General features: G+C 40.4%; 5 protein-coding genes, 1 long non-coding RNA gene and 1 other non-coding gene across 11 annotated transcripts; 4 read left to right on the top strand and 3 right to left on the bottom strand.

Moving 5' to 3' along the window:
* Positions 1 to 2,881: 2,881 nt before the first annotated feature.
* On the bottom strand, positions 2,882 to 18,278 carry LOC143882195 (Stress responsive alpha-beta barrel domain protein). Of its 5 annotated transcripts, none has more exons than XR_013252130.1 (12): positions 18,044 to 18,278; positions 17,659 to 17,736; positions 17,470 to 17,572; positions 16,324 to 16,451; positions 14,824 to 14,960; positions 14,634 to 14,702; positions 13,920 to 14,058; positions 10,434 to 10,496; positions 10,018 to 10,086; positions 9,555 to 9,662; positions 4,426 to 4,504; positions 2,882 to 3,551 (listed from the first exon to the last, which is right to left on the bottom strand). XR_013252130.1 is itself a non-coding variant. In XM_077385655.1 (11 exons), the coding sequence occupies exons 1-10, from the start codon at positions 18,138 to 18,140 to the stop codon at positions 9,601 to 9,603; spliced, it is 945 nt and encodes a 314-aa protein (XP_077241770.1). In that variant the 5' UTR covers positions 18,141 to 18,278; the 3' UTR covers positions 4,269 to 4,504; positions 9,555 to 9,600. The 5 variants fall into 5 exon arrangements, 2 of the variants coding, with proteins under 2 accessions (XP_077241770.1, XP_077241769.1); XR_013252129.1 differs by having other exon boundaries at positions 10,043 to 10,086; XM_077385655.1 differs by lacking the exon at positions 2,882 to 3,551 and having other exon boundaries at positions 4,269 to 4,504.
* Positions 18,279 to 41,439: 23,161 nt separating this feature from the next.
* On the top strand, positions 41,440 to 77,155 carry LOC143882194 (uncharacterized). The gene is made up of 10 exons (XM_077385653.1): positions 41,440 to 41,799; positions 53,095 to 53,235; positions 53,322 to 53,423; positions 55,168 to 55,287; positions 65,031 to 65,132; positions 69,233 to 69,337; positions 69,471 to 69,575; positions 71,751 to 71,936; positions 74,723 to 74,966; positions 75,571 to 77,155. Exons 3-10 carry the CDS (start codon positions 53,334 to 53,336, stop codon positions 76,929 to 76,931), a joined length of 2,313 nt encoding a protein of 770 aa, XP_077241768.1. The 5' UTR covers positions 41,440 to 41,799; positions 53,095 to 53,235; positions 53,322 to 53,333; the 3' UTR covers positions 76,932 to 77,155.
* A 1,908-nt stretch (positions 77,156 to 79,063) lies between these two features.
* On the bottom strand, positions 79,064 to 84,662 carry LOC143880641 (elicitor-responsive protein 3-like). Its single transcript, XM_077383619.1, has 6 exons — positions 84,504 to 84,662; positions 84,245 to 84,375; positions 83,144 to 83,209; positions 81,366 to 81,492; positions 80,300 to 80,310; positions 79,064 to 79,356 (listed from the first exon to the last, which is right to left on the bottom strand). The coding sequence occupies exons 1-6, from the start codon at positions 84,572 to 84,574 to the stop codon at positions 79,223 to 79,225; spliced, it is 540 nt and encodes a 179-aa protein (XP_077239734.1). The 5' UTR covers positions 84,575 to 84,662; the 3' UTR covers positions 79,064 to 79,222.
* Positions 84,663 to 96,070: 11,408 nt separating this feature from the next.
* Positions 96,071 to 110,368, top strand: LOC143882192 (uncharacterized). The gene is made up of 11 exons (XM_077385652.1): positions 96,071 to 96,676; positions 97,975 to 98,029; positions 99,420 to 99,477; positions 103,457 to 103,551; positions 103,644 to 103,747; positions 105,085 to 105,213; positions 105,346 to 106,767; positions 108,769 to 108,964; positions 109,672 to 109,766; positions 109,932 to 110,030; positions 110,114 to 110,368. The coding sequence occupies exons 1-7, from the start codon at positions 96,552 to 96,554 to the stop codon at positions 106,727 to 106,729; spliced, it is 1,950 nt and encodes a 649-aa protein (XP_077241767.1). The 5' UTR covers positions 96,071 to 96,551; the 3' UTR covers positions 106,730 to 106,767; positions 108,769 to 108,964; positions 109,672 to 109,766; positions 109,932 to 110,030; positions 110,114 to 110,368.
* Positions 105,822 to 112,541, bottom strand: LOC143882193 (uncharacterized). The gene is made up of 3 exons (XR_013252128.1): positions 111,348 to 112,541; positions 108,828 to 108,938; positions 105,822 to 106,613 (listed from the first exon to the last, which is right to left on the bottom strand). It is a non-coding gene; the product is annotated as an uncharacterized LOC143882193 (long non-coding RNA).
* Positions 112,542 to 119,050: 6,509 nt separating this feature from the next.
* LOC143882191 (Tetratricopeptide repeat (TPR)-like superfamily protein) lies at positions 119,051 to 125,937 on the top strand. The gene is made up of 4 exons (XM_077385651.1): positions 119,051 to 119,224; positions 122,299 to 122,423; positions 123,675 to 123,921; positions 125,494 to 125,937. The coding sequence occupies exons 1-4, from the start codon at positions 119,107 to 119,109 to the stop codon at positions 125,715 to 125,717; spliced, it is 714 nt and encodes a 237-aa protein (XP_077241766.1). The 5' UTR covers positions 119,051 to 119,106; the 3' UTR covers positions 125,718 to 125,937.
* Positions 125,938 to 127,384: 1,447 nt separating this feature from the next.
* Positions 127,385 to 127,455, top strand: TRNAG-CCC (transfer RNA glycine (anticodon CCC)). Its single transcript has one exon. It is a non-coding gene; the product is annotated as a tRNA-Gly (tRNA).
* The last annotated feature ends 16,724 nt before the right edge of the window (positions 127,456 to 144,179 follow it).

Raw genomic sequence — 144,179 nt, 5'->3', positions numbered from 1 at the left:
CAAAAAAACACTGAGGGGCCGTTTGGATATGCGAAAACTACCGGCCGTCGTTTTTTATTTTCTCGCCCTTCTTTCCGTCAGCAAGAGACCAGGAGATCATCGCATGTTCCAGGTTTTGGAAATCTCGGGATGTGGGACAAATTTCTAAAACCTAGATTTCTTACTTAAAATTCAAGATTCTAAACAGAGGTGAAGCAGTCGGTCTCCACCTCCCCTCGTTGCCCAACTGCAATTTTGAGGAAATACAAGATTCTAAATCCGCATATCCAAACGCCCCCAACGCGGATTTTAGAATCTTCGATTTCTTCAAAATTGTAGAAGGGAGACAAGATATGAAGCAGACCGTCCGTTTCTCTTCTCTTTAGAATCTTGGATGTTAAGTAAGAAATCTAGGTTTTAGAAATCTCTCCCCCCATCTTGAGATTTCTAAAACCTTGAAACATGAGATGATCTCCTATTCTCTTGCTGACGGAAAGAAAGGCTAGAAAGCAGAAAACAACGGTTGGTCTCCTTCTTTTGTCTCCTATCTACAATTTTTAAGAAATCCAAGATTCTAAAATCCGCGTATCCAAAAGGCAATCATTTAGATTTTCTTGCAAAACCTTCAACAATGCTTGGTGGATCAACCTACAGCATATGATAGTCCACTCAAGGTATTTTCAGTGGCATTTAGCGAGACTTATCACTGTCATTCTGCTCAATAGATCTGATCACATAAACAAGGCAGAAGTAAGGCCTAGGGTTGGCACTTGGGTCGGGTCGGATTTTTTTGTTATAATCTAGAATTGTATAATTCTTAAGCTTACAAGCTAAAACATTAATCTTTCTAGGACTGTAAAATCCATGTTTTAGCTTGTATATAAAAAACAAGGGGTGCGGTTATTAGCTCTCAACTGATTAAAAATGATATTAAATGTTTGTTCAATGAACGTTCTTCAATTTCTTCTACAGCCCATTGTTGCACCGAACTGCCCATTCAAAGTCGTAGATCCAACGGTGAGGATTACTACCAAGGAGGGTCCCACAAAGAAACACTAAAACTGGATACAGGCTGTCCACGTGTACAAGTATTGAAGGATCTACGCTGCATCATTAAATGATTCACACGCGTTCAGATTAGAAGAAGATCCATCTCATAATTAAGCCTAAATGTAAACAAACCAAGGATTTGCTATTGAATTTCACGGAAAGGCATTTCGCGGCTGACTTTTGCATGATAGAGAATAGCCCACGGGCTCACTTTTCAGCAGTTTTTGTCTTACTCATATAATTCATCTTAGGTGGCTGTCTCTCATGCAAAAGTCAGCCGCAAAAAGCCTTTCCGCAAAATTCCCTACCAAATCCCAACCAACCAAATGAAAGAGAGAGGATCATAATCCCTCCAAAGTAGTCAACACTCTCAAATCTCTTCCAACAACTACCCTTTGCCAACTACACCATAAGTGGAACCCCACAGCTTCAAGATACCTAATTGCCCTCCAAGGGATTTGCTATGCAATTTCTCCGGAAGCCATTTCGCAGCTGACTTTTGTACGAGAGAACAGCCAGCTCAGATGAATTAAATGAATAAGACAAAATCTGGTAAAAAGTGAGCCTATGGGGCTGTTCTCTTGTGCAAAAGTCATTGCGAAATGGCTTTGTGCTAAATTACCTAACAAATCCCTTATAAAATTACCTACTTTCATTCATTTGAAATGGATGCTGTCTAATACAAAAAACCGCCTTAAAATGGCTTTTCGCGAAATTACTTACCAAATCCCTTATAAAATTGCCTACTTTATCCTATTCAATTTTTTATTAGAAGGATCTTCAATTTATGGTGATATTCCTCTAAATTAACCACAATCATAGAATTTCCCTCTAAATCATGAAAATAAAAAAATTCCCCCAAAAAACATTTTCCATCAGAAATGTGGAAGAACAAAGGGCTTGCCAGTCGAGCTCTTCGAATTCGAAGCATAGTTACAAAGTTCAGATTCCGGAACAATTTGGCAAGGTAAAAAAAGTTCAAAAAAATCTGAAATTGTTTGAGTTTGAGAAGAAGAAAAATCCAGGAAAGGGAATGTGTTCAATAGTTTTTAAGATATACAAATACCTCAACAACTAATGTATGAGAAAATGACAAATTAATTGGCAAAATTGTGCTTAATTCAGAAAAAAATCAAGTTTAATTCAAAATAATTGTATTTATATTTTATAAATGTTCACAAATTTTAAAGTTTAATAATCACGGGCACCAAAATTTTGGGTTTTTTCAAATATTTTTCAATTATAAGGAGAATTTTGTAAGGGAAGTCATATATTTTCCCCTTTTTTCCTGGGAACAGCCCCCCTAGTGTATTTATGACTAGTCTTTTACACTGGAGGAGACTGTCCCAAGTTAAAAAAGAAAAAGGGAGTGAATATATCATTTCCCATTTTGTAAATGAGGAAAATGATTGTGAGCTTGAAGCTCATATAGCTTATATGAGCTTGAGGGCCCAAACACATGGGTCCCACATTTTTTTGGTGATCCAAACCATTCATTTGCAAGGCCCATCATAGATAGGGTGTGTACAAAAAATCAGCTCCATTGGATCATCCTAACCCATCCAAAAGCGAAGGGCAAAAATGCACATATTTGTGGCAAACGGTGTCTGTCCATTTTGCCCTCCACTTTTGGATGTGTTAGGATGATTGTATGGAACTGATTTTTTGTACACACCCTATCTATGTGAGGACCTTTCAAATGAATGCTTTGGATCATCCTAACAATGTAGGCCCACATGTGTTTAGACCCTCAAGCTCATATAAGCTATATGAGCTTCAAGCTCACGATCATTTTCCTCTTTGTAAATATGCTTTGAAGCAATATAGGTAATTTCCTAATGCAAATCCATGATTTGAGATGGGGGCAAAATTGACATTCGAGGAATATCAAAAGGGCGAGTTTGGTCATTCAAAAACAAATTAATTGATTGTTTTTGCCGTCTTTCTCACCACAGCTTTGTTGACCCCCATATTAATGACAACACCACCTGCTTTCTCTTCTGATCACCTCAATTCAAACCTTCTTCCTCACCTTCAATTCTTCTTTTCTGATACTTCTTCTGATCATGAAAACTCAAAAGTCTCCATTCCTTTGTATTCTCCTCCTGATCATCCTCACCACCGCGCAGTTCTCCGGTTGCCGCTGTAGTCGGAAAATCATAGGAAAAAGCATGGAGAACAGATGGAAAACTGAGTTTTCCACCCCAACTTCATCCCATTTCTATACAATAATCCCATCATCAGAACCCGGGGAAGACGACATGGATCACCGATACGGAGTGTCCAAGAGACAGGTGCCGCAGGGGCCGAACCCGCTTCACAACTGATCCATCATTCGTAATTCGGCTGGAAAATTCTTTTCTGATCGTTGGCTTTTGCTGGGTCTTCATAGTTCAGCCAGAAAAGAAAATTCCAGTGAAGTGGGTCTTCGTAGTTCCGCCCGAAAATTATTCCATCTCCAGCCATTTTTCGATCCAGTAAAGTTGCAGAATTTTGCAGTGAAGAATACTATTAGCTTCCTTCTGTTATTTTCATCAGAGATGTATAGTAGAGTTACATGAAATAGTTTAGGGATGTGATATATTCTCCCCTCTTTTTTTACTTGCGACAGCCCCCTCTAGTGTATTCATGACTACTCTTTTAGTCTTTTACACTAGAAGGGGCTGTCTCAAGTGAAACAAAGGGACGAATATATCATATTCCACATGATTTATCTTTGTCTTCCGTTGAAATAGCATACCAAATGTAGCTTTTGATACAAAGAATAATGAAATTTTTGAATGTCATTAGAACAAGCACAAATTATACAATAATTCAAGAAATTCATCTGTGTCATTTCACCGGAAAAAAAATTCCGGCGGAACTACGAAGACCCGAAAAAAGCCGGCGGTCAGAATCTAATTCTGTACTTTGAATTGAACAGCATAGCCCAAGAAATATAGGAGTAAAAACTCTCACAAATTATACAATAATTCAAGAAATTCACTGGAAAAAATTTTCCGGCAGAACTATGAAGACCCAGCAAAAGCCAACAGTCAGAATCTAATTATTTACTTTGAATTGAACGGCATTGGAGAAGAAATATAGGAGTAAAAAGTTAAGAAAGTCAAAAGTATTAAAAGAGGTGATTCTCATGTGGAGAGGACAAAATTTCAGTAGAGGTGATGACGAATCAAACAATGTTAAGTTAATATATTCAAGCAATCAACATAATAAAAAATTTGAAGTGGGCACAAAGAGTCAAAAAACTTGAGTAGTTTCTTTCCATATTGAAAAGTATCTATCTGTTTATTTTATTATGAAACGTTTCTCTGTGGTTAGTTTATTCGAGTATATCTGAGAGTAGATCTCTGGGTTTACAAAGAAGGGGGGGAAAAGGATGAAACTATGTCTTACATATAGGGTTGGAATCTGTTCATGCTCTTTCTCGAGGAGGTGGTCAAATACAAGCATTTTGTAAGCAAATTGACCAGATCTGCAGTTCATGAGAAAAACATGTTTGAAAATTTAGCAAGGAAAGAAAAACAAGGATAATTACATGGAAGAAGACAATAAACAAGCAGGTTCACGTGTACAGTTCATAGTCAAAAAGTATCTCCGAATATTTCAAAGGGTAATGATATCAGCACAACCATATTTTGGTATTTTCACAGACCATCTTAATTCTTAAGTATTAAAGAGATGTCAAAAGGTCATTGCATTTCCCAAAAAGATCTCACAAGCCAATTAAAGAAGAAAAAACAGCTGGGTTTGTGCAAATATCAGAACATGGGGTTTTATTTTTTTTTCCTTTGAATGGTAATATATCAGAACATGGTTTGTGGTGATAGCATTACCCTTTTTCAAAATGTCTCAATTTTATCATGACATTTTGATAAAATACCAAAACCCCAAAATAATCCAGAGATTTTTAAAAATGTAACATATAAACATTTTTATCATTTATCGTGAAAAATATGGCGATGATATCATGATAATTATACAGTATTTTTTATTTTATAATTTCTTAAATTACATCATTTTAAATATTCTTTTTTTTTTTTTTTGAGTTTTTCTCCGGTACAAACCCAAAAGCAACAAAAAATTTTAAAATCTCCCGAGATATATAGTCCGGGAAATGATAAATGCGCCCCTTTTCATCACATGGAACCAAGGTTTTAAATTTCGGTTTCGGAATGCGTTTCTGTCCTCACCGAAACCGAAATTTCATGTGAAATCAGATGAACCCAATTAATTCATATTTTATCTCGTCCTAAAATTTCGGTAATTTCACCTGAAATTTTAGGAGAATATTAAATAATCTTAAAATTGCAGATTTTAGGAAAAACGAAATTTTGTACGGTTTCTAGTTAACCCCATTTCGGTTTCGTTCTCCACCAAAACCTGAAATTTCGGATTTCGGTCGAAATTTAAACCTTGCATGGAACAGCCAAGTGCAGTGTACGTGGCAATCAAATCCATTGAATCCTTCTGACATGAAGTACATCAGCGCCTCTGCAGTCATCGATACACTACTGTTGGGTGTCCCAAGTGATGAAAAGGGGCACATTTATCATTTCCCATATACTTCCCAATAAATTCTTGGGGCAAATATTTGTAACTGTGGTACAGATGTGCATGTAGCATAAACACATTTACTCGTAATATGGCGAAGAAAAAGAATTGCAACATAAAATAATACGTTGGGAGATACATATTTTTATGTGCAAAAAAAATGGCTACTCTCTCGCTGATTTACATACACCTATAATTTGTGGACATGGACATGAGTGTTGCGTGTCGACATGGATATATAAGTGTCGGACGTGGCAAACCACCAAAATTTAGAAATGGAGACACGGCTAAAATGGAAAGTACATATAATAATGATTTGTGGACATGGATTCACATGTCAAGTTATGGGTCGTCTGACATGGCTACCCCTAAAAATCTAGAAATGGTGACACGCCCGTACAAGTACATACACATGAAATTATTAATTGCTATCATATTTGCAACAATATAAATACGGCATTCATTTAACAAACTAATAGATCTTAAGATTAATCAAATATAATCTAAAACAAACATGAGATAATCAAACAACACATTCATCAATTTAATCTAGTTCTGACAAACTATCTTTATATTTTAGTTTACAGCAAGTGTCTCGTCTTCCCTAACTCTCTAACCTCCTCACCCATCTCATTCTATGTCTCATTGAAGCCCATCAGCAAACAGCTTCCCTTCCGTTTCATCCTCCACCACCATGCAAACATAGTTTTAAATTTTCACAGAAACCAATACGAAACGACTGAAAAGTTCTTGTTTCCATCCTCGGTGAAACGCATAAAGAAACCAAATATGTAAGTATACTAAGTGGTATACTATACCAGTATGTGTTATATAATTATTTTATATGAATTACATGTGAAATATGATATATACATAGCAGTACAGTGTTATATAATTATATTTATATTAATTGTATGTGAAATGTTATATATAGTGAATTTACATGTGAAATGTGATATATATACATAGCAGTACAGTGTTATATAATTATATTTATATTATTAATTGTATGTGAAATGTTATATATACTGAATTGTTAGACATGTGCAATAACGCAGGTCACTAGGTGTATGATGTTAAAGCATTGTGCGTGGTTTTTTAGCTTATGTAATATTTGTGGGTGTGATTTTCTAGCACTTAAGTTTTTACTAAAATCGCCGTCGTTTGCATATATGTTTACATATATTTCTGTAATTTTACAGGATTTTCTGTATAAAATCAACATGTTTCCATTTCTATTAAGACTAAAACGCATACCGAAACCAAAAGCTGAAACCTTGCATACAAAGGTGGGTCCGACAAGCTTGTGTTGCTCTCCTAGAGCATATTACCGTCAAATATTCCAAGATTTCTATATGACTTATGCAATCTCATGAAACGAGTCATGGACTGCCATCCAATTAACGCAGCAGCAACCGTCTCAGCTTGTAATGTCCTTCTGCCACTAGAGAATAAAGACAATCAGCCTAAGGAGAAAAAGGTAAAGGACTATGGGAAGCTTAGAAGGACTGTTTCTAGGATTAGTCACAAGTTTGTGGTTGTGATTCAATTACCGGCCAGTTACTTGCATCATCTAGTCTTCCTTAGTTTGCAAAAGAATGAGGAAACAAGTAAAATATAGAGAATTAAGCATACATTGGATAATAAGGATGATATTCGATCAACATTGATTCTCAGCCCCACAATGTACTTTCTCAAAAAATATGACCATTTTATCAGAGAAAGATGAGCTTTGTAAAATTGAAGGCAATCACATCTATTATAGTGATGGAGAAGAAAATATAAAAGATGGAAAGAAAGCAAATGAAAGAATGAAGCTAAACAAGAATTTAAGTGTTATTTCTTAAAATAGTTCTCATGAAGTAAAAATTATCCCTGAATTGTGTAACATTTTTTGGTTTAGCCTCTAGCTTAGTTGTTAAGGCTCTGTTCTCCAACCTTGAGGTCAGATGTTGAAACCAGCTTGCTTACCAAAAAAAAGGTGTTCAAGGAAGGGAATTCTCACTTCAATGATTTTTTTCTTCAAGACAATAGTTTGATCCAATCTCAAAAATATTCTTCGGTATATCAAATTCAAACAATTTATCCAAGAATAATAGGGGATATTTCATATAGTTGGAAGAAGCAAAGAGGCGAATTGATTTATTATTATGGGGTGGCAAATTAAAGCTTGAAGGAAAATTCAAGATCGAACTTCCTAATTATTCTCGGTCGAAATTGGCAACAAAATTGCTAAAACTTTTTCGAAGATGATTGATTACATGAATCATCGATAGCTGAAAACAGTGAAGAAAAAGCCCATAATTTTAACAAAAAATTATTCAAGCAAAGAGGGTCAGCTGAGCACCAAAAGGAGACCGGATGGCAACCAAAACAGCATGCTAATGCCAATAGTGGTCCTCCAAAACTTTGCCGTGAAATTTGGCAAACTTAGTTATGAACATAGTTAGCAAAACGTGATACGGCAAAAATACGGGACGGGAAAAATTCGAGTTTAATACGGCATTGGTTCAAAAAAACATAGTAAAAAAAAGGGTCAAAAAAACGGAAACGCCAAAAAAACGTTCAATGAATAAAACGTGTTTAATTCGTTTTGCTCTTAAAAAAACGGATTAAAAGAACGGGTCTTACCACACATATGTGTGTGTAACATATTTCAGTACATGTAACAGTGTGCACTATTCTCTTTCCTCCTTTTTTCAGTTTTTCTGGTATGTTTATTTTATAACCTGTTCTGATTTGTAAAACAGATTTGTGTTGCTCTTTGATTTAACTGGCAGAAGCCCTAGACCCCTACCATGTGCGATTATGTGTTGTCTGTGGAGAGCCCTTCGAATGGGTCCCTCTGAATCATTCAAAGGGGAAAAAAATTCAAAGAACCTTTTTTTTAGAAATATTTTTTTAAATCCAGATAGGTTTAAATGATTCGGTGGATTTCAGATGATGTGAAAAGTGTGTTATCTTTAGAGATTTGGGCTTGGCTAACACGGCTTGCAGTATACAGATACCGGAACAAAATGGATGGACAATTCAATACTAAATTAGTTGGGAAACTTGGCGTGAGCAAAATCAGGAAACTACAATAGGCCCAATGGGTTAGTAAGGTTTGATTTAGTCTCTAGAATCTGAATAGATTGCTGCTAATGGTTCAGCTGAAGCTAATTTTGCCCTTTTATCCGCAAGTTGTGTTATGAGTTATGACACTACTGATGGGGAAGCCTTTATCTATTTCACTGAAGCCCTAAGAAACAGACGGAAGTAAAGAAGGGTTTCATTATCTCGCACGGGAAGAAGAAGAAAACGATTTAGCGCTCATGTCAGTTTTGTAAATTAGAAAAGGGACAGGGATAAACTTGGAAAAGTGAGAAAAAAAAGCGTTTAAAATGCGTTTAAATCGTTTTCCTCTTATATTCACCGTTTTAAACGGCATTAGCGTTTTAAACGCCGTATTATATGGCTACCCATTAAAACAAGACTTTTTCAAAAAAACGCCGTATTAAACAGCGTTTTGCTAACTATGGTTATGATAATTTATAGTTTATATTTAATTTTTGGGAAAAGTTTAAGTAGGTTTTTGTGGGCCTACGTAATGAAAACGTAAACAGTGCTTTAGGAAAACATGTAAGACACTTTATATTTTTATTTTGGGTTGCTCAAGGATAGAAACTAAGGGCTGAGTTTTCCCTTTCCGGTTCTGAGTTTTACCCCTTGATCATGTTTGGATCAAATGTCATTTTCATATATCTCTCTAGCATTGTTTCTGAATATCTATTGGATTGTTTGTGTGATTGTCAAATTCTCTAATAAGTTTTTTTACTTTAGAAGAATTTCTAGTACATTTAACTGCATCACAAATACATACATCTTACACAGATACGCATGCGGTCCCCTTACAGACTCAATGCAGAAAAACTAATAAAAGTATGTTCCTTTCTTTTCAAACTTAAGCTTAAAAAGGGGAGGAAACAAACCATCAAGCCAGTTTGGCCATGCTACATAATCTCAGTGCCCACGGGATCAACAGAGAAATGGACTGCAAGTGCTTTTTTCGTGATTGGCTGGAATTTCAACCTCCACATCTGCATTTGAAATTCGAGAGCAGTAAGGAAGTTTGTTTCACCTATGTATATTATAGCTCTTTATTCATTTTATCAAAAATCCCATTATTGCAATGACAATACAATAAAAACCACAGAAAGAAGTGTCAAATACAAAGCTGTAGGAGATCAAATTCCTTACCAGGCAATGCATCCACAAAAGCAAGTTAATATTTAGAAGTTTTTAAGATTTGAAGTCTGTAACCATCTCAATGCCATCCGAACATGGAAGGCACGAGAACATGATAATCAACATGATGCAAGGCAAAAAGTATGCAAACACAGTCTTGAGATGATAAGCAAAAATAAGGTGAACTTTGAATTCCAGAAAATATGCCTGCACAAGGGATTAGCATGCATACACTCTTATATTGTGAGCTACCCTTGAATATCTCCATGGCTTCAACTGCAAGAGCAGAGCAAATAATTAGCAGCACACTAAGAGAGAAATGTATCAGGAAGTGATGTTTAAAAGCTCAATTAGTAGTAAAGAAACTTAGTCCACACAACTCAATCAAAACCCAAATTGAGTTGAAGGCATAATTCTTTTTTTTAACCAAAAAGAACTTGATCAAGATCTCAAAAACAGAAGTAGATTTTTTTTTTATAAAAAAAAGAAGTAGATTACCTACCAAAAAAACAAGAAGTAGATTCAGTACCCGATGAGACATTTTGCAATTCAACTTCAAATCAAATTTCATGTTCTAAAACCATTTTAAGCAGATATATAATAGATCAGAAAACATAACTTACATGATGGAAAGCGAATTACCGCACCATGCGTGTATTCTCTATCATTAAGGTTGACATTCGAACCTGGAAGTTGAGAGGAAATGTGAAGTTAATAAATTGATATAGTATGGGCTGGAGTAATTTTCTATTTTTATGCAAAAAATGACAAAGTGATTTATATACATACCTAGACAGACACAGACACAGAGACACAGAGACAGAGGCAAAGACACACACACACACACAAACACACACACTTCCATTTGGACCAAGCTCCACCATAGTACAAGGGTCACATGTTTCAATTAGGTAGATAACGACTATGCCCATGCAGCAAGGTTTTAAATTTCAGTTTCGGTTTCAGTCATCATCAAAATTGAAACATTTTAGTACGAAATTTCGGCTGAAATCTTGTAAAATCATGGAAACATTTTTGTACGAAATCATGACCAGAATCTAGGTAAGATTCTTTACCACTGGTTTTTATTTTTATTTTTGTCATTTTTTAGAAATACCATAAAGGAATCATTGTTGTTCTCTTTTCTGAGAGTGGAGTTGATTTTGTCAGGAGTTGATTTTTGTCGAGGTTTCTGTCGAAACTTTGACATTTCAACAAAAACTTTGCTTTTTTTATCCGAAAAGTTTCATGTTTCGCATAATTCAACCGAAACACATTAATGAAATCGCGAAATTTCGGGCGAAATATGGAATTTTTTCGAATCCAAGTGGATTTCATTACGACAATAGCTGAAATCGAAATATTTCGGCCGAAAATTAAAACCATGCCATGCAGTTTTGTGTAAAGCTAATGGGCAATAATGTAAATTGATTTAAGTTATAAAAAGGAGAGGAGACGAGTGTCAACCCTAACTTGGAACTCATTCCTCAAACAGTTATGTGGTCTACCTTAGTACTTAATCTTTTTCACTTCCATGTTCGAGTGATTTGAGATGGTATTAGAACAAGGGAAGATCAACATCAGAAACTACTGAAGGGAAGAAAGGCTTAGAAAAATATTTGAGAGGTAGGAGGTCCACATCCATCAAGGTGTGGAGCTGATTCTGACATTCTGGGTCCCTGTGACTTTATCCAAGACCTAGGAACCTAGATCTAAATTTTGTGTGGCTTGCTTTCCATCCTTTGACCATTTAGAGGGTGGTTGCTTTCCTCTGTGAGAGTTACCCTAGTTCCATTGGGGAAATCAGTCATGCTGTTCCTTCCTCTCCTTTAAGGTTGGGTTAACGAAACCCTCGGATTTAAAATCCAGCCAGTTCATGGCATTAAGGATCTTATGTGAGGGTTCAGTTTGTGTGCTAACATCAATTTTGAAGCACTTATGGTTAGATTTGGATTTGAATTTCCATACAGATGAAAGTGACTTTTGTGATTGGTTAATTGGTTTAGAATTGGATTATATTCTTTTGAACGATCTTGGATACGTTTTGAGGTGTTGGATATCCTATTGCGAAGAAATAAGGTTCATAGATAGCCCATTGCTCTTGTGGTATTATAGCGGTTGTTTGTTGTCGTTGGTGATCTATGATGGCTGCCATGCGTAATAAATCAGATCCCATGTTGGTGAGGTTTAATGGATCTAACTATTCCTTATTGAGAATTCCATTTTTTGGATATTTGTTGAAGGAAATGGTAAGATGGGGATGTTAAATGGGTCTGTTACACAACCCTCTTCTGAAAAAGGAGATAATTCAATAAAACGTGAACAATACACGAACTCTATAGTCTTCTATTGTCATGAATCTTCATTCTTATCGTACATGCAAAGTGAAGTGGGACTACTTGCATAAGATTTTTCTGAAGGCAAATCAAGTGAGATTGTTTAGGGTTGAGTATGATTCATCATAGTAATAACAGGGAAATATGAACATTCAGGCCTATTACTCTTGATTTATGGCACAATGGGCTGTGTAAGATATGATGTTCCTGTTGCAGCAAGACCCCGCCGCTAGAAATCCGGTTATCAAAGACTACTCGAACAAAACAATGACAAATAGCCTCCAGCAACCCATGGAATTAGCCCAAACGAGTGTGTGCACCAAATCAAGAGTGCAGGGAAATAAAGAAAGAAAACAAGAGAGCAAGAGGCACAAGAGATTTATGTGGTTCGGCACTTTGGCCTACTCCACGGGCAATCCGGCAAGCAAACTCCACTATCAATGATGAGAAATTACAAAAGGTCAAAACCCTTACCTCTCCAACAAATGGTGAAAACCCCACCAACACCCTCTTCTTACAACTCAAGCAAAAACCCAACTCCCTCTTTACAATGTCTTCACAAACCCAAAAACACCATAAAAGGAACCCCAATAACCTTGGATCAAAGCCCTTGCAAGAGAAGAAGAAGAAGAAACCCTTGGAGACAAAAAACCCTTTTCTTGTAGAGAAAAACCCCAAATCCACTTCTTAGGATAATACCCAACTAAAGATAAAACCCTCTTTGGTAGACTTGTTAACACATTCCAAGAATGCCACTTCTTAAAGAAGATATTACCAAGTGATTTTATATCACTAATACAACAGTTCCTATAGAGGATCTCTAATGGTAGAAGTTGTTAGAGGTTTTGACTAGGATCCGAATTCATGCCTTTGCTTTGCCAGATGACGGTATGGCAAAGCAAAGGCGACGTGACTTGAGTAAGGCTCAATCGATGAGTGTATCAAAAAGGTTTTCGTTATTATGATCCTGAAAAAAAAATTTATAACGTATGTGTGTCTCTCATCATTTTTTTTTTTTGAAAAATGTTTAATATAATGACCTTTCATCGCCTACTACTTCCATTGTTTCATACGTACCATCTTTTCATGATGATGCTACTCGTATTCCTCTGAGGTTGATAATCCTCTTGTGCCACGGCTGATAATTACTTATCAGAGGTAGAGAAAGTGAGAAGTCCTTGCCAATTGCTCTGCACTATACCCTTTAACGTTGCAAATTAATACTTTGATTGATCTATGCATTTTACGTTATTCTAGTAAAGCCTCCCCATTATTGAATATTACGAGTGCTCCTCTTTTGAAGTGGATTCTCCTTGCCTTGGGCGGATTCCCTTTGTATTTGTGTTGATTTTTGTACACCTCTCTTGTGTGGTTCACTTTGATGTGACTGCTCTGTCCTATTTCTAGTTTTCTTACATCTCGAAAACAGTTGAGGATTCATCGTAATTGATTAGCACCAGACCCACACCACCTGTACATGAACCCAAAATCTCATTGGAGGGACACTACATCTCCTATCAAGCGCATTGAATATTGATGGTCAATTGTTAGTCATTGATCAAGAAGCTAAGGTTTCACTAATTAGGAAGATGTTTAGATCGTGAAAAAGAAATGACACCCATGTTAGTTTCTCCGATACGAGAAATAAAAGCAAATATAATAAGAAAACTGATATGGGGCAAAATCCTTAAATTTATGGGTGTCAATACCAATTCCTTTCATAAATATATATAGGCATAAGGAGAAGTATAGACAGAGACATATATAGTATACCTTGAGTAGCCTGCACGATTAAGGAGCCAAATTCCAGAGTAAGGTTAGAAAGAGCAGCCAATGCATCTTGCACTGGTCCACCAAGTGCACTTTCAATCACAGAAATCAGAAGCACAAATTCCACCCCATAGTTGAATTCCTGTTTCCCACAATCAAACTTAGTTTTCAGAGATCCAGTTGAACACAATTGCAGAAAAAGAGCCAAAGTCATTTTTTATGGCATAGGGTATCCCCAGCCCAATTTTTAGGACATTCCCTACGGATGCGCGCAATCACCCGTAATCCACGTGCATCGGGTAAGCCCGGGGATTCGAACTCGCGTCCATGGGAAGCATACCCATGACTTTAGCCAAAGAGCCACACCAGTATGGGTTAACAAGAGCCAAGGTCATGACTGAGTGGAATTCAGCTAAAAAGAAATAGACATAATTATGGAAAAATCTCAGGGGTTCACTTTTTGGTAATAATGATCATAGTACAGCTGCACCAAAATGTTTCCTTTTTTTTCAGATTGATTCAGTTTCTCCAAAAGTTTACCATGTTAATCCACTAGTGGAAATACTAGTTTAGGTAGAAAAAATGAAATAATTTGCAGGTATTTTCAGAATTAACATTGATGGATTCTATTTTCTATACTAGTTTGAAATCAAAGATTACAGAGCACAAAGACAGACCATTTCAGTTCCTATTGAATTAAAAATACTGGTGCCTAACCTCTCCCCTCCGAAAAATAGGCAGGATATCATCTTCCACTTCAGATTCATAGTCCACAGAAATCATCTCCTATAGAAGATATATTAGCTATAAATGTGCCCAGGAGAACTGAATGATATCACTAGTACTTCTCCCGGAAACTGAAAAGAAAGGGAAGAATAAGTCTTGGTGTTTACATGTTAGGGCATACATGGCAGTAAGGCATCACGTGTTCCTTAAGAACTCCTGAGTTGGAGATTTCATAGAACTTTGCAAGGTCTTCCTGTTTTTGGAAACGCATATATGCCACGTGCGTGAAACCATCATCATTTGGATCAGTGATACGACCTGCAGGGTGCAGATTAAAGCACCTATATTATCAGAGCCATTCAAGAACCCCCCAACACCCCCCCTCCCCCCACCCCCCCAACACATGTGTTTTGCGTGTAGCCACACGAGGAACTAAATGATTACTGTGCATCCCATGAAACTGCATGAAAAAACATTTCCCTACTGCCCTATTTGGATTACAATAAAAAACATTTCTGATGGAATTTTATTTTTTTTAATTTAGAGGGAAATGATATGATTATAGTTAATTTAGAGGGATATTATCATAAATTGATGGTCCCTCTAAGTAAAAAATGAATAGGGCTGCTCCATGTTATCTTTTTTGTGTGCAAAGAAAGTAGTAAATTTTAGAAATATTTTTCTTTCCATACTTTTCCGGAAAATTCCTGCAATCCAAACAGGGACTATTATGTGTTTTGCATGTAGCCACACGAGGAACTAAATGATTACTGTGCATCCCATGAAAGTGCATGAAAAAACATTTCTTTTTACACTTGTATTCAAGTATACAACATTATTAAAGTATAAAAGATAAATAACACCTTTCTCCAATAGCTTACGCTTTTGGAGAAGTTGGTAAGTTAACATGTTATCAGAGCCAAAGGTCTCCAGTTCAAACCTCCTGGATAGCAAAAAATCCACATGTGATGGTTGGTGCAAAGTGGGACCACATGTGCCACGAGTTTGCCAAGTGGGCCACACGTGCGGGGGAGTGTTAAAGTATAAAAGATTAATAACACCTTTCTCCAACAGCATGAGCTTTTGGAGAAGTTGGTAAGTTAACAAGCATATACATGTATGTGTCTGTAACACATGACTCAAATAGTCAAATGTATACGATGCAGAGCTTGCAAGACAGGGATTGTCGAAATAGATGAGAAAACACATTGCAAACATCATAATTGCAAAGACAAACTTTCAGATAAAAAAATTGTAAAATTTCAATTTCCAAAGACCTTTCCCCTAGAAAGCAGTTGGACTACAGGGTTTAACTATAACCAGTAGTGTTCCCAATACTACCAAACTACAAGACGTCTGGTCAGTTTCCACCCAAAGTTCCGCAACAACTCAACAAAGCCTTTGTCCCAATTCAGTTTCCCCCCAAAGATTAAACGACTAAAAGGAAAAAGGCAACAGATCAATTCTTACCCATTACATATAAACATCTAATAAAAGATTAGCTAAGAGCGCTATATAACCATGAATAGTAACATATAAACCAAGTATTCCTCTCAACTAGTCTTATGCACAACAAAAAATGGAGACTAGACTCCCAGAGAGTCGATATGCCAACCAATCATGCTGACCGTAGGCAATCACAAACAGAACTAGATATCATGGAAAAGAACAGGGATCTCACCTAGTGATACTGCAATAATTCCACTCATTTGATATTGGGAGGTATAAAGATAATCTAGCATGTCTTTCTCTTCATCTTCAGATAAATTTTCTTTTGTTTTCAAGAGAAAAATATGCTCCACAATTCTTCTGCCATAACAAAGTGGTAAAAGCCCACACATCACCATAGTGAAATTTAGGAAAGATACCCCCTAAGGTAGGTAATTGCAATAAGTTGGTATAGAAACATAACCAATCAATCCTAAAATAGCGAAATGAAGTGTCTGATACAACTGCCCATGAAAAGAAGAGGCAATTATCCATATGAATGGATAGCCAGTAAGCAATATTCTAGTCATATGAAAGCAAGAAGCAAGAGAAAGACCCATGATTGAAATTATCCTAAATTTTTACCAATACAATCTCATGTCCTGGAAGAAGTGGCAGAAACATGTATGAAAAGTTGTAAAAGTTATGCAACCAAGGAGGCAGCATCTTTCAGTTTCACGAGATTCAGCCATGTGATCCTGGAAGATTACCAACTAAAGAGCAAACATCTGTAACTAGAATAAGATGCAACAAGCACAAGGCCCCAACTATTGTATTGAATTATAGAAAAAATAAGGCAAGGTAAACTACTATGGTTAGAAAGAAATCCAATCTGTCAACTATAGAAATGTTTCACATGAATAATGTAAACCAAGATTGAGAAGGTAACACAGGACTTGAAACTATTCTATTATTACTTAAAGTAAAAATATCGTAGATTGGGAGTCACCACCAATATATGACGAATATTCAGGTGATGGATATTCAATAGATGCTGAAAGTTTGGACAATGAGTTTTGACTATTGATGGTGACAAAGTGATCAACAAATCACTTGAAGCAATGATTGATGTGCGCTATAAAATCATGAAAGATGAACCAAGGGGAATTAGATCTGACATCGTATTGGATAAATCAATAATATGATTTGCACTAGTAAGGCTACGATATTCGTTCTTGTGATCAATTTTCTCGCTATTAGACCCACACAACCGTGATGGCACCACAAAGCACAAAAGTTCTAGTAATCTTTTATATATTTACCAGCCACGAAACACAAAATTCCTAGCAATATATTGTATATTTACACAGTAAATAGTGCAAATAAGAGGAGCAATTACCTTTTCCTCGCGGACTCAATGCCGGAATCCTGTCCACCAAGAGCTGAGACTCTCAATTTCCGGCGATTCAGCCACGTGTACGAGTCCTCATCCAATCTCTGAACTGAAATTTTCAGCCAATTCAGATGCAGAAACACAAAATTGATAAGAACTTCCCAATAAAACCACTTTTTATTCAAAATAACTCACTATAAATAGATCCTTTTGAATAGCATTCGACTAATTCCCGCCGAAAACAGTCTCTAATCTTTCCATTTGATCTCGAAACTGAAATAATGTCGCAAATTTAGCACAAAAACACAAAATCTAAGGCCCTGTTGGGATTGCAAGAAAAATATTTCTGACTGGAAAAAATAAAATTCATTTCCATAATTTAGAGGGTAAGAATATGATTATGGTTAATGTAGAGAGATATTTTTCATGTGTAAAAAATGTAGTTCAATTTATTCTTTTTCATGTGTAAAAAAAAAACAGTAGGAAGTTTGGAAATATTTTTCCTTTCCAAACTTTTCCATAAAATTCCGGCAATCCAAACAGGGAATAAATAAAAAATTTCATCGGAAAACAAACTCACCGGGAAAATTCTTTCCTCTGGAAGGGAATAGGGTTTTGCGGGGAGGAGAAATGAGAAGAAGGCGTGAGGGATTGAATGTGTGGGTATAAATAGGCATAATTTTAAATTTATATAAATAAAATAAATAAAAAAGAAGCAAAATTTCAGATAATTGTTTTTCTACGTTTCTTCGTTGCCATTTTTTAGCGCGTTTTAAGAGACTTTGGAAAGGGGATGAGGAAAGATGTGCAGAGAATGAATGGATGGACAGGAAAATAATAAAAAGCGGGAACGTAAGTGATAACAGGACTACCCTCCAGTTGATCTGAACCGTTTATCTGGTTGGCCATAGTGAGTGGGCCATAATTTAGAAATACGATCCCAACCATCCAATTTGCGCGACAATCGCTTGTTTCTTGTTGAGTTGGGATCCTCGCATTGGCCATTCCCAAGACTAGAGGAATGCTAGACTGAAGGGAGCCCTTGCAAAAATCAAGTGAAAGGGCTTGCCCATTTTCAAGGGCTCCCTTCAGTCTAGCGTTCCTCCAAGACTAGAGGAATGCTAGACAGTTGACGGAAGGGGTGTACTTGTCACGTTTTGAAACCATAGGGGGTCTACTTGTAACTTTTTAAACTTTAGGGGTTAAGTTGAAGAGACCGATTCCAGTGCATCGCGATGCAACGCAACGTGCTTCGTCGCTCATGTCTCTACACTCCGATTACTTATACAGTCTAAATTAAAACTCCTTAAAACCGTTTACAAAAGGTACTCGGGATCCTCTTCCTCCCCTTTTTCCTATTCTTTAGGGCAAGAATAACGCACTTGCCGCCACAATCCAAATCGCAATCTATGCGAAAAAAATGAAAATTTCCAATTTCAGCGGAGATTATTTCTCTGGTTTCTTCCATCCATCGATTTTGATAATATATGGGATGAAAATCAGCCGAAAGAGAGAAAAAACTAGATACAAGCCATCGCGATCGAACCTTGGTTTCGATTCAATCTAATCGATATATAGAATGTAGCAGGTCGAGGTAAGTTGATTTTGGATCCGTTTTGTTCTGAAAACCATCTCAGATCCAGTCTCTTATTGTGCTTTGAGATGTTGTGCTCTACACAGGAATTTGATATGATATATCGCCATTACACAATTCAACAAAACACATTGCTTGTAGATCCACACTCACATTGATCAAGAGCTACCTACATTTAAGTCATCATCATTTGAAGATGCTCAAGTAAAGAAGCTCATCATAAAGATCCCACAAGTTCCTAAACTAGTGTCAAGAAGAAGCTTGGAGCTGAACAAGTCATTGGTGACACCTCATACACCTCACAACATGCAGCGAAGATTGGAGGATGTCACAAGAGCCAAGACAAGGTCAAGATGTTCACCCAAGCCGAAGAAGTCCAAGAAAATGCAAATGAGCCAAGACATTCCAAGAAGACTCAAGGTTCTTATTTTTAGAATGTATTTGGAGTCCTCTTGATTTTATATAAAATGCACTTTCAAACAGTTCTCAAAATGGTTTTTATACTTAACATTTTACATCTTTGAAAACCATCAACACACCCAAAAATGTGTTTCAAAATCTTTGACTAAAGCCGAAAGACCATAGCCCAAAAGCCCCTAGATTTTAAAGTTAAAATGGAATTTCACTCATGGCTAGTCAACCGGGCTATGCCGGGCGACCGCGGGATGCTAACTGGAATTCTAGGGTATCTCGAAATTTAACGGGTCGGTCCACCGGGGTAAGCCGGGCGACCGCAAATGCGTTTCTGTTTTAAGACATAAACAATCCAGTATAATATGGGCGGTCGACCTCCGTGAGTCCGGTCGACCGCGATTGTGTTTTGAGCGAAAATTTAATTCAAACAGTAAGCCCTTGCTGGGCAACCGCCATTGGGCCGGTCGACCGCGCCGGTATGAATTTTGAATTTCAAAAGAAGAGCCCAATATGGGCGGGCAACCGCCGTGCCTCGGTCGACCGCCGTGACTGGAAAATAGATCCGTTGGGACTTTCACATGTTGACTTTTTCAACCCTATAAATTACAGTTTTACCCCCAAACTGTCATATTTCCTTGTGGGCTATATTTACACTATCTAAACCTTTTGCAAGATCAAATCCCATCTTCTTAAACCTAAACTTTTATATGAAATGTTAAACTTCTTTGAACTTGTATCTTTACATTCTATCAAGAGGATCTCCATAGGCTTTACATTTGTATATATTCCTTGGAGAGTTTGTGAGCTTTGAAAGTTGTAATCAGCCTATCAAGAGGCATTAAGAGTTCTTTTATTTTATTTCTTCATTCTATAGTTGAGGGTCTCCTATTTGGCCCGAAAAGAAAGGTAAATCAATTGTACGAGGAAGGTGTCATCGGAAAGGCTTTGTGAGTAGGTCAAGTTGTAACCGAACCACTATAAAACTTGTGCCTTGTGGATGCTTTCTTCTTCTCCTTCTCATTTGCACATTGTGGTGATTGGTAATCTCTAACCCAACTTGTGTCTATGTTTTAATCGAACAAGGGTTAGTGAATGCATGCTTAAAGTAACATTCAAACCCTAGCTCTTAATATATTTATTGATTAATCAAGGATTAAACTTGTTAAGGCTTAATTTGTAAATTGATTTTAGTAATCCAATTAATTAAGCCCCAAATTTTAAAGTAGCCAATTCCCCCCCTCCTGGGTTGTCACATTGTATTTCACTCTTCATGTAAATATCTTCTTTTCCTAAGCTTTTGTTCCTATCTTCTGAAATAGTTCTCGACTTGTATGATTTGATGCATGTTTGATGCCGGGCAGCCATGAAATTTTTCATTAGAAATTAGGAGAAATGATAAATTCGCCCCTTTTCATTACACGGGACACCCCTTTGAATCTTTCCCACATGAATTATTGCAGTTGCCAAATGTTTGAGTATGCAGGTATTCTTTGCAGACATATAGTATTATGCATCTGCCTGATCATTATATATTGAAACGCTGGACAAGAAATGCCACGAATAGACTTACACTAAGTGATAACAGTCCCAATGTGCCTGTTAATTTGAACGAATCTCGGACAGTGGGATACAACGATCTATGTCGTCAGGCCATTAATTATGCCGCAGAAGGAGCCACTACAGTAAATGTTTACAATGTTTACAAGTCCCTTGAAGAAGTTGTCGCTGCTAGAAAAGAAGAATTAGCTGCTTCCTCTAGTCACGCAACTAGTGACGGTGTCCTTAAACATACAATTTGCGAAGTAAGTGAAGCAGATAATGTTACACGGCATATAACTTTGCAAGAGCCTCAAAAGGTGAATACAAAAGGTCGTTGTAGAATAAGCCCGGTTGGGAGAAGAAGCAAGAGAAGCGAAAGAGAACAGTAAAATGCAAAGAATGTAACCAACCAAATCACAACAAGCGCAATTGTCCAAATTTAAAGAGCATAAGGTAATATAAAAATCTTTCCTTGTAATTTCCTTCTTCGTTTTATGCACGAGTGTTTGGCCAATGCTATTTGACCTTTCTGCTTCGCCGGATTATTTTTAGCGAAAATTTACTATTTTTTTCCTTTTAATTTTTCAGGGATACCTCAAGATTTTCTGAGGGCATGCTTGGAAGCCAAGGTTCACATGGTGGTGTAGGTGAAGAACTTATAATCTCTAATAGTTTCATGTGAGTGTAATGTTTTTTTTTTTTTTTTTTTGGAATGGTTTCAGGTATTTTTTCAAAAATTATTCAAAAACAATCTAATGCTGAAATGGTTGGCTAAAATAGGGATGTTTTGACAACGAATACATCTGATATGTATGTCCCAAATGATTTCACTGTTTCCGTGCCCAACACTTGTACCTAGGTAACTAACTACATGAGTTTTGGCCTAAATGCAGTTTTTACTGGTTACTTTATCTAGTACTATCGTATTTAACATATGATTTCCATTTTCAGGTTTCTCGTGAGACTAACTTCAAGATAACAATGCCCTCTCCTAGTGAACTTATCATGTAATTAAGAAGGCATGTATTTATTTAATTCTCATGTTCTTATACTTTACATATTATGAACACTTTCTTATTGAAACATTTTTGCAGGAAGTATCTGGGAGGCTAGCGAGGTGATTTTGTATTAAAGTTAGAAGGAATACAAATATCTTTGGACTCAGTGTTATGGGAAGTTTATGCAACTTGTTCGATTCTATCTGTTGTTTTCATCATCGGAATGAAAGATGAGGTTCCTCCAGGGTCAGAGTACATGGCGCACAGGGAAAGAATTGACAACCTTTTGTTGGACTAGGACCTTTAGGGAATGGATTCTGTAATTCACTTATAAATAATGTGTGATTTCGCTACTAGTAATTAACAATATTTTGTTTCAAACCTTTATGTTATGATTGCATACATGGGAGTTTTTTAAATTTAATATGGTGCAAATAAGTAGGGAAATTCTTTATCAGAGTTCTAAATGTATTTTTGTTGTGATACTTTTTGAAGTGAGTGGCTTGGATTGTTTCAAGCACTCGAATATGTAAACTGACTGTAAGGACTTCGATTCATAATGTTATGGTTTAACCATGTCTTAGTAAAGATGTCTCAAGCGAATCACCAATTTGACTCAGCAACATGTGCCTTATATTTTACAGAAAGAATCCCAGTCAAGACTCCCAACTATGACCCCTAATGATTGACAGGGAGGAGCTGAATTTTGCATTACATTGTTGAAGTTTTAGGGTGTGTTTTGGCACTGTTCTTTTTGGATCCACTCTCAGAACAATGCAAGGATCTGCACCAAGACTTGAGACCTGGATCTCTTCTTGTGGAGATGTCGTGTTGAATCAAACTAGAGATCATTGTAGTTAAGTTTCAAATGTCCCCTAAACTCAACCCAATTCAATCAGCCCTTTGGGTGCACTTTGAGTGTCTGTTGCTCACCCTAGATGCCCACCTGATTAAATGCTCTGATATCTCCTGGTAGTTAAAATGCAAATGGCCCAGCACATAGTGACCACAAAAAGTTCAACTCCTCCTTTAATAATAAGACCAAGAAGAGTAATGAAATAGAGATGGGCAATCCTTAGTTGAGTACTAGACGAGTATAGTGAGTACAGGGACAAGTTCTTTCCAGATTTAAAACAACCAGGATTTGCTTAAAATTGGCAGTGCTAGGATCTAACATCCAACCCCATCCGCACTAAATATTTATGAAGTTGTCTTCTTATCGTTGGAAAAATGAACTTGTATTCTCCTGTATTATAACTTGTGCATTCTGTTTAATAATCAATTTTATTAATTTTACTAGCCAAACGCCATTTTACAGAATCGTTAACGCACCCTTAGCTTCCAAGACTTAGCCAAACACTAGCATAATACAAGAGCTTCCAAAATAAGCTTCCACTAGACTGAATTGGGCTACAAATTCAGTTACCTTCGCATCCTTGTTGTAATATCAGATACTGCATTTTAATATCATCTCAAGGAAAGTGATAAAGGATCTTGGTGGATTCGAACCACCATACTCTTGAGAAACAAGGTTAGGCCATGTTTCCCAAGTGCTCTTCCATTTGAGCTAAAGATCCAATCATCCAAAAGAAGATTGTTGCAAGCAAGAGCCTCTAAAAGTGGAGCAAGAGAGAGAACATTACTTGACAAGTGACACATAGTGTGACACAAGGGAAGCTGGGAGAATATGCAACAGATCCCACCATGTCCCACCATGCATAGACCGACATCTTTAAGCTTCTACACGTCAAGGGAAGCTATCCCTGATTGAAAGTAACAGGATAAAAAATGTCAATCATCATAACAATTAAAACAGAGTATCATTCTGAACAGTAGAAGCTACAAGAAACCCAAATGCAGCACAAATAAATAAATAGAAAAGGTACATCTTAAAAAATGATCAATTATTTCTAATGGTTGGGTTTAGATTAAGCACAAGATAGAAAGAACCCAGTTTCTATAACCAAGTAGATGCTAAAATAAATAACCTTAAGAGCCCAAGGCACAAATGTAATAGATTAATGATTAAACATTAGATACCATATGCCTTATGATTAAACATTAGATACCAAAGCTTAATCTTTCAATTTAGACAAGCCAAATTCAGAAACAGGAATTAAGTACCCTGCATTGACAATTGTTTCAGATAATGAGGGATAACAGCAAACAAACTGATGGGGCACAAATACGGCTGCACTCCCAGATATCGCCACGTGTCATCCATGCACGAGCAGAGCCCAACCATCATGAAGAAGGGTGTTGGAAAACGGCAAAGACCACACATTCATGCCACGTGTCGCCCCCTCACCACCCAGGCCTCATCATCACAAATTAGGGAAGGAAATGGCTGCCAAAGCCACGCGCGCCGGCGAGGCAGAGGGACGGCCCAATCCTGCAAAGGAAGTTTTTCCCTCCATAATGATGAAAAGGGCACTCTCACCACCCAGGCCTCATCATCACAAATTAGGGAAGGAAATAGCCGCCAAAGCCACGCGCGCCGACGAGGCAGAGGGACGGCCCAATCCTGCAAAGGAAGTTTTTCCCTCCATAATGATGAAAAGGGCCGCACACCCCCCTTTAAAAGGGGAGGGAAATGAAGAAGAAGGGGACCTTTTCACCTTTTTTGCCCCCGAAAGCAGGGAATTCACCCATCCCCCACCCCGCAATACCGAAAAAAGAGGCGAGGCAACAACAGAGGAGGCCAGGAATCCCATCCTGCCCTCCCTGCTAGTCCCCTCCGACTCACTCATTTATGCACCCAGAAATGTCCCCGCGCACCGGCCCTGGTAACCCTGATCAAAACCCCCTCCCTTTCTAGCTGTTCTTTATATTGACTGGTCGAAGGATCTGACTTGGGTGTCGAAGTGGTCGTCCGGGACCCACCCCGGACCCCCTGACCCCCTTTTGTTTGTGATTGCAGACCCCGCGGAGGCCCTCTACCGACCGCGCGATCGCAGACCCGGATCCAGACGCCATCATATTGGCACCATCCGTGGGACTCGTCGAGTAACTGAACGCCTTATGGCGATGAGAAACCACACCCAACAGCCAGAAACAGGGGTAATAACCAGGAGTCAGGCCCAACGCGCACAAGCCAGCTCCTCAAGCTCCCAAGAGCGAAACTCACTGCCTTCGGACCAACCCCGACCCTCCTCCAGCACGCCGCAGATGGTCCCCACCATGGAGATGTTCAACGAACTTCGCAACGAACTACTCCAGCGTTTGCCTCTCCCGGCTTCGAAAAAGCCCGGGACGACACAGGACCGGACAGAAGCCTACGACGAAGGCAACGAGGAACAATCAGGGGAACGACATCCCCGGCGAAAGCGAGCACCGACTCGCAGAACGCCGTCCCCATCAACAAATAGCCCCTTGCCCCACGCAGCCGGGGGACATCAGCGAGGCAGCAGGGGACAGGTTACTCACAGCCGCGCCCCCCCTGTCCAAGATACCCGTCTCCGGGAACCGCCCTTGGCTCGGGCAGAAGAAGTTGCAACCTCGGCGCAACCGCCCAGCTTGGATCCAATAGCGGACCTGCAAAGGCAAATCCGAGAGGTAAAACTAGAAATGAAAAAACCCTACGCCCACGGCATCCTCGATGAGTGGGAAAGGGAAACGGCATCCTCGATGAGTGGGAAAGGGAAACGGCATCCCCGTTCACCTCAGAGGTCTTAAAGACCCCCGCAGAAGCAGGCATAGACCTCTCCCGCTTCGGTCTATACAACGGGAGCACGGACCCCCTCGAGTTCGTCCAGACTTTCAAGAGAGTAATGATGCTTCGAGGCGCGTCGGATGGATTCATGTGCAGAGCCTTTGCATCCCTACTAAGAAAAACCGCCAACGACTGGTACATGAGATTGGAGCCCGACTCCATCGCATCCTTCCACGAATTCGAGCGAAAGTTCAGCACGAGGTTCGCCAACAACCGCCTCCGCCATGATCCTGCGGACGCCCTCCTAGCCCTCCGCCAAGGCAGAAACGAGACCCTAAGAGACTTCATGTTGAAGTTCAACGCTGAATTGGCCCAACTCTCCAACATGGACGTCCAGATAGCGGTCGCCACACTAAAGCATGCCACCACCGATCCGAACCTTAAGCTGCACCTCACCCTCAAGCCCCCGCGGGACCTACAGGAGCTTGAATCAAAGGCTGATAAGTTCGTCCGAGCAGAAGAAGCCTGCGCTCGAGAACAGAATCGGCCCGGCCCCGACGAGAGAAAAAACGACGGCCGAAGGGCCATAAGGCCACGAACCGATGAAAGACAGACAGGCCGCAACCCCATCCCCGTCTTCGAAAGGCTGGGAACCGCCCCACTAAAGTTCCCCCTCTCCCACGTTCTATCGGCTATTAGGGATCAGGGTCTCCTAACCCCCCCCCCCCCCCCCAAGAAAATGGCCACAGATCCAAAGAAGAGGTCCGCCAGGAAATTCTGCGAATTCCACGGGGACCACGGCCACGAAACTGACCACTGCTTCCACCTCCGCCTCCAGCTGGAAAGGCTGGCCGAGGAAGGACACCTAAACCAATACCTCAGGAGTCCTGACAAAAGCCCATGCGAGGCCCAGAGCCCGCTCGACGAACCCAGAGGTAGGCATCGGTCACCAAACCGCCGCCGATCCACAAGCCGACACCGATCCCCCGGTAGGCATCACTCACGAAGCCGACGCCGATCCCGCAGCAGACACGACACGAGCCGCCACCAGCGCCCCCGAAAGGGCGAGCCCCCCGAACAGCCACAGGCTCGCGAGCAACCGCCTACCATCATAGGAAAAATCAATATCATCGCAGGCGGGCCCGCGGCGGGAGGGCCGAAAACAGCCGGTCGGCGGGCATACGCGGAACGGGTATTCTCCATGGACATACCTTCCAAGAAGGCCCGAACAAATCCGCCCCATGAAAACCAGATCATCACTTTTTCCAACAAAGACTTCGACGGGCTACAAGTCCCGCATGACGATGCACTGGTCATCAGGCTAGTCGTCACCAACTTCGATATAGGAAAAATCTTGGTGGACACAGGAAGCTCCGTCAATGTGCTACACCTCGGAACTTTCGAAAAAATGAAACTGGGCAGGGAAAGGCTGGGACCCGCGGAATACTCCATCTACGGTTTCTCCGGGGCATCCGTACAGGTAGACGGCAAAATCAACTTGCCCGTGACTTTCGGGGCGTACCCCTTGCAAAAAACCATCCTGACCACCTTCCTGGTCGTAGACATACCGTTCACCTACAGCGCCATCATTGGGCGCCCTGCTCTCAGAGACTTGGGAGCCGTAGTCTCCACCCCCCATCTCAAGATGAAATTCCCCACTCCGGACGGAGTAGGAGAGGTCAAGGGACAACAAATGATAGCACGCCAGTGCTACGCGGCAAGCCTGAGAGGAACCAACGCCCCAGCCGAAAACTTCACAATCGGCAGTGAAGACCCTCGGCAGCAGGCTCGCGCAATCAGAGGAGAGCCCGCCGAGGAGCTAGACTCCATCCCCCTGACCCAAGATCAGCCGGAGAGACAGGTCCGGATAAGTTCCATGTTAACAGGCCCTCTGCGAGACCAGATGATCAACTTCCTCAGAATAAACAAAGACATGTTCGCATGGTCCGCCAAGGACATGCCCGGGATACCCAAAGGAAATGGCCGTCCACAAGTTGAATGTGAACCCCGCCCTTAAACCCGTCCGGCAGAAAAAGAGGAACTTCGCAGTAGAGCGCCAAACTCACATAAAGGCCGAAGTGGAAAAACTGCTGCAAGCCGGATTCGTCAGGGAAATCCGGTATCCCGAGTGGCTGTCAAACGTCGTGATGGTCAAGAAAGCTAGCGGAGGATGGCGGGCCTGTATAGACTTCACCGACCTCAACCGGGCCTGCCCAAAAGACCCCTATCCCCTCCCGCGCATAGACCAACTCATCGACGCCACCTCCGGACACGAACTTCTCACCTTCTTAGACGCGTTCTCAAGCTACAATCAGATCAAAATGCACGAACCAGACATCCCGAAAACAGCGTTTATCACCGATCAGGGCGTCTACTGCTACACTGTCATGCCCTTCGGGTTAAAAAACGCAGGTGCCACCTACCAGTGGCTCGTGAATAAGCTATTCCAAACGCAAATTGGAAGGAACGTAGAGGTGTATGTCGACGATATGCTGGTAAAAAGCCTGGAAGCCGCCAGACACATCTCCGACCTTCAGGAAACTTTTGACACCTTACGACGAGCCCGAATGAAACTGAACCCCGCGAAATGCGCCTTTGGAGTAACTTCCGGAAAGTTCTTGGGGTTCATGGTCAGCCAAAGAGGGATCGAGGCCAACCCAAAAAAAATCCAGGCCATCCTAGACATGGAACCCCCGACGACAGCAGTAGAAGTACAGAGGCTCGCAGGACGGATCACGGCCCTCGGCCGATTCATGCCCAAATCAACAGAGAAGTGCCAACCCTTCTTCAAACAATTAAAAAACATACGGGAATTCGAATGGACCCCGGCCTGCCAAGAGGCCTTCGACTCTCTGAAGCAATACCTCCAGACACCGCCCGTACTCGCCAAACCCGAGCCGGGGGAAGAGCTATTTTTATATCTGGCCGTCAGCCCCACGGCAGTAAGCGCGGTGTTGGCCAAACAAAGCGACAAAAAGGAACACCCTGTGTACTACGTGAGCAAGACTCTCCACGGTGCAGAAATCCGATACTCGAACATAGAGAAATTCGCCCTCGCAGTCGTCAGTGCCGCTCGAAAGCTCCGCCCCTACTTCCAGGCCCACCCCATAGTCCTGCTAACTGACCAGCCCCTCAGGAAGATTCTCCAAAAACCAGAGACCTCGGGTAGGATGGTAAGTTGGGCCGTCGAGCTGGGCGAGTTCGACATACAAGTCCGCCCAAGGCCGGCTATCAAATCTCAAGCCCTCGCTGACTTTATAGTGGAATTCACGGCCCCGGCCGAAGAACCAGCCACAATGGGGAGCGGCGAGGACCCCACTGCGCACACGGTTTGCGAGGACGGGATGCAGGACTCCTCGGAACACAACAGCGAAACCCCTTGGATCCTGCACGTTGACGGCTCCGCCGGCAACAAAGGACACGGAGCGGGAGTGGTCCTCTACGGCCCAGAAGAGTTCACACTGGAATATGCCCTCAGGTTGAATTTCAAAGCCTCCAATAACGAGGCTGAATACGAAGCCTTGCTAGCAGGACTAAGTCTAGCCGCGGAGCTCGGCGCGGGCAAGTTGAAAGTCTATAGCGACTCACAGCTTGTCGTTAACCAAGTAAACGGAATATACGAAGCCAAGGGCTTCAGAATGAAAAAATACCTCCACAAGGTAAAAGAGAAACTGCAGGGGATGGGAGAGGTAGAGATCCTTCAGGTGCCACGAGACATGAACAACCGAGCGGATGCATTATCAAGAATGGCCGCCGAAGAGACCCATGACTTCGGCACCGTGCTCACAGAAATCCTGCCCCACCCCAGCATCGACAAGATACAAGTTCTGGAGATTCCACCGGGGCCAAACTGGATGGACCCCATCATACGATACCTGAAAGACGGTATACTACCCGCAGATAAGCTGGAAGCACGGCGCCTAACCGCGAGAGCCGCCCATTACGTGGTCCACGGCACAGGCTCTACAAACGGTCATACACATGGCCGTACCTCCGATGCCTGGTACCCTCCGAATCAGACTACGCGCTACGAGAAGTACATGAAGGGATCTGCGGAGACCATGGAGGCGGCAGGACCCTAGCCCAGAAAATCGTAAGGCACGGCTACTTCTGGCCCACGGTCCTTAGGGACGCCAAGGAATTCGTCAAAAAATGCAGCCCATGCCAAAGGTACGCAACCACCCCCCACCAACCGGCTACACCGTACACCGCGATAGCAGGACCCCTGCCTTTCGCCATGTGGGGCATGGATCTACTCGGACCATTCCCCAAGGCCCCCGGGGGGCATACAATGTTATACGTCGCCATCGACTACTTCACCAAGTGGGTTGAGATCAAAGCCGTGGTGAAACCCAATTCCAAAGCGACGGAGAAGTTCTTCTATCACGACGTCGTTTGCCGTTTCGGCATTCCAAAGACCCTTGTAACAGACAACGGTCCCCAGTTCGCAAGCGCCGAATTTGGCAGATTCTGTGATAGCCTAAGCATCGAACACCGTTTCGCCTCCGTAGCACACCCGCAGGCCAACGGGCAGGTCGAGGTAACCAACAGGATTTTGCTACAAAGTCTCAAGAAGAGATTGGGAGAAGCCGGAAAAAACTGGCTGGACGCACTCCCTAGCGTCCTCTGGGCCTATCGAACAACACCACGGACCGCAACTGGAGAATCCCCTTTTAGCTTAACCTTTGGGACCGAAGCGGTCATTCCGCTAGAAATTTGCCTCCCCAGCTTCCGCACCGCGAATTACGACGAGCAGGGAAATTCCGAACTCCTCCGGAACAACCTCGATCTCGTGCTCGAGAAAAGAGAGCAAGCCCTCTTCCGAACCGCCACCTACCAGCAAAAGGTGGCACGATACTACAACGCCCGGGTAAAAAAGCGTTCGGTAAAACCCGGAGATCTGGTGCTACGGCGTGCAGAGGTATCAGACCCCCGCAACACGGGTAAGCTCGCACCCAAGTGGGAAGGACCGTACAAAGTCGTTCGAGCACTCCGACCCGGGGCCTACCAACTAGAACGCCTCGATGGGACCCCGGTCCCTCGCAGTTGGAGCATGGACAACCTCCGAAAGTTCTATCAGTAAAACGACAGGGTAAGTTCCGTGCCTTTCTTTTAAAAATATGACAAGTGTTTTGGTTTCCTTTTTGTGTTCTAGAAGCAAAGATGTATTGTTGTCAACAAATTAATGGAAAAGCACTTCTACAAAAGCAGCGTACATCTCCACTTTCCGGCCCACGATAAATGAGGGACCCGAAAGAAAACAGAGAGTGAGACAGAGGTAACATCGGGGCCGATCCCCCCGAGAATACCCTAAAACGCTCCCCATGAAAAAAGAAGAAGAAAAAGACCTCCCCCTTTAAGGGCAGGCGGGACCCATTAACCCCGAACTGATCATTCGAGGGGAAGATAGTCCTCCCATAAACAGACGCCCTACGGGGTGCACTAAGAATACCCTCACCGACAAAATTCGCAAAGGCCTGAGGACCAACAGCAAGAACTCGAAAACCTCGCGGCGCATCGTATATATGCAGAGATGTCAATACGGTTACATACCAAACAAAAAAATAGGTAGTTCAAAAGTTATTACAGACCAAATAACCAGGAACATTAAAAGAAAAGAGCAAGCCCCCCGAGGCCTTCACAACATCACTGGGCCCCCTCGGAAGTCTCGGCAACTACGCGATCCACCGGGGCGGCCACCTCCTCTCCTACCGGCTCCACCACTTCCGCCGGTGCAGGCAAAGGATCAACCTCAGACTCATGCATCAGTTTATCGAGAGGGAAGGAGGGATCGACCTCTTGAACGCGCCGCCGGCATTCAGCAAACGCATCAATCTCAATATCCACGCTGAACGCAGCCGCAGCCTTAAAAAACTCCGCAGAGTCGCGCCATTCCTCCCGTGCCTTCGCCAATTCCCGGGCATGAGTTCGCCGAGCCAGCGCCAATTTGTCCGACGCACGACTCCTCCCCTCCACAGTTACCCGGAGATCTTCCCGGAGTTGAGCAACAGTGTCATCAAAGGTCGCTCTCTCCGCCCGGGCTCTGTCCAATTCCTCGTGTAACTGCCGGTTTAACTCCCCCGCGGCACTTATCTCAGCCTCATCCTCAAGAAGGCACTGCACCATCCTCCTGGCATAACTTTGGGACTGCAAAAGGCAAGTTATCAGAAAACTTCCAACATGCAATCTCGAAAACAGCGAGGAGAGAAAAATACCATCAGAAAACCGGCCACTCGTTACTTACGCAGGAAGTTGATTGAAAATACTGAGCCCCCAGGGCCCTACGATCGTAGCCCTTCAGCTCAGCCTCGTCACAAGGAAGGGCAGTTGTCACCCCTAGCTCCACCCCAACCCGGGGATTCGCAAGAACGCTGTCCTCAACACCAATCCTCCAGCCAGGCTTAAACAGTTCCCCTCGCACCTGGAAACTCTGTGGGGGAAGCTCCACCCGCTCCAGAAGAAGCTTGGTCATTACCGCCCCTTCCATCCGACTTGGGACGTCCTCCGCAAAGATTGAAGGACGCGCCACGCGGCTGGCGACCCTCCTGGCAGGATGCTCAGACCCCGGGGGTGAGGAACTAACCGGCCCCTTCTCTCCAACCGCTCGACCAGAGGGGCTGGAAGGCATAGATGTTGCGAGCCTCGCTTGCAACCGACCCAGCCTGGCCGCGGCCATAAAGTCAGAAGGAATTTTCTTCCGGCTCGACAAGCCCGTTGTCACCGCCGCAACCTCCTTCCCCTTACCAACGTCACCAGAAGAAGACATCTCTCCTGCCAAAAACAAGAAAATAACAATCGCTCAAAGCAAAGGAAAACCCAAAAAAAAAAAAAAAAAGAGAAAAGAAAAAAAAAAGAGAGGAAGAGGGGAGGGGCTCACCACGATAGCTGGCTGAACTCTCCCCCGTTCCCTCGCCCGTGCAACGGACCCTCCTCTCCACAGCTCCCACCAAGCCAAACCTCTTCAGGCTCCTCTCCCACCTAAACTCGGAGACGTCAATAGCCTCCCCAGAGGCGAGCTTCCCCAAGTCAAACTTGCTGTAGTCAGACTCATCGGGAAGGGACTTCCTCCGCCACTCAACAGAGCGCCTCCAAGAACGAGGAAAATCCCAGCCAGCGTCCGATGGAGGGGTAACAAACACATGCTCCTCCTTCCACTTCTTGATGGACGAAGGCAAGTTCGCTACAATCTTCACCTGAGGAAGCTGGGTCAGATAAAGCCAGCTGTCCTCCCCCTTCACCAACGGACTGAGGGCCACGCAGGCCCGGAGCAGCGGAAGGGTGGGTTGAACCTTATGAAGACTCGTCTTGGCCACAAGGGTCAGGAGTGTGCGCCAACTATTAGGCGTCAGTTGGGAAGGAGCCACTTGGTAAAACTCGAGGGCCTCTATTATAATGTCCAAGAGCGGAAACCTAACCCCCGCCCGGAAAGCTTCCACGTAGAAAGCTACCTCTTCCTCCGTGGTACCCCCACACACCCCTTCTACAAAGGAGGGGACTCTAATCCCATAATCGTCGGGGATATGGAACTCCCTCCTAATTTTCTCCGCCGCCCCTTTTTCCAAAGTATTCCTGAAACACGCCACCCGGCCGGGACGAATAACGGCGCCAGGCCGAATGTCCCCAATCTCCGCCCCACGAGCATAAGAAACTCGAGCCGGAGATTCCGAAGCAGCGGCCCCCACCGACGACCCGGAGGTCCCGGAACTATCCCTCAACTCCGTGGGCTGCCGCACATCTTCAGCGACGCCGCTCCCACCCTCTACAGACAACCGCCTCCTCTTTCTCACTGAAGCCCTCTCCACCACCTCTACCGACGCGGAAGAGGGGCTCTGAGGCACAGTCGCAACAGACATCTTAAGCTATGAAACAAAGACACAGAACTCACCGAACGAAGCGTGGACGACAAGCAACACGTAAAAGAATCGCCGCGGAGAAAAACCCGTTCTAATCGAGGAAGACGAAGGAATAAAGAAAAAATGAAATCCCCAAAAAGGCTTTAAAAATGGATGGGTTTTGACACCTGTCGTTCGAACTCCCGCCCTTTCTAAGTCGATGAGACGCGTACACGTGGCGCCGATTGAGAAACCCAAGGGAACCGCCATAAGTCGAAGCGCCACACGGAAAGGACGTCTCTACCCCTACCCACGACGTAACTTCCCCAGCAAGCCATCCATACACCTCCACCAGATGGACAAAACTGCGTTCATAAAGAAAGGGCTCGGACCCCGTCACAAGGGCCCGACATACACCTCCACAAGATTAAAAAAAAAAACCACATTCGATGGCAAAGAGCTCGGAACCCGTCATAAAGGTACGACTAGATACCCCATACAAAATACCACCGGGCCGAAAATATCGAACGCAGCGACAAGGGCTCAGAAATGCGCGAGAAAGCAAGCATGTAAAAGAAAAGCAAACACGAAAGGAGAAAACACACATCAGAAACAGGAAAAAGAAAGGCACCATTCATAAACCACTTCCTCCTGGCCCAAAGGCCTACAAAAAGGGGAGTAAGGACAATAGGCACGCAGGCCCGAAGCCCCCAAGATCCCTAAGACAAAAAAAAGAAAGCGCAAAGACAAGAGGCTTCCTCCAAAAATTCCGAACTCCCACCGCAATCAGCTCAGAGGGACTGGCCGCTGAAAGAGTTTTCCGCATCAGAAATCTCCCTATCACTCTGTTCCCCGTCCGAAGAGCTTCCCCAACGCCGATTCCCAGCCAAACGGGCTTGGTCATTCAACCAACGCACCCGGTTCCTCAGCAGATCGTTCTCCGCGCGCAAAGCAGCAATCTCCCGATCCATGTCCCTCATCCGGCTAAAAACCTTCATTCCCCTACGATGGACGTAGGAAAAGAAGGAACGGTTGCGGTGAATAAACGCTTCATGAGACTCCCTCTCGTGCAGGGGAGGAGGATGATCCACGTCCCCCTCCGGAACCCCTCGCTGAGGCCCCAGCCCGCCAGAATTTGCCTCGGGATTATTCGGACGACTCCCGTCGCGATCAGACCTACGATCGCCGCCCGCAAAGGGACCCTGGAAAGGCGACGACATCTCGGACAAGCCTGAAGAAAGGCCGGAAGAAATCAAAAAGGCAAAGAAGAAACAAAGGGCGATATTCCTGACTTCAGGAAAGCTCACCCCTTTATAGAACCCTTATAGGAAACCCCGGTGTGCAAAAATGAAGCACTTACTACCCGCGTGTCCATTTCCTACTGAACAACCAAGCGGCGCCTCGGGAAGGAGCCGCCGGACGGAGCAGAATATCCACTCGCACCCCAATGCTCCCATAAACGCCTTCACCACATTATCCTTTAACTACGCCAACGGGCCCGCTCCCCGAGGCCAATCAAGGGACTAAAGGTCATATCACGATAACATGCAAAGACGGCGCTATCACCGAAGCACGCCACGTGTCGCCCCCAGATCTACATAAAGCCTAACCTTCATAAAGGAAGTAGAGGGTAAAGGGCAAGATCATACGAATTCGACACGCCTCGCTTTCCCGACCCCACGCAGGTTCGGGCCCCCCCAAAAAAAAAACAAAAAAAAAAAGAGAGCGCCCGGAAGGGTCGGAGCATCGCAAATCCTTGCAAACACAGAGATTCTCCATCACAAGCCAAGAACAACATTAAGAGATATGGCTCAAATACACATAAACTACCCATTAACATCCTCCTGGCCCATAGGCCTACAAAAATAAAGGGAAACCAAAAAACAGCACAGGGCACGCAGGCCTCAGAAATCCCCGCCAGAGAAGGGGATAGACACGCAGGAAAACATAGAAAGCCAAAGCTTAATCGGAGAACGACTCCTCCCCAGAGGAATTCCCCTCCTCCTCCCAAGAGGTCTCCAGCAGGGGGTCCACCTCATATTCCAACAGCTGCTCGTTGAGAAGATGAACTTTCTTCTGTAGAACCTCGTTCTCCCGCTTCAAGTCCTCGATCTCCTGACCCATCTTCGAAACACGCCCACGCAGTTCCGTTCCCTGACGATAGGCTCGAGAGAAAAACGACCACTCCCGGGCAATGCGGGACCTGGACAATCTGTCCTTCCTAGGCAGGGAAGAAAGGCGAAGGGGGGGGGGGAAGCCCGACGAAGCGCCCGGGCCCCTCTTAGCCTTCTTCCGACGAGCCACGAGATCCTCCCCCGGATCGGAGGACAAGTCAGGGTCGCTCGACGACTCCTGGAGGAAACAGGCCTTGCCCCTAACCCGTGAAGAAGAGCCAGACATGTTACTGGAAAATATACGAAAAAAAACCCCTACCGCAAAGGAAAGAAGAAGAGCGACAAAGAGCCACAAAAAGACACCAGGGTAATTCCCCTCTTTTAAACTCGGGAAAGAAATCCTGGTGCCTCGAGACAACGCAGCCTTCCTAACGACGCTGCCGCTTCCCAATGACAGCCGCCGGATAAAACGGCACGTCTCCTCGCACCCCGGAGCCCTCGTAAATATCATCATCATGACTTAGCTCGAACAAAACGTTACTCCCTTGGCCCATTCAATGGACCAAAGGAGTAAGGGGGAGTTATGATGGGGCACAAATACGGCTGCACTCCCAGATATCGCCACGTGTCATCCATGCACGAGCAGAGCCCAACCATCATGAAGAAGGGTGTTGGAAAACGGCAAAGACCACACATTCATGCCACGTGTCGCCCCCTCACCACCCAGGCCTCATCATCACAAATTAGGGAAGGAAATGGCCGCCAAAGCCACGCGCGCCGGCGAGGCAGAGGGACGGCCCAATCCTGCAAAGGAAGTTTTTCCCTCCATAATGATGAAAAGGGCACTCTCACCACCCAGGCCTCATCATCACAAATTAGGGAAGGAAATGGCCGCCAAAGCCACGCGCGCCGGCGAGGCAGAGGGACGGCCCAATCCTGCAAATGAAGTTTTTCCCTCCATAATGATGAAAAGGGCCGCACACCCCCCTTTAAAAGGGGAGGGAAAGGAAGAAGAAGGGGACCTTTTCACCTTTTTTGCCCCCGAAAGCAGGGAATTCACCCATCCCCCACCCCGCAATACCGGAAAAAGAGGCGAGGCAACAACAGAGGAGGCCAGGAATCCCATCCTGCCCTCCCTGCTAGTCCCCTCCGACTCACTCATTTATGCACTCAGAAATGTCCCCGCGCACCGGCCCTGGTAACCCTGATAAAAACCCCCTCCCTTTCTAGCTGTTCTTTATATTGACTGGTCGAATGATCTGACTTGGGTGTCGAAGTGGTCGTCCGGGACCCACCCCGGACCCCCTTTTGTTTGTGATTGCAGACCCCGCGGAGGCCCTCTACCGACCGCGCGATCGCAGACCCGGATCCAGACGCCATCACAAACCAAAGCTCAATATTTCAATTTCGACAATCCAAATTCAGAAACAGGAATTAAGTACCCAATTTTTTCAGATAATGAGGGATAACAACACTAAAACATACATAAGGATCAAGGTAAAACCACACATGCCATAAGTTTGAGTAGGGAATTAGGGATAACACCACCTAAATGCAATGGTCTGATTCTCCATTTTGATCGACCAGAAAATGGTCGTCTTTCAAAAACTCCCATCTGGCTTATTTTCTCTATGAACTTTTTTTTAATATTCTGGTTTTAGGGTTTTCTTCTTGGGTGGGTTGGTGAAAGTAGAGACAAAATGGGTCTCTTTTAATAATTTTTCCTGGTTTTATACATCTTTATCTATTGTGGTGCCATTAGAGCTTCAGATCTCGAGACATCAATGCCAAGGAAAGTATGAATAAAATTTGCATCAAGAGGTGAAAATGGAAAAGACAAGGGAGATGAAGAGGTAGGTTTGGATGGATGTATGGAAAGAAAGAAAAGGAATGGATACCTGGAACTGTTCGTGCTGCATTTCTTTCAGGTCTTCCTGTCCTTCCCCCATGTTTTGGTGCTTCTGCTGGCCAGAGAGAGAGAGAGAGAGAGAGAGAGAGAGTTAAAATCGTTGTGATTGGGATTTGAGATTTAGATTGGAATGGCGGGTGCGTTATGCGTTATTCTCGCCCTAAAGAATAGGAAAAAGGGAGGAAGAGGGTACCGGCAACCACAGGGTCTAAGTGTATTTTTCCCCCAAAAAAAACACACAGGTAACATAAGGAAGACAGAACGGACCAGCAAAATGTACAACCAGTAGAGTCTAGAAATAAAAAATGGAGGCTATTATTTTCTACACCCACACTAGCTAACCAGTCTGCATCAGAGTTAGTCGACTTATAAACCAAAATCTCATCAATCACGTGCATGAATCTTTACTAATACGGTTGGCTCCTGCTCACCCGCCTAATTATAATAAGTGAATCCCCTTCTACTGAGAGTCTATTTGGGTTCATTCTCTCTGCAATCATTGTGCCCTGTAATAGCACCCTGAACTAGTATTCATTTGAATCCATGATTTCATTTTGACCCGAGAAGGCACATCTGGTCATGCACATACTCTCTCTAAGAACTCCACCGACCACGATTGGCCCGGATTACCTAGGCTCGAGCCATCAAAGTTAAGCTTTAGCATACCTTGACCGGGGGTTGTTAACTTGGAGTAGGGATTTGCATCTGCTCCCTACTATAACATATCTACCTCCATCCCTTCCATATGTCGTAACAATTAACGAACCTAGTCTTGCTAAGGTTCTTAACCCGGTATATGGTTTATGCAATCGCCTTTGTACAAGTGACCCCTTTGTCAATCCCCCTAACACCCTAGCACTTATTTCCTTCCATAACATCCATAACGTGGTCAATAGCGCCACTTGCTATAGAATGATTCCCTTTTTCCGGCCGTGGGACAGTGTGCCAAGACTCCAGTAGATAGGTCAATCAAGACGGAAAAGACACAGGGCACCCCAAATCTGCCTAGAATTTGGCTCCAGACCTCTATAGCCATCATACAGTGCATAATTAAATATGTGGCCCACAGTCTCCCCTGCTTCCACGAGCCATAGTTCTACGGGTTATCTAAAACCACAGTAACAAACCACAATATTTTCTATGCTGCTCGAATGGTGAAGAACGAGATGGAGATTTGCATAGCTAAGTCTGTTCATTCTGGATGTTGAGAATTTATCTTGGCCCAAATTTGATCAGTGGACTCAAAATTGCATTTAAATTTGAGGCTAGTAATTAATTTTGGACTCAAATTCAATTATGAGAATACAAAACAAACAAGCTATAGATGGTGTACAATTAGACTTGGTTTTTAGAGTTCTCATATATAAAATCTATTGACACAGACGACAGCTACTTATCGAATGACTCGTTTATAAAATACATATTGAATGACTATTTATATAAGGGAAATGTTATCAGCACTTACTGTATTTTGACGAGGGCACTCCTCACTTTATTAAAAGTACGGTATGGCCCGCACCATAGGATGATCCAAACCGTCCATTAGATGGGCCACAGCCTAAATAGGTTGTGCTCAAAAAATCATTTTCATAGGTTGATCCTAACCAGCTTCTACACTCTTGAATCCTCCGATAAGGAATCTTTGTTGAAAGAATTAGCGGAAAAGTTGTAGATCACTTCTTGAAATGCAACGTGAAGATTGATTCCCATTTGCTTGCCGAGCTGTGAACTAACTCCTTGCCTTACCTACTTTGCTAATTGAAGAATACCAATCAAATCAAAGGTTGACTTCGTCTGTGATTTTTCCAGGCCCAGGGGAGTTTACTCGACCCATTCCCTTTACGTAATAAGCTCAGCCCAATAAAGGAAGATTATAGTACGCAATGCGTTCCATTTGTACGGATCGCTAACATACCACGCACGACCGGACGTAGAACCACTCAGAGCTGGCAGACTGGGCCGGGTTAGGATCAACCTGTGGAATTATGGAAATGATTTTGGGGCTCAACCTATTTAGGCCGTGGCCCATCTAATGGACTGTTTGGATCATCCTATGGTGCGGGCCATACCGTACTTTTAATAAAGTGAGGAGTGCCCTCATCAAAATACAGTAGTACTGATAACATTTCCCTTTATATAATTCATATTGAGTTGAGTTGAGTTATTTACACTGCATGACTCATTTATATGCGCATGGGAAATTTTGATTGGATTTATTTTCCAGGGAAAATGAAGTTTCTAGCATTTAGCAAACTCATTTTTGTGATTTTTTTCCAAATAAAAATATCCCTGTATTTTCAAAGAATATTACAAACTAGCCGGGCCTTTGAATTTTTTCCATTGAATATCATTTTCCATGGAAAAAAGGAATTAATATCTGTAAACCTATAAAAAAGGTAAGTAATTCACGCTTAACATATTGGATAATATAGAATCATAATTAAGGACACTGATTTCTTCTATAAAAGAAGTTAATTAGCATCAAAATAGTAAGATGTCAAATGCAGTAGAGCCCAAATTATTGGATGATCCAAACCATTCATCTGTTAATCCCCTGACTTAAATAGCAGTGCCTGATGAACATGACCCTTCGATCTGTAGAGGTTTTTCTCATCATATAACATTTATTTAAAACATCTGTTGATCAGAAGGTTAGGATCTTCACACATGGAGATGTAAGGGGCCCAACAAATGAATGGTTTGTACTATCCTATAATTTATATGTCATTGTATTTCTTATTGTACCTGCATGTAAGTTCGGACACCATACAAAGACTCCTTTTAACTAATATAAAGCAATGCCTATGTCTAGTAATTGAACAGTGATAGAATGAAGGGCGTGCAAAAATCACCTTCAAGGGTGCCACTATTGGTTGATTTTATGTAGAGTGCATTTATGGTGGCACCGAAAAAAGTAGAGGGCACCTTTAAAAGTGGAAACAGTTGACTTTGAAGAAATCAACCAATCAGGGAGGTGATCTTTGCAAGGGCACGGTCCATTCTATCACTCCTCCTTAGTCAGTTCATTAGTTATCACTATCAACGGGAGATGATTTTTCCACCCTGCTGTAGGATTATGCGCCCCCTGAATTGTGGGCAGATTTTAACGCTTTTTGACGTCAAAATCATGTTAACAGTGGGGCGCATAATCCTACAGGGGGTGAAAAAATCACCTCCCATTAAAATTCCCAAAAAGATATTATCTAATAAAAGCGTGGAAATATCCAGTACTATCTATGTCTAGTTGTTAAATTTCCTAATAAAAGCAAGGAGTGGCATTACTAAAACAAGGGAGTGTAAATCCCGTTTTGGAACTTGGAAGTATTATATTCCTTTATTTATATTTCCGCTGAGCTATCACCAACATTCAATCGGAACCGTTGATAGCTTAATCTTCGCTTATAGAAACCCTTGATTGATTGTTAATTTTGCTCTTCTATTCTTCGTCAGGAATTTCCTCAGCATAGTAAACAAGGGGCAGAATAGTCATTTCACACCACACCTGCAACCCACATCGTACAACTTTCACTCATTCAATCACTTTAGTCCGTATCAAGACCATTTGGCCCTACCAATTTCCTAAACCGAAGTGGACTACACTGGTTATTGACGTAAATATGAAGGCATAAACAGTCATTTTCTCAACATTCATCGTGACCACAACCTTTAGATTATTCCAATCATTACCCCCACCGTGAATCCCCACGTGCCCCTCGTCCTCTTCTCAAAGAAGGTCATTTCCGTCATTTTAACACACAGTCCCACAACCTTTTAGATGATTCCAATTATAACCCTCATATGAATCCCCACGTGCCCCTCTCTCTCATCTCATATATGGTCATTTCAGTCATTATAACAAACTCTCAGAGGCATAAAAGTCATTTCCACATATATCCCTATTAAAAGTCCTCAGCCAAACACCGTCAGTACGAGCTACACTCCATGCTCATCTCCTCACCAGAAAAATAAATAAAAAAAAGGTCTTACAAATTCTAATTTCTTGAAGAAGAAGACCTCCGACACGTTTCGCGCATTCGCGAATCCCGAGACGGAAAGTGTCGGAAAGGTTTTAGGGTTTGGGGAGAGATTTTCCTTTTTTATTTCTCCTTCTAAGTGCGAGCTCTCAGTCATTTGTTGCAGAGAGATTTCTTATTTCTATCTCGGAGGAAGGTCTCATCGCCGGTAAATATGGCCGTCGATAAGTCGCCGGAATGTCTGCCGGACGGATGAACGGTAGAGATTAAGACGAGGAAGAGCAGATCAACGGCTGGTATCAGAGTCAGGGTAATCTGATCTCTCCGGCTCATGCATTTTTTTTTCTCTGCTCTTAGTTTTTTCGGATTCTAGGGTTTCTGATTCGAAAACTTGCATTTTTCTCTCTAAAGAGCTCATCTTTTCGGAATCTGACACACGATCTGAATTTTTTACGAGAGAAGTTTGAGTATTGATTATCCAGCATTCTAACTACTGTTAGTAGACGATCTGAGCCGTTGGATCGGTTTGTTGTTGCTTAATTTGTGTAAAGTTGTGATTTTGCGAAGGAGACTGTTGTGTACTAGGTGCATGTTAGTGGAATTTTGTTATATGTAGGTTAATGAGGTGAAATGTTGCAGTTTTTGAACGGATTGATGGAACGATGCATGTTAGGAAAATGCTATATTAGTTGAATTCTGTTATATGTAGGTTAATTAGATGAAATGTTGCAGTTTTTGAACGGATTGATGGAATGATGCATGGTAGGAAAATAGTAGATTTTAGGAAGTCAATGGAATTACTGGTTCCTGCGTGAAGTTGCAAGAAAAATCTGTTATTCTTGGAAGTGGAATTGACCAGAATGTCTTAAAGGATGATCAATTGGAGGGTTTTGAGTGGCGTTTATGGTTGCTTTTAGAATCAGGGCTTAGTTATCCAGCATTCTAACTACTACTGTTGGTAGACGATCTGAGGTGTTGGATAGGGTTTGTGTGTGATTTTTTGTTGCTTGATTTGTGTGAAGTTGTGATTTTGTGATGGTGACTGTTGTGTACCAGGTGCATGCTAGTGGAATTTTGTTATATGTACGTTGATGAGATGAAATGTAACTGTTTTTGAATGGATTGATGGAATGCTGCATGTTAGGAAAATACTATATTTTAGGAAGTCAATTGAATTACTCGTTTCCGAGTGAAGTTGCGAGAAATAGTTGATTTTACGAAGGCGACTGTTGTGTACCAGGTGCATGTTAGTGGGATTCTGTTATATGTAGGTTAATGAGTTTGAAATGTCAATGTTTTTGAATGGATTGATGAAATAATGCATGTTAGGAAAATAGTATATTTTAGGAAGTCAATGGAATTACTGGTTTCTGCGTGAAGTTGCAAGAAACAGCTCTGATTCTTGGAAGTGGAATTGACCAAAATACCCTTACAGATGATCAATTGGAAGGTTTTAAGTGTCGTGTATAGTTGCTTTTAGAATCAGGGCAGTGTCAGAAATTTTTGCCCATTGTTGTAGGAAAATTTGCTGATGTCAATGAATGGAGTTGCGTTCGGTAATGGTATCATTATGTCGGGCGGATGCTGACAGATGGCATTGCAGTTGGGTAATGATATTATTGTGTTGTGGTGTTTTTATAATAATTACTAGTTATTTTGACATCAGCAGATGGCATTGTCGTCATTTAGTGACATTATTGTGATGGGCAGAATTTTCCCAGTAACCATTGTTTAGTATTGATAGGGGAAATAGGGTAGATTCTTTTGGAATGTTGCGAACTTGCGATCTGTTTGTAACTCTAATTTTCTGTCTAGTAGTTTGTTTAGAATCAGGGCGGTGTCAGAAATTTAGCCCTGTTTTTTCCGGGCGATTCTTTGATATCAACATATGGCACTGCAGTTGATATTGATCTTACTTTTTATTGTAGATTTTTTGTCAGATTGACTATTTTTGTTTTTATTGTTTGTGTATGGGAATGGTCTATATGTGCAGTTTTTCTTTTTTGAGTATTTTGTCATCTCATTCATTGAATAAATTGGTCTATAACTATGATTTAGCCGACACTTTTAATTTATTGCTGATACACGTGTACTGCTGTGTCCGACACGACACACGTGTCGACACTTCTTTGGACACTTTTAAATGTATTGCTAGGAGTGTTAGTTAATGTGGGTGTGTGGACACGTATTTGTGTAATAATCAACAATTTTATGTGTATGTACATGTCACCATTTCTAGATTTTTAGATGTTGGTATGTCATACAACTCATATCCATGTCGAAACTCGACACACGAATCCATATCAACAAATTATATATGCTTTCTATTTTAGCCGTGTCCCCGTTTCTAAATTTTGGGGTTTGCTGTGTCCGACACTCCGTGTCAGTGCCGACACGCGACACTTGTGTCCGTGTCCACAAATCATAGGTCTAAAATTTTGTGGCACATCACGAAAACTTCTCTAGATCAGCTCGTGCAAATGACGAAAATTTTATGTCCTCTTCTTTTGAAAATGTCAAGGTTTTGTTGAGTTCTTTTGAAAATGTCACCATAAAATGCTTTATAACTTTCTTGGCATGTTCTCAGATAAGAGAGTATTGATGAAAGCTGGTATTTTTTCTGGTTGTATTTATGTTTAAACAGATTAGATAAATTTTGAAAATCGAGATGTGAAATGTATATAAATTTGAAGAATTACCATCGTGAGCATTGAAGATTACTGCTATAAGATAAAAAGGTGGATTGCACCCATATTGGTTTTGCAGTCGGCTGCAGATTCTTAGATGGGGACCATGGGTTCAAGGTTACTATACGCCTATGAGGCCATTTATGGATAGGAAGGAGTGCAAGGGATGGTTATTATTCTAATTTTGTTCAGCTTGTTCCTAAGCAAGGGGCTTTTCATAATCTCATATTTTTCTTTGGATGGTTATTATAGTAGGTTTAGAGAAGCCTTACAATTTGGGCATTCCTTTATGTGGATTTGATAGATGATTTCTTTTAGGTTTGATTTAACGTGTTGGCTTTGGTGGTTCATTGATAACTTCCGAATTTTGGGGCATGTGATCTTGCCATTCTGTTAACTAGGAAAAAATATTCTAATATTGGTCAGTTTGTTCCTAAGCATGGGGCTTTTCATAAAATTATATTTTCTTTGTATATGCTTGAATCTTTTCATAATCTCATGTTTTTCTTTGTATATGCTTGAATAGACCGTTTTCAATGAGTTTATTGAGGAGTGTTTGTCAATGCATGCATTCTATTATTTATTTTTAATTTTACTATGGTCTAAGCAAAGTAGGGGTAAGGCTGCGTACATCTAGCCCTCCCCAGACCCCGCAATGGCGGGCCGCCCTTTTTTTTATTACGGTCTAAACAAACTCTTGCTTTGAAGGCTAGGAGGCCTACTAGCTTACTAAAGGAATATAGTGCCTCAAGTGGTTTTGCAAGGGGCATCATGATCATGTATTGGGTTACGATATTTTATTTTTGGAACGGCTGTATTGGATTCTAATATTCACAAGGCCATCCGTAATAAAGAAGTTGATGGGTTTCGCCTTGAGAAAGTTTATGGTAGGCCGATAGGTGCGTCAACACAGTTTTGTGCTCTTCATTTAAATGGAAATCTGGGTGTGAGATGTCCCCAATTTGGCTATAAATAGTGAAGGCATTATAGCAATTTACAAACAATTCTAGTTATTTTGTAATATCTTTACTAGTTTTTTCTGATTTGTGTATTCGTGCTTGGATATTCCATATTTAAACACTTTAATAAAGTGGTGTTATGCTGGTACGCATTTCCTTTTTTGTTCATGGAAGTTATGTTTATTTTAAAGATTAGGATGTCTAGGGCATGCAAATTGGGGTCAATAAGCTTGGTAGTGTATTGAAGATTATGGCTACAAAAGATGGTTGTTGATGTACGCTCTAGTTTCTGTTGGGGGCAGCAAAACATTTCCATATGGGGTTGTTGATGTTTGTGTGGCCACTAAGAAAAATGAATGACCAAAGGATTTCATGAAATGATGCTCATGTTAGACATGGAGAAGGTTTACACTGGTTGGTCATTTGTTGGTGCAACAATCTTGTTCATTGCTTGTAGTATGCCAAGGAATGCACCCTAGGCTTTTAGCGTTAGGAATAATTGAGGGTGCTTGTGTGGCCACCGCAGATGCGCCTTTCGGAACTTTCAGAAGAGAGTAATCTGCTGGAAGTGTGGTAAAACATGATCCGGGACAGATCTCAACTTCACTAGACCATCCATGGTTGAACCCGAAAAAGGTAATGAAGACTCGGCTGAAGACAGAGTTGGAATAGCAGTAGTAACTGATGATTCAAGGCAAAAGGTTGTGGAAGGTCAGCCTGAGAGTAGTGGCATCATCCCTCTAGTCTCAATCATAAATACCCATGTAGCCTTTGGGGTCGGATTCGCGAAGGTTGGTCGGGGATCATCTCGGCGCTGGAAGGCTGGCTCAGACAAAGATGTGGATCAAAAGATAGGCTAGATGTTTTCAAAATGGATATGTTAGAGGTGATGATAGTTCTACCCCCTGGTTTAAACATTTCAAGAACTCAATCCAATTGGAAAACGACAAGAAACTCTCCTTTGTGGAACTTGTTCAGTGGTCTAACAAGTTCACATCATCGGAATCTATCAAGGCGTCCCCTCCTCCCCCCCCCCCCCGCGCGCGCGCAGCAGGCAGGGTCTCAGGATTGGGTGGAGGATTGGAAAGGTAGCGTCTGTGGATTTTTCTTGCAAAGCTGGGAGAGGCTACAAAATGTTTATTCTTATTCGTAAAAGCGATTGCTTTAACTATTTCATGGGTAAAGTCTCTCCCTTCTTTCAAGTTTGTGTCTGCATATGATCTTTGGGGAAGATGGAGGGATATTTGTATCAGTGTTGAGAAGAAACAGACAATTGTTCAAAACTGGATTCCTCCTCCGCCGGTTTTGTAAAGTTTAACTCTTATGGTTCTAGCTTGGGAAATCCTGGGCCGGCGGGAGTTGGAGAAGTTCTCAGGGATGAATTTGGTGAGGTTCTGTGGGCTTATGCGGGGCCTATTGGAACGGAGGATGCCTCAGAGGCCGAGTTGCGTGCAGCATATCAAGGTTTAGAGCTTGTCATGAAAAATCACTTTGTAAAAGTAGTGGTAGAAGGAGACTCATCTAATGCTATCTGATGGCTAAAAGGATCTCATTAGCCCTCTTGGAGATTTGATAGATTGTTTAATGATTGGATGTGGTCCTTGGAGGTTGAGTTTCTTCATGTTCGGCGTTCTGCGAATCAGGTGGCTGATATGCTATGTTGGATGGATTCGGATTCGCGTGTCGGGATCCAACACGGATTCGAGGTGTCGGATTCGGCAAACCCCAAAAACTAGGATTTGTGGATTCTGTAATTTTTAAATAAAATAAAATTTTAAAAATTATATATATATATATATATATATATATATATATATATATATATATATATATATATATATATATATATATAAGGAAAGTGTTGGTGAGCTTAAGCTCACCAAACTTATGGTGAGCTTAAGCGCCCAATCACATTGGGGCCTACTTTGTTAGGATGATCCAAAGCATTCATTTGAAAGGCCCTTACATAGATGGGGTGTGTACCAAAAATCAGCTCCATAGGATCATCCTAACCCATCCATTTGTGGAGGTCAAAATGGACAGACATTATTTGTCCACAAATCTGCCCATTTTTGTCCTCCACAAATGGAGGGGTTAGGATGATCCTATCGAGCTGATTTTTGGTACACACCCTATCTATGATAGGGCCTTGCAAATGAATGGTTTGGATCACCACAGAAAATGTGGGACCCATGTGATTGGGGCGCTTAAGCTCACCAACACTTTCCTCTCTCTCTCTCTCTCTCTCTCTCTCTCTCTATATATATATATATATATATATATATATATATATATATATATATATATATATATATAGAGGAAAGTGAAGCTACACCGCCGGTGTAGCTAACTTAGCTACACCGCCGGCTTAAAATACAATGGGCCCACATTGTTTTGGTGATCCTAACCGTTCATTTGATTGGCCCTCACATAGATAGGGTGTCCACCAAAAATCAGCTCCATAGGATCATCCCAACCCTTCAAACTGTGGAGGCAAAAATGGACAAATTTGTGAAGGTTTTTACACGTTCATTTTTGCCTCCACAAATCGTAGGGTTGGGATGATCCTATATGGAGCTGATTTTTGGTGGACACCCTATCTATGTGAGGGCCAATCAAATGAATTCTTTGGATCACCAAAACAATGTGGGCCCATTGTATTATAAGCCGGCGGTGTAGCTTCACTTTCCTCATATATATATATATATATATATATATATATATATATATATATATATATATTCATGAAAATTTTGAGGGTGGAGGATCAATGCGTTTGAATTTATAGTCGAAGGAGGAAGGGGAGTCGATCTTTCAGGGTCGAGGCGCTAGGATTTTTAGTGAGAAAGTACAGGTTGCACCTTCATATAAAAAAATTTAAGAAGAAAAAAAATTTAAAGGGGAAATATATAGGATTCACATTTTAAAAGAGAATCCGATGAGTCGGATTCATCCGAAAAAAACAGTATTCGTGCGGGACACGGCTATTACAAGAATCCGGGTGTGTCCCACGAGAATCCATGTTCGATTCGCGTGTGGAGGCGTGTCGACACGGATTCGGCATAGGGGGGCAAAGAATCCATGCAACATAGTTGATAAGTTAGCTAGAGATTGTGTTTCCAAAGAATCTCTAGCTATTTTCGATTCACTTCCACCATGACTATTTTTTTGTTCTTTATGTTACATAGTTGTATTCTCTTTCTTTTGGTTGTATTTTGACCATCTCGGTCTTATTTCTTAATAAAATTGGCTACCATGTTTCAAAAAAGTCATTTCGCTATCATATTTAGCTGTAAGGAAATATTTATGCTAGTTTGTAAATTTATTCAATCTAGCAATGTCGGAATTTGACACGGGTGGGTACCAACTTGTCAGATATGTTCATATGGCAAACCTAAAAAAAGGGATTCATGGATTTGCCAATATATTTTAATCAATTCGAAACTTTTAATTCTTTTTCATGATAATACGATTATAACAAGTAATATATTTTTAAAATATATTAGAAACAATAATATATTTTGGAACCAGTAACATATTGGAGAGAGCGCCTCCCCTGGCTGACCTGGAAATATGGAAATTCGGAGGAACGCCACAGTTTTGGCATTCACCAAAGGGGCAGATCTTGGCACGTTAAGTAAATATACTGTTTTATTTCTATATAAAAAACTTACTATTAGGATGGATAAAACATGTAAGCATTATAAACTTGTGGTAGTTGTATTTAGTTAAAATAGATAAAAAGAGATCTAGAAGTTTCTTAGCGAATCCTGAAGAATTGGGATCCAACACGTGTCCGACACAGGTACTTCACCCATGTAGAATAATCCATGTAACACAGTTCATTAATCAAATGTTTTGTTTTTACCCAACTGACTTTTCATTGATTATGAGGACTTGGGATAGAATAACTTTTGCTCTTAGTTTAACACACTTGACTTGGGGGGTGTGTCTATATTGCTCCTCACCGGGCTGCTATACTATAAAGAATTTGATAGTAGCCTTTGTGTTGATGACTCCTCCAACGGTATCTCATGGTCCCTTAAGCATAGTTTGGGTCCATAGCTTTTCCCTAATGTAGTAATGTTGTTGACAAGATCTTTGATGCTTGTAGAGAAAATGTTTTCTCCTTTGTTCATGCTTTTAACATGGCTAATGAGATTGCGGACTCTTTAGCCAAAGCAAGCATACAAAGTGTTAATTGTGGCACAATCTTCTTCTTTTATTTTACCTTTGTGAATGATGATTTTTTTATTAAGGAGAAAGAGAAGAGCCCCAAGCGAGACGGGTTATCTTAATCAATACTTGCCATTGTCATTTAATAAAGAGAAAATTTTGAGTCTTATCGGTTGTTTATTATAATAAGGGATGCTATTTGGTGTTTTTTCCAATGATGATAATTTATTATGAAGCTACTAGGTGTTAATGCATATTAGCTATTAGGTGTTAATGCGGTTAGCGCGGCTAGGTGCATTGTTGAATTCATGGGTCAAAACTATTTTACTTATCTTAAAAGAATTATTTTGGTATGAAGTGATTCTAACAAAGGTCCATGGTTTGAAAGCTGGTGACAACGGAATTGAGATGGTTTATAGATTCACAACGTTAGATTCTCAGTTAAACACCCAAAGATCATCAAAAAACAGGTTAGACAATCTTATGAAAAATAGATTTGAAAAATTCTTTCAGTTAACAAAACACCCAAAGATCATCAAACAACAGGTTAGACAATCTTATGAAAAATGGATGTGGAAAATGCGTATGATAGAGCAGAGTCAAGTTGCTTAGACTATCTCATGGATAGTATGTGATTTGGTGCTAAATGACGTGGGTGGATGTTGAAATGCATTTCTTCGGTGTGATGTTTTCAATTCTGGTTAATAGCCCACAAAAGGGCTTTTTTAAGACCACTAAAGGTTTGCTTCAAGGTGATTCCTTTTGTCTGTTCCTATTACGAGCATGCTGTATTCCCTCACTAGAATGATGTTGAAAGCTGGATCTAGAGGTATTATTGAAGGGTTTAAGGTCAGACAACCTGAGTTGGAAGTGACACATGTCCAGTGTGCTGATGATATAATGTTTTTTAGCATTCCAAACTTTTGGAAGTGAAAAAAAAAAAATTGAAAGCGGTTCTCAGTTGCTATGAAGTCATCACATATCAATGGATAAATTTTGCTAAATTGGTGGTTACGGGAGTTTCTTTAGAGGAAGCTGAGTTTGTTGAGTTTGATCGCAAGTGTGGAAGTGAACTTTTAAAAACTTTTGATGCAGGACAATACCTAATTTAGGGAAAATCCTACACTCCTAATGGGATTAAGGCTTTAGGACAATTTAGGGCTTACGCGAAAAATTAAAAGAACGCTTAACAACTTATCTAGGGATGAATTAACTCCTAATTAATCTATGGGCAGCAGCAATAATGAGACTTAAATAGCATAAATAATTGTAAAGATTGTAATTAAGCACGAACTAAACCTTATACAAATCAATCAAAGCGATAAGGATTCGTAAGATGAATTGATAATAGAAAGATTAGTCCAAAACTAAGCCTATGCATGCAACCAATTAAAAGAACTAAAAAGCTAATGCAAGTACCAATGAAATAGATGTCGCACAAGCATGGAAATAATAATATCCAATGAAGAAAAAAAAAGAAAGAAGTCCAGTAGCAATAAAAAGCTCAAAACGGTCCAATTCTGGGTTGTAGGGGTATTTTGGTAATTTTGCAGATCTGGAATTTTGGTTTATTACTGCTGTCCAAATCTTAGGTTAAGGTTTAGAAGGTAAAAGAAAGGTTAATCTAGGGTTTAGGCTCTGATTTGATGGTAGGTTTAGGCTATAGATCTTTAAAAAGGGTTTTCGGGCTTGAAATGGTGCGAATTTTCAATTGGCTGCAAAAGACGTTTAAAGTTAGGGTTCTTGGGTGTTTAGGCTGAGGTTTAATCATAAAAACAATCATTTAAAGTCTCGAAACAAGATCTTGAAGAACGAGAGAGATCTATGAATTTTGGGTTTTTGTATTTTAGGGTTCAAGAAAGAAAAAAAGAAAATTTGATTTACTAACATTCTTTGTGCTGATTTGATTGAAGAAATAGAAGATTATAGATGAGAGGAAATGAGAGAAAATGGTTCCAAACCACCAAGAGGAGAAGAGAAGAAGTCCAAGCCACAATAGCTCTCACAAAAGAAAATCTCAATTCTATTCAGTATTCAAAAGTCCCTTACATTGTTTTCATAAGATGTATATATAAGAAAAGAAACCCTAGAAGATAACCTAAAGTTAAGAACTAATCTCAACCATTCATCTAATCTAAAGCAAAGCTAAATAAAGATATAAACTTACCAAAAATAGTAATCCCGTAATTGACCTATACCCCTTCCTAAAAACACTCATAACTTGCTCAAATCACATCCAAATCATGTGATCTTGGGCCCATTAGATAGGTAATTGAAAAAACCTTTCTAATAATACAAAAAAACACAAAACGGGTGAGATTTGATGGCTAAAAAGTAGGCTACAAATATAATGAAGAAAATAGAAAGTAAATAATATAAAAAAAAAGGCAATGCCCGTGGCCCGTGCTAGAGTCTACGCCATCATTCTCGTCCACATCTGCGCTTGTAAACTTTGAATCCACGCCCGTTGTTGATGTCCCTATCAACTTTCTTCCTGGATCTTTGAACCAGATGCGTAATTACGCAGATTGTCACCATTAGACCACAATAAAAAAGGGCGGCCCAATGCATGAGGCTCCCTCCATTGCAGGGTCTGGGGAGGGCTAGATGTACGCAGCCTTATCCCTGCTTTACAGAGAGGTTGTTTCCATGACTCGAACCTGTGACCACCAGCTCACAATGGAGCAACCTTATCGTTGCTCCAAGCACATAAGGTTTTGTACGTACACCCATGGTTTTAAATTTTGACCGAAATCTGAAATTTCGGATTTTGGTCAAGACCGAAACCGAAACTGCTGAAATTTACCAAATTTCGGTTTCGGTCGAAATTTTGGCCAAAATTTTGATAAAATGCTTTTTTTTTACTGAATTTCGGTCGAAATTTCGGTTTTGGCTGAGTCCAAAACTGAAATTTAAAACCATGCGTACACCACAATGGATACTCATGTGAGCTTAAGGGATAGAGGAGAGGAAGAGACTAGGGTTCTCACTATATGTGGACTTTCTAAAATGAATCCCATAACATATATTTATGAAAAAGAGGGAATCCTTAATCCTAATTGTTGAAAATCGGTGGTAGTTTTTAAAGAAGTCAAGATTATTTGACTTATTGTGGATACCTCGAATCATAAAGATGGTCCAAATTCCTCATTCTTGTAGTAAAATGGCTGACATATCTCTACTTAGGAAAGTAATTGATTTATCCCAAATCGTTTTATAGTCAGTTTGGTGCTGAGCCCCTCATGTTTAACCTTTTGTTTGAGGGTTATTGACTATTGGATTAATGGCATACATGAAAGTGTAAAGTACAATCTCCAATATGGTTTTAACTGTTAGGAACATGTGGGTCTTTCTTCTCCCTATATTTAAAATCTGTTGGATCGTGTGTCTGAGACCAAGTGGTTCATGAGTTCACTAACAAGAATGATTTTATTCTTCTTTTTATTTTTACTTCAATTCTACATGTTTGTTGGCTTTCTAATGTGGCTTAAGTATCCTGAGATTGTTGAGAAAAGTTCTCTAGGATTTTGATTCTGGAGGCTCTATTTTGTTGTAAAGGCATTTCTAATATGAGATAGAAATTTTAATCTCATGCCCACAGCTGTCTCCTCCAGGATTCTCACCTTTAAAACTTCATTTCCTTGGTTTCCGGTTTCCCTACTTAATTATCAATTTATCATCTACATTTGTGGCACTTGATGGGAAAAAATAGATATGATACTACATGTAAGTATCAGGATTATAATGACTGCTAATACTATTATTTATTTCTGTGTTATGCAGTATTACACTAATCCGGTAACTGGAGTCGAATTTCATTCCAAGGTTGGGGTCTTCCACTATCTTGAAAGTGGATAGCCCTGCAACCACAAGCCCCAACTAATAGGAGGCATCAGCATTTACTTTATAAACAGCCCAAAAGCAGTAAGATTGTGCCCGTCTGATCTCATTGGTTCGTTTGTATCTTTTATGTATTTATTTACTTTGCTGACTATTGAATTAATTGTTAGCCTGTAGTGCCAATGGAGGATTCACCGGAATGGTTGCCCTCAGGCTGGATTATGGAGATTAAGACCTATAAGAGTGGTTCAAAAGTTGGATCGAATTATAAGGTAATTGTTGGTAAACAAGAGATTTTCTGCTCATCCCTACTCATCTCACCACTTGTTGGTCAACTTTTGGTGTCCGAGGGCACATTTTGTTAAATCCTTTGCAGTAATTTAATACAATCCAACTATGGTTACCATTCAAAAATAAATATAAAATCCAACTATGATTACGTGGAACTGCATATCTGCATGTTACAAATGGGCCAGTTGTGGGGCAATTCTTCACAATTTATTGGCACATCGCATGCGTACTGGAATGCCTTATAGAAGCGCCGAACTAGATTAATGACCTGATTGTGTTTTCATTCTAACAAAATGTGAAGTTCTTATCGGTACAAATCATGCCAAAGATTTCCTATTTATCTGTATTGAATTCGCCTTCCAATGTATATTTTAGACATGACCAGCATCACCGGTGGAGAATATATGTCCGAAATCTTGGATCCTTTGGCATAATAATCATTTACCATGACAGCATACATACGTTGTTCTACTACTAATTATTCTTAGTGAATCATTTGAATCCAAATAATCAAGGGTGAAGGTCCATTAGAAATTAGTTTAATGCGGCATTGGTGGTATCTTATCTTCAATAACAATGCCTTGACTGTTGGGTCGCTGTATGCTTTGAGAGAAGCACCTTGAACTCAACCGAGGATCCATAAGAAACTTAGATATACTTATATGTTGACTTGGAGTGATATGCAAATACTGATACGCTGGCCAATGTATTGACCTTACCTTTTAAAAAGCTCAGCATTAATTATTATATCAACCGAATAGTTTTTCATAATATTTAGAGGCATATTTGTCAAATTCTGAAGTTCAAAGGTGCTCTTGTCATTTTATACAAATGGATTGGGCAACTCATCATAGAAATTTTTTTAGGTGGCCTGTGCACATCTTTTTAGTGAAAGAAAAAGTTGAAAATGAAAAAAGGAAACTAGTTTGTGTGTTTTTTTTTTGGTTAATGGTGACCCAGGGATTAATAAGAGTGAATGCATGGATGAGGAAGTTTTTCATTAGACGGAGATTTTTGAAAATTCAAATCCTGAGACGCAAATCCCTTATTTTGGATATTTGCGCAGGACAATTTCTTGCAAAAATGCAGTATTTTCCGTGAAGATGTTCTTGGTAGAATGAATCTTCTACTAAGGAAGATAGTAGAATGTAAAATGCAGTATTTGCTGTGGTTCTCCTTTGAAGCACTGGAGATCGGTTGGCAGACGTATTTACTAAATCATTGGGAAAGTCCAGGTTGAGAGATATTTGTAACAAGTTGGGGTTTTAGACATATACACTCCAGCCCGAAGGGGAGTGTTAGGGGGGTATTTTGGTCTTTACATGTAACCCTAGAGCGCGCGGGCGCGCACACACACACACATATATATGAAAGGTCTCATTACATACTCTCACTTTCTCGCTCACCTCTCTTCTCTTCTTCTTCTTCTTCCATGGAGATTTAATTCCATTGATCAGAACAAAAAAAACTGCCTCATCAATGCCACCTGTAGAGAGATATCTCGCTCGGATGGATATTTGTGTTTGTGGAAATTAGTTTAAAATTACAACAGAAGAAATGTATGGTGATTGATAGAATAAAAAAGAGAGTAAATGTCGGTATCAAAAACTAAAGAAAACCAGAAACTTAATGAAGATTTTGTGAAAATAAGTGGGGACTTTCGTGGTTATTTTATCATATTGTGACGTTATTGTAATTACTCTTGTCCTTTTGTGCTTTTTGTAGTGTTATATTTCTCCGACTGGATGCAAATTCTATTCCAAGGTAGAGGTCTTCCGCTATATCAAGAATGGAGAGCTCGACAGTGAAACCCCCAAACCAAAGAAAAGAAGCTCTTCTGACAATGTTTGCACTCCATCACCTTAAACATTTCATATTTAGTTCTGTTGCATCTTTTTTTTTTTCTGTTCCGTGTTATTTATATTTACAAGATTTCTCTTCTATGCTAGATATTACTTTTTTGACTATTCGGTTTATTTTATTTTTATTTTTTGAAAATTCACAATCCATTCCATAGAAAAAGATCAAATACAGAGTAGGGGGGACAAGATGTCCCCACACCATAGTCGATAACCGACTCTTACAGAGACCGGAATTACAAGTAACCAAAGCAGGACAACGTCCAGTAGCTAAGAAATGTTGTCCACGCTGCTAGTAAAAATGACATGTGTTTCCGCCAAGCGAGCCCCCTCTTTAGCAAGTGCATCAGCAGCCATATTAGCAGATTGATGTCTGTGCATTATTTTCGGGTGGATAACGCGTACAAGGTCCCGGATTTCGTCAAGAACTTGTGAAAGACGCCATTGACCCGGACAATTATTCGGTTTATTATTAGGCTGTAGTGAGGATTGAAAATCCCCCGGACAGGCAGCCTCCAGGCTGTACTAAGGAGATCAAATTCAGGAGACATTCAGGAGACGGATTTCGACAAGATCCGGTAGCCAACGTTGTACCTGTCACTATAATGCTGAACTTTCTTTTGGTGCATATCTTTCATTTTCTACTTCAGATTTGCTGGTCCTGATTTTCATTGCATTGATACTGGTTTTGATGATCACTTTGAAATGAAAATCTTTTGATTCCATGAATTTCAAATTGGTCCTGGTGCGAGGGCCAGGAGATTTGTTTATTGTAATTCTTTTATAACAGCCAGTGCCTGCTATGATATTTTCACATATGCACCTATGGGGTTGAATTGCACTAGTTGGTAGATGTGGCAACTGGCAAGCAGATATTCGCAGTATTGTGGTGGCTTCACTAATATGCACATCTGTACTTTAAGAGAAACCTCCGACTTTTTAGGACGTGGTGGGTTTTTTCCTGTGTGGGTGGGTGCGTGGGGATGGGATTTAAAAAGAAGTCCTTAAGTTTAATGTACATCAGGTTGACTGTCTGTCGATCATTTGGAAAAAATATAGATTATCTAAAAGTCAAACCCAACATCTCTACATTTCTAATGCCTCTCTTCTTCCCCACCCGCACATCTGCACATTTTAGAAAAACTGTATTTTTTCTCTTCCAGGCGCACTTCTGTTCCTTATGTAACTAACTCTCTTTCTCCCTCTAATGTATTCTCCCAATCTCTCTCTCTCTCTCTCTCACACACACACACACACACACACACACACACACACACACATTCTCTCTAAGAAAATGTCTTCCTCTCCATGAGAAAATCTCTTTGCAAATCAAGGTACATACTTTACCTTTTTTATTAGTTAATTTGTGTTTCATTTTTTTCTTTGTTTTGCATACAAGATATTCAAGATTTTCAGACACCATTATGAGAAGGTATCATCTGTCTGCTTCATCTCTTAGGATTTTATTCAGTTAGCTTGCCAAACAATGTATCAGTTTTTTATTCAGTTAGGTTGCCAAACAACATATCTGTTTTTTTTTTTGATTGCAATGGAACAACGGATCGGTTTTTTGCTTGGATTTTTGCGATTGAATCAAATTTTCAAAATTCAGACTAACGAGAAGCCGGCCATGGTTAAAGGGTGTCGACTCAGGCAAGTCAATGATTAATGCAATTAATTTTTCATAAATCGGGGTGAGGTGAAGGAGTTTGATTGACTTGGTAGGTCATACCCGTAATTAGACAAGAAATCTGCCAAGTTTCAAGGCAGTCGACATGGGCAATTGACGATTGTCGTAGTGAGTTTTTAAATAGCGATTTGGATAAAAGAAAGGAAACAAACTCATCGGTGTAAGGGCCTCCCATTGCGCTTGGCAAAAGACACATTGGATTGGATATCAATTTTAGACGAAAAGAAGTGATGCAAAAAAATTTTGGTGCTTGAGTTTCTTTTTGAAGCTTATGCTTCTATATGGAGAAGACCTAATGGATGATTTGAGTAGTCTTTTGATGATGTTAAAGTATAAAAGATTAAATACTGCCCTTCTCCAACAGCTTAAGCTTTTGGAGAAGTCGGTAAGTTTCTAACATGGTATTAGAGCCAAAGGTCTTGAAGTTCAAACCTTCCCGATGTCTAAAAATAAAATCCACATGCAATGGTCGGCCCAAGGTGGGACCACATGTGCCATGTGTTTGCCAAGTGGGGTACATGTGAGGGGGAGTGTTAAAGTATAAAAGATCAAATACTGCCCTTCTCCAATAGCTTAAGCTTTTGAAGAAGTCGGTAAGTTTCTAACAGATGAAAAGAACGAAATCCGGATTGAACCCGTGGAAAGGCTGCATAGTAGTAGGCGCATTGGAACCAAAGCTTTTTGTGGTTGTTAGATCTTACATGGCATCCAAGATAAGAAGAAGAAGAAGTGAGGGAGAAGAAGAAAGTCTCCTTAGGGAGCTCCCATGTAATATCACACACACACACACACACACAGAGAAGAAATGGTTTGTGAGCAGCTGCTCATATAAGCTTATCTGAGCAGAGCTCACAAACCATTAGGGGGAGGGGGGGGGGGGGGAGCACATTTTTGGGGGATCCAAAGCATTCATTTGGAAGGCCCTTCCATGGATAGGGTGTGTACCAAAAATCATCCCTATAGGATCATCCTAACCCAATCAAAGGTGGAGGGGAAAATGGGCAAACACAGTGTGTCCATGTTTCTGCCCATTTTTCCCCTCCACAAATGGCAGGGTTAGGATGATCCTATAGGGCTGATTTTTGGTACACACCCTATCCATGGAAGGGCCTTCCAAATGAATGCTTTGGATCCCCCAAAAAATGTGGCCCCCCCTATGGTTTGTGAGCTCTGCTCAGATAAGCTTATCTGAGCAGCTGCTCACAAACCATTTCCTCTCATATATCTAGTAAAGGGTTTCTGCGCTCGAGTACAAAAACAGGGTTGGGCCCACATTGTTGGGGGGATCCCCACAGCATTCATTTGGAAGACCCTTTCATGGAGAGGGTGTCCACAAAAAATCAGTTCCATTGGATCATCTTAGGGTGTCCATTTGTGGGGTGAAAAAATGGGCAGATTAGTGGACAAACAATATCTGTCCATTTTCACCCTCACAAATGGACATCCTATGATGATCCAATGAAGCTGATTTTTGGTACACAGCCCATCCATGACGTGGCCTTCCAAATGAATGCTTAGGATCAACCCAACAATGTGGCCCCACCCTTGTTTCCTACACTCAAGCGCAGGAACCCCTCTCTCTCTCTCTCTATATATATATATATATATGTGTGTGTGTGTGTGTGTGTGTGTGTGTGTGCACAATAGGGTTACAGGTACAAAGTCCAAATACCTTACCAACACGCCCCCTCAAGATAGAGTGTATATGTCATACAACCTCGTGTTGTTGCAAATATCTTTCTGTGTTCTTTTTTTTTTTGAATGGCAGGCTTGTTACAAATATCTCTCAAATTAGAGTTTGCCAACGGTTTAGTGAACACATCTGCCGAGTGAAGGTGGTACTAATCTCTCCACTCCAAAGCTTCTCACGAATGAAGTGACAGTCAACTTCAATATGCCGTCTCATGAAACATTCGATTATTAGCGATATGAAGTGTTGCCTTATTGTCACAATGTAGAGATGCTGGTGATGAGGAAGGAATACCAATCTACGTCAGAAGAGACCTCAACCATGTCAACTCTCCACATGTATGAGCCATAGCTCGATACTTTACCTCAGCGCTCGATCTAGCTGCAACATCTTGTTTCTTATTATGCCAAGATACAAGATTTCCTCCCACAAACGTACAATAACTTGTAGTTGATCTCCTATCTACTGAAAATCCTGCCCAATCTGCATCAAATTTGCATCAGTAAGCCCTTCTAACCTTAGGTGGTTTTTCTTCTTAAAGAACAAACCTTTTCCAGGAGCACTTTTCAAGTACTTCACTATCTGCAGGATTGCTCCCCAGTGCGAAGTATGAGGAGAACTCATAAACTAACTCACTACTCTCATTGCCCAAAGAATGAATACACGAACAGACGGTATCTTCGCCGCTAGGGAAAAGGTCTCCGTATGGTCCAAACCAAAGGTCTGGGTATAGCCCAAACAGACTTTCAATCTGTCCATTGTACTATCTGGCAAATATTTCACAGTAAACACTCAACGACAACCAATTGCTTGGGCACCCCTCCGTAGTGGAACTAACTCCCATGTACGGTTAGAGGCAAGTGCCTCCATCATAGCCTCCATAGCAGAGCGCCAACCTGGATGAGCTAATGCCTCTACAACAGACTTAGGGAGAGTGAGATGATAAGGATGAAAGGAAACTCATGTAAGAGGGAGAAACACAATCATAGGAAACAAAATGGGAGATAGGTGAGCAGTAGACTGGGAACGAGTCCGAGAAGCAATATGGGACTCAAGGGAAACAAAGGGAAGATCAATACCTGAGGGTGATCTGCCGGACTGAGGAGGTGGAACGGGGTGAGGTGACTTGAAAGGAGAAGCGGTCGGATCAGTGAGCACAATCCGTCAAGGGCCACGAGAATAAACCTACACTTGTGCGGGCGTAGCAGTGACAACATGGATAGGCAGGGGAAGAGGCAACCTGGAGTCATGAACTGAATCAGTAGCACATGGAGAGAAATAGGTTGTATCCTCAAAGAATATAACATCAACAGATACAAAGGTCCGCCGTAGGGCAGGGCTATAGCACTTGTACTCTTTCTCTGTGTGAGAATAGCCTAGGAACGGGGATCAAGCTTATCCAACCTAGGGGACAACTTATGAATGAAGCATAGACAACAAAAAACACGGGGAGTTAAAGGGAATGGATCATCCGAAGGGTGAAGGACAGAAAAAGGAGAACGACCGCCCAACACTGATGAGGAAAGACGGTTCCAAGGAAGCAAGCCGTAAGAACGACATCACTCCAATAAGGCTAGGGAACCTTCATCTGAAAGAGAAGATTACGAGCTATGTCAAGTAAAGACCTCATCTTACGCTCTGCAACCCCATTCAGATGTGGGGTATACGCACATGAGGATTGATGAAGGATACCATGGAACTCTACGAAAGATCGGAAACCATAAGCCGAAGAAAATATTCCTTGGCATTGTCGGTCCCCAAGCACCAAGCAGAACAATTATACAGATTACACACTTCAGCATAAATAAGTTAGGAGGATGCTTTCCAAACGACGTATACCCATGCTTGTTAAGCTGAATTATTGAGAGCTCTCCATCACCACGCTAAACCTAGCCATCAACCACGTCATCAAAGGCATATACCTAATGAACCTTCCCAGTTCCATCGCATAGCCTTAAAAACTTTGCTCATGTTTGAAGACATTCTTCCATATGGGAGTGGCATGTTGAAAGGTTTTCAAGTCAGTTGTGAACCATCTCATCGAAGGCGTATCCTCATGAACCACTTCTTTTTCAAACCCAAGGTTTTAAATGTCAGTTTCAGTACGCATGTCTATTGTCACATAAATAGAAACATGTTTGTTTTGGACATAGATTTCAATCGAAATCGTGTAAAATCACGGAACTGTATGAAAATGTATGCAAATGATAAAAAGATGGAACTTAAGAAAATGCTAGAATAAGCTCAAATACACAATAAGAAAACATCACATAAGCAAGGCAATCATCCATAATGTTTCAGCAAGATCAAACAACTAATGATGTGTTGTTACGCATGGAACAATAGGATCAATTGTAAACTGAAAATGTATATAACCGCACATGCTTCAAAAAAACTCAAAATAGGAAAATATCCACCCGTCATGAAGTTCATAAAGAAAGTACAATATAATGATGGAAATTTAAATGATTTTCTAACAAAAAGTTGACTTTGTTAATCGGGCAAGAATAACTCGCATATAAAAAAATTAGAAGCTGAGATGCAGATACGATTTTTTTTGGGAAATGGTACCCCCTCCCCCCCCTCCTCCAACGGTTTCTGTGAGAATGGTTCACTGCTTTAGGATAGATTCACCCCCTTTAACATTTTACCTTGCCTTTAAAACTTAATGAATAACGTTTGGGGGGGATATGATTTCCCTATTTTTTTTGAAAAATAGTCTTCTTATCAAGAATTTGTTAACAAAAAATAAATAATTTTCGAAATGAAAAAATTTGACTTCATCAATCGATATAGCGGGCAAGAAGTCACATATAATAAAATTAGAACCTAACATGCATATATGATAAGTTTTTATTTGAAAATATAGTTTTTCCAGATCTTCAAAATCATAAATCCATGAAAAAAATGATGTACGAACCCATGTACAGATGCATCAAGTCAACAGTTATTTGATGTAGTTGCACCATAATTGAAGAAACAAGCAAAAATAAAATAAAATAAGCACTTACCAAACAAATGGAAACATGTCGGTCGTTTTGTGTCGGCTTCAATAGTTGAAGAGAGAGCCATATAGCCTGAAAAATGTGCACATTCTTGAAAACAACCCTTCATATGGAGTCCCGTGCTGAAAGTTGTGAAGTTAGTCAACTTAATCATTTTTTGTTTTGAATGGTAACCGAGATGGTCAGTACAAAGGAGAAAAGGCCCAAAGAAGAAAAGACAAAAAGCCACCCAAAACATAAGGAGGCAATTCCGGTGATTCCAAATCCACACACCCCTTCTAGCAAGGGCGATCAGTAACACTATTTGCAGATCTCCTGACATGGTGAAATTCAACTGGTGATGAAGCCGTCAACTCTAGAATTTCATCAAAAAAATTATCAAATCTCCAAGGATGACGAAGAGAGCCACTAAGCCACTGGATTACATTAAGTGTCTCCTTCTACCACAACTTTATCCAGACATTCTTTATCAAGAAATTTAATGCCTTGGTGGACAGTGTGTACCTCCGCTTCACTAGCATAGGTCATTCCAATCGGACCTGTGTACGCCCAAAGAACCTCCCCTTCCTCATTTCTTAGAACACCCCAATACCACTGGGACCGTGATTCCCCAAACTAGACCTATCAAAGTTAAGCTTTAAAAGACCTTGAGGGGGCGGATCCCAAATCTGCACCGGCTTCTGCCTTTGATCAAGACTAAGACAAATCTCCTTCCACCCTTTCCAAAGGTCAAAGGCCGATACAAATCTAAAGCACGGTATAATTCTAACCCAAGATATAGTCATAGAAACCATTTTACTGTAGAGATGGGTTGAGCTCTTTACTTGGTTCTTGAAGACTCTAGCATTCCTTTCTTTCCACATGACCCATATTGTAGCTAAGAAAGATTCTTTCCAAAGAATCTTGCCTTTCTATTTCCAATGGGCATGAGTCCACTGATGCAGGAGCATCCCCTGGAATATCTACATTGGCCCTTTCGTGTTCATTAGCATAGGAGTTCTTTTCATTTGTTGCATTTGTTCATTTACACCTGAAGTGGTAGTTTGGTATTTTGTAGTCTTTTTAGCCATGGTCACAAGTAGGGATAGCCTGGTCATTGTTGCTATGTTTCATGTCATCTTTTGTTATTTTGAGTAAGTAGGGGTATTTGAGTCTTTTCTCATGTATGGGTTCTATAAATAGGCCATTTGATTCAATTTGTAAGCAGGCCTTGATTGGAAATTGAATTGGAAAAAGAGATAATTTTCTCTAGATCTTGGATCTAGTGAGTTTTGGAGGGAAAACCTCTTCCAAAGAGGATTTTCTTGTGCAATTTTCGTCCAAGGGAGAAATTGAGCTTGGAAATCAAGCTCCTCTTTGGAATTTCATCATCTTTTGCCTTGAAATTCAAGGTTTCACCTACATTTATCAAATTCAGCATCCCCTTGCTGAATTTCAAGTTTTTTCACTAAGAAATCATCAAGAAGAGCTCTCAATTTCGAGATTCTGCCCTAAATTTCAACGTTGCCAGAAATTTGACGCTTCCGCACGTTTTATCCGGCATCATCTACCCCAAGAAAAGATCTAAAAGCTTGGCAAGAAAGACCCATTCAATCCCGAATCTTCTTAACAATTTGCTCCACAGCTCCCTAGTTATGCGGAAGTGCATGAATAGATGATCCAACGTCTCCCCCGCCTCTATGCACAACACACAGTGATCAATAATGAGAAACTCCCTCCTACACAAGAAGTTTGTAGTTTGGGTCCTCTTCAGGAGAGCCGCCAAAGACACCCTGGGAGGAGCTTGGATTTCCCAAACCCCAGTGACCATCGAAGAAATAGGGCTAGCCACCAGGTGAAGATAGAATGATCTAACAAAGAAGTCCCCAGATGAATTCTACATCCAAACCCTTTTTACAGTCCCCCATCCGCTTAATGTAAACCTCGTCCATCATCTAAAGAAGTCTCGCCACTGATTCCATCTCTCTTTCTCTTCTAAAATAAGGGAAGTAACCATCGCTCTATTGGGTAAATGGCTTGGAGGTTTGGTCAGGAGAGATCTCAGCTATGGTCCAAAGTCATTGAGAGTAAATATGGTGCTTCACCGGACAATTGGGAGTCAAGGGACGATATTAGACATCCTGGTTGTACAATGTGGAGAGATATTATGAGATTCAGTCTTACCTTTGCAGAGGAAGTAAGAATGTAAGATACAGAGTTTATTTAGGGGAGAGAATTCGGTTTTGGGTTGATAAGTGGTGCTCTAATCGCCCTCTTAAAGAAATCTGTCCATACCTGTTCTTAATAGCAGTGAATAAATAAGCTTTTGTTAATGAATATTTGATAAATAGTGATAACATTATAGATTGGAGGCGGTTTTTAGTGAACCTAATCATAATAGAATGTTTCCTGGTCTTTCTTATGTTTAGATATTGATGCAGATATTTGAATTGCATTTACTTTCGCAATGAAGAGTATTTTCTTCTAGTCTAAAGAATATGCAAAACTTTTCTACTATAATTGGTTTCCTTGTCTTTACAATGGGTTATTATATTAATGTCATATTGATTGGGTCCTCATTGTAACCACCTTCTTTAGATTATTGTGGTTCTCATTGTAACCACCTTCTTTAGATTATTGTGGTTTCTCCATCTCAAAAGTGAGGCAAGATTTAGTACAGTCCTTGTGGCTCTATGTTGTGCTAAACTGCTAACTTGAATACAAAATGAATAAGGCTTAGGGTGAGGTTTTTATACCTAGTGTGGTTATTGGTATGCCAAGCATTTTGTAGTATATGCCTATTTGGTAATATGCATAACTAGTGTTTCTCCAATATTGTGACACGACTCACACTTGTGTTGACTTTATGCTCGGTTCATTTTTATGCTTTAGGTATGGAAATTTATTTCATTTTTCATAGTCTAATCCTTCATTCATTGTATTGGTTAGTGATTTATTATCTTATATAGTTTTTGCTTTTATTGCCTACTTTATTTGTTACATTTATGAATTCATTATATATTTGTTGGTTGCTACGTTATCCAAAGATAACTCATCATTATTCATTGTACTTTTTGTGGTTACCAAGGAAGTAATTCCAAGTTCCCTGTTTTTTTGGGGATTCATTTTTTCTTCCATTCATTCTCATTCAATGTCAGTTTGTCATGGTTTTTCTTGGTAAGCAATTGGGTACTCATGCTTTTTTTCACCCAAAAAGGTAGTCATACTTTGCTCCTCTGCTGTCATTTTTCATTTTTCTTTTTCTTGGGAGTTGGTTTATTTTCACGTTTGTGCCCCTCTGTCATTTGTTCTTGTGTATCTTTTATGTATTTATTTAGATTACTGATTATTGAATTAATTATTAGCCTGTAGTGCCAATGGAAGATTCATCGAAATGGTTGCCTTCAGGCTGGATTACGGAGATTAGGGCCATTAAGGAGGGTGCAAAAGCTGGATCACGTTACAAGGTACTTGTTTGTAAATAAGAGATTTTCTCTGCTCATGTCACTACTTGTTGGCAACTTTTTGGTGTCTGATGGCACATTTTGTTGAATTCTTGCTAGTAATTTAACATAATCCAACTGTGGTTTTGTGGAACTGCGTATCTGCATATTGCACATGGGCCAGTTGGGCGACAGCCCACAATTTTATTGGCAACCCTACAATTTTATTGGCAAATCACATGCAAACTGGCATGTCTTGAAGACATATACACACTAGATTAATGACCCAATTGTGTTTTCATTCTATAGCATGTTGGTACTTGGTACACATGTTGTAGAAGATATATCTACCTTCAGTGAACTCATTCAAACTGCCATGTCTTGTAGACTCGTTCGCACTAGATTAATGACGTGATTGTATATTCATTCTATAACATGTTGGTACTTGGTATATTAAAAAAAAAGCATCTTGGTACTTGGTATATTTAAAAAAAAGCATCTTAGTACTTGTACACATATGTTGTGGAAGTTATATCTACCTTCATTGAACTCATCAAATCCTCCTCAGTTTGGAAGAGCAAGCACATCTCACTCGGTATTCTAAAATGGCACCTTGCCAATGATCAATGTAAATAGGAAGTACGTAGTTAAATTTTAATAAAAGATGAAAAAGAGATTCTGAGGTGTCCCACCCTGGTCAATTTTTTATGGCCCCACCTATATCAAGTAATATCCAAATTACATGATGGACACAAATTGTTAAGTACTTATTGTGGTACAAAGTACAAAACATGCCAAAAATTTCCTATTTATTTGCGTTGAATTTGCCTTCCATGTATATTTGAGAAATGACCAGCATCGCCGGTGGAAAATATTTGTCCAAAATCTTTGATCTTTTGGCATAATCATCACTTCCCATGACCATGTTGATTCTTTGGTCTTCTACTGATTATGCTTAGTGAATTATTTGAATCCAAATTATCGAGTGTGAAGGCCCATAAGAAATTTAGTTCAATGCGGCCTTACCTTCAATAGCATGTGTTGGCTGTTGGGTCGTCCCAAGCAAATACCATATTGAGAAAATTACCTTACACTCAAATCATTGGAGGGCGAGGAAAAATTAGAAACTTAGTCATATTCCACAATACTTATATGTTGGTTTCGAGTGCATGTGCAAATAATGACGTGCTGGCCAAAGTATTAACCCTACCTTTTAGAAAGCTCAGCATTGAATATTAGATCAATTGAAAAGTTTTTCATAATATTTAGAGGCATGTTTGTCAACTTCTGAAATTCAAGGGTGTTCCTGTCATTTTGTACAAATGGATTGGGGATTTGATATTTCCAATTTGCTTCCTTCTACTCCAAGAAAGATTGAGAGGCATTATTTGGTTATTTGGACCAAGAACTATGGATCAAGGACTAGGTCTTCATTACATTTGATGAGGTTGTGTTTACTAAGGTCCGAAGTTGGTTTTTCCAATGAAATCGTCGGGGAAGGTAATTGATGGACCAGGGGTCTCCTATGGGGTTTGATGCAAGGCCAGACCATTCATAATAATGATAAAATGCAGAATGCTAACTGAGAGGATCCTGATTGTGTATGCGTGTTGGCGGTTTTGGCTGCGTGCGCTGGGTGTTTTGTGGGTGGGGGGGGGGGGGGGGAGGTGTTGTTGAGCAACTTGCCAAAGAATTTTTTTTGGGGTGACTCGTGCACATCTTCTTAGGGAATTCTGTGGTTTTATATGAAACTAAGTGAAGGAAATATTTGATAAGGGAAAAATGGAAACTAGTTTGTGTTTTTTTTGGTTAGTGGTGACCAGGGGATTAGTAAGAGTGAATGCATGGATGAGGAAGTTATGCATTAGACGCGAATTAGAGATTTTGAAAATTCAAATCCCGAGATGCAAATCTCATATTTTGGATTTTTGCTTAGTACAAATTCTTGCAAAATGCAGTATTTGCCGTAAAGGTTTCCTTAGTAGAATGAATTTTCTACTAAAGAAGCGAGTAGAATGTAAAAAGCAGTATTTGATGTGGTTGTCTTTTGAAGCAGTGGAATAGAAGGCAAGGAAGCTATTATATTTCGTAGAGAAACTGCAAAAAGCTATACGGGAAGGAAAAAGTCAAAGGTTCTTATTAACACCAAAATCTACTTTTTTATATATACGACTACAGTATAACATGAAAATGAACTGAAAATTTTTGGGTAGGAAATGGGGAGAGAAGGATCGGAGTGAAAAGAGGGGCATAATTATTGTGTCCAAATGAAGATTTTATCATGGAATGCTAGAGAAGTTTATATGGGGCTATCCCACAGAGTTTTCATTAGACACAATAAACAAAGGCAAGGATTTGAAAATTGTTTTTCCTGGAACTTTCTTGAATCCTTATTGGCTATGGTTGAAAAATCTCCCTTTATCTTCTTGCCTTCTTCCCCACTCTTATTTCTTGGACATCTCTTCTTGGGATGTTAAATTGCATGGTGACATGTGGTTTCTCTTTTCACAACGGGATTTGTTTTATTTTGCAAAATGCTCTCTTATTTTTGAATGATTTATGCACTGAATTCTGTGTTTTTCATCCTTATTTGTACCTTGTCAGTAGATTACCAAGAACTTCATGAGACTTGTGATTTGTCATTTCTATTGGTAATTTTTGCGGCTCCGGCTTAAGCTCAATTCTAACGCACATTGTTGTCAATCTGACTTTCCTTGAAAATGCCTCCAATTAGGTTGACTAACACACACGTGAGGAAACAATTCCTGCGCTCGAGCTCAGAAAAGGTTATCTGCGTTTGAGTGCAGGAAACATGGTGGACCCAGATTTTTTGGGTGATCCTAAGCAAGCAAGCAAGCGCGCGCACACACACACACATGAGGAAACAGTTCCTGCGCTCGAGCTCAGATAAGCTTATCTGCGTTCAAGTGGAGGAAACATGGTGGACCCAGATTTTTTGGGTGATCCTAAGCATTCATTTGAAAGGCCCCATCATGTATGGGGTGTGTACGAAAAATCAGCTCCATTGGATCAACCTAACCCTTCCATCTGTGGCGTGAAAAAATGGGCAGATTTGTGGACAAACAGTATCTGTCCATTTTCTCACCCACAAATGGACACCCTAAGATGATCCAATGGAGCTGAGTTTTGGTACACACCCCATCCACGATGGGGCCTTTCAATTGAATGCTTTGACAAACTAAAATTCTAGATTATTATTTGGTTTCATACTCTCAAAAAGTGCTATCGAGCCACTGGAAAACTATGCTTGCTTTGCCCTGCATCGAGTGCATTCTGTGTAAGGAGGTATAATTCAAAAGAAGCAAGGGAATTTGTTCATTATGTTCTCGAAAGATCTTGGTTGGAAAATAAATAACGTTTGAGCGATGGAATCCATTTTGGAGGGTCCGGATCTTCCCACATGTCTCCATATCAGATATTATAGAAGCAGATTTGGACTTTTCTATAAGTGCCATTGTGGGCCACTGCTCCTATTCAATGTGGATTTAAAATCAAATCCATGCTCTCGTTGCTGTCTTGAAAGCGTGACATGATTTTGTACAAATCTTGTAATGTATGGTAGTTTCATTCCCTTCGTGCTTATTATTATTAGTAGAGGAGGATATAAAAGGTGAGATTAAGTGGGAAGATTAAGGCCCCTTCTGTTGAGTCTGTCGCTTTCCAAGCTGTCATATACAATTTTTCATGCTTGCACCCGTCAGTATGCTTGGGGTGTTCTTTATACTTTTGGTTCTTTTGGTTCTTAATAAACTTACCTTATCACAGAAACAAAGAAAAAATAAAATAGAAAGAACAGGGATTTATGAAAGTCTGTTGTTTTGAAGGTCACCCATTTTTTGACTCTTAGTATTACAATAGGATAGGTATATTTAATTGTATAATTTATATATGTTTGTGGCAATTAGTTTAAAATTACAACAGAAGAAATGTATGGTGATTGAGAGAAGAAAAGTAAATATGGGTATCAGAAACTAAAGAAAACCTGAAACTTAACGTAGATTTTGCGAAACTTTTTTCAATAAACTTAAGTGGGGAGTTTCGTGGTTATTTTATCATATTGTGAAGTTATTGTAATTACTCTTGTCCTTTTGTGCTTTTTGTAGCGTTATATTTCTCCGAATGGATTCACATTCTATTCTAAGGGAGAGGTCCTCCACTATCTCAAGAATGGAACCCCCACACGAAAGAAAAGGAGCTTTGCTGACAATGTTTGCCCTTCATCACCTTCAACATTTAATATTTAGTTCTTTTTATCTTAATTTCTTTATTCTCTGTTATTCATATTACAAAAGTTATATTCTCTGCAAGGTATGACTTTTTGACTATTCAGTTAATTGTTAGGTTGTAGCGCGGATTGAAAATTCCCCAGATTGGCTTCCTCCAGGGTGGACTAAGGAGATCAAATTCAGGATGAGACAGACGGGAGATGGATTTCGACAAGATCCGGTAGCCAACATTATACCTCTCACTATGATGCTGAACTTCTATACCTGTCACTATAATGCCGAACTTTCTTTTGGTGCATATCTTTCAGTTTCTAGTTCTGATTTGCTCGTCCCTAATTTATTGTTTCCATTTATCAAATTTGTCCTGGTAGATTTGTTTATTTTAATTTCTTTATTATAGCCAGTGTCTGTTATGGTATTTTCACATGTGCACCTATGGGGTTGAGTTGCACTAGTTGGTAGATGTGGCAACTGACAACAGTTTCAGCAGATATTCTCAGATTGGTGTTGGCTTCACTAATATTAGCACATCTATATTATATTATAAAAGAGAAGCCTTCAACTTTTTAGAGAGAGAGAGATTAGGGAGGGGGTGAATTAATAAGAAATTCTTAATGTGCATCAGGTGGGTGTCCATCGATCATTTGGAAAATAATACAGATTAACTTAATTTTAAATAGTCGAAACTAGCTTAACGTCTCTACATTTCAAAAAACTCAATTCTTCCCCACCAGCACATATGAACGTTTAGAAAAGAAATTCTTTTTTCTTCGATCCCACGTCCCTTATGTAACTAACTCTCTTCTCTCCAAATCTCTCTCTCTCTCTCGCGTGCGCGTGCGCTCTGAAAATTTCTTCATCTCCATGGGAAAGTCCCTTGGCAGATCAAGCTACTTAGTTCATCTTTTTATTAGTTAAATTGTTGTTTTATTTTTTTCCTTTGTTTTGCACAAGATATTCGGGATTTTCATACACCAATAAGGGCATGGTGTCATCTCTCATCTTCATCTCCTGGGATTTTATTCAGTTTGGTCGCCAAACAACGTATCAATTTTTGCTTGGATTTTTGAAATTGAATCAATGTTTCAGAACTCAGACTCAGATAAGAACTCGGCCAAGTCAATGATTGATGCAATCAATTTTTCATAACTTAGGTAAGTCAAAGGAGTTTTGATTGACTTGGTAGATCATAACCCATACTCGGATGAGAACTAGGACAAGTTTAAAGGGAGTCGTCGATTGGCGTAGCGAGTATTTAAATATCATCTTGAATAAAAGAAAGAAGAGGAACTCATAGGTATAAGGGCTTCCTGGAATCCAACATGCATACATGATTTGTTCTTTTTTTTTTCAAAAATATTTCATGTTCTTCAAAACCATAAATCCATGGAAAACAATTCATGCACTAATCCATGTGCAAATGCATGGAATCAACAGTTAGTTGATGCGTTTGCACCATAATTGAAGAAACAATAAAAAATAAAATAAAATAAGCACCGTTTTTTTGAATGGCACTTACTGAAATAAAATAAAATAAAATAAGCACTTACTAAGCTAAAATGTGAAAACCCAGGCTTCTCTATCCATTGAAATATTGACATGTTGATCAAAGTTCTATAATTTACAACTTTACATACTAAAGTGGTAGTGTTTCGGTCGACATGTCCACGTTATCTAAATCTATACATGTCATTGAAGGATTTTGTTTCGGTGGAGAATGAAATAGAAACATGTCGGTCGCTTCATGTTGTTTTCGGTTTCGGTAGTTGAAGAAAGAATCATATAGCTTGAAAAAGTAACTCATGCTTGAACTCACATGAGAGTCTCGTGTTGAAAGGTTGTGTAAGTTAGCAAACCTAATCACATATTGGAATGTTAATTAGTTTAGCATATGTTTAGATTTAGATGCGGATATTTGGATATGCATTTAGTTTCATTATGAAGGTATTTTCTTCTATAGTCTAAAGAATATGCAAATCTTTTCTACTATAGTTTGGAAAAGCGCAGAATAAGGGCCTAGAGAAAAAAGGTAAAGCGCAAAATAAGGGCCTTTATAATGGGGAATTGTATTAATGATCATATTGACTGGATCCTCATTGTATCTGCTTTCTTTAGCAGTTCGGTATTTATACTATTTTCACACGAAAGGTAGCCATGCTTTCCGCCTCTGCTGTCATTTTCCTTAGAGTTGGTGTATTTTCACATTGATGTCTGTATTATTTTCTTGCTGGGTTGCTTTCATTTTTTCTGAGTGACGGAAAATGGATCTAACACTGTTGCCGGGGAAGTTCCTTTTAATATTGCTCATCTTATCTTTTTATGTTTTGTATCCTTACACTTATTAGTGCACTTGGAGCAACACAATTGTGTTTTTGTAATTGATAATTTTTTTCAGTATTACATTGATCCCGTAACCGGATGCAAGTTCCGCTCTAAAAGAGATGTGTTTCGCTATCTTGAAACTGGTGAGTCTGGAAAGCACGTAATCAGACCAACGAATGGTGAGCTTGGAAAGCATGTAATCAGAGCAACGAAAAGAAGCATCGATGATGATGCACAATCAATGCAGGACAAATGTAATGTAAGTCCAGATCTTCTGTCTTTATTTTTATCTATTTTCTTTACACATGCTAACTTTATTTGTTTTCTTTTTGCATTTCACCATATTTTCCCTATTCATAGTCTCCCGTTATTATGCTCAACTAATTCCTCTATACGTTTTCATCAATGTTTTGTAAATCAGACACCTTGGATTTTTGGTGTCTTGTTTCCCATGTATGTGGCGGGGTCCATCTTTCCTAGCCATATAGTTAGACTAGATTAGTTGGGATTAGGTTAAACCTAACTGTATAAGTTATCTATGGTTTTAAATGGTTTTAAATTTCTGCCGAAATTGACACGAAATAATTGAAATGTTCCATCCCCACCAAAACACTTACCAAAACCCATACCAAAACCAAAATTGTAAGTGTATTAGTGGTATACTATATTAGTATATATGTGGTACAAAATTATATTTATATGACTTGTATGTGAAATGTAGTGTATCTATTATGTATAAATATTTAAATGAATTACATGTGAAATGTGGTATATAATGGATTATCAAACATGCTCTACAATGCATCTCATTAAGTGTTCGATGTTATTAAATCATTATGTGTGGCTTTTTCCTTGTGTGATTTTTTTAGTATATATTTGTGCTTTTCTATCATTTACTTATGTTTCCATATGTTTTCATAATTTTACAAGATTTCCATCGATTCCATCCAAAACAGACATATTTTCATTTCCGCGACGATCGAAATGCATAGCGTAACTAAAACCTGAAACCTTGAAGGTATCTTATATACCTTTCGTGATGACATGAAAAATCAGGGTGTTAAGAAAATGGGGCGCATCAGTAGTGTTAAAAGAGTTTTATTTACCTTTTAGAGTGTTATTTAAGTCTTTTTAAGTCATAGGGGGGTATTAGAGTCTTTTTCCATCAAAATCACTCAAGTTAGTTACGTTTGTTTTAAATAGGCCCCGCACATATATTGTGAGAATTTTAAGTGGGAAAGAGTTTTAAGTCATTAGATGGTATTTTAGTCCAAGTGTCAGGTTTTTGTTTAGGGTTTTAGAACTTTCTAGTTCTCCTTTTTTCCTTATACATTGTAAGCCTCAGGCAAGTATCTTTTACGATGAAAAAAATAACCTTTTCTTTCCTGCTTTGCAAATTGAAGCCTTCAACCTCAAGTTGTGATGCCTTGATCTTCTCCAAGGTGTGAAGCCTAGAACTTAGGTGGATGCCTAGCGTTTTGCTGGTGTGATTCCAACATGTCAGCCTATTGGCCTCTTTCTCTATTTAGGTATTTCTACCCGAAATTTGTTTTTTGGATGTGTTTTCTCCATTTTTTTTAAAAAAAATTTCTTATGCCTGCAAACATTTCCAGGCCATCGTTCCCATCTCTTTTGACCCCCAGCCCCTTCGCATTGTCTGCATGTTCCAGATAGTCTAGATTTTACCCCTGCTCATCTCAGCTCAAACCTACATTTACATTCTGTTGCAGAAACCGTTCCAGACCTATCCCAACCATATCACATCTATTACTAAATACCAGTCCAGATTTCCCTCCAGAATTGATTCAGAATTTTTGTTGCACCTATCCCATATAGGTAATCTGTCTGTTACAAATCTATTGTTGCAGTAGCTTTGATTTATGCCCAGCCACAAAACTTGACCCTGAAACTATTGAACATTAATTAACCTTTCCCATACTCTGAAAAATGCTACCATTTGAATTCCGTGTTCACTGTTAAAAGCTACTGATTATCAGTGTCATAACAGTCTACTTTTCCCATCTGCAACCGTCTTTATCTTAGATCTGTAACATATGTCTTTTATACAGATATATCCTATCCCTAAGCCTCCCTAGATCTGTTCCCTTAATCCTGACAGTTTGATCAACCCAATTCTGAGCATAAGACCCTAAGATATCTTTACACTTGAATGTCCTGTATCAGTTTAGTATCAGAGCTGCATATTAGTGTTTCCTTGGCATCCATCCTATATCACTTTATCTGTGCTAGTGGAAGTGTTGCAAGACCAATTTGTATTTATAAAGCCTTGAAAGCTGTATTATTACATCATCTAATCTATAGAATAGGATGCGTTTCTCACCTACTTGTTAATAGTCTTTTGTTTCATGCTTCATTATCAGGAACTAATCGTTTAATAGTATCCAAAGCTCCCTGCCTTCCATGAATCAGTTAGGTTAGGGAGAAAAGCTAGAAGGAAGTCATTCCTTTGTCCGTTCTTATGTGAACTCTTCAGCCTGGGCTGTAGGTGTATCTGCTAGCGGGCAAGGTTTTAATTTTTCAATTTCGGTGGAAATTTCGGCCGAAATCATGTAAAACTTTGACAAAAAATTCAGTTTTTCTAAAATTCACCTAAATGTATAAAAATTTCTGTGGAAATTTCAGTCAGTAATTTCGGTGGAAATCTTTAACATTACAATAGAAATTTTGTAAATAGGGGTGAAAAATCATGTAAAAGTCCGATTCAATGTACTTTCGGTTTCGGTTTAGACCGAAACCGAAATATTTAGTCCGAAATTTCGAATTTCAGCCAAAATTTAGAACTATGCTACCGGGTATTGAAGGCTTATTCCGTGATAGTAGTGGTTGTACGTTACTCTCCTATTCTGGACCGGGTGTGGTGTCTGATGCTAACGAGGCTAAACGCCAAATATTTTAAGTACCATTTACTCTGTACTTCAGAACCATTTCTCTGTCTCTTGATCTATTCTTATTGTGTTCTTGTTTCTGGTTAAAACTTCTGCATTTCAGTGGTTTTGACTCTCTCCCATTTGTTTTCTCTCATAGCCTTCCGACGAAGTCAAAAGACAGAAATTAGCGGAGGCAGCAACAAGCCGATCCCTTGTTGGGAGCTGTAGCTTGAATTCAGATGGAATAGCAGCAGAACAGATCAAAAGACGGAAATTAGCGGAGGCAGCAGCAAGGCGATCCCTTTTTGGGAACCCTAACTTGAATTCAGACAGAATTGCATCAGAACCGATCAGTGGATCTCTGTCAGAAGAACATACCGGCAACAAAAAACTTAATCGGGGTAAAATTCAAGCTTTGTTGAAACAGACTCGTTGGCTTCTGCTTTGTTTTCTTAGGAGCTCAGAAAAATCTTTTTTAGGTTGATTCTCAAAATCTCTTTGATTGTGAATGAACTGAATAAACAAACCCCCAACTTTGGGTGGGTCTATCAAAATCTTCCCTACAAATAACTGAAGCACCCCTCAGATAACCTTGATGCCCTCTGGTAAACAAGACTTGAGTGTGTTGAATTCACAAGGCTGAAATAAGGTCCACTTCAGCTTACAGGCTGAAGCCATATTCTTGGAGAGAGATCCATAAAGCTCAATGAGAAGATTGCAATAGGTGTTGAGTGGCATGGCCTTTTAAAAGCCCTGCCAACCTTAGGGTCTGCTTTATGGTCAATTGATGACCCAGCCAAGCTTTGGAAACTTATGAACATTTATTCAGCTTGTCTTTCTAATGGAAGTTTAAAATAGAGAGCAGTGTCAATATCAGCTCCCTTTAGAAATTGTATTAATGACGATGGTTGATTGATTGAAAAGACAGAACTCAAGTCCCTTTACACCAGAGGCTCATGTTTAAAGTCCTTCAACTGCTAATTTGACCTTGTTTTCCATTGGCAGGTGGGTTAGGTGCTGGGCCGAGTAGCATAACCCCACAAAATGCTGAGCCAGAGAGAAGGCGAACAAGGGGAGCTAAAAATCAGCTCGGTCCTCAAAGTGCTGAGCCAAAGAGAAGATCCGGAAGGAGACCTAAAAATCAGCTCGGTACTACTGGACCATTGGATAAGCAACCTATAGAATCAGAATCCAATAACCCATTGAGGAATGGTGTGCCACTGGAATTGAAAGAGGAGACCACAGTTGAGAATGCACCTCTACTGGAATTGGAAGAAAAGAAGCAGCCGGAGAACAGGACATCACCGAAATCTGAAAAAAAGAAGGCCCCAGAAAATGGGCCCCGGCCACTGGAAGTGGAAGAAAAGCAGTCAGATAATGGAGTAGAAGCCAAAAATGGCCCAGAAAATGGGATGCTGCCACTGAAAGTGAAAGACAAGCACCCATCTGATAAAGGAGTACCATCAGAATCTAAAGACAGTAAGGCCCCAGAAAATGAGCAGCCTCTGCTGGTAGTAGAAAACAAGGAGTCTGATAAAGGGGACCCAAATGGGGTGCCCTTGCTGAATGGGGTGCCCTTACCATCGGAAAACGGAGCCTCAACAGAATTGGGAGACCATATGCCGTTGTCAAATGGGGTGCCATCGGAACTAGAAATGAAGATCCTGCCAGAAAATCAGGCGGAAAACCACAAAATTGGAACTGGCTGCCGTCCTTCAAGAAAACTAAAGGACAAAAAAATGACCACATTGCCTCGTAGATCATCAAAGAGGCTGGCCGGAATCGAAGCCGAGTTGCCACCTGACCTCATGAATCTCAACAGGGTTCATCCCCCATCAGCTAAATGGAAGGATTATGTTGGAGTTGATCCAGCAGTTGGATTGAGAGCTGATCCAGCCGTTGGATTGACCCAGGAAAAGTTTGAAGGCGAAAACCATCTCTTGGGCCAACCTGATGCAGGACTGGGAGAAAAGCTCGATGATGCCGAGAAACTCTCCGGCGAGAAGCCAGATTCTCCGCTCGTGTTTCCATTCGGGGATTCGTGGCCGGACCCATGTCTTGAATTTGCATTCAAGACGCTCACCGGTGCAATTCCGGTAGCAGAGGATACATTGGCTATTGAAGACTACTTTCAGCAGCAGCTCAGCATGTCTCACTCACAGAACAACAGAAGTTCAGCTTGTGGCTTGGATGCTTTGTTCCAATCTGATATTCTTTTCCAGTTGGACTCGCCGGAGAAGGGAACTTCGCTGCCGCCGCCGGAAAACAATGGGCTACCTTGCTTCTTCGAGAATGTGTTAAAGCCGAATGAGAATGAGAATGAGAATGAGAAAGATATAGCAAGGAATACCAAAGGAGAGAGCTAAAATGAAAAGATCTGTATGTATATAAGCTATGACACTGCTTTTACTCTTCTCTAACCGTTTTGGTTTTCCCCTTTTAAGGTCAAGGGGATTATGAAAAATGTTAGGACCAGATTTAGTAGCCAGACTACTACGAAAAGGCCCCATTTCCAAACTTTATGTTGAGGCTAATTGCTAATAGTGGGTGATGGCAATGATCCCAGCCACCCATCTTGGTAGCTTGCAAATGGATAGCTTTAATAAAGATGTGGCCAATGTGTTTTGCATATAGATAAGCAAAAACTGTTGATCGGACGGCTAGGGTGGCCTGATCAATGTTATGATGAAACAGTAACACAGCCTTGGTAAGTGGTATCCCCCGTTAGATCATCCTGCTAGATGTCCGGATCCAATGGTGATACAGATCGATGAAATTAAAACAAGCCCTCAAAATTAATTGGAAAACATCCCCTCTTTTTAAATGAGAATTCACTTTTACAATCAATGGTAAAAGGTAATTTTTGAGCCTTAAAATCAAGACCATTTATCTTGTACAAAAATCAACAGTTTTAGCGTTTCTTGATGGAACAGTAGATGAGGCATTATGGATCAAGAGCCAAGGTTCATCCCATCGAAGTGTTCTCAATGGCATTCGGCCGGAATTTTATGTGAAAGTCACGGATTTGATTCAGTATTGGCGTACCAATGGTTTGGATTCGATGGCCCCTTGTGAAACCTCAGCCATCTAATCCATCCATTAAAGATTAAGATTCAAGTGATAATGCGAAATGCCGATCTCCACTAGTCAACTGCCGATCCTGAGCCAGCAATAGTATTTTCCATCTTTATTAAGGCTATGTTCGTTTGAGATTGTGAGAGCCCCAAACCTATTATGGGACTCAAATCTAAATGTAATTTTGACTCAAATAATAGGTTTTAGGCTCACAATTGGTTGTCACAATACCAAACGAACAGGCCCAAACTGTTACTACTACCACTACTACTAGTAGACATAATTATTATCTTGAATAAGCTCTGAGTCGTCTATGTAACATGCCCAGTCAAGAAATCAAAGTCCAAATTCAACAGAAAATCTCAAATTACTGGATGTTCCTAACGGTTCATCTGCTGAACACACCTTAAATAAGCCTTGCCAAGAAAATCAACCCCACTGCCTGCCCCAACCCCCCAAATCTATAGGTTTGTCTAATACTGTATCGTCCAACTTAAAACACTACAGAGCAGAGCATTATGTGGGCCCACTTAACTGAATGCCCAACAGATGAACGGTTTGGATCATCCAATAATGTGGGCCACAATGCAATCTTGACAACAGTAGAGACAGACTTTTTTACCATCATAATTTTCACCTGAAGATTGCTAGGAAAAAGCAGTTAAAATGGTGTAATCTTATAAGAGAAAATTAGAGAAAAATGTTTTTAATCAAATGACAAAAGTAACCCTACTTAACGGTTGATAATCAAGCGAAGCTAACGATATTAGTATTTTCTTTTGAAAATTAAACATGAATTTGGCTTTTTTTTTGCCATTTTCCACCGTTGTCTTTTCCACAACACTTTCTTTTTCGTATAATTTAATGATTTATTTACATTAAATCATTATTTTCAGGGAATTGGTAACGACACTCCCTTGTTCTAAAACAGCACCATAAGTTACACTTGTCTAAGCTTTAGAGGTTGTTATAAAAAATCCATTTACATAAATAAGTGTCTAATAAGGCAAGGGGTACCATTACCAAACAAAGGAGTGCGAGACTAATTACAGCACTTTTATTTTATTAATTTTTTATTAATAATAAATCTATGCTACTGATATTGGCACAACCATGCTTTAATAATTACAGTGCCCAAAAGTTTTTTGGGCACTGTAAGAACCTTTGACAGCTGTTTAAATAATAAAAGACAAGATGAGTTGGTGCAATTATCAAAACATGGTGGTGTCAATATCAGTAGCCTAAATTGAATTCGCTGTTCTGCTGGTGAGGAATATGGAGATCCTGTTAGTTTCGGATTTTGAAAATTGACTTTGAGTTTAAAACTGATTATTGGGCTGAAAATTAAACACAATTTTGAGTTTTGGACTCAGAAATCAATTCTCAAAATCCAAAACGAACAGGGCAGGAGGGATATGGCCTATGGGGCTTGTTTTATTTATTTTAATTGCTATGAGGAAAACCTCTAAAGTGGGAAACACTAATGAGTGAGTAACGTGGATTATTTCGGCAGAAGAGACTACTCAAAATTGTGTTATGGAAGTTCAATGGTATCTTCAGAGTTTTAGATTGCATTAAAAACTTATAGAAAATCAAGGAACATGAGAAATACCTCTGGAGTGAAAGAGATACCGATTTTGATCTCGCCACAATATTCCTGGTCCTTGACCACGTTGTAAATGGTTGGTGGAATGCTTCCTTCCATGAACAAGGGCTCTAAAGAGGAATACTGCAAAAGAGCGTAGGATCAAACGAAAGAAAATAACTGAGTTTAAAAATTGTTAGAAAAAAAATAAAAAAAATAATAACCCTTTTGCGGAAAAGCATAACACAAAAAATCTAGAATAAAAAACTAATGCTTTGGTATAATTAAAATCATATAAAGGTATGAGACTGATATTCACACAACCATGTTTTGATAATCGGACAAACTCAACTTGTTTTACATTATTTAACCAGTTGTCAAAGACTATTACAATTCCCAAAAGGCTCTCGGACAGCCGATCAGAGAAGTGCAGAGCAAAGTGAGTTGTCCCATTACCAAAACATGGCGGTGCGGATATCAGTAGCCTAAAGAAAACATTCTTCTGTCATCTAACTGATTTGTGGAGTTTCTCTTCTAAAGCATGAAAAACAAGGTACGCGGCGAAGTGACAGGAGCAAATGCACTGTCATGTTTACAGAGTTTATAGTGAGAGAATGGAATCGGGATAAATACCGATACCTATTACAGGTAGAAAGATATTCATCAATTCTGTGGTCCAGAATCCACAAAATATTTCTCACTTCTATGAATAATTTGCATCCATAGAAGATCTAACATAAAAGAGAAAATGAATAAATAGGAGTTAATATCATTCCGATTGCCATTAGTATTTTTGGCACTATAAGATATCTTGTGATGGTAATTATTCCAATAAAAGACTACCAATTCTGCAACAAAAGCACTCATGAGGCACCATGTAGATCTACAGCTTCTCTTTTTCAAAATCCAGAAGTTTATAGCAACTACGGAGGCTGTACACATTAAACTACATAGACTTTCATGAGGGCATACTGTTCTCACTTTGGTATCTCAGCCATTTGCATTGGTATTTAGTACTGTATACTCAAATTTGATCTCACTTCTTAACCCCATCTCATTCGTCTATAAAAATACCAAGGGAGAGACTGACAAGAGATGGACCCTGAACTGTACCCCCGCCCCATGCTAAGTTGGCTATGAAAGGAGATACCAAGGATTGAATTCCAAAGCCAAAATTCTGATTTAGCATGATGAAAATGATGGGAGGCCCATGTGGGAGATTCCCTGGTTATGGGGATTGAATTCCAAGCCTCCTTTACTTTCTTTAAGGTATCAAAGGAGATACCTTAAGTCATAGTCCAAACCTTCATTACTTTCCTTTACCCTTTCTTCCCCTTAGCCTTCCAAGGTCACCTCTTTTTCAACATCTCCATTTAATCTTCAACCTATTCTAGTCGTTTCTTAAAATCTGATTCTTGATCCAATCATAGGATCAAGAATTATTTTTTTGATCAATTCCTTAAAGGCCCCATAACTATTGATCCTACAGTCCGATCTTGACCAAATTTAGAAGAAGAAAAAATCCTTCTCTATAATTGTCGTAACATACCCAAAAATCAATCCAATTCAACAGTTAGATCTGAATACAAGATCAGATCTAGATGTCGTTATTTTTGCCCAGATAGGCAATCCAAATGTACGATTTTCATCCAACTTTGGTAGAAACAGATTTTAACTTATATCCAATGATGATCCAATGGCTGGATCATCCTAGAACGCCAAGATTACAGATCTGATCCAAATTCGAACCCTATTCGAACATCCCCCAACTCATAGATATCAACTCTCCTCCCTTCCCATTGATCATCCTACATCAATTGGAATCCCAACCACATGTATAATGATCTTTATGTACCCACCCATCTTGTGTCACTTTAAGTATATGATTATGTGAGCATTTTTTTTGTCTCTTCTCATTATTCTCTCCTCTCTTTTTTTCTCCCTCTTCCTCTTTCTTCTTCCTTTGTTTTTTGCTCTAATTACAAACCACAAACAGGTCCATTTCTCTTGCTCCTATTATTGATGAATTTATTCAAAATAGCTTTCTTAGATTTTTCAATAATGGATATTTATCATAAATCAATCAGACTAGATAAAAGATAACAATTTGGAAGCAATAAACGCGTAACAGAATACTCACGTTGCTTCTCCCACAAAATCATCCTCGGAGCCAAAATCACTATCCATTATTTTGAGAGTAAGTTCTGAGGTACTGTCAGAAACAGTAAATACAAAGGTCTCATTCCACTCTGGTTCAGATCCTTTACCTGCGGCAATGGAACATTGATCTACATCAACTATGGCATGGTAAAAGACATGAAAGCTGTATTTGAGGAGAGCACAAGATAAGTTAATTACAAGTATAACTGCTAAAGAAACTAGGACCTTGATACCTCCCAATCGAGAGGATCAGCCAAAATTTGAGTAGAAAATAATCTCTTTGGTGACCTGGAGGGTCAAGGGATTGTGACCTTCTGACTTGGGAGTAATACCCGAGGTAGAAGATTAACTCAACTATGCTCCAATTTAAGATCCGACTGTGCAACCGAAAAGTTCCGACAGGTTGAATGGGAACCATAAGGACCATAAGGAGCCTTGAAATCTATGTCAGAAACTATGCTGCCAACAGAGAATGGAGTGAGTCTGAAAAGGACCCAATGAGACTGACAGTTCGGAACAATGATGTCTACTGCCATTCTCACACCATCTAGAAATGTAACTACTATTAAATTTAAACCATTACCTTTTATGTGTTCCTAAAATTACCCGAAAACTAAAATGTTTTTAGAATGATTATAATATTGTCTTCTTTCTCTGCTGGTAAGAGATAACAAGAAAAAGAAAAACAGGACTCCCAAGAACAAAATGAAGGAAGAAATAGCAAACACGGATCAGGGCAGTTCTTGGGTACATGGAAAATAAAATTAACTGAACCAAAAAGATTATCCATCCCAAACTGGTATGCCAATCAATGCAAGCCTTGAGCCATTGTTGTCGCTGAATGAGGGAGCCAAATGGCTTCCTCTCTCTTTTGACTCTTAAGATTTCAGTGAAATTGATAGCCTGAGGGCGATAGATATTGAATGGAAATTTAACTGAGTACTCAAAAGAACTTTGTAAGTCAACTTGACTGAATTACGGCTCTGGTAAAGGTTAAGTAGGTACTTTGATCATTTTAAAACTGCAAGATACTCACTTGAGTATCAAGTTTTCAAGATAGAAAAATAGATTTCAAGTATCAACCAAGTTTCAAGTAGACACAGCCTCAATTCTTCATCAAGTGAAAATTTTTTAGACCTTTGTCATAGGGCACTTCACTTTTAGTGCCTCTAACTTACTCAACTTACTATATTCCAGACATCGACCCACCATCCCCATGTCATTTCCATGAGAGAGAGAGAGAGAGAGAGAGAGAGAGAGAGAGAGAGAGAGAGAGAGAGAGAGAGAGAGAGAGAGAGAGAGAGAGAAATCCTTAAATATATGCCAAATTAACTATCCAATAGTTCTTGTAAATGACAATCAGAACAATATGAAGAAACAGAAGATTGAATAAATTAAGAGAATTGTGGTAAATGAATAAATTGTCATATAGAAATCAGGATTTAGCAGACATATCCGCCTTTCAACCACAGATGTGGCTGATGCACCGAACACTGTTACTCGTGGACAGGTCCAGAGAACAGAGACAAAGATTGAACCTATAATTCATTTGACAGAACTTCGCACGGCAAGTTTGAGTGTTTGACACCAGCTTACCCAAAGAAAATAGAAGTTGGGATGTTGAGACCTTTACTCTACGGAGACGGTGCTTTGGTAAGCAAAATTGAGGTTGTGGGTTTTCCAGATCTCATCTTCCCAACCAAAGAATAAAAAAGCACAGTAAAATAACCAAGAATCAAAAGAGGTTAAGAAATGCACCTGATGCAACACTGCTTTTCTGCTCTTGAGTGCGCCAGATGAGGATAACATAAGGATCCATGTTACCTGTTTAGTTTAAAATTTATAGCTCATCAAACATAAAACAATGAACAAATAACAAACAGAAAACAAGGTTTCAAGAGCTTTGCAGGATATGTAGAAGTACAGATTAAGAAAAAGTTAAAACACCGATGGAACTTAGACTAGTTCAGCAAAAAAAAAATTCAAGTAAACAAGATTTTCAAGAACTTATGAAGAATTTGTTGGTCATGTGCTATAACAGAAACCTAATTAACACACAGACAACAACAACAACAACACTAATAATAATTATAATAAACTAGAAGGCACACTTTACACTAAAATATGAGATCTGAAGAAACCAAGACAGAAGATTTGCGAAGGAAAAATAGTAATTAGACTCACAAAAACGGAAAATTTGCAGAGGAAAAATAGTCATTAGACTGAGAAATACTGTTCATATATATAAGAAAAATGGAAATCTAGTGAACCAATGGACAACAAAAGAGAGTAAAAAACATTATTCATTTGAGAGAAATACAAATTCAACCAGAAATAAAGCGAAAATGGAAGGAAATGAAACAGAAGATCAGCAAAAATTAGTTTTCACCACAAAGCACTGTTAAAAACAGTAGAAAGTAGTAGAAAACGTGATGTATATGGAAAAGCTCAAATACCTGAAAGAGAGATCCGAACAAGTTAAAACATATAAGAGGCAAAAGAAGTGAGTTAGTTCAAAGAGAAAATCTGTTCACGCAAATATGAAACAGAAGACGAAAAGATAATCCTAGTAATTAGTAAAGACCAATTCAAAATCTAATTCCTCACTATAAAATAAGAGATCCGAAGAAATTGAAACTGAAGATCATCAAAGGAGAGCTCACAGCAGAAAACACAATATGTAAGTAATTAAAATGAAAAAGAAACGTAACAAGCGAGTGATTAAAAAACCTAGAAGGAGATGATCAGCAAAAAGATAAATCCAGAGAAATCTAAACGGATGATCAGAAAAAGAGAACTTACAGAGAGAAAAAAAAAACACCGTTGATTTGAATCAAAACAGAATCCTAGCAAACATACAGTTAAAATAAATCTTAAAGATCTGGACATTCAGTTCCAGAAAATCCAGATCTGAAGAAATTATAGCAGAAAAATCAGCCAAATAGAGCGTATAGAGAATATCACAGTGGAAATGAATCCATAACAAAAACCTAGCAAAGATGCGGTTAGAAAAAAAAAAAAAAAAAACACGATTCATTCAAATCAATTCCAGAAAATCAAGATGAAGGACATCGAACACACGATCGTTAAAAGAAATTAGAGGGAGGTGTTAGAAGACTTAGTGAGAAAATCGGTGTTCTCTAGAGCTTTGGCACTGACGAGAAGAACTTGGATCGTTCCTTGAGGCATTTTCGACCGCTCTTGGAATGGTTTTGAGAGATCGAGGGAAAGAAAGTAGAGGGAATGGAGATTCGAGGGGTTTTTTCTTCTAAAATGAAATGGGGCTGAGTTATTTATAGAAAGTCGTTTTCCCGCTATCGTCTATAAATAGAAAACGTTTCAATTCTACGTGCGGCCGCTTCAAATATACGACCCATAATTCAACTGATCTGACCCAAGCAAAATGGGCAAGCGGTTTTGTCTTTTCTTTTTCTTTTTTAGGGATAAATACATTTACCTCCCCTCTAGTTTCTGACACATCCACTTCTACCCCTTTGGTTTAAAAAGTGACAAAGACCTCCCCTCTAGTTTCGTTTGGTTATAAGTATACCCCTTCCGTCAATTGGCCGTTACGTTAACCCGACAGAACCGTAGAAAGTAACCAGGGTTAATATTTTATGGACCAAAATACCCCCGTATCTGTGTTCTCTTTATATAAGGCATTTACAGACCGTTTTTTTTTAATATCTGAAACAGAGCTTCGTTGTGGAAGAGGGAACTTCGAAGGGTTAGGGTTCTTGGCTGGACACACCTTCCACGTAGTTACAGGTATGTTTTCTGATTTTATACTACATCTATGTATTTCATCATTTCCCATTGTACAAACGAAGTAATATATTGTTAATGACATCTGTGGTGAAATTTGTTACTATTTGTTGTTCTGTATACCTAATGTTTAAAAAATCCTAATGTTTGTTGTTTACTTGGCTGCGATTTTTGGGGGTTTTCTTGTGTTTGATTTGTGGGGGTTTTTTTGTATTTGAGTTCTGTGGTTTTCTTGTATTTGATTTGTGGCTGTGATTTATTTGTCAAAAACTCTTGTAAGTTAGGGTTTGGAATGAGTTTTATTAATAAAAACCCTACCAGTTAATGTTGGTTAATTTACAAGTAAGAAACCCTTATAAGTGCATTATAAGGGTTTGCCTAATTTGAAAAAAATAACAGTTGGGTAATTTTTTGGCCTAGGTAGATGGCATCAGCTGGTTCCTCTTCGAGTGGTACACATTCACAAGGTTTTGCCTTCACACCATGCCACTGTGGACAACGAGCGCCACTAAGGACATCATGGACTAGCACTAACTTCGGGCGAAGGTTTTTGGGGTGTTTTGGGTATGAGGTGAGCAATCTTTTGTGAGTAGTCATACTTTGGATATGAATTATGGGGTAACTCTAAATGAGCTTCTATGATTTCAGATGGATGCTTGTGGTTTTTTCGAATGGGTGGATCCACCGATATGTGTTCGAGGAAGTGCTATCGTACCGGAGGTTATGCAGAAGTTCTCAAAGGTGCTGGCGGAGCTTGAAAGGTTGGACGCTGAAGTCGACAAGTATCGTCGCAGGGAAAAGATTTTGCGGACCTTTCTTGCCATGTCATGGGGTGCTGCTCTTCTATGTGCTGTTTTCTTAGTGTCTGTATTGAAATGATGTTTTGAAAGACTATCTATGTAGGAAATGTGTTGAAGAAATGAAAGTAGATTTCAATCTATTTCTTATCATGATGGTTGGTGTTATTTCGGTTTTTACTTCTTAATTGGGAGGTCTGAACCCTACTTCTTAATGGTTGGTATGAATTACTAGGTTCAATTACCATGTTGACTTTCCAACCATGAAAGGAATTCAACCAACATTAATAATGATTGAATGCAATCAACATCAATTGCCAGCACCTTCAATAACCACTGTGAATTACCATGTTCAATTATCAGGTTGAATGAGCTGGTTGAATTACCATGTTCATAAGAAGCAGATACCATTCAATAGAAGCATAGATGACCTGTTCATTGAATACAACCCATTTGAAGCACCTGTCCATTGAATACAAGCATGAAGCACATGTTCATTGAATAGAAACATGAAGCACATGTTCATTCAATACAAGCATGAAGCACCTGTTCATTCAATGATTCTGCTGCAGAGCACATGTTCATTCAATGATTCTGCTGCACCTGTTCATTCAATACAAGCATGTACCACATGTTCATTGAATACAAGCATGTAGAACCTGTTCATTGAATACAAGCATGAAGCAGATCCCATTCATTACAAGCATAGAGCACCTGTTGATTGAATATAGGGAATATAAGCATGAAGCAAATTCCATTCAATACAAGCATAGAGCAGCTGTTCATTTAATACAACCCATGGACAAATATCCATTCAATACAAGCATAGATCACTTGTTCAGCATAGACCACCTGTTCATTTAATACAAGCCATGGAGAAATACATGTCTGTCATTTGCATTACAAAGACACGTATGCCATCTGAAACCAATGTCAAATTACACCAGTTCATTACAAAAACCCAAAACCCTCCACATGCAAGAAGAAGACAACCATAACTAATCCCCCAAGTATTCATGAAGAACATAGAAAAAACAGTGTTTACATAACATTGTTAACATAACATAACTAATCCCTGCAATAAACTTCCAAAACATTGGCCATCTTCAACTTGAAAGTAAGCATGCCCATCAAAACCCTCCACCTGGAGCTGAAGACATCTATGAAGAGAATCCAAACATCACTTCCCACTTGGAGCTGAAGACTGTTGGGTCCCAAAATAAGGTACAGAAGTACTTTCAACAGCAGAAGTACCAGCAGTAGCAGCAGGTGCACTTAATTTGCGAGGAGACTGCAAAGTTGCCAACAAGAAGAAGTTAGGCCATAGTGACATGTACTAACTCATATGGAACTATGAAGGTTACTTACTTTTCTTGTCGGATAAGAGAAGAAATGGCCTCTTCTCCCACCTCTACTACCTCTGCCACGTCTCTCACTTCTTCCTCCAGGTGTGTGCAAGCCCCTGGTGACTGGTTCTTTTCCTCTACGATGCCCAACAACAGATGTAGTAGCACCAGCTGCATCACTAGTAGTAGATGGTGTGCTTCTCCTCGAGAAGCCCACTTCCTTTTTTCCTTGATAGGCCCTTTGCAAGTGCGACTGTTGTGTCCAAACAGACCACACTTACTACATTTTAGTGACCCATGCTTTCTTACTAACTTGAATGGATTTGTAGGTCTTCTGGGTTCATCTGCATCCCTCCTCCTCAGTTTCTTTGGCCTTCCTGGGGGCCTTCTTATTGGAGGTGGGAGGACCGGGTCCATGTCTAAAGATGGCCACTGCTCCATACTAGGCATGGGATGAATCAGTTCTTTATAACTCCTCTGGAAGGCATCTTTCTGGTAGCAGGGGTCGACATATTTCTCTACAGTCTCATGGTGGTAGAAGATGACTGCAATAGCATGCATGCATGGGATACCACTCAAGTCCCAATTCCTACATCCACAAGTCTTTTGCCCTAAGTTAACAACATATTGCTTCCCATACCTTTCAATTTCATACTCCTCCCCACCAGACCATTCGACATGGCAATCACAAGCCGCAACCTTTGCCTTCTCCAACTTCTCTTGTATTTTGGGGCAGATAGGTCCCCCATAACTCTCCATATCTGATCTCTGCTTTTGGAATCTCCCCATAAGAAGCCTTCTTATGGTTTCCAACATCGTTACAATGGGCTTGTCCCTAGCAGGTAGAATAAAGGCATTGAATGTCTCCGACAGGTTGTTCACTAGAAGATTGCATTTTGGCCTAGGGCTAAATGCTGATCTTGACCACAATGTAGGATTAATTTTCGTAAGATATGCATGAGCTTGCTTATCAAGCTTCTCCATCTCTGCCATGTGCCTCTGAAATTCAATCGGAGTGGTAGCATATGCTGCTGCCCACATAGTATCCTTCAAAATCTTACCCTTGAACTCCGCCTTAAAGTTGCTATACATATGCCTGACACAAAACCTGTGGTCCGCATTTGGCAAGATATCTTCAAAAGTTTCAACCAATCCCTGCAATAACAAGGTGATAGGTACATTTATAGAATTCTAGAATTAAAAGACAACTACATTACCATATAAACACTTGAAACTGTAAGTAAATGATGTATACCTTCTGTCTGTCAGAAATGAAGGTCCAACCATGAGTCTCAATTTGACCAATGTCATTGAGGAGTGTTGTCAGAAACCAAGTCCATGATTCTTTCAGTTCAGCCTCCACTATTGCATAGGCTATTGGGAACATCTGATCATTTGCATCCTTCCCAACTGCACTAAGAATTTGGCCTCCCCATCGACCTTTTAAATGGCAACCATCCAAGCCTATAAAAGGCCTACAACCAGCCAAGAATCCCGATCTCATAGCATGGAGACTGATATATAGCCTCTGAAAGGTTGGAAACACATCCAAAGTAGGCCTCTCGACCTTCAACTTCAAACAACTACCTGGGTTTTTAACCTTGACAAGATCACAGTAGTCCCAAATTCTAGCATATTGCTCAACATACCCTCCATCAATGCATTCTAAAGCCTTCCTCTTGGCCCTATAAATCTTTGACTTAGGTACATCAATCTTGAAATCTCTCTTAATACTCTTCCGTATTGCATGAACATTCCATTTGGGATCATCCCTGATCTTCTCAACATATTTTGACGACAACCAAGTAGAAGAAACATGGTGGTTGTTATATGATCTAGGGCAGTTATGAATAGAATTGAAAGTTTTTATTTGAAATCCTTCTCCCTGTTGCATACGAGATGCATGTATTCTCCAACCACATTTGCTCTTGCATTCTGCAGTAACTTTGGAAGGCTCATTCTTGACATACATGTACTCAAATCCATGTTCAATTGCATACTCTTTCAATGCAGCTCTATACACTTTGGGGGAGCTGAAAATCATCCCCACGGCCAACAATATCTTCTCCATGTCCACATGCTCATTGAACTCTATATTGGGTTCTCTTTCATCTGAAGAAGATATTGGACTTCTACGGTAATACTCATCTTCGTCATCTTCACATGCATTTGACATCAGAGGATCATCAGGTATAACCTCCTCTCCACATGCCCCAACCACATCTTCATCTTCATGTACATCATCTCCCACAAATTCACCTCCTCCCAAAATATCAGCAGCTTCATCGACATAATCAGACTCACTGCCTAGTCCACAACTACTCCCACTGTAATCTGACATTGTAGAGGCAACAAAATCTTCATCCTCTGAATCAGAGTCTTCAAAATCTTCATCACTACTATCTGATGGAATGAGGGTGTGGTCTTCATCATCGACAGCTTCACCATGCCTCTCACTACCACCTGTTGGAATTGAGGAGCTACTACCTATTGGAATGGAGGTGCTACCACCTGTTGGAATGAGGGGATGCTCTTCATCATCGAGAGCTTCACCATGCCTCTCACTACCACCTGTTGGAATGGAAGAGCTACCACCTATTGGAATGGAGGTGCTACCACCTGTTGGAATGGGGGTGTGCTCTTCATCATCGACAGCTTCATCATGCCTCTCACTACCACCTGTTGGAATGGAGGTGCTACCACCTGTTGGAATGGAGGCCACAACTTGCACATGCAAACCTCCATCACCTCCCACAACATGTCCTTCTGATGTCCCTCCCAAGACATCAGCTACACTTGCTGGCAATGGGGGAGTGTCAAGATATATCTGAATTGTAGACTTCCCTTTATGAAGGTCTATCATTTGTAGGACATCTCTGTCTGAATCAATCCTTCGAAAACCACAATGCTTACCTCTCCCTGGGACCTTATGGTACATAAACAAATGGATAGGAACACCAACTATCTCTCCCACCATGTCTTGCATTTCAAACAATGATAACAAATCTGGGTCGATGTCATCGATGTGCGTCACAGTTCCCCCTTTATACCCCCTCTTTTTACTGTCAAATTCCCCACCATGATGCACCTCGAAAGTGAGATACCCAGGGGCCATCACTGCCATATAAAGGTAAGAGAACAAAGTTAAAATACACTGAAAGGGACAACATATACGCATTGCATTTGACTCAGCAGTGATAGAATGGGACCATTTCAAAGCATCATATAATCATTTCAAATCAACATATAATCATTTCCAGTAGGGGACCACTACATATACTAATTTGCATAGGGACAACCCTAATTTTAAAGCAAAATCATTGACTTTGTAAAGGGAGAGTACAATATATACCCAATTGCACTGCTAGACCCCTAATTAGAAAGCAAAAAACATTAACTTTGCAAAGGGGGGACCACGACATTCACTCATTGCACCCTACTTTCAAAGCATAAATCATAGAATTTTCAGTGGGGGGGACCACAACATTTGCACATTTGCAGTGGCAGACCCCTATTTTCAATCCAAAATACATGGATTCTCCAGGGGGACCACAACATATGCACCCTACTTTCAAAGCAAAAAAAACACTGAATCTCCAGTGGGGGAACACAACATGCTTAATGTGAAAGACAGATAGCACAAAAAGCCCTAAAAAGGAGGACCGCACTAACACCATATGCAAGACAGATAGCACAAAAAGCCTTAAAAAGGGGGCAAAAAGACATCTTTCTCACAAATTGGGACCACAACATAGTGTTTCTCCACAAAAAAATTCGACATTCCACAAAAACCAATAAAATACTCATAAACCCTAACTAATATTACAGTTTACATCGAAAGAACACCTAACCCGACAATTTTCCATTAAAAAATCACAGAAACTTTGTTTTAAGTGAGAACTTTGGAATCAAGCCTTTAAAACTTCCTAAAATATTTACAGACAAAAGGGTTTGTAAACTATTTTAACACCTACCAATCATTTTCTACAATATTCCCACAACACGACATTAAAAGACAGAAATCTTCCAAACTTGAAACGCTTGGAGAAGACGAATGTTTTAGAAACCCTCGAATCGATGGTTCCAAGGTTGAAGATGACAGGAAATAGTCGTTCGTCTTCCACAAATTGAAAACCCTAGTTCCGTCGAGTAAAACCCCAGAGATAAAAAAACCCAAAGATAAAATACCCAACTGTTGTCGACTTAAAACAGAGGGCAAATGGGTCATTTCACGCGCGCCGTTTGCACCGTCCAGTTAAAAAAAACCAACGAAACTAGAGGGGAGGTCTTTGTCACTTTTTAAACCACAGGGGTAGAAGTGGATGTGTCAGAAACTAGAGGGGAGGTAAATGTATTTATCCCTTTTTTTTAATTAGCTTATGTGAGCTTTTTGTGGATTCCTATAACCTTTGACGGTGGTTCAATAATGAAAGACAAGGAAAGTTAGTGCAGTTATTAAAACATGGCAGTGGCAATTTAGTAGCCTATAAAAACCACTATTATTTAAGGGAGATAATTTTCTACGCCCCCCTAAGGATCATGCGCCCCGCTTTTAACGCGTCAAAAAGCATTAAAGTCTGCCCACAATTCATGTTAAAAGTGGGGTGCATTATCTAATCATCTATATTTATGTTAACAGTTCCAACACCTTAAGATTTGTAGTATTCTGATCATCTATATTTCCAACAAAACTCACCAAAAGGTGAATTTTTTGTACAGATGGGCATTTTTCCTTTTAATTTTTCCCATTGTTTGCTCTGTTTGGTTGCTGGGTTTTTTTTGTTCCCAGGATTTATGTGGGTAAAGGTTTAGTGGTCACATCAGCTTTTTCTTGCTGACATCAGCAAAATCTTGTCTTGAAAAGGGTGTTCTCTCTTTCTCTCTCTACCCTCTCTCTCCACTCATCATAATATCTTTCTCTAATTAATGCTTGTCCCCTCTTTTGTCTCCTACCTTTACCCACATAAATCCCAGGAAGAAAAAAAACCCGGCATCCAAACAGAGCTCAGGGAGAATTGGAGTAGAAATTAGAAATTATGTCGATTCCAATCATGCAATCGTAAACTCAAATGCTGTGTCTTTTTTGTTGTTAAACGCTGGCCGTGATTTTTTGGCCATGAGAAAACCAAAGCAAGGATTTTCATGTGAATGGTTCATATATGCCAAAGGTGGGACCCACTTTCTGGCTACCGCGACGTCGTGGGGATTGTATAACTAATTTTCAGAGGCTACTGATATTAGCACTGCCATGTTTTAATAGCTGCACAAACTCAGCTTGTCTTTTCTTTTTTAACTGGCATCTGAGAGATTTTTGGAATTGTAATAACCTTTGACAGCTGTTTAAATAAGAGTAATGCTAGGGAAACTGGGAGTAGGACCTAAAAGGGGACCGAACAAATTGTTTCACACCACAGCATCACTAGTGACGTTAGCAATCCCTTTAGTTTAGGGAAATCATACATGGCATATTCTCATTGCAGGTCCCGTTTTAGGTCTTACTCTAGGTCTCCATATCATTTCCCTCTAAGATAATAGAAGACATGATGTTTTAGGTCTTACTCTAGGCATTTCGCATTGCATGTGAGAGCAGCCACATCTTGAATGAAGACAAATTCTGTTCCAAAGTGAGCCTATTATGTGGTGGCTCTTGTAAATGAGGACAAAATCTGCTGAAACGTGAGCCTGTGTAGCTGCTCTCACATGCAACAGCCCGTATGCAAAATGCCTTCTGCGATGGACGCTAGTAAATCCTATTTTATTATAAGATATGGGTGGAAATGGCCAAAACAAGCCGTTGGGAATATTTGGTTTCACAGAGGAAGCGGATTTTGGGGTGCGTACTGCGCCCATTTTGAGTAGGAGGAGACTCCTTTGGACTTTTGGGCTCTGTTCACTTGTTTTCCCGGGAAAGGAAAAGAAAAGGTTTTTCGGGATTCTGACGTGGCATTAGGAAAGGAAATCCAAGGAAACTGTGTAGGAAAAGGTTTCCCACGCCTGTTCACGTGCGCAGAATCTATGCAGGAAAATGTTTCCCGAGAAACTGCTTGCCCACTTTTTATCACCAATTTTCCCGGGAAAGCAAATCCGACCAAAATAATGGGATTTGGTTTCCCACACTAGTAAGAAAAGAGACATTTCCACGTCATTTTTGGCAATTCCATGTCATTATTTGACATATTCCACCCAGGCTTGTTATTTTCTCAGGAAAGCAAGTGAACACTAGAATTATGTCTTGTAAAGGTCTTGTCAAGAAAAAAAGGAGTATGTTTCCGGGGATTTGCTTTCCGAGGAACGCAAGTGAAGAGAGCCTTGGAGGAGATTTTGGCATTTTGCTTTGGAGACACGCAAAAGACCGTACGATTTTGGGGGTTTTGTGGGCAATGCGAAATAAGTACATAACCCATCTCCAACGTTCCCATATCCAACGGTCCACGTTCGTCAAGTCAGAAACCGGCAATGAGAGAGAAACTACCGTTTGTGTTTTGAACTTCTACGAGAACACCGTTAAGTGCTCCCTTAGGTAGCTTAAGAAAAGGCTTGTAAGTCGGCATAATTTCAAAAGTATCGCTCAAAGGCTCAAAGCAACTACATACGGAAAACCATGATGAACACGAGGATGGGACCACCGCTTATGTCTACATGGAATGGATACTTATCTATCAGGTGGGGCCCATAGTTCACATTGACCAAAAAAATGGTAGCAAAAGTGATCGATCACCTGTATAAATGGACAGTTACGATCATCCAATTAGTATGAGATTGTGTATAGTGTGGCCTTATAGTCCAATATTTTCCAAATGTACCGCTCCGGCCACTTCATAGGGTGATTCAGACTGTTCATTTGTTGGGCCGCAACTTAGATAGGTTGTGCCCTAAAAATCATTTATGATGATACTAACCCTCCTATCTATGGAGGGACTGCACATTTTGGAAACCTCTATAGATCCGAGGGTTAGGATCATTAGAAAAGACTTTTTGGGGCACAACCTATTCACGTTGTGGCACAACAGATGAACGGTTTGGATCACCTTGTGGACTACATGGCCATACATGAGATAAAGATCTTGAAAATATATATGCATTCTAGAGTAATTTTGTTTGGTCATGGATAGATCACCCAGGTTCGGGTCCATAAGCAGTGATAATTGCCCTGTGAAGACTTGCTTTTGCTACGGCTCCACCAAATGATGGTTCGAGATCCGCTTATAATGGAGCGAAATGGAAGCAGCCAAAACTATGAAAACAGGGTTTGTGGGAGAGCAATACAAGCGTCGTGTTGCTAGGTGAAGCGGTGGAGTGAAGCACCGTAGGCAAATCTTCCCACCGTTGAACCCGCTCCTTCAATTGTTCGACAGCTGTTCCACCCACCATCATGCCAGCAGTTGCGGTAAGACAGAGGATGCAAGCAAATAACGACACCCTTTCTTTTCTCAAAAGTAAATCAAGAGTGAGCCAAGGTGCAAGTCTTGCAGTTAAAACATATTGTTCTCGGAGGGGCTGTGGATTTTTAGGGTGTGTTTAAGGGGTGTGGATAGTGTTTTCACGATAAAATTGATTTTCCTCTTATTCTCTAGGATGTACGCACCGACTCTTAGATATATTTTTAATCTCAAACATGACCTATCTTTTAGGTCCTTACCTTTTCAAGTCAAGGTCCAAGATCAAGGCTGCTTGTCTCTGGCAATCACACCCACCCACCTACGACAACTCCATTCTCATGTTAGATGTAATATCACCAGACGACCAAGTTGAGATCCATTGATCTAAATGCCAACCATAAGTCCTTCGGAATGTCATTGAGAAGATGATTCTAAGCCCTTATCCATGAAGCATCGTTTAGGGTTCCATCTAGAAAAGCTAGACTATTAAAATTTTCTATTATCTTATCAGTTTTACATTGGGGATGAGACCAAGACTATGTGGTCGCCGAATGATGTCCTACAAGTTCAATTCTTCCATTGTCTCCTTTCCATGGTTTTAAATTTCGACCGAAATCCGAATTTCGGTCAACACCGAAACTGAAACGACCGAAATATGAAATTATCGAAACTTACCAAATTTTGGTAATTTTGGGGAAATTTCAAAAAAATATTAATTTTTTAATCCTTAAAAAAATTTCAGCCAAAATTACCAAAATTTCAGCCCAAAAAACCGACATTTTGCGTGTCTTTACCGATTTCGGCCGAAATTTCGGTTTCGGCTAGGTCCGAAATATAGGCCGAAACCGAAATTTCAAACCACGCTCCTATCAGGCTATCAGACATGCCGCGTTTTTTTTATGAAGGCACCCATTTAGAAAATGATTTTTATGCAAAATAATAAATATGAAAAGAACTTCAGAAATCAATACATCTGGGGCATGCAATGTGTCTATGATTTGTCCTAAGATGATCTTCACCAAGGATCACGATCAGATCACCATAGATCTCTAATTGAGGGCTGATGGCTACACGACCTACAGGTGCAGAGGATCTCATTAGTAGGATCCAAATCATATCATTCCCCATAAAAAGATCCCCTTAACTCCATGGTAAATAACCGTCGAAGTGTCAAACAAAGAGAAATGTTATCAAGGAAAATTAAATTAAACTAGAAGGGTATTCTCATAACTCATAACAACTTCTTAACGTGGTTTTTATCTACAAACGGCAATAAAAGACGCCCGTTACCATTGCCGTTAAAACGTCGTCGCTTTTCGTTACCTTCTAACGGAAGCTAGAACGGTCTTTTATAAGGAAATCAAACTGAAAATCATATATTTTTACGTTTGGACTTCCTTTTCGGGAATTATATTTATCTCTGTTCTCTCTCTCTCATTTTCCCGCGATTTCGCACCGATCTTAACCTCTGCAAATAAAAACCTAATCATGGCGTCTCAAAACCCTAAGCTCGATTTCTTCAAATAACCGATTTTTTTCACCTTTCTCCATTTCTCCTCTTCATTATCGGCTCTATTTCAGCTTCTTTTTGCCGTTCTTTTCTCTATTTCTGACCTTCAAAATCCACAGCAAAACGACTTAGAATCGAAAATCTAAGTATCTGTTGAAAACTTGTTTTTGAGCTATACTTTTCCGTGGATTTTTCTCTCAATCTTTTTCTTTTGATTCGTTTCTGTGGATTTTGCTCTCAATCGAAGAATCGACTTCTTGTTCGTGATTTAGGGTTCTTTTTTGGCTGACTTGAGTTTTTTTTCTTGTTTTCTTTCTGTTTTTTTGGATTTTTATTTGAATAGGATATATATTTTGTTTTTTGTTTTCTATGGAAAAAGTGAAAAAAGAGGATACTGATGTAGAGATGATTAAGGAAGCCCTTATGGCTTTGAGTTCTTCGATTTCTAATAGCAGCGTCGACACAACTCTGCCGAAACTAGCGCCTACTCAAGGGTATCATTTTTTTGTTTTTTTGGCCGAACCAGTTACTAAGTATTTTGTTTTAACTGTATGTGAATTTGATTAGTTGTGATTTAGAGAGAATTTCTGGATTCTTGGTGATGAGGTCTATTTTTTTTAATAAATTAGTCTTCGTTTTTAGCTGTGCTTAATACTCTTGTTAGTTGTGTTTGTATTGCATATTTACTGATTTTGTTGCATGTATTTTGAATTGGATGGGGAAGTGGCATGCTGTATATCAAAATATTGGGTTCATTGGAATATCAGGATAGATTCATTGCTTACCATTAAAAAAAAGATTGATTCATTGCTTATTAGTCTTTTTAATTGCGTTTGTATGGCGTATTTACTGATTTTTTGGGTGTATCTTGAATTGGATGGGAAGTGACATACTGGTACATCTTAATCTTGTGTTCATTGGAATATCTAGATAGATACATTGCTTACCATTAAAAAAAAAGATAGATTCATTGTTTTTTTGCGGAACTTTTTTTTTTCATACTTATTTACCGTAGGGACATATGACAAAGTAGACATGCATTGCAGCATTGGTATCATGTATGTTTGATGTACACAATGGCACCTTTATGTAGTTCTGATACAAAAAAAATCAGTAGAAATGCAGTCTATTCAGTACCCTGTGACTATGTTTTGGGATGAAAAAGAATTCTTACGTGTTATTGATCTTTGGAGACATATGGGATAACATTCTTGTTGAAATTTGCCTACTCAATTCAACACATCCTCACACAAGTTCTTAAGAACTTGGAACCTTGCCTTCGGCTACAAACTGTTTCTAATTCCTATTGGCCATTGAGAGAACATTGCAGCCAACTATGTAGGCGGTACTTGACACGATTAATTATAAGATTTATTAGTTTTTAAATGAATATCATATTTATTTTGTTGAAATTATAATTATTAATCAATAATTTTATATGTAAGTACGCTTATGGGCGTGTCCCTGTTCTAGACTTTCAGGAGTTGCCATGTTAGACACTTCTAGACTTTTAGGAGTTGCCATGTTAGACACCTTGTACTCGTGTCAACACTCGACAAACGAATCCCTGTCCAAAAATCATAGTTATTTGTCATTTTGATTGTTGACCTATTTTAATTTGCTGTCTTTGGATCCATAATTTTTCCTTCCGAAGTATATAGCATTTTGATTGCGATGCTGTATCTAAATTTGTTTAGTTTTAGTTTAGATTCTGGTTTATGTTTTTCATTTTAATGAGATATGAATAATTGCATTATTGTCATCTTGATGTCTTTTGTAATTTAATTTCTAGGAGGATAACTGGCCCAACCAGGCGTTCGACAAAGGGAGGCTGGACGGAGATGGAGGCAAGTAGTTTATTTTCCATGGTTTTAAATTATAGCATTATAATATTATATGCTACATTTGTGGTTCACTAAACGAGGTTTAATCACTTTTCAATCTATCTATCTATAATATATGCTAAGCATGTTTTTTTTTCCATTGTCATTCGCCTTTTTCCCAGGAAAAGCTTTCAGTGGAAAATATTTTCCCCCACAAAATCAGTTGCCACCGACTACAAAATTGAAATTGCCCATATAACCTGCTAATTTGGCTATCAATTTGACTTTGCCGCCCTCTACCAAATTTCGAATTTCATGCTATTAATATGATTTTATCAATTTGCCTATGATTTGGCCGACACTTTGAATTTATTGCTGACTCACATGTCCTGCCGTGTCCGACACGACACCCGTGTCCACACGTGTCGACACTCCTTTGGACATTTTTACTTGTATTGTTGGAAGTGTTAGACTTAATGTGGGTGTGTGGACATGTTTTTGTACCGTGTCAAGTGTGACGTTATGTTTTTTTTATTGAATATTGTGTTTACCTCATTTAGACAACTCGTATCAATGTTGAAAATGGACACACGAATCCATATCCACAAATCATGATCACATATATTTTCTATTTTAGCCGTGTCCCCGTTTCTAAAGTTTGGGGGTTTGCCATGTCCAACACTCGTGTCCGTGTCGACACGCGACACTCATGTCCGTGTCCACAAATCATAGCAATTTACATCAATTTGCGTCAATTTTGCCGCTATGATTTATGCTTTATACCAAATCATTTTTGTGGATATGGGAGATATCCTACTAATTCGGAGAGAGAGAGAGAGAGAGAGAGAGAGAGAGAGAGAGAGAGAGAGAGAGAGAGAGAGAGAGATTTTGTAGGATTTTTTAGTGTTCCTAAATGAAAATTATTTAGCAATTTTTTTCCTATGTTGGAGTGTTTTTACATGCATAGCATGGTTTGGGCCGGATTTGATATGGTAGGTCCCACTCTTTGACAGCCATGAGTGGACCCACTCCACTCAAATCCATTCCTAGGATGAGGAATGGATTTACACAATGTTTTGGTATTACGGGGTCCTCCAACTTCACTCAAACCACACATTGGGCTGGCCCACTACTTTATCTCATGTTTTGATATGTTGGGTGCCACAATCTCCACCCAACCCCTATGCAGGGTGGGGTCCACTATCCATGTTTTGACGATTGAGACCCAATATTTTACACCCATGCATAGCATGGGCGGAGAATGCTAGTCCTATCCTATGTGGCTATTAGATACTGTACTCAAGTCAAAAATTTGAATGCAAATCCTTTCTTGTTTGTTAAAAAACTTTCTAGAAGTTCTGTAATTTCTCTAAGCAATCTTGACTTCTTTTTCTATGTTGTTATCTTGGCACAGGATAGTACCTTAATCAACACGGTTAAAAGGTACAATGGGAAAAACTGGAAGAAAATAGGTGAGCACTATAACTTTTTCTCTGCTATGCACTTATCATATTAGTTTTATGTTTGAACTTGAGAGATTGTTGTTGCACCATATGTATATTTGCAGAAAGCATTTGGTATTATAACAAGTGTGCCTTGAGTTGAATTCATTATACATAAGTATGTAAATCATGTAATCAATACTTTATGTTTAATAGGACATCTTTGTTACACCACTTTATGTGCTTATGTGCCTTGAGTCTTTAGAAAGAGTCAAAAGATGTGGCATATTCATCAGCCTTCATCAAGTTAAAATCCTTGGTGCTTGTGAGGATTTTAAATTATGAGCTTTTTGGTGAATTTGAATTGGAAGTTAGAGGTTGCTTAGTTCTGTAGTTTTAAAATTAGTCTGACAAACCAGGTGTTTTCCGAGCAGTTTTTTGGATTACCTGGAGTGCAAGATAGTGTTGATTTAATTATTTAGTTGTCACCGGAGATTTTCTTTTGGTTCAAGTCCGAAAATATTAATGAGAGAGTTGGATCAGATGTGATAAAAGTTTCAAACACTTTTGTTGCATTAGAGTGGTCAATATGGAGCATGTGAAGAGTTTGCGTGGAGGACGGGGACCAACACAGCATTGTAAAACAACACATATCTGGTATTGCCATGTAGATGTTCTCAAATATATGTGTTTTAATTTTGCATATTGAAGTATGCATTCCTGGTCGGCCAGCTCCTTTGCCTACACACGTTTATTTATTACCATCAATGGGTCGGTTGCCTTTTGCACTTCTAGAATGCATAAGTTGATGGATATTAATAGTTGTGACCCGTCTTGTGGTTTGTTTCAAGTTACTGCTCTAATGTGCCAAAATGGGTGCTTAACGGTATAGATTTCAGTGGGGTTTTATTTCGCCTAGTGAGCAGCTATGGCATTTCGGTGATGCCATGATATATAAGCAACCTGGGATCAGAGTAGGGATATGGTTTCTATAATAGAACTACGAAAGGAGTGGGTTTGGCTAGTCAAAGCTTTCGAAGACACCTGCTGCAGATTTTGTGCGGCCAGGCTTGCTGCACTAGCCAATTTTGGAGGGAAAGAGGTGCATGGAGCAAATATGAGCATGTCTTTTTCGCAGAGAAAATCACTAGAACATTCTAGCTCCGAAAAGTTACTCATTTACAGTTTTGCCAATTATTTGAAGAACATATACTTCGTGGATACATGGTAAAAAAATTGGAATGCCTGTTCAAATGATTACATTTCCAGAACTCATTCTACTGGGAGGAAGGCATTTTGGCTAATCCAGGAATTTAATTTACTGGTGGTAGTAAACAACTAAACATGTAAACAGTATTCCATATTGTCTGATATGAGCTGACAGAATAAGGGATAGCTTGTTATATTACTTGTTCTAATAAGTGATTTAAGTTTGCCTAATTATTCCAAGGCAATTTTCCTTTATTTTGAAAGTTGCATTTAATTCATGGACCTTTTAAGATATGTTTTGTAAGAAATTCTGAAATGGGTGTTTACTGTCATTGGTTTGAAATTATTTAGCACAAGCCATTTCTAAGGAATACCAAAGGATCCCTTGCATCTCCCCATTCGTGCTGCCTATTGTGCTGATCTGTGTTGCATGGATTCGGATTCGCGTGTCGGGATCCGACACGGATCCGAGGTGTCGGATTCGGTAAACCCCAAGAAGTAGGATTCGGATTCGGTAATGTCTAGATACAAGAAACTTTTAAAAATTAAAAATAATATATATATATATATATATATATGAGGAAAGTGAAGCTACACCGCTGGCTTAAAATACAATGGGCCCACATTGTTTTGGTGATCCAAACCATTCATTTGATAGGCCCTTACATTGATAGGGTGTGCCCAAAAAATCAGCTAGGTAGGATCATCCCAACCCTTCAAACTGTGGAGGAAAAAATGGACAGATTTGTGAAGGTTTTTACACGTTCATTTTTGCCTCCACAAATCGTAGGGTTGGAATGATCCTACCTAGCTGATTTTTGGGGCACACCCTATCAATGTGAGGGCCTATCAAATGAATGTTTTGGATCAACAAAACAATGTGGGCCCAGTGTATTTAAGCCGGCGGTGTAGCTTCACTTTCCTCTCTCTCTCTCTCTCTCTATATATATATATATATATATATATATATATATATATATATATATATATATAGGAAAGTAAGCTCACCAAACTTATGCTGAGCTTAAGCGCCCAATCACATTGGGGCCTACTTTGTTAGGATGATCCAAAGCATTCATTTGAAAGGCCCTTACATAGATGGGGTGTGTACCAAAAATCAGCTCCATAGGATCATCCTAACCCATCCATTTGTGGAGGCCAAAATGGACAGACATTATTTGTCCACAAATCTGCCCATTTTTGTCCTCCACAAATGGAGGGGTTAGGATGATCCTATGGAGCTGATTTTTGGTACACACCCTATCTATGATAGGGCCTTGCAAATGAATGGTTTGGATCACCACAGAAAATGTGGGACCCATGTGATTGGGGCGCTTAAGCTCACCAACACTTTCCTCATATATATATATATATATATATATATATGTGTGTGTGTGTGTGTGTGAAAAATTGAGGGTGTAGGGTGGAGCCGTTAGAGTTTTTACTAAGAGAGTCAAATGAGGAAGCGGGTCGAGGCGCTAGGGTTTTTATTAAAAGAGTATGGCTTGTGCTTTCATATAAAAAAAATTTAAGAAGGAAACACACTTAAAGGGAAAATATATAGGATTCGCATTTTAAAAGAGACAACAATGATTCGGATTCGCCTGAAAAAAGAGGATTCGTGCGGGACACGGCTACAACAAGAACCCGCGTGTGTCCCAGCGAATCTAAGTCCGATCTGGGTGCAGAGACGTGTCGACACGGATTCGGCATAGGGGGGCAAAGAATCCATGCAACACAAGTGCTGATAATCAGAGACTTTAGGGTCTACTCGTTGAGCGGGTGGACACAGTCCCTTTGTGAGGATCTTGTGACAATCCACTGAGTATTTGTGAATTTGTGAATCCACCCACTGCTCGGTACACCAAGTTAAACTTTGATGGCTGTTCTAGAGGAATCCTAGGACATGACATTATCCTTTCTTTTACAAGGGAGCCAATTGGTAGGGCTGACTCAAAGGAAGCAAAGGTACCTGCTAATGGTGTTACACTTTTTTCAGTAGATGCAGGAAAGTGGCCTTCCCGAAAATGTTATCATTTGGGCAAAAAAGGATAGCAAGGGTCTTATGGAAATCGGTTGCTTACATAGAAAAAATAATTGGCAAGGTTAGAGATAGGGATATTTCTTCCACGTATATCCCTAGGAGTGCAAACTATTTGGTGAAATGGCTTGGCAAAAACGGAGTTGGCAGATCTGTATTATACATTGGGGAACCTCTGCCTGGTGATATGTTGCTTCAATTTTTCTTTTGTTAGTACATCTGTTAATTTCTTAAAAAATGCATGGGATATCGTATATTATATAATGTCTGCAACTACAATTGTAAGTGTTGAAGTAACAGATGTTTTTGAAGAGGAGTTAGATTGACTAGAGGGTTACCGGGTTCTGTCATGTACAGAGAAGCTAATGTGGAGACTGATAGGTTATTTATAGCAAATGGAGCGTCGACTACTAGTCAGATTGTTATTAGGGATCACACATCAGAGGTCTGAAGGTCATATTAGTTTTAAGCAAGTTTAAGTATTTTTTATGTTTAGCTGTCTATAATTGTTCATGGTTTAGAGTTGTTTCTGTGGTGGTTTCTCTATTCTCATTTTGAATGAATGATATCTGTTGCTATTCAAAAAATAAAATGTTACATTTGGGTAGCATGTTGTAAACGTATCACTATGGACAGGGTCACATGGTCTACAGGTTGAATGTGGATAGCATAGTGTCAGTTATAAATTAATAGCTATTACTATGTAGAACTTTCATGTTTCTTAGATGCTCTGTATTTGATGGTTTTGATTTTTTGCAGCCGAATTTTTCCCCGGACGCTCAGATGTTCAGTGTCTACATCGTTGGCAGAAGGTTCTTAATCCGGAGCTTATTAAAGGACCTTGGACCAAGGAGGTAAAATCAAAACTTGTTACTTGTTTGTTTTCCTGGCAGAAATTGTGGGCAGTTTATTACGGTCATGATTTTGTTTCTTGTTTGGCATTCAGGAAGATGATTGTATTATTGAGCTAGTTGAAAAGCATGGTTGTAAGAAGTGGTCTGTTATAGCCAAGTCCTTCCCAGGTCGCATAGGCAAGCAATGCCGAGAAAGGTAGGGACACTCCGGTTATATCACATGGTAAACTGAAGTTAAATTTGTGGAGTTGCACTCTTTTGAGAAGAGTTGCTTCTTATTGTTTACTATTGTCCAGTTTCACTGTCACATTATTTCATTTTTATTTTAGTTTTACCGGAGTGTTGATCTAATGCCAAATCCGTGTTCATTTTTTTTAGTCTTGGGCAAGATGTACTAAGGAAGAGTGAAAAGCTTGATGTTAGTTTTGTTATTTGTTGGATCCACTTATGCAACTTTGGGTATGTGAACTATATGTTGCAACTTGCCAGGCGGTCATATAAATCTTGGAACCAAATGACTATAGGCTGAATCAAAACATATTCCCACCAGATATTAAAAGGAATCTTTGCGTCTCTTCAATTTTTAGGCCCCATGAAGTTCCTCTTAGCATTTATGTGCAAACTAGATGCACGGATAATCAAAATTCAATCCTATGTCAATATTAGGCTATTTTCTTTTCCATGGCAGACCAATTTGTTTATTGCAAAGCAACCAACACCCCATCCTAAAGATTAAGTTATAGAAGAATTCATGATCTTTTTCGTGCTATGCATTCTCTATTTCCTTTTGCATGCAGAATTTAAGTAGAGCTGCATGATTGTACAAGCATGTGATCCTTAGATCCCCAGATGTTAGGAGATTCCAACTTCAATACATGTACATTTACTCTGCAAGTTTGTGCCAGTAGCACCCACGTGTGTCAATAGAAATATCATTTTATCCGCTTTCATCTTTCCCTCTTTCTATCTCATTAAACTATACCCAGGCATCACATTTGGTTGGTCTGTTCTTAAGATTCGTGCATCTAAAACAGTAAAACTACTTTTATTAAAGAATCTCTTTAATCAAACTGGACTTGTTCACAATTGGTTGCCTTTGCTTGGCTTTTATTCAAGATTCTTTTTGCTAAAACTTCCCTGTGTTTGTTGTTCTTAGTTGTTGCTAGACCTGAAATGAATTTGTGCATAGTAATTATATCTTGAACACAGGACTCGTCTTTTTAATGGCTTTCAACATGTTACCCCTCATCATGTTTATGTTAAGGCTGGTGTAGCTTTATTAATTGTGTTGGACGACAAGTGAGTTCTTTAGTTGATGTTGTGGAAAATGTTTAGTCCTTAAGTATCACGTGTCAAGGTTATTGTCCCTTTCTGTTTATCTTAGCTCTTTATACGCGGAGTTTCTTCTTCCACCTTAATAATATCTGAATCCTGCCAAAATATCATAGTAATCGTTAGACTAAGCTGTTCACCATAAGCAACCATGTTTTTCTTGTGTCTTATTAGAAGGAAGTAAAATCATTGAGTTTTCAGGTGGCACAACCATTTGAACCCTGTTATAAAGAAAGATGCATGGACAAAGGAGGAGGAAGTGGCTCTTATTCGTGCCCACCAAATATACGGCAACAGATGGGCAGAGATAGCAAGATTTCTACCTGGAAGGTAACACTAAAAGATCAAATTATACCCCTCCAACCAAACAGAAATGCAATATATATTTATGTTGAGTTTCTTATTATTTTATTATTGCTGACCATTAACATGTTATTTTTCTAACATCCTTGTGAATTACAGGGCAGATAATTCAATAAAGAATCACTGGAACTGCTCTGTGAAGAAGAAATTGGATTCATATTTAGCTCCTGGGTTCTTTGCCCAGCTGCTGGGAATTGCTGCTGAAGATTTGTGTAATCATGTAAAAGAAGAGGAGAATGTAGGAGCTGATATGAGAAGAAATAATAGCATCACGAGAGTCTCTTTCGGTCAGAAACCAAGTGTGGTATGTCCAGTGTTTGCAATTGTGAATGGGGCGGAGCGAGATTTAGATTTGGAACTTGTTAAGAGAAAAGATTCCAGAAGTTCAAAAGAAGAGCTAAATGATCTAGAAAAATCGCATACTAAGATCCCAGGTGATGATCGTTATTCTGTTTTGAGTGGTTCAACCAGTGTGAGGCACAGGCACGATGCTAGTACTAAAGACAATACATATCCATCTCTTACTCCACTTTGTGAACATGTTACTCCAGCATCATTTTCTCCCACTTCCACTCTTGGAATCCAGCTTCCCTTAGGAGCAACTATATGCCCAAAAATGAATAAGACTTTTTCTGAGTTGGTACCTTCTGTTGCTACCAAGAGCTTTCTTGAATCTCCTAAAAAGCCATGGGAGTGTGCAATTGCAAGGAAGAGCTTGGATGTTATGGACATGAGACTGATGAGTGAACCGAACGGTACTTCTTCAAGTTTATTAGCATCGACATCTGAATTTATTGACAATGTTCAAGTTGGGAACCACAAAAAAGTCCCTGTCACACCCATTCATTTTAGGAATTCAACTTTTGGTGATTTATGTTATGTACCACCAAATCTGACAAATTTGGATGTTCCCTTTGCTGGTGTAAAAATTTTGAACTCTGGAAACATCCAGGAAGCACACAGTCCAGTCTTTTATTCTACCCCATCCAGCGTTGAGCTAAATGTATCTGTCAAGGGAAGCAGTCCAGAATCTATATTAAGAAGTGCAGCAAAGAGCTTTAAAAATACCCCATCTATAATTCGAAAACGAGGGCGTGGAATTTCAAGACTATTGCCGGAACAGAGTTCCCAGAGCAATCATGTAGTACAGTCAGGAACTTCTGATAATATAGAAGATTTTAACTGTGTTGATCTTCTCAATGTTAAGCGGCTTTTCCTTTCTCCCTCGGATTCTTTGAAACATGACACCGGAGCTGATTTGAAGTCTGTTGGAAAACGACTTGAATATGCGTTTGATCTGGAATGGAATGATTCCAATGCTAAATCTCGTACCTCAGATGCTGCCGGTGGTCGGGTTGATGCCAATCCTGGTGCAAGTACAACATTTATGCCATCGGACAACTCACATAAATTACAAGCAAGATCGGAAAGTCATAGACAAAACTTTAGGCTGCTTGGTGACAGTGTCAATTGCAGTCTATGACTCTTGGGAAAGAAATTCATACATCTACTCTTTGTAATGTAAGTGATCAGTATTCACTCTTAAAATTAATAAACACGAGACTTTTGGCTTCAATTACCAATGAATTTTTACTTCTACATGTTGGTACCTCTTTAACTATGCATTAACTTATGACTATGCGTTGAACTATTAATGTTTATGCCTGCTAGTAGGTGACTAACTATACATTCCTGTGGTTCATTATGGTTCTATAAATACCTAATCATCACAAAATCAAAATTGGTTCTCCTATCATGAGATCCCATACTGTCTTTAGGATCAAATTTTAGGCATACTTTGTGAGCTAAGCAAAAGTGAATTTAATGCTCATAGATGTTATTTGGCTTGGGATTACTTGTTTTTTTCTCTTTGTATGGAATGCCTTGTCATCATATAGTAGTCTTATGTTAATCAAGGGTGTGTGTGCCATGCTAGATACATGTGGGTGAGTTGCATCGTTTTGGATATGTCTGTATGTGTCAGTGGTTCTTTGAGGTGTGAGAAGTCTGCAACCTTTTGAAAATGGGTGAAATCTTTCCTTGATGTTATGTAATATCTTTCGGGTAACAGAAACTAGACACTATTTTTTGTGTTTTGCTGGAGGCAGCTCATATGAAGGTATTTAGAAATGCATCTTTGACTGTTTTACTTTCAGAGAGTTATGAATTTCAAATCAAGTACTCTATGTTGCATCAGTACGGATACGAGTGTCGAATTCGGCAAACCTCAAAAAGAATGATTTGTGGCTTTGTTGCATCAGTCCCCACATTTTATTTTTATTTTACATAATAATGTGATAATAACAAGGATTATATTGGAAAATTTAACAGGCTAAGTAGATATAATGTTTTATTTCCATTTAAGAAACTTACTATTAGGCAAAACATAAAACATGCGATAATTGTAAAATTGTGGTTGTAGTATTCGGAAAAAAACAGATAAAAGAGATCCTGAAGTGTCTTCAAGAATCCTGAAGTATTGGAATCCGAGACGTGTCTGGCACGGATTCTTTGTCCATTTAGAAGAATCCATGTAACATGGCAATTAGTGCTCCAAATCACATTATTATGGTGCCGGTTTGCATAAATCTTCTCTATTAAGTGACAAGTGAATCTGGGAAAACTTATAGCAAATACTTGTCTATTAAACTGGATTGGATTCTTTTAGGAAAAGTGTTTTAAGAGCTTTTGCTACTCGTTTCTGCACAGAACAAGGAAACAGAGTCATTTTGGTTGCATGAAATGCTTAGATATTTCTTTGCGTCCTAGTCTAACTTAGGATGTGAAGTCCTTAGTTAGTTTTTGGATTTTGGGGAATAATGATGGTACTCATCTGTGGCTTTTCGGAGATCAATGTGACTGTTTCCAGTGTTCTCCATTTCTGTTGTAATAGAGGCCTTACTGTTGTTCTATATAATAAGCAAAAGTTAATACTAAATGAAATTTTCTGCTTAGATGGTTAATTAAATATCTGATTTAGTGATCTATGGATGTCTATTCTGGTGTTTCCTACTTGTTTGAAAGAGTTCTGGTCACATATCTATGTTATTTTCTGGTTTTCATAAGGGAGATGATGTCCCCCCCACCCACCACCACCACCCCAACCCCCGCGGGCGAGCACAAAGGAGGGATGCGCGCGCCCCCTTTAACGTGAATTGTGGGCAACTTTAACGCTTTTTGACGTCAAATCATGTTAAAGGTGGGGGGCGCATCCCTCCTACAGGGAGAGAGAGAGAGAGAGAGAGAGAGAGAGAGAGAGAGAGAGAGAGAGAGGTGTGAAAAATCGTCGCCCTTTTCATAATTAAGAAACAAAATTCTTTTGTGAAACAAGAACTGAGGTAAGACATTCCCGTGTGGTGCTGCTATCCCCCAATTTTGCAATGGGAGGTTATCTACCATCTATTACACTTATTGCCCTTATGAACACATATTATCTAACGATCATTGGTAAAAAGACAGTTATGGTAGGGGGTATTATTTTTGTTCCAACTTCTGACTAAAATTTGGTGCACCTTTGTGTAGATAAAGAAAGAAGAAGAAATAAGAACAAGAAGAACAAAAGAAGAAGAAGTGGAACTTACCTGAAGAATAGGTTTGTCAAGAAGAGCTTCCTCATACAGGTCTCCTTCAAGCAACAGCAACGCCTCATTCAGGTTCCCTTCAAGCAGCTGCAGCACGGTGATGGACAATCCCTAGGAAACAAAAGCCAATCAAAATGGTATGTCAAATGATAAATATAATGTTAGATAATTATATATTGGCCCCACTTAAATAGAAAGTCGACCATTCTAAGAAAATAATAAAACTCGGCTTTGTTTGCGAGAATACAATGGACATGTCTAAATCCTTGTGTGTCCACAACCATTTGTGTGTCGACACAGGTCTATCCTTTGTGCAGCATGTGTCCCAAAATCATAGTAATAAAATAAGCTCATAACACTAAATAACTCTACTTTCCCAATTTTTTTTTTTTTTTTTTGAAATGGTCCTTTCCCAAATTTATATCTTTGACATATTTAGGAAATTAAGGTGTGGTATTTAATCTCATGAAGTAGTATAGTTTCTTTTATGTGGTTTGGTTTTGGTTCATATAGTTGATCCTTGCCCTCCTTGATGACCTGAAGGGAAAAGATTTATAATGAAATTTGCAGAACTAGAGATGCTGCCTTGTGCACCAGTCAGACAATTATTTAGAAACTCAATTGTTCTTGTGTCACAGTGACCCAGATGCCCTCTTGAGTCTAAAGGATAGATATTGACTATTTAAAAGCAGTATTTCTTTGTTGGTAAACTTTATGTGGGAAATGGATGAACTAAGATAATCAAATGTAACGTATTTGATAGTGTCAACTCATGCATAATTTTAAGTTTTTTTATATGCTCAATTGAAGGATAAAAAACATCACATGCTACTTTGTTTTTCAGGTCCAGATTCTCCAGGGACATGAAATGTAATATATGATTTGAGGATGTTCAGAGGACTTGATCCGAACCTGGTTTGTTCATTGATAAGTGCTATGGTACACGATTCACTCTAATCCACTTTAACAAAATCTACCAAATCTCCATTTTCTTTCAATCTAATGATTTTTTTTTGGGTTTATGATAATAATAATTTATCTATTTGGTATCGTCCAATATGAAACAATAATAATTAATCTAGCAAATTGCCTTTGTTTTTACAGGAGTGTTCATGTTGGCTTAGCCAGGAAATAACAGGACAGGCAGCTTGCTGAGTCTGGTGGAATTAACTTTACTGCTTTACCAAGTTTAAAGCTCTACAGGTTGGTATTTTGAATACTTAGATGCTGTTTTTTTAGTTCAAAATTGCACATCCAGTAAAATTTCCCTTTTACCTTTCTCACAGGCAAGTACAGGATTACTCTTAAGGAAAAATGAAAATAAGGAGAAGAAAGTGGGTTCTGATAAGCAGGGCCAGTGTAATTCTGCTGAGCTTCTACAAACTGGCCATTAACTCCCAGTAACAACACCGATTGTTTAAGGATTGTAAGGAGATTGTGCATAAGCATAGCTAGTTGTATATATACATACTGCAAACTTTCAATTTACAGACCCCACAAAAAAAAAATAGTGGGGAGTTGGAAAGAATATGATTTGATCAGTGCCATTGCATTAGCTTTCTTAATTAAGGAAAACTGATAGCTATTGGGCTGGAGAGGTTGGGGAGTTACAAATCACGGGGACATGGAAAGAAAAACAGACACTGATATTCCTTTGGGGCGTGTTTGGTTGCCAAGAAAAACTATTCCATGGTATAATAGTGGGGCCAGTTGTAAGAGATTAATGGAGAGGGAGGGAGAGAGGGGAGCATGAAAATTTCCTGAAAACAGGAAAACAAATTCCCAATTCTGAAGTAGTGTAATTTTTTCACTGTATTTTAGGAATTTCTTATTCTCACTCCCCTGTGCTGTCTCAAGTCTCTCCTCCCTCAGCTCATCTTTCACAATTGAGCCCACAAATATTCCATGGAATAATTGTTCATGGTTGCAAAACAATTGTTTTGGATAGGTAACCTTGGGTTGCTAAACATGCCCTCAATGTTGGTGACCCTCCACTGTATCAATACTAGTACCATCTCAATTTACTGTTTTTCACACTTCTCTAAGGTCCTGTTCATTTTAGATTTTGACAACCGATTGGGATCCCCAAACCTATTTTTGTATAATCCACGGTTGAAGGAAGTGAACCCATATTATAATTAGGGAAATGATTTTTGTGCTCAAATGTTTTGATAAACATGAGCCTCAACTTTCGTTGTGCAGTATTTAAAGGGCTGTCAGAGGAATATTAGGAGGGCGAGGGGATATCACTGCCCTTATTTTATCATCTTCTATATGAGGTTTCTCTACAGATGAATTGTTTCTATGCTTAAACATAGTGGTATGCTGTAATTTTTCCCTGCCTGAGCATTTGTAAGAATTCAATAATTTCATTGTCTACATATTTGCTTGTGTACAGAGCAACATTTCTCTGGTTAAATGCAACAACTACTCTGAAATAACTATCTAGAAGTGTTAGTAGATTAAGTGGCATTATCAAAACAAGGAGTATAGATATCAGTTCCAGATTTTGTAAAATACCTATGATTTGTTGACAAGGATAGGAGTGTCGTGCGTCGACCCGGACACCGAGTGTCAGACACAGCAAACTCCTAAAATTTAGAAACTGGGACACAGTTAAAATAGAAAGTTCATATAATCATAATTAGTGGACACAAATTCGTGCGCCGAGTTTCAACATGGCCCTTAAAATCCTAAAAATAATGGCTCACTCGTACACTTAAATACATATAAAGTTACAAACACTTCTAGCAATACACTTAAAAGTGTGTATTAAAAGTGTTAGGAGTGTCGACACCTGTGGACATGGGGGTGTTGTGTCTGACACGAGTCGGCAATAAATTCAGTGTCGGCCAAATCATAGTTAAAAACTCATATGTAAAGAATCAAAGAAAGAGAACCCCTTTGAAATAGAGAAAAACTAAGAAGAGAACCCTCTGAAAATAGAGAAGAAAAAAAGTAAGAAGAGAGCTCCTCAGATGTCTCTTCAGTTCCACATTGATCTCCATTAAAGAAGCTTCAGAAATTGGAACGAAATTTCAAAGAGGCATCTCACAAAAAGAGTATCATCACCGGAGCACATTTTAGCATACACCCCTTAACCAAATTACGAAAAAAAAAAAAAGAACCTCAGCAAACAAAAAACCCTACATTGGAACAAATGTAGCCCTAAACCCTAAAACCAAGAACACTAGAACATTGAAAACCTAATCTACATATATAAAAAAAAAACAGATGATTGGAACAAATGTAGCCCTAAACCCTAAAACCAAAAAACACTAGAACATTGAAAACCTAATCTATATTAAAAAAAGAAAAAGATGATTGGAACTAATGTAGCCCTAAACCCTAAAAACCCCAATATTGGACCAAATGTAGCCCTAAACCCTAAAAAAAAAAACCCTAGATTGGGAGAAATGTAGCCCTGAACCATACAAAAATACCCTAGAACATTGAAGACCAAATCTATGTAAAGAAATTTTTTAAAAAAAAAAAAAACGAAAAACTCACTTCCTGTTCTTAGGTTATAATGAAATAAAAAAGAAGAAAGAAGTAGTCCTATGAAATTGATGTGATAATAAACTCAAACAAAAAGAAACAGATGAAAAGCTAAACAAACTTAGCCCTAGAATCAAAATACAGAAAACCCATTTCCTATAAGTCTATAACATGGATCATGACCCAAAAAAGAGAGTTAAAAGTTTTTTTTCTCTCTCTCTTCTTTGCAGAAGCAAAAACAGAACAAAATCCCTTGAACTACGAAAACTGAAATCCTTTTCAAGGGATTTCACGACAGGTGTTGGCTCAAATGAACGGGACCCACATCGGATTTCGAGGGATTCCCGGGAAAAAATATTCCTTTCTTTCGAAGCCAGAGAAACTGAAAATGGGACCGTTTTCCTCTGACTCCGGGACCGGGTACATGTATACAGAAACAGAGGATGTACTAAAATGCTACCAGTATTTAATGAAACTACGAAAACGCCATCACGTTTGAAACTATGAAATCTCTGGTACTGTGCAGTCTGTGCTTTTATTGACTAATTGTAGAAACAAATCGTGGCCATTGATTATGGTCAATTGTGAGAAGATTAAAACTGATTCCAAGTGGACCAGATATCTGCCCATTAGTCCTACATTGTCGCCATTGATGGAGGCCTTTGGATCCATACACAATTCAAGAGGAGATTCTTCCAATGGATAGGTAGTTGCCTACATTGACCCATTTTCGTTGTGTAAAATGATCATTCCATCACTATGGATCCCATCATCAATGGTTCCGATCGCGAGGTTTTTTTTTTTTTTTTTTTCAAAAAAATGCCCAAGAGAAATGACTGGTTTTGGGCCCACTTCTGTCTCATTTATTGGATCAGGTCAGTTGATCAGAAATGCGACAATACTGAAATTCTATTGAGAATACTTTGATCGGATTATCCTAAAAAACTTGATCCTTCAAGTCAAAACAATGTAAGTTTCTTGATGATGCTTACATATATAGATAGGGTGTGCTAAAAAAATCAGCTTCATAGGATCATCTTAACCCTTTGAACCGTAGAGGAAAAAAAATGGACAAATTTGTGAAGGTTTATACACGTCAATTTTACCTCCACAAATCATAAGGTTGGGATGATCCTACGAAGCTGATTTTTTGTGGACACCTTATCTATGTGAGGGCCGATCAAATGAATGCTTTGGAACACCCAAACAATATGCCCTCCACTGTATTTTAAGCTAGTGTGTAGATAACTTATCTATGCTTGTGTGTAGAAACTGTTTTCTCTTTACAAAAGAGAAATACCCTCCATATTTTAACTTTAAGTATTATTTCAGAGGTAATTTAGTAAAAATAATTCATATGTATTTTCTTTTAACTAACTATCGATCGTAACTCCCTAACTTGCCCAGCCCCTTGTAAGAATTTAAATTTTACACAATGTAAGTAGGACCTACTAGGACACTCTGATGGACGGAAGAACCCTCCGAATCCGAACCAATTGATAAATGATTTGAATGAATGTGACTAAGACGTAGGTGAATCTATTGACACCCCTGACTCTGCATAGTCCATAAAACAAAATTCCCATTTTCGTAAATAATAACTAAAATAAGGGCAATTTCGCATCTAGGCCTCTTAATAATCCCCGTTCAAAGGAGCTGTAACAGAATACTGCGTATCCAAGCATAAGCCGACACTTGGAAGCAGAGAACCGGTTCCTGGTTTTCGTCCCGGTTCATTGTAGACTCGACTTTAAAAACTTTCTATTTTTAGCATGTACTTTGCGGGCTATCTCAGGGGAAAAGAATTGTAACTCCTTTTTCTTCCTATAAAAGGAAGTTTTTGAGTAGCCAAAGAGCACCTCACATTGCAGAGGCCATGGATTTCTCACCGTCTTCTCTTTGGAGGAGAGCTAGGGCTAAGGTCAGGGTTAGGGTTAGGGTTTTGGAAGAGAAGAGGGCGAGGCTGTACATAATCCGACGGTGCGTATTCATGCTGGTGTGTTGGAGGGACGGTGGAGATTAGATGAGTTGATGAAATAATATGTTTTTTGTTACACAAATCAAATCACATTTTCTCTCATGTTATAGTTGTTACAATTCTCTGAATGTGTTATATTGCTACATTGTCACATTTCTCCTATATATTTATGTTTTATTGCGATTCTAAGATGAACTGCCTAGATTTTTTCTTACTTGCGGGTCGCCATTCCCTTGGCACAAACCTTTGATCTTCATTCTCTTGGGATGGGAGATCTAAATTCCTCATCAATGCGCCACACATCTGGCAAGCTGTGAGGCTTGAAATCCCATGTTTTCTTCCTGTTGCTGTTCCAAGATAGGATCTTAGCTTTGAAGAGGGAATCAAAACCCATGAAATCCTTGAAATCTAAATAGGATATGTGGAGCAACCTACGCAATGTGCAGTGTTGGGGGTAAAATCAGCACTTCTCTTAGATGACTGACACATGACATTGCCCCCAAAATTGGAAACCGAACTTATCTCTTAAAGTAGAATCCTGCGAGGATTCCCCATATCTCCGGAATAGCAATATCTCCTAGAAGGAAAGTGCTACCAACAGAAAGTCCTACTTAGGGACATAAACTCTCCAACAAGATCGCTCGCCCAGGATAGAAACCAGTTCCTATAAGGAAACTTGGTTCTTATCTCCCAAGGAAATCTCCAAATAAGGAAAGACTCATATTGAGGCAAGTTTCCCAAACAGTTGTGAACTCCTCCTTTATAAATAAGACCCCCACGCCCAAAGGTGCACATTTGTCTCCTACCTATTGCTCTGTTCTCCTTGTTGTGCCGATTGCTGACTTGAGCGTCAGAGTGGTCTCTTGGAGCCACAACTTCGGGACCCCTAACGGTTTATCTGTGAACGTAAGTTGATCACAGATTGGAGTTCTACCAGATGTTGATCTTAGAACCGGATTTCAGCATCATCATGCATTGATATCAATTGGACAACATATACAGTCCCTACCTAGAACCCCAATATTGCACGCCAAAAGAAAAAAACACAAACCTTCAGGGAAAAATAATTGTCCAACCACATGTATAATAGGCTGGATATATGGATCAAATTCATAAGAATTCATATGAATGCCATTGGAGGAAGAAAAATCAATCACTACGTAGGCATCATTATGCTAAAAAAAAACACACGCTCCAAAAGAAGAGACAATTGCAATATCATCAAAGGAGATTGGTTATTGTCGTCATTTAGTGATAGAAAATATAACCCTACCTAAGGTTTTAAATTTCGGATTCGGAATGCACCGAAACCTAAATTTCAGCCAAAATTTCCGACTTACGGCGAAATTTGATGCAATCTGGCTATTTTTTAAGGGATATAATTTCAAAATCTTGTTTTAATTCATTATTTAATATTAGGAAGTTGCTAGCGTCCATCACAAAAGGGTTTTCGCGGCTGGTCTGTCGCACATAAGACCAGCCACCTCGTTAATGGAGACAACAACTTTTGTCTCCACTCACGAGGTGGCTGGTCTGACATGCAATAGACCTGCGACTTAAGAGTGAGCAAACTTCCCCTCGCTCTCTCACTTCTCCAGGAGCTTCTTCAGCAAGGGTGGGAAAAGGATATAGCCATCTATCTGTCTCTGATGAGGGTTCAGAGCCTGGGCGAACAATAATAAATTTGAAAAAAAAGCGAGTGTTGTTCTTTTTGCAGCACATATATATATATATATATATATATATATATATATATATATATATATATATATATATATATATATATATATGTTATATGAGATTTTATACAATGCGCGCGTGAAGTCCGGTATTCTTTAGAAAGTACAGTGGGGCCCACTTCTTAAGATGATCCAGACCATTAATTTGATGCGGAACAACATAAATAGGTTGTATCCCGTAAATCATCTATGTAGGATGATCCTAACACTCTGATTTGTAGAGGGACTGCTACATATCAGAAGGTTAGGATCATCCTGGAAGGGGGTGAATTTATCTGAAGAAAATATGTAAAAATGTATTACAAGAATCCTTTTAATACGTAACAAGAATCAAAGACAAAACAACATCAACAATAACAATAATCGAGATATGTCGAATGAAACAATATTAACATCGGCAACAAATCCATTTCAGGATTTTGTTTTTTCCATTCAGAAAGATATTGGGGAAACGCCAATGGTTGTGATCGTGCCAGATAATCTCTGCCAAGGAGAAATCAAACAGGTGAGAGCTTGTTGGGAACATTCCCCTCCCGTGCATTGTGGTCCAGCATTAAGAGGTGATCTTTTGCCTCTTCATCGTCATCTTTGAAATCCGTTGTGCTCAGATTTATGCAACAACAATGCTCCAAGGATGCAAAAAATAACGAGGCAACGCTTGTTCCGACCCAATTCGCCATTCGACTGATCTTATCACACGATGAACAACTGCAATTCTCCATTTTGGGGATCAGATATTGGAGAATTCGGTTGCAGAACGGGATTTTTGCGGGAGACAGAAGATGGTTTTGAAAGAGCCTAATGAGTGTTTATTTAGAAAGATGAGGAATTCTAGACTGAAGGGAGCTCTTGCAAAAAAAGAGGTGAAAGGGCTCCCTCATTGGCTGCACATCACCATTATGTTTGACTTTACAGCCATTATTAATGCATAATGGTGATGTGTAGCCAATAGGAGAGCCCTTTTACCTCTTTTTTGCAAGGGCTCCCTTGAGTTTAGACTTCCTCTAGAAAGATTAACATCAGTTGTGGAATGAGATATAGAAAGAAACATTCTAATTTAACCTAATTACCACTTCTAGCTTAGTTTCTTAGACAAACATGTTTCCCTAATCTATCACCCATATTATCAAACGGTGAGTTCTCTCACACTTTTAACTTGCCCCCTCAAAAGTATGGTGATTGAAAATCGACATACATTTGATTACATTAAAATCCCAAAAAATTCCTTATTAAATTCTCCAATAGGATGCACAGGGTTGAATATTAATGATCAATGTCTCCTGAAGATGCATGACAAAGTGGGCTTATGAACCTCAACAAAGGATTGCTTCAATGAGTTGAATATAACTCAAGCCTCGATAAGGGCGTCATCATGGGCTGGCTTTGGATTACCGATCCTCATAAGAGCGGGTCACTATAGACCAATGCCTTGATAGACAAAAAAAAGCCTCGATGGGCAAGGCATCATGGTCTAGGATCATGGTCGATCCTCATGGAATTTGAAATTGTAGGCACCTCAACTAAGTAGAGGAACAATTGTAGGCTACCTAAAATGAAATAGAGGAAAGAAAAAGGTAAGGTTTGAAAAATAAAAGGAAATTTTATAAAGAAAGCAAAGAATCAAGCATATTTTCCTAATCTATCACCCAAGCTATCCAACAGTGAGATCTCTCACAGTCTAACTGTATAGGGTGTGAAGGTCCTATACATGATTTAAGCAAAAATATTGCGTGTTTATGAGACATATTTGGGACGGTTGTTACATCTCCAAGTTAAGGGCTGAGATTAAATCTCACTAAAAAAATAGGGGAGTGATAAATCGACTCCCAAATGTGATAAATCGACTCCCCATGTCTCTTTCTCTCTCCTCTGGGTTAGAGAGAGAAAGAGGAGAGAGATAGACACATGGGGAGTCGATTAATCATTTTGGGGGGTCGATTTATCACTGTCCAAAACATATCTTTTAATCTTAACCCCCTCAAATTAACGTGAAAGGCTGATTTTTGTGTAACCGCTAGTCACAGCATAGTTGAATAGCAAAGATAAAAATTAAATCTATTTTGAGTTCAAAACTGAAAAAAAGACCTAAAATTACTTTTAGTCAGCTTTGGGTTCAATATACTAAGGGCATGTTCGGCAACACTTCTTATTCTTGCCTAAAGAATCGGGTGGAAACGGAGTGATGAGAAATTTTAGAAACGGTTATTTATCGCTTCACGGAATACTTCCTTTTAGTTGAAAAAGTGGCAGAAATTTTGGAAACGGACCTTAGTGGGTCACGCAGCCGAATAAGATTTTTGAGATTTTTTTGGCTTTTGTCATTCTCCACTCCTAAAAAGGAAGAAAATCCCGTAAAAGAATAGTTGCCGAACACACCCTATTTGTTTTGGATTTTGAAAACCGAATGTGAGTCCAAAACTGATTTTGGTTCTAATGAGATTGTTTGGCATGGGAATAGGATCACCCCGGGCAAGATAGGGTCCAACACAGTGGGTCGAACTTTCTTAGGCCAAAAAAGATATTTTTCTCTAGTAAACACATGGTATGGTTGTGGCGATCGTGACCGTTGATCTTGTAACCTCTCACTTGACATTAACATGATTGCAACCCTTTGTAGGCTGAGACGATTATAAAATCATACCTGTAGACTAACCGAGACCATTGATCATGCATACCATCATTAGATGACCCACACGATCCTGGTCTCATGCCAAACAACATCACATCCATAAGATTAAGGACTTTAAAAATGAACGGTTTAGATTTTCTCTATGACGAGGCTTGTGAATCAAAGGGGCTAGAATCATCCAATCAAAGTGTGGTCCACAGGAATTAGTCGGTTTACCGGTCAAATCAGTGGCTGATATCGTTTGGAATATGGGGTGGACCCAAGCGGGTCCCACAATCCACAGAGGAGGACACATGTCCACGTGTCATCCTACGTGGAAGCGAGACGAATGGACAGAGAGATAAGAAGGGTGTAAAAGAGTATAATTGGAATCGGATATGTCAAAATAAATCGGTTTCGTAAAGCTCTCTCTCTCTCTCTCTCTCTCTCTCTCGAATGGCTAACATATCCGTTTCTTTCTCTCGAAACCGTCTCTCTCTTCAGTCCCCTGTAACGAAACTCCAGAGATTTCCGACACCGAAATTTCGGTCGCAGATTCGTTTCAAATGCTCCGGTACGTTTTTGTTTTTCATTTCTGAAAAGTTTTAGCTTTGAATTGACGAACTAGAAAAAGCAAAGGAAACCGGTAATTTTACTTGGAACTTGATATTTGCACCTCCCTTGAAAGTAAGTAATAGCTAGAAAAATTGAAATTTGGGAGTATTAGTTAGTTGGAATTCTCTTTTGATAGGAAAATGAGAATGTTGCAGTGTAATTTTGCGTTTTTCATTTCTAGAACCCTTGATTGGATGCTGAGTAACTCTAGTTGGGCAGTTGATAAATTATCTGGTCACAAATGTGTGTGAAATGTTTATAGAAGACACCACAATCAGAGGTTCTGAAAACATCCCCCCTCAAGATATTAAACTGAAAAATTGCTATTCGATATTAGAGGACAGTGAGGAAGAGGACCCAGAACTGGAGGGACCCAATGTATCGCACATTGAATTATAGAAAAAGGGCAAGGAAAGGATAGGAGCGGAGTCACCCTCCCAAGCAAGTGTTGAAGGGGAAATTAAAGGGAGAGAAGTGGATACATCCTGGTTCAATGATGCCTCTGAAGATGAATTATTTACGAACATTGAGCATAGGTTTAGTGTTTTGTTTTTGTCTCTCCTGAGATTTTTCATATCCCCCTCTCATGTGTTCCGAGTTTGGGATGGTGTCTTGTACCCATGAATGTAACATCTTTCTCTTTATCTGATATACCGGTACGGGTCCCTGCCAAACCCTAGCTTACCTACCAAAAAAAAAAAACAATACCCTAGAATGGGAACTAGAAACCGTAGATTAGTTTGAAATTTTGAACTTTGTTTTTTTGTTTCTTCTTCTGGGATTCGAAAGCAGTAATGTTCTTGTGCTTTTGGTAGTTGCTAGCTATGCCATCCATAAATTCATCGGTTATGTTTCATTTCTGTAGGGAAAGTTGCCTTGTTTACCATGTGTGGGTTGTTGGTGGAAGCAAAATTAGAAACCAAGGTTTTTAGGTTTTGTAAAAACCTAAGGTATAAAAGTAAAGAGAATGCGATTTCTCTAGCGGTGGCTACATGAAGGAAGAGAAAAAAGGAGACAGAAAGAGAAAAGGGGAGAGAACGAGAGAGAAGGGGTTTTCTTCTCAGGTTTTTTTCTTGGGCTTTTCTTAGATTTCTTCTCGGGTTATTCTTTGTGTACGGTCTTGGTTGACAGGGCAAGGGAAAGGGTTGGGTTTGTGGGTTTCAGATTTAATCCATTGTAATCCTTATAATTTTGTTTTCTCATAGTGAAGATCGTGTTCTCATCCGTTGATGTAGGCATCTTGGCTGAACCACGTAAAATCTCGGTGTTCATCTTGTGGTTTGCTTTTTTACTTTTACTTTTCCATTTACTTGTGCACAATCGGATCGGATCGGATCTTTACATGTGCACGACCGGATCGGATTTGCCCGGTGGATTTTCTCAACAATTTCAATATTGGATGGCTATGGATTTTCTGTTTTCTAGTTATGTTTAATTTCAATACTGGGTAGCTATGGATTTTCTGTTTTCTAGCTATGTTCGGAGAAAATAAAGTTTGTTTGGATGAACCCCTAAATTGCAAAACTGCATTCAAACTGCATTTTTCGCGTACTTCCAAATGCTTCTAAATATTCGAAAAAAAATCTCATATAAGGGACTTACCAGTATAACTCAATGTTGATCTTCTGGAATGCAACTATTATGCATTGGCGATTGTGTTGTTTAGTAGATTCTGTTGATATTTAAAATACTCTTTCGAATATTGATGCGCAATAAAAATATTTTTGTTATGATATTCTTTTGACGTATGTCTGAAGAATATATTATTTTGTATTAAAAGATAATTGAATTTATTTTCCATGTTCCTGATGAGAAACATCTCATAAAAGAGATTGAGAGCTACTAGGAATTGGCACCCTTTTCAGGCTGGTCCTTAACAGCCTTCTCCATTGTGTCAGACGTTCAAAACCACAATAATAAATGTTTTTAATGACAAAATTAGGGTGAATGTGTCATGCATTTTCCGAAGAAATTTGCTCTCTCTTGCAATATATTATATTCTGCATGCGTGCAATAAACAATATCACAATTAAAATATCTTATTGTGCATCCGACCACGGAAGAAAGCAATCCTACCAACAACTAACTATATAATGCCGCGCCATCAATTGAGAACATTCAACTCCAAACAATTCTAATTTGTATGATAAAACATTTGCTTTCCCAGGCTTTATGAGAAATCTGTCCAACTGGAGAAGAGGAAAGGGACTGCACCATCAGCTTATATTTGGAGAAAATCCCACCTAGGAAGGGAGACACTTTCCTTTTAAACAATCTAAACTGTATTTGGCACTTATGTTCATCTTCTGATATCTAATTTCGCTCCACTTCATATCCATGATCGACAGTGATGAATCTGCCTCTTTGCCCCATCTCCATTGTCTCATGTTTAATTGGTGTATTCCAGGTTTCCCTGTCTGTCATTCATTGGTCCTGTTTAATCCTGTCTTACGCTAGTTCCTCTCGTCCTTTCTGTTGCAGGATCCTTATTTCCCCCCTTTTTGATACATCTCTTGCTTAAGAGACTTATATATGACCAACTCACTCTCTTGTTGATGTGCTGAAAAGATTTGAATTAAACACTTCAATTATATAAGAAAATTATTCTACCAATTTCTTCCATAACATGAAAGTCCTACCAAACCGTGCCAGTTTGACAGAGTTTGAAGTTTTTTTATTTAACGATACACAGAGTTTGAAGTTAATCAGTGAGTTCTTGAAAATTGCTTCATTCTCAACGCCTTACTATAAAAACCTTTCCATTTGTTTCATGATAACTTAATGAGTTGGAAAAATTTAAGATAATATGCATATTCTGAACTTTGACAGTAAAGAAAAAATTGACTGAACTTTGATAGTAAAGAAAAAATTGACATAGATTTCGACAGTTCTGTAAAGCTCTTGAAAACTCTTACTCTTAGACATGATTTACCTCTGTAGAGCACTCTTAAGGTAATGTCTAGCTAAAGGAAGAGAAATGTCTCAAATAAGATTGGGCTTATAAACCTGAAAATCTATTGTACTTATGTGCAGTGATTGAGTCCGGGACAGAGTTCCAGGAGAGCAGCTCCTTGTTCAAGGATTTGAAAAATGTTGCATGTAGCTTGCTTGCTGTTTGGGCCGTGACCACTGCCTCACCTGTTGTTGCTGCGAATCCGGTTGGGAATTCTGTCTTTGAGTTCTGTAATTAATTTGTGATTTGGCTATGTAAAATTTGAATAGTAACTATAATCATTGAATATCTGTAGCCACCTAACTGCTCACCTCTTGCACTTCTATGGTAACTATAATCGTTTAACATCTGTAGCCACCTGACGGTTCACCTTTTGTAATTCTATACATATCTCCACAATTGCATTTTAATATGGGAGTGTGGCTAGCCCAATGTTGCATCAGTACGGGCAAGAATGTCAGAATCTAGCATGGATGAGTGTCGGATTCGGCAAACCTCAAAAAGAGATTCATGGATTCGCCAAAATATTTTAATTAATTCTTAAATTTGTTTATATAATATGGTTATAACAAATAATATATTAAAATTTTAATTAAATAGGTTAAGTAAATATAATATTTTATTGGGCGTTGATATTTTCACTCCCCTGCAGTACGCATTCGCCCCCCTTTTAACATGATTTGACGTCAAAAAGCGCTAAAGTTGCCCACTGTTCACGTTATAAGGGGGGTGAATGCGTACTGCAGAAGGGGTGAAAATATCATCTCCCTATTTTATTTTGCATATAAAGACTTAAAATTAGGATTTATAAAACTGAAAACATTCTGTAATTGTAAAGTTGTGGTAGTAATATTTTAAAAAGAAATAGTTAAAAGATATCTAGAAGTATCACAAAGAATCCTGAAGTATTGGAATTCGACACATATCGGACAAGGGCACTTCACCCATTCAGAAGAATCCGTGTAATATGGGCTAGCCACTTTTTTTCCTCCGCCTTTGTGGGGTTCTTTTACATATGAAAGTGGCCACTTCATAGTGACTACACAAGTCTCCTAATTTTCCTATGATGGTGCTGATGCAGATTGTAGACCCAATAAGAGGGCATATTTGCCACTTTTATTTACTTACCATGGAATCTTATTCCAATTGACTGTATATAGGCCTTATGTATTAGGGTTTATTAAACTTTTGATGAATAAAGATTGATTGGCTTCTCCCCTCTACAGGTTTCTTCTTCTGCTCTTTCTCCTCCAATTCATCCTCTTCTCTTCTTCCCGTATTCTTCTTCTATTCTTCTCCTTCTCCTTCTCCTTCTCCTAATCTTCTCTTCCCTTCTTCTTCCCTCTTTCGTATATTTCTCTTCCCGGTTCTACATCAGGTGCAGGGTGCAAGAAATGGTTGTACTCACTTTTAATGTGCTGTGTTCATCTTTGATTTTCCTGACTCCATCTTGCAGAGGCTGCCTCCATTATCAACAGAACCAAAACGGTGTGAGCGGGCATTTGTTGGAAACACGATTGGTCAAGCAAATGGTGTGTATGATACGGCGATTGATCTTCGGTTTTGTGATTACTCAAATGAGAAGCAGAACCTGAAAGGGAAATCACTTGCGGCAGCACTCATGTCTGATGCTAAGTTTGATGGTGCCGATATGTCAGAGGTGGTTATGTCGAAGGCTTACGCTGTTGGAGCAAGCTTCAAGGGTAATTATTTCATTTCCTTCTAAGTTTTATTAGTTAGTCATTTCATGGCAATTAGAGCATGAGGATGGGTGTTGATACCCTCATGAACGTAGTTACAAATATCTCCAAAATTTTAAAAAAAATCACGACATTTTTTGCGATATTTTGATAAGCAAAAAAAAGGGCATCTTTCCAATATTTAGGAAAAAAGTGATATATGCACGATATTATTTGTTTTCCATGTTCTTAAATTTTATATTTCTATATTTTTATGTTTTTTATTTTCCAGTTTCTTCCTGATATAACCCAAAAATAACAAAAAGCAATTTAGATATCTTGAGATAAATCCTTCCCGTGAATTTCCTGAGACAAATATTTGTGACTGCTCATGAATTTGATGGCTTATGCTGTAGGAGCAAGGTTTGGGTCATAGTGCATAGGGATGGAAGTTGGTGCCTTCATTAATTGAATGATCTTTCAATAAAATTATGAACTTTGGTTTTTGCAGAAAACCAAAGTTCTCTGTAACAACTTTCTTTCTCTTCATTATTGATAACAGAGCGCATTATTCATGGGAACCACCTTCAAAACTATCCAAGAAAGAAGCATAAAAAGAAAAGACATTCTTTTCCCATTACAATGTTCTTAGTTCGTTGGATTTAGCCAAGACTTTTAATCTCCACATGGAAACAACTCTCGTCCATAAAATGTTGCAACTTAGACAATCCACTCTGAGTCAAAAAAAATAAAAAAGCGATTCTTTTTAGCAGGCCCAGATCCATCATCACTCGCCCCAAAGCCGGGGTGAATATGATTCTATCCTTTTTCCAGTTGTGGTTCTATTGTTTGTTTCAAGTCCGACATTAAAATATCATTGCCTAAATCGATCCTTTTGGATCTTGGGCATTCAAATCAAAGAAAAACTTTAATTCTAACAAAAGGTTTAGGCATACCTTGTGTCATTACCACTTCCCAAAACCGATGAGTCCAATGGAGTGTCTTAGCTTTCCTGAGCACAAGATCAACCCGGAAACACCCTTTGCTCTTCTCTTCCTTCTGCTCTCTATTCGGTTCAATGGGAAACCTTTGGACGGGATTTCACTCTATCAAGAGATGGAAAGCAATAGAGACAAGAAGAGGGACCAAAGGCCATATTTATAAGTCTGGAGAGCTCCCATCAATGCATCAAGCTTTCCCAACATAGCCAATTTCGTTTGGCATCTTGGGCCCAAGAATAGCAAGTTTCTTAATTCAAAACTGGAGCCCAAGAACTTTCCTAAACTTAGGTGATTAGTTTCCAAAAGAAAAAAGTTGCCTTAATGCAAGGCCACACTAAAGGTTAATAAGTTTGAAAATAGAAACTTCTAACATGACTGGCCCTCTTGGGTCTTACACATGACCCCGTTAGCATGCTTTCGTCGCAAATTCTTTTTGTTCTTCGCTGCATTGGGTTGTGGGGCTAATTTCCTAGCCCCTGTGGGAGTAGTGACTAGCATTATAGGTTGTTGGGTGGCCGGAAGGTTGTCATGAGTAAGTTAGTATTACTACGTCTATTGCTCTTGTGTGGACTAATATACCTTTATTCACTCGCAGGCACAGACTTTTCGAATGCGGTTTTGGACCGTGTTAACTTCGGAAAAGCCAATTTGCAAGGAGCAGTTTTTAGGAACACTGTATTATCAGGCTCCACCTTCAATGATGCTCTACTAGAAGACGCCGTGTTTGAGGACACCATAATAGGCTATATTGATCTGCAAAAGCTATGCAGAAACACCACTATCACCGATGAAGGAAGAGCAGTACTTGGTTGTAGGTAACCGTGTCTTCTCTTCTTTCCTCTTTGTTTGTATCTTCTTATATTCATTATTATCTAAGATACCATCAATCAATCTTCAATTGTGTCTGGAAATTTTAGTGTAATTGATGAACGATTCGAAAACTAAGATCGACAATTTTGTTTTGTAATGTCTTGTAATCTAATTTATGTTAATTTTCCAACTTTCATTATGAAGATGCTAGCGTGTAGATTCTGATCCAGATGATGGAATTCTTTCCAGCAATGGGCGCCCCATGACGGCCATTTTCCATAGTTTTGGATTTCTTTTCCTGTCCTTCTAGTTTGGGAAATGATATCAGCACTCCAATATTTTGATATTTCCGCCCAAGTTTCTTGTCTTTTTGTATTTAAAGGGCTTGTGAGAGCTTTTTGGGAAATGTAATAACCTTTTGACAGCCCTTTAAATACTTAAAGATAAGAAACTTGAGCGGAAATACGAAAACATTGGAGTGCTGATATCATTTACCTTTAGTTTTTTTTAATCTTGCATTGAGTTTCTATATGTTGTGCAAGTGCAGAAAAAATACTATACTGGGGCCCGCATTATCGGGCGATCCAAACTGATCTTCTGAAATGGATGGCACAGTACTAGAAAACCTCTACATATCAAAGGTTTAGGATTATTCTATGGAGATGATTTTTGGGGTACAACTTATCTAAGGCCCAACAAATTATCAGCATGGATTGCCCAATAATGTGGACCCACTATAATATTTTTGCTTCACTCGCAAGAAGTCGCAAATATCTTTGACATTTACGAATGGGAAATGATATCTGTGCCAAGTGTTTTAATAAATATGCGCTCCACTTGTTTGTCGTGTAGTAGCTAAAGGGTTTAAATAACTTTTTGAGAACTGAAATCCCTTTAAATACTACACGACAAACAAGTGGAGCGCTTGTTTATCGAAACACCTTGGCGCAGATATCATTTCTCTTACGAATTTGTTAAAATGACAAAATCTTGATATTTTCCCAAGATTTGGAAAAAAATAATGTAGATATCTTCATATTTTTTTACCGCAAATTATCACAAAATTATGGCAATAAATTTATGATATCATCCTTGTCCTAATTTATTAATTTTGTTCTTAAAACGGCCTTTGGATTTTTATGATCTGTTTAGGAGCCACGTCCGCAAAACTCCCTTATTTAATTGGTTGCCAATATTGCATTGAAATTCCTGAGGACTACAAGGGATGTCTCCTAGTTAATTATTCCTCGTCAATTGATTTGTCACATCCTTCAAAGAAAGCCGAGCCAAAAACCACAAATAATGGGAATTTTTGCTTGGATTTCTTGAGAATGATACTTCTTCTCTCTTCTCTCAATATATTGGCAATGACACTACCTATCGCTACTCTATGAGGTTGATAACCACATACTATTTACCAGAATTCTACAATGTAAGTTCCAGGTAAATTTGACACTCGTCTCCTACCCATGATCTACTTACACCATGCAACCAAACTGAACCTAATGAAAACCTCTCAAATTGAAGGGTTTGGATCATCCAAAAGCCCCCATTTTTTCATGGCACAGGCGCACAGCAGCTTGTCTTCCACCGAGTTGAAAAATGCACGGTCATCTGGACATCCAATACTAAGTTTATTAGACATATATTTACTGTGAAGCCTACCACAAAAGATAGCGCATCTGGTGTAGTGGTATCATAGTACCCTCCCACGGTACTGACCAGGGTTCGATTCCCTGGATGCGCAGTCTGTTTTTTGGATTTTTGTCTTGTTTGGACTATGAGATGAATTTCGCACTCCCTTGTTGTTTATTATTTGTTAGGACTTGTGATCTACCTGGGAATTTTGAGGCCGACTTTTGATTAAGAGAACAGCCACGTCGATGTATTAAACGAATAAGACAAATTCTGCTGAAAAGTGAGCCTGTGTGGCGGTTTCCTCATACAAAAGTCAGCTGCGAAATTCCATAGCAAATCACATATTTAGATAGAGTAATGCTAAATTCAAGGGCGCCCTTGCAGAAATCAGATGAAAGGGCAGTATAATATGTAAAAGGGGAGTGATAAATCGACCCCCATATGGCCATATCTTAAATCAATCCTCGGTGTCTTTCTCTCTCCTCCCTCTAACCCTTAGGAGAGAGAAAGAGACATAGGGGGTCGATTTAAGATATGGAAAAATTATCAATGTTGGACAAAAATACGTAATTATCAACAGGACCCATGCTTTTCTGAAATTATCACCGTGGGACAAAAGAGGTCTTATCAGTAAAAGTTGGACGAAAATGCCATTTTCTCAAGCAACACATTTTATTTTTCCCTCTTTTTTTTTTATTTTTCCATTTTCAACTTTTGTTTTTTTTACCTTTCCATTTTCAACTTTTGTTTTTTTACCCTACCAGTCATCTTCCTCAGCGTTGAGCCACCATAGTCGCTGGAAGTCTCGAAAACTTGAACGTGAGTTCATTCCCATCTATCTCTCTGTATCTAGGTTTTGTTTTTCAATTTTTAGGGTTTTGCATTTGTCCTTCTCCCTTTCAAAGGCGGATGAGGAAGATGAATCGTAGGGCAAAAAGAAAAAAAATGGTGAAAATGAACGAGTGAAAAAATATAGGAAGTAAAAACGTGTTCATAAGGGACTTGATAAGCCCATTCGGAAATTGGGAACCCCATTTTGATACTAGATAACCCCAATTCCTGAGGCTTGAAAACCCCCTTCCAACACTCCAATACCCTCGGCCAAATTTTAGGGACTTGATAAGCCTGTTCAAAAATTGGTAGCCCCGTTTTTTATACTAGATAACCCCAATCCCAGAGACTTGAAAACCCCCTTCCAAAACTCTAGTACCCTCGGCCAATTTTCAGGGACTTGATAAGCCCGTTCGGAAATTGGTAGCCCCATTTTTTATACTAGATAACCACATTCCCAGTGACTTAAAAACTCCTTCCAAAACTCCAGTACCTTTGGCCAATTTTCAGGGACTTGATAAGCTCGTTCGGAAATTGGTAACCCCATTTTTTATACTAGATAAGCCCAATCCCAGAGGCTTGAAACTCCCCTTCCAAAACTCCAGTACCCTTGGCCAATTTTCAGGGACTTGATAAGCCTGTTCGTAACCCCATTTTTATACTAGATAACCCCAATCTCAGAGTCTTGAAAACCCCCTTCCAAAACTTGAGTACCCTAGGCTAATTTTCATGGACTTGATAAGCACATTCGGAAATTGGTAACCCCCCTTCCAAAACTCCAGTACCCTCGGCCAATTTTTAGGGACTTGATAAGCCCATTCGGAAATTGGTAAGTGGTAACCCTACTTTTGAGAGTTGCTAACCCCCTTCCAGAGAGTTGATAAACCCCTTCTGCTACAAAACTCCCTGCCAATGGCAACTCTTCTAATGGCATCAAAATTTTCTTATACAACCACTTGTCTTCCAAAAAGTGAGTGAAACCATCCATGCATTATCTCTAGAACACACCCTAAAATACAAACCGCTTAAATCCTAAAGAAGATAAATCAGAAACAGAGGAAGATGACTAGTTGGGTAAAAAAACTCAACTTTCAAGTTTTCGAGATACAGAGAGATAGATAGTAAGAACTCAACTTTCAAGTTTTCAAGACTTGCCAGCAACAATGGTGGTTGGACGAGGAGGAAGATGCTAGTAAGGTAAAAAATCAAAAAGGTGAAAATGGAGAAGTAAAAGAAGAGGAAAGAATGGAAAAACAAGGTGAAAACATGTTGTAAATGCCAAAGGCATTTTCGTCTGGCCTTTACTAACAAGAGCTCTTTTGTCCCTCATTGATAATTTCAGAGAAGCATGGGTCCGGTTGATAATTATGTCATTTTTGTCTCACCCATTGGTAATTGTTCCTTAAGATATTAGGAGGTCGATTTATCACTGCCCTAAGATATTAGGGTCAATTTATCACTGCCCTATGTAAAATTCAAACAACATTAATTGCACTTCTGTGACGTGCAACCAATCAATGGGTGTGTCCTTTCATCTGATTTCTGCAAAGGGCGCCCCGGAGTTTAGCATTCCTCATTTATATATTGTTAGGATGAGGTATAATTTATACTAATCTTTGAAAACTCTTAACTCAGAGGACTCGAATAAAATAAAAGGCAGTTTACTTATGTGAGTTAATTAATTGAAGCAGTAAGTTTTTCAGTAACTCGGATGAGTCAAAACACTTTAAGGGTGTGTTTGGCGTACCGTTTGAACCGTTTTGCAAAACGGCATTTTGGTTAACGGAGTTTTCATGTTTGGTTGGCCAGATCAAAACGGCAAACAGAGGTATTGTGTGTTTGGTTGCAAATGCCCCAAAATGGAGTTTTAGTGGTAAAATGACCAAAAAGGGCATTGTTTGGTTGGCCTCAATGTAACTCAACTACTCTCTCATTAGGCCTAATATTCAAAGGTCATTAGGATCTCATTCAAACACAATTAAAATTAAACATCATTGCCATAAATAGTTATATTATTGTTCACAAAAAATAAATTTAAAAAGTGGCACAATGAGTAATTTAAATAGCACATAATTCATCACGAATGCGGTCCCGAACCGAACCCATGAAAGCATCATCATGTGCATAGTCAAATGTGTCATTCTGATCCATAGCATGATCATAACCCAAACCAACATCAACAATAAGCATATATGTATCATCATGGTCAGCTTTATCGAACTCCTCATCACGACTTGCATGCTTTCTTATGTAGTTGTGCAGTAACATTGATGCTACAATTAGTTGTATCTGGGTCATTAAATCGAATTTCCATTTGCCTTCCCTTTTGTAGTCTGGGAAGATTTTTTTGCTTAATCACTTTCCATCTAAAAAATTCAAAGCATAAGCAAGAAATTTTCTAGAAAACTCTACAAGGGGTCCTCACAAAATTAGAACTAAAGAGAAACTCATGCAATGGTAAATTATGCAATGGTAACATCATAAAATTCTAATTCTCCTTTGATGTTACTTGATCTTAGGTCCACTATGTAATAGCATACACAGCCGTAGGTTGTATGTAATTAACCATTCCTCAATATACATATCATGTTTCTTAAGAAATTATATGATGACGGGCGTAGAAACACGACGTAAAGGTGATACTTGATCCAACAACAGCTCCTCAAAAAGTGACCTGCTGCTATTGGATCAAATATCGAGGATGGGATGTTGAGTATGTGTTTCTATGGCCCTTCATCATATTATTTCTCCATATTTCTTATCTTAGAAAACAACAAAATTTTTGAAATGCAGTGGGTCTCATTGTCATTTGGGGTGCTTACATTTAATAAAAGAAGATAATATTGTAGTTATTTTGATAATGTCACTCCTTATTAAACACTTATATGATTGGTAGTTGATAGCTTGTTGGTAATTGTAAGACTTCACTCTAGCTAGACTCAATTTAACATAGGGCCGAAATTGGCCAGAGAACAATATAAATTCTCCTGTGTCCATTTGGATCTAGGCAAAAATTAATTATGAGAAAAAATTTCATGGATAATAAATTCCAACATCAACGTGCTTTGGAATTTTCCTTAAAAACAAGAAAACTCCTATAAAAAATCCTAAACAAACACCCTTATTACCTCTTAGAAGATATTACAATTCTTAAAAAACTATAAAAAAAAACAATTACAAAAGGTTTAACAAACTGCGAGTGTTATTATCAAAGCATAGAAGGTGGATATCATTTCTCTTTATATTTTCTATTAATTAATAATCTGGTAGGAGTGAGACCAAACGCCAACTCACCTACCAAATAAAAATATACAATTTTAGAAGCATATACCCTAGAAGCACATGGGAGAGGGGTCACATCGAATGCTCACCACACATACAAATATGGATAACATAAAATCTCTACTAAAATGTCTAAAACACAAGTATGACAAGGTACCAAAAAATAAATAAATACAATTCTGTATCTCGGAAGTAATGATTCATATTTTTTGGTTGCAATGATTCACAAGTTCTTTTTTAGATCTTTTGTACTTTTCCCAAGATTCATTCAGATATTTGTTTACTATTTTATTGTAAGTCAAGTCAATAAAGCAAAAGACTTCAGTAGTACAATAGGTGAATAATAATCAACAAAGAAAGAAAAGAGAGATTTTATACGGTGTAAGCCCTTTTCGCCCCTTATTTGTCAAAAAATACTGTACGGACCAAACTATATGATGATCCAAACCGTCCATATGGCCATAGCTTAAAACAGAGACGAGAGAGAGAGAGAGAGAGAGAGAGAGAGAGAGAGAGAGAGAGAGAGAGAGAGAGAGAGAGACCGGTCAAATGGTGGGAAAAATAAAACAGAGCATTCGCCATGCTAAAAATAAAACAGAGACTGGGGGGAGAGAGAGAGAGAGACCCATCTCCATATTCATAGAATAAAAAAACAGAGACGGAGAGAGAGAGAGAGAGAGAGAGAGAGAGAGAGAGAGAGAGAGGTGCATACCTTTTGGTGATGATTTGCTTTGCACAGACGGAGAGAAGAGGCTAGGAGATGAGAGAAAGGTAAGTTTGTGAGAGGAAAACCTAATTATGCATAGAAGCTAAAAATAGTATCGAGATTTCACGTCTTTTATTTTCTTTCGTGATTCTAGGAAAATGGGTTTTGGTGAGGGCAAATAAGTAAAAACCCACAGCCCAAAAACTCCGTTCAAAAAGGCGTTTTGCAAACGGACCCCCCCCTGTTTGCAAAACGCCGTTTTGAGGGTTCAAACGGTGTTTCAAACGCCGTTTCAAACGGTGGCTGCGCACCCAAACACTCCCAAACGGCCGTTTGGCCCCAAAACGGTGTTTTAAACGGTACGCCAAACACGCACTAAATTGACTTTGTTGAGTGAAATTCGGATAGAGACAAAAACTCGCCAAGGTAAAACAGAGCCAACTTAGCAGGCTGGGAAAGTTTTTAAATAGTGGTTGATAGGATATTTTTAATCAATATCATGTACTATCTTTGAATAATTATTGCATTACAAAGTTTGAAAAGAAAATTAGCCCCATGAATTTTGACATTCCACATAAATAATTAAGACTACTGATAATTGCACTACCGTATTTTCAAAACAGTGCCTCCCGTTGGCAATTCTCGTATTTTGGTATCCCACGTTGGCAATTTTTTCTTTCTTTTTTAATGGGCTTCTAAGAGTTTTTTGGGAACTGTAATAACCTTTGACATTTGACAAATGTTTAAATAATAAAAGACAAGATGACTTAGTGCAATTATCAAAATGTAATAGTCCAACTTTAGTGGCCAAAATTAAATGTCAGTGGTTTTATTTATTTGTCCTTAATTGTTCAAGAACTCCGAGAAAACATCCCATTCTACTACTCTATTATATGTAACCAAATGCATCATCTCTCACTTTTCCTACACTATACTAGATCTAACTTCTAACAACCAAACAACACTTTTGAACTCTATTAATAAAATTGTGCTGTTATATTGGGTCAATTGAGCTTCATCGGGAGGATAGAGATAGGGGTGCAACTTGGGTCAGGTTCAACCCGACTTTGGCTTGGGTTGGGTTGGCATTTCCTCGGGTTGGGTTGGGTTAGGATTGGAAAAAGCCAGCTTTATTTAATTTCGGATTGGATTAGGATTGAGGCCTTGGCAACCCGTTCCGACGCGAACCCAACCTCCGTCTAGTTTTATCTTGATTTTCTTTGGGCTATTATATTTTTCTAGGCCCAAGGTGAACCCGAACCAACCCGACCCGATTTTGGGTTAGTTAGGTTGGGTTAGGGTTGATAGAATTAGAGGCGGGTTGGGTTAGGGCTGACCATCCTCAACCCGAGGCTCGGGTTGGATTGGGTTATGGTTGAGGGAATGCTTTCTCGGGTTGGGTTAGGGTTGGCCTCAACCCGATCCAACCCAACCCCAGCTGCACCTCCTGGATAGAGATGGGAAAGCTTTTAGACTAATTGGTCGCTTCACACGGTATCAAAGCTATATTGCCTCATGGCAGGTCGTGGGTCCAAAACCCAACAACTGTTTAATATTAAAAATCAACATCTAATGTCAACCAAAAAGGGGCAACACGTGAGGGGAGTGTTGAAGTATAAATAATTAAAGGGAAATGATAAATGTGCTCTTTTTCATCACCTGGGACACCAAGTTGCATTGTATGTGGGAATCATGTCACTTCATTCCTTCAAATGTGAAGTACATCAGCACCTTTGCTGCACTGTAGCTGGGTGTCCCAAGTAATGAAAAAGGGTGCATTTATCATTTCCCATAATTAAATAAGGGAAGTGATTTCAGCACAACTATGTTATGAACTTATGATACATGACGCTCATGTATCTTGTCTTTTAGCATTTAATTGTCACGTAACTACGAAAGTGCTTTTGGGGACCATAAAAACCCTTTTACAGCTCTTTAAATATAAAAGACAAGAAACATGAGCGTCATGTATCAAAACATGTTTGTGGTCAAATCATTTCCCTTAAATAACACCAGGCTAATTGGTTGTTTCACAGGAGAGGCATGCATCTTGCCACATGGGATCATTTTAGACCTTAGGAGTTTCATACAAAAAAGGCAATAGTTAATGCACGTGACTCAACCAAACCCGCCCTCACTCAACCCAATTACCCTTGAGGCCTTGACCACCACCAACACTACCTGCCACCCACCATCCCATCACTCGCTTTTGTTCAAAGGGAAATGAATTATTTTCACGAAAAGACAAACAAGATGGGTGAAAATTAATGCAGCTACTTTTAGAAAAAAAAAAAAGACAACCAAAGGTGGGTGGAAATACCATTTCTTTCGTTAAAATTGTTGGGAAGTGTTAGGCCTAAAATCGGTAACAGGTTATGGTAGGGCTGGGTGGTCCGGGCTAACGAGCCACGGCTGAATGGCTGGTTGAGTCCTGCGCTGCACAGAGTACAGACAAGAAAGAAAAGGGTCAGAGGACCAACCCGGAGTGATACTCCGGACGGGCGCTTCGACACTCAAGTCAGTATGAGCAGGAGTGTAGAGCAATGTCAGAGCAAAAGCTTAGAGTTTTGGTTCTCAGGTTTTCAGGACCCTCACCTTAGCACAAGTGAAGGCTATTTATAGTGATTCTGAGCCACCTGTCTAGGACAGGTGGTAGTTTTGAGCCAGGTGGTGGCCTCTGTATGGACCAGGTTTCATACCTAAGGAGGGCAGGTGGAGGTCCCTGATTGGTCCAGGTGTCACACCTAGTGGAGACAGGTGTTGGCCTTCCAACGGTCCTTGTGAGGGCCACGTGCCAGAAGCTAATTGGATGCTGAGTTCGGACCCCTCAGTGCTGAGTCCGGATTGCTGAGTCCGGATTCCCTCAGTGCTGAGTCCGGACCCTATCAGTTGCCCCCTGGTTCTTCAAGCCATGAAAGTGGCTAGAAGAAGCAAAGAGAAGGTAAAGACAGCGTCGGGCCAGCCTTAAGACCTCCAGGCAGCTGAGGCCGGGCTCAGACTCAGCTAGGAGAAATAGTGGCTGGACAGGAGACTCCTGGCGCCCTGGCCTGGCCTTGGCGTTTGGCCTGAAGGAGTACGGCCGGGCAGAAGGCATTCGACTATCCAGCACGGCTGAATTTTTGACCAGAGGCCTGGGCGGCCAGGGGTCCTGGACGTCCTTGGTTCAGGAAGTCATGTGGTCCTGTTCGGCTAAGGCTGTGAACGGCCAGCCGGGCAGGTCTTTGCTGGTGAAACCTTTTGTCGCCTAGCGAGCGCGCCATATCCTGTCCGGACAGCCGGACAGGTCTTTTGTCTCCTGAATTATCCTGTCCGGACGGCCGGACAGGTCTTTGTCTTTTGAATTATCCTGTCCGGACAGCCGGACAGGTCTTTGTCTTTTGAATTATCCTGTCCGGACAGCCGGACAGGTCTTTTGTCGTCTAGCGCTTTTGTCGTCTAGCGAACGCGCCATATCCTGTCCGGACAGCCGGACAGGTCTTTTGTCGTCTAGCGCTTTTGTCGTCTAGCGAACGCGCCATATCCTGTCCGGACAGCCGGACAGGTCTTTGTCTTTTGAATTATCCTGTCCGGACAGCCGGACAGGTCTTTGTCTTTTGAATTATCCTGTCCGGACAGCCGGACAGGTCTTTTGTCGCCTAGCGCTTTTGTCGTCTAGCGAACGCGCCATATCCTGTCCGGACAGCCGGACAGGTCTTTTGTCGTCTAGCGCTTTTGTCGTCTAGCGAACGCGCCATATCCTGTCCGGACAGCCGGACAGGTCTTTGTCTTTTGAATTATCCTGTCCGGACAGCCGGACACGTCTTTGTCTTTTGAATTATCCTGTCCGGACAGCCGGACACGTCTTTTGTCGTCTAGCGAACGCGCCATATCCTGTCCGGACAGCCGGACAGGTCTTTTGTCGTCTAGCGCTTTTGTCGTCTAGCGAACGCGCCATATCCTGTCCGGACAGCCGGACAGGTCTTTTGTCGTCTAGCGCTTTTGTCGTCTAGCGAACGCGCCATATCCTGTCCGGACAGCCGGACAGGTCTTTGTCTTTTGAATTATCCTGTCCGGACAGCCGGACAGGTCTTTGTCTTTTGAATTATCCTGTCCGGACAGCCGGACAGGTCTTTTGTCGCCTAGCGCTTTTGTCGTCTAGCGAACGCGCCATATCCTGTCCGGACAGCCGGACAGGTCTTTTGTCGTCTAGCGCTTTTGTCGTCTAGCGAACGCGCCATATCCTGTCCGGACAGCCGGACAGGTCTTTGTCTTTTGAATTATCCTGTCCGGACAGCCGGACACGTCTTTGTCTTTTGAATTATCCTGTCCGGACAGCCGGACAGGTCTTTTGTCGTCTAGCGAACGCGCCATATCCTGTCCGGACAGCCGGACAGGTCTTTTGTCGTCTAGCGCTTTTGTCGTCTAGCGAACGCGCCATATCCTGTCCGGACAGCCGGACAAGTCTTTTGTCGTCTAGCGCTTTTGTCGTCTAGCGAACGCGCCATATCCTGTCCGGACAGCCGGACAGGTCTTTGTCTTTTGAATTATCCTGTCCGGACAGCCGGACAGGTCTTTGTCTTTTGAATTATCCTGTCCGGACAGCCGGACAGGTCTTTTGTCGCCTAGCGCTTTTGTCGTCTAGCGAACGCGCCATATCCTGTCCGGACAGCCGGACAGGTCTTTTGTCGTCTAGCGCTTTTGTCGTCTAGCGAACACGCCATATCCTGTCCGGACAGCCGGACAGGTCTTTGTCTTTTGAATTATCCTGTCCGGACAGCCGGACAGGTCTTTTGTCGCCTAGCGCTTTTGTCGTCTAGCGAACGCGCCATATCCTGTCCGGACAGCCGGACAGGTCTTTTGTCGTCTAGCGCTTTTGTCGTCTAGCGAACGCGCCATATCCTGTCCGGACAGCCGGACAGGTCTTTGTCTTTCGAATGCACCATATCCTGTCCGGAAAGCCGGACAGGTCTTTTGTCTTCTGGCGCTTTGGGACCTGTGCCTTGTATTTAATGCAGGCGGCGCATTTAATGCGAGCGGCGCATTTAATGCGAGCGGCGCATTTAATGCGAGCGGCGCATTTAATGCGGAAGGCGACGTGGCGCACTCCGGCTGGCGGAAATGGGCGGGATTTTTCCCGCTCTTCCCAGCTTCTCTATAAATACAGGAGTTTACTCTTCATTTCTTACTTTTCATCTTTTACTCTCCTCCTCTTCTGTTCGGCTGCTCAAGTTTTCTGCCCGCTTCGGATCAGTGAGCCCGGAGGTCCTCGTCCAACACTCCAGTTCGGTAATCTTTTTTAGCTTTTAGCCTTTCTTTTCTTTTTTTCCTTTTTATGTCTAGCACTAGTTCGGAGACGGACTCCAGTTCAAAGGAGTCCGGTTCGACCAGTACCGCATCGGGGTCCGAGGCATCGGAGAGGGCGGTTCCGGCCTCACCTATAGAGGAGGCCGGTGTTGAGGGCGAAGAGCTAGTGATCATAATAGACGAGGAGAGCGGTGAGGAAATGAGTGTGGACTTAGACACAATCCCGGCCTGTGGGGACGGACCGGATCGGGTAGAAACCAGCGACGATGATGAGGACGTCGAAGCGGCAGTCCCTCAATCGTCGCGCATGCCAGTCGAGGTGATAGCGGAGGCACAGATGGAAGCCAACCCGCAGTATAACATCGGGGCCCTATACGAGGTGAACCATCTGTGGCCGAACAGGCTTCAGATCGTCAGGGACAAATACTGTATTCCTAGCCGGTACATTCTGAGGGCGGCTGTCGAAGGGGATCGGGCCAGCAATGATAGCGCAGACCTCTGCGTGTATGAGGAGGCCTTCCGGGCCGGGCTTAGGCTCCCCTTCCACCCCTTCTTTGCGGATGCACTGAATTACTATGGGCTGGCAGTTACACAGGTCGTCCCGAACTCTTGGAGGACACTGATCGGCTTCTTGTACCTTCTTGAAGTCCGGCTCCGTAGGAACCCCACCGTGCCCGTCTTCAGGATGTGTGCGCACCTGAAGAGGCATAAGGACGGCGGCTGGATCTACATTAGCCAGAGGCCTGAAATGAAAATGATCACTGGGATACCTTCTTCCATTCACACATGGAAGAACAGGTTCTTCTATGTAAAGGACACCGCGCCGGGCTCGCAGTGGCCGTTCTCATTACAATGGAGAACGCCGGACACTCGCCGCCTTAGTAAAAAACCAGCTCTCGAAGACTATGACCATATGACCTTCGCTCTGATCAAAGAAGAGCTCAAGCGAGGTCCAGTTCACTGCTCAGAGTTCGAAGAAGAGGCTGAGCTGGTCGCACTCGAGGTCAGCCGTGCGACGCCGGCACGTACGTGGATACTATAGGATAGCATTTATTTTTCTGAAGTATTTTTCAACTTTCATATTGCTGACTGCGCTCCGTTCTCTTTTGCAGAAATGGTGAAGCAGATGTCCCTTTTGGACAGAATCAAGCAGTCTTCGGGCGCGTCCCCAGCGCAGGAGCAGCCCCAAACAAAGGGCAAGAAGAGGAAGGTGCCGGAGTCGACCCCGCCGATGGTCGCGCTGGCTAAGCCTCTTAAAAGCAGCCGGGCGACGCATAAGCTTGCCCTATCGAGCCGGGCAGACACCACGGGTCAGAGCTCCAAGTCTGGAGCGGCGACAGGGTCAAAGCACGGCGGGGCCGTACTGGGTATGCCGGCTACTGCATCGGTTGGAGGCGACAACGTCTTCCGCCCGAACTGGGCCGTGCAGAAAACGGACACCGGCCTGGGGGATACCCGGGTGGCCGCAGAGTTGATGTACAAGGGTGTCCTCGCCCGCGACCGGTTAGCAGTCGAAAAAGAGGTGCCGGAGACCTGTGAAGCGGCAATCAGCTCCGCCCTCTATCAACTCCAGGTTTACTCAAGGGATATGGCCAAGAAGCGATATCTCTTCTCGGAGACGATCACAAGGATCGAGTCCGAAAAGGCCCAGCTCCAGAAGGAGAACGGCGAGCTCAATGAAGCCGTCCAGATCAAAGAGGCCGAGCTCAACAGCTTACAGGACGAACTGCAGAGGGTCAAAAACCAGGCCGTGCAGGATCTCCTGAGTGCGGCTGAGAGGGCCGGAAGGAAGGAAAAGGCGGCCGTGGAGAAGGCCGTGAAGGAAACTGAGGAGAGGAAGGAGGCCCAGCACTTCGACTTAGGCCTCCAGGCCTACAGGGCGGGTTTCCTTCTCTGCTCCGAGCAGGTGAAGAAGATTCACCCCGACATCTCCTTGGACGGGCTAACCGTCCCGTATGCACCTCCAGAGGATGAGGAAGATGAGGAGGAAGACGAACCGGACTCCTCCCGGCCTATTGAGGTGGATGCGGAGGTGACTGTGGCCGCCGTCTCCTCGGCGGAGGGTGGCGAGCTCGCAGCCCTCACTCCCGCAGGGGTCGTCACCGAGGTGGTGGCCGACGAGGAGGCCTGAGCAGCAGCCTTCTTTCTTTTTTGTTTGCACAGTCGGTAACGCCTATTCTTTGTAAGCCAGCTCGGCGAAGAGAGCAATTTTGTAATACGAATATGAATACTGAATACAAATACATTTTTTGTTCAACTGTCTGTACAGCATTCTTATTTTTTTGTACGTATTATTTATGTGCTGCATCGAGAACCGAGCTGGGAATATTTGAAGTTGGTTTCCACTGCGGGCATCCTGGCTGGAACTGATCTCCAAGCCACTAGGATGAGCCGGAGTGCACCACTGCTGCTCGTCCTAAGTCTGAGAGAACCGAGCTGGAAGCTTGGTACTCAAACACTTAGGAAATATTTGAAAGTGGTTTCCACTGCGGGCGTCCTGGCTGGAACTGATCCCCAAGCCACTAGGATGAGCCGGAGTGCACCACTGCTGCTCGTCCTAAGTCTGCGAGAACCGAGTTGGAAGCTTGGTACTCAAACACTTAGGAAATATTTGAAGGTGGTTTCCACTGCGGGCGTCCTGGCTGGAACTGATCTCCAAGCCACTAGGATGAGCCGGAGTGCACCACTGCTGCTCGTCCTAAGTCTGCGAGAACCGAGCTGGAAGCTTGGTACTCAAACACTTAGGAAATATTTGAAGGTGGTTTCCACTGCGGGCGTCCTGGCTGGAACTGATCTCCAAGCCACTAGGATGAGCCGGAGTGCACCACTGCTGCTCGTCCTAAGTCTGCGAGAACCGAGCTGGAAGCTTGGTACTCAAACACTTAGGAAATATTTGAAGGTGGTTTCCACTGCGGGCGTCCTGGCTGGAACTGATCTCCAAGCCACTAGGATGAGCCGGAGTGCACCACTGCTGCTCGTCCTAAGTCTGCGAGAACCGAGCTGGAAGCTTGGTACTCAAACACTTAGGAAATATTTGAAGGTGGTTTCCACTGCGGGCGTCCTGGCTGGAACTGATCTCCAAGCCACTAGGATGAGCCGGAGTGCACCACTGCTGCTCGTCCTAAGTCTGCGAGAACCGAGCTGGAAGCTTGGTACTCAAACACTTAGGAAATATTTGGAGGTGGTTTCCACTGCGGGCGTCCTGGCTGGAACTGATCTCCAAGCCACTAGGATGAGCCGGAGTGCACCACTGCTGCTCGTCCTAAGTCTGCGAGAACCGAGCTGGAAGCTTGGTACTCAAACACTTAGGAAATATTTGGAGGTGGTTTCCACTGCGGGCGTCCTGGCTGGAACTGATCTCCAAGCCACTAGGATGAGCCGGAGTGCACCACTGCTGCTCGTCCTAAGTCTGCGAGAACCGAGCTGGAAGCTTGGTACTCAAACACTTAGGAAATATTTGAAGGTGGTTTCCACTGCGGGCGTCCTGGCTGGAACTGATCTCCAAGCCACTAGGATGAGCCGGAGTGCACCACTGCTGCTCGTCCTAAGTCTGCGAGAACCGAGCTGGAAGCTTGGTACTCAAACACTTAGGAAATATTTGAAGGTGGTTTCCACTGCGGGCGTCCTGGCTGGAACTGATCTCCAAGCCACTAGGATGAGCCGGAGTGCACCACTGCTGCTCGTCCAACGTCTGCGAGAACCGAGCTGGAAGCTTGGTACTCAAACACTTAGAGTCTTCAAGGTGGTCTTCACTGCTGGCGTCCTCGGCTGGAACTGATCTCCAAGCCACTAGGATGAGCCGGAGTGGGCCACACTACTGGCGTCCTCGACTGGAACTGATCTCCGAGCCACTAGGATGAGCCGGAGTGGGCCACACTATTGGCGTCCTCGACTGGAACTGATCTCCATGCCAACAGGATGAGCCGCAGTGCACCACTGCGGGGCTTCTAAGTCTGCAAGCACCGAGCTGAGAGCTAAGTATGCAAACACTTAGAGCCTTTGAAGGTGGTCTTCACTGCTGGCGTCCTCGGCTGGAACTGATCTCCAAGCCACTAGGATGAGCCGGAGTGGGCCACACTACTGGCGTCCTCGACTGGAACTGATCTCCGAGCCACTAGGATGAGCCGGAGTGGGCCACACTATTGGCGTCCTCGACTGGAACTGATCTCCATGCCAACAGGATGAGCCGCAGTGCACCACTGCGGGGCTTCTAAGTCTGCAAGCACCGAGCTGAGAGCTAAGTATGCAAACACTTAGAGCCTTTGAAGGTGGTTTCCACTGCTGGCGTCCTCGGCTGGAACTGATCTCCAAGCCACTAGGATGAGCCGGAGTGGGCCACACTACTGGCGTCCTCGACTGGAACTGATCTCCGAGCCACTAGGATGAGCCGGAGTGGGCCACACTATTGGCGTCCTCGACTGGAACTGATCTCTATGCCACTAGGATGAGCCGGGGTGGGCCACACTATTGGCGTCCTCGACTGGAACTGATCTCCAAGCCACTAGGATGAGCCGGGGTGGGCCACACTATTGGCGTCCTCGACTGGAACTGATCTCCAAGCCACTAGGATGAGCCGGAGTGCACCACTGCTGGGCTTCTAAGTCTGCAAGCACCGAGCTGAGAGCTAAGTATGCAAACACTTAGAGTCTTCAAGGTGGTCTTCACTGCTGGCGTCCTCGGCTGGAACTGATCTCCAAGCCACTAGGATGAGCCGGAGTGGGCCACACTACTGGCGTCCTCGACTGGAACTGATCTCCGAGCCACTAGGATGAGCCGGAGTGGGCCACACTATTGGCGTCCTCGACTGGAACTGATCTCCATGCCAACAGGATGAGCCGCAGTGCACCACTGCGGGGCTTCTAAGTCTGCAAGCACCGAGCTGAGAGCTAAGTATGCAAACACTTAGAGCCTTTGAAGGTGGTTTCCACTGCTGGCGTCCTCGGCTGGAACTGATCTCCAAGCCACTAGGATGAGCCGGAGTGGGCCACACTACTGGCGTCCTCGACTGGAACTGATCTCCAAGCCACTAGGATGAGCCGGAGTGCACCACTGCTGGGTCTGCGCGTCAATCTGTCCTACCATTTTTGTCTGAGTGAGATTTCGAACAGCTTTTTGTTGGGGGGTCCCACGGATGGCGCCAAATCTGTTAGGCCTAAAATCGGTAACAGGTTATGGTAGGGCTGGGTGGTCCGGGCTAACGAGCCACGGCTGAATGGCTGGTTGAGTCCTGCGCTGCACAGAGTACAGACAAGAAAGAAAAGGGTCAGAGGACCAACCCGGAGTGATACTCCGGACGGGCGCTTCGACACTCAAGTCAGTATGAGCAGGAGTGTAGAGCAATGTCAGAGCAAAAGCTTAGAGTTTTGGTTCTCAGGTTTTCAGGACCCTCACCTTAGCACAAGTGAAGGCTATTTATAGTGATTCTGAGCCACCTGTCTAGGACAGGTGGTAGTTTTGAGCCAGGTGGTGGCCTCTGTATGGACCAGGTTTCATACCTAAGGAGGGCAAGTGGAGGTCCCTGATTGGTCCAGGTGTCACACCTAGTGGAGACAGGTGTTGGCCTTCCAACGGTCCTTGTGAGGGCCACGTGCCAGAAGCTAATTGGATGCTGAGTTCGGACCCCTCAGTGCTGAGTCCGGATTGCTGAGTCCGGATTCCCTCAGTGCTGAGTCCGGATTGCTGAGTCCGGATTCCCTCAGTGCTGAGTCCGGACCCTATCAGGAAGTATTACAGCTTCAATGAAGCAATAGTTTTGGCAACGAAGGAGTAATTTGCTAGGGGCCATCGCAGAAAGGCATTTTGCGGCTGACTGTTGCACGTCAGAGTTAGCCACATAGGCTCACTTTTCAGCGGATTTTGTCTTATTCATTTAATTATGTTGAGAAAATCTGTCCGGAAAATCCGATCCGATCATGCAAAAATTAACAAAAAAGTAGAAAATCAGACAAGCCACAGGATGAACACCGTGATTTCATGTGGTTTGGCCAAGATGCCTACGTCCAAGAGCGAGAACACGTTCTTCACTATATGAAAAATAAAAATAAAAGGATTACAATGGATTACATACAAGAACAACCCCAGAAAAAACAAGAAGAAGACCCAAGGGGAACCCAAGAAAACCCAAGAAGAACACCCCGAGAGGAACTCTCTCTTTCTCTCCTCCCTGCTCTCTCCTTTTATGTCTCCTCTCTTAGTTCCCCCCTCCCCCTCCTCTTAACTTTCAAGAGAGCCTATAATACTTGGGTTTTCCCCAAACCTAAAATTACTACTTTCTAATTTCTGCCTCTTTCGTTTCCTACTATCAATAGGAAACAAGGGAATTTTCCCAACAAATTTGCATGCAACAGCCAGTCGTGAAATGTCTTTATGCAATGGTCCCTTGCAAATCCCTTGCCAAAAATTACTGGTCACTCTTTTATTCCTTCCCAGTATGGGATTTGCTCATTCACGAGGTGGCTGGTCTGACATTTGACAGTCTGCGAAATGCCTAATCCCTCCAAATATTCATCGCAGAGATTGCACTTCTTCCCCATTAAAAGGGACACCTGTCCCAAGTCCTAACTAACTGCCAAGGGACTTTTTTTTGTCATTTCACAAGACATTAAGATCCTATTTTGCCATTTCAAAAAATAAAATAAAATAAAGTTCCTATTTTACAGCCACAGGCCTCCTCTCTCCTGGCAGATTAGGCCGACAGTCCCACGCCTTCTTTCTCTGTCTCTCATCTTCCT

This window comes from Tasmannia lanceolata, unplaced genomic scaffold, assembly GCF_043159265.1.
Source record: "Tasmannia lanceolata isolate RefF3 unplaced genomic scaffold, GAP_Taslan_0.1 ptg000007l, whole genome shotgun sequence".
Classification (NCBI taxonomy): Eukaryota; Viridiplantae; Streptophyta; class Magnoliopsida; order Canellales; family Winteraceae; genus Tasmannia; species Tasmannia lanceolata.
This window is presented reverse-complemented; position numbering and strand designations above follow the sequence as displayed.

What these genes read in the sequence shown, in the direction of transcription:
- LOC143882195 (XM_077385655.1), bottom strand. Translation starts at nt 18,140, where the DNA reads ATGCCTATTTATACCCACACATTCAATCCCTCACGCCTTCTTCTCATT. An exon ending in ATTGAGTCCGCGAGGAAAAG is followed by an intron (nt 16,452 to 17,469) that starts GTAATTGCTCCT and finishes TTGTTATGGCAG; the next exon opens with AAGAATTGTGGAGCATATTT. An exon ending in CTATTTTTCGGAGGGGAGAG is followed by an intron (nt 14,059 to 14,633) that starts GTTAGGCACCAG and finishes TGTGGGAAACAG; the next exon opens with GAATTCAACTATGGGGTGGA.
- LOC143882194 (XM_077385653.1), top strand. Translation starts at nt 53,334, where the DNA reads ATGGAGGATTCACCGGAATGGTTGCCCTCAGGCTGGATTATGGAGATT. An exon ending in AAGTTGGATCGAATTATAAG is followed by an intron (nt 53,424 to 55,167) that starts GTAATTGTTGGT and finishes TGCTTTTTGTAG; the next exon opens with TGTTATATTTCTCCGACTGG. An exon ending in CAACAAAAAACTTAATCGGG is followed by an intron (nt 74,967 to 75,570) that starts GTAAAATTCAAG and finishes TTCCATTGGCAG; the next exon opens with GTGGGTTAGGTGCTGGGCCG.
- LOC143880641 (XM_077383619.1), bottom strand. Translation starts at nt 84,574, where the DNA reads ATGCCTCAAGGAACGATCCAAGTTCTTCTCGTCAGTGCCAAAGCTCTA. An exon ending in AACACCGATTTTCTCACTAA is followed by an intron (nt 84,376 to 84,503) that starts GTCTTCTAACAC and finishes CATCTTTGCTAG; the next exon opens with GTTTTTGTTATGGATTCATT. An exon ending in CTTTAAGATTTATTTTAACT is followed by an intron (nt 83,210 to 84,244) that starts GTATGTTTGCTA and finishes TAAACTAAACAG; the next exon opens with GTAACATGGATCCTTATGTT.
- LOC143882192 (XM_077385652.1), top strand. Translation starts at nt 96,552, where the DNA reads ATGGAAAAAGTGAAAAAAGAGGATACTGATGTAGAGATGATTAAGGAA. An exon ending in GAAAAACTGGAAGAAAATAG is followed by an intron (nt 99,478 to 103,456) that starts GTGAGCACTATA and finishes GATTTTTTGCAG; the next exon opens with CCGAATTTTTCCCCGGACGC. An exon ending in GCAAGATTTCTACCTGGAAG is followed by an intron (nt 105,214 to 105,345) that starts GTAACACTAAAA and finishes TGTGAATTACAG; the next exon opens with GGCAGATAATTCAATAAAGA.
- LOC143882191 (XM_077385651.1), top strand. Translation starts at nt 119,107, where the DNA reads ATGGCTAACATATCCGTTTCTTTCTCTCGAAACCGTCTCTCTCTTCAG. An exon ending in CTGTTGTTGCTGCGAATCCG is followed by an intron (nt 122,424 to 123,674) that starts GTTGGGAATTCT and finishes TCCATCTTGCAG; the next exon opens with AGGCTGCCTCCATTATCAAC. An exon ending in TGTTGGAGCAAGCTTCAAGG is followed by an intron (nt 123,922 to 125,493) that starts GTAATTATTTCA and finishes ATTCACTCGCAG; the next exon opens with GCACAGACTTTTCGAATGCG.